We start from the raw sequence: 144,179 nt of genomic DNA, 5'->3' as shown, positions 1-144,179 counted from the left end.
GTTTGCCATCAGCATTGTATTCAAACGAATCACGTGATGTGCCGTTCTCGTTCAAACCCGGGATTCGATCAATAGGGGAGTCCCATTAAAAAAACACATTGCAAATCATGCAAGTTCAACATTTTCAAACCAATATACTAAAACAGAAATGCTCAGAGATGTAAATGAAGGATAGATATTACTTTTCACTATACACATCTCTGTTGATACTACTAGTATTCCTCACATATTCTACTCCCAATTACTCCTGCGTAAAATGGACTAGCCTCTTCATGTTGACATTCAGACTAAAATCACGTGAGAGGCTGTTAAAATTGGCTGTTGCATACTCTTTCGCCGGTCTGGAAAATGTGTTTAATTAACTCACATTCAAGCAACAATGCAGATTTCCCAGTGGGAGTGAGACTATTCAAACTCTGCCACTAAAAAATAGGGGTGTTTTCAGCAAAAAACGAATAACCCTGGAATACACACAATATACTGAATTTCGGAACAAATCGTGCATTACTTACAGCAGTAGAATACCACAGAAATATCAGACGAAACATGAAAACACTATATATTGTATTTCAGCCTGAACCCTCTATATTGCAATTCAAGGAATTAACCCCATATGTGCATCCATTTCCCACCTTGGTATCACCCACCCCTGAAAACAAACTCTTAATACCACGCTGAAGCGTTTGGTAAAAACTTTCGACCCCATGTAGCCACGTACGGCCGTCAGCTATATGAACTGTACTCCGTCTACAAATGTTCAGCTGCCGACACGTTATTGGACTTTCCCACCCACGATGACAACCAATAAATCATGTTTGTGACGTCTGGTCTGATTACACCCAGCAGCACAAGCTCTAAATCAGGGTCATATATTGCAGATTTGTATTTGAACAAATAATCGTGCATGGGCATCCTGTCTTCTAAGCTTTGTGAAAGCATAAGGTTTTGAAAGCATTGTGCATATTTACAACTTTCTCGCATTTCACACGTAATGCGCCATATACTGTAAAAGGATCAATTGTTCACCGGGTTTTAATTTGGCCTATTTCGCTGAATGAAAAATGCGCTAAATTAAAACCCAGTGAATATGTAAAATTTAGCATAGAATACATTATCTAAATGACAAAACCGTGAATTTAAAACCCACTTAATATACCTGAAATGGTAAATCAGCGAAATTTAAACCAAGTGAAAATTAGTCATTTTACAGTATGTGTATCGATGTCGCCATGCCAACGTTTCGTTTCGTCCTAGTTGTGATATTTATCTGTAAATGTCAGACCATTGGTCTGAGGTTCATCGCAGACTCTATTTGAAAGGCTGCGGTTGAGGTTTCATGTTGATCCGTCGAAAATGGCAGTTACTTATCACACAACAAAAACTTATTAGTTACGACAATATTTTCTTAACATTTTATGGAAACAATTCGTAGTGTGCATAAACCTTAAAGAAACATAATAGACAAAACAGTAAATTTTAATATTACTTGTTCGTGCTGTTTTGCAGCACTGCGAAGGAAAATGAAAGATTACAACAATTAGCACATATGGCTGGAAGTTACATTTGCTCCGTTGTGTAGACAGGTTTCAACATTTCATCAGATAATACAATTTATATCCAATCATCTAGAACAAACTTTTCTAGAGAACACACGCGCACAAAGATTTTGTGGTCTCGTATTGGGGGGGTCACAGTAATATAAACAAGGATACATTTTGCCGAGATATCCAAATCAGTCGCTATTATGATTTACAGAGGCGGCGGCACGAAATATCCCATGGAGGGGCAAGATCAGCTCATCACCCCTCGCTTACTAGGAGAACCCAGGGGCATACACTTCCTTGAATTTTGAAATCTAGACCCTCTACAACCTAAGCTATTTCCTTCATTTTGAGGGGCAAATTGTGCTGACACAAAAGGTTTCAGCTTGATTTTCGAGTGGCGGCATATTTTACGTGCCCCTGCAGTGGTTCTCGTTTTTAGAATATTAGAAATAAGTATCGGTCTTATTTCTGATCAAGATAGGTATGAATATCGGTAGTATTTTCCCAATTTGGTGTATTTATGGTTCCGTATATGATCGAATATCTCCACCTCAGATTCCGGCCTCATATCCCTAGGTAACTGTTTTATTCGAAATAAACAGTGAGGACAGAAATGGTACTTTGGTATAAATATGGGTATAGATTTTGCCACTATCCAGTTATAAAATTGGCCACACTTTTGAGCACTCAGGGGCACTTCCCTACCCAGCTATGTATCAACTGCCCCCCCCCCCCCGCGTGCATGCCCGTGAATGTGGTTATGCAATAGAAAGTAATGTCTACACGTAGGTAGGGTTATTAAAATCGAGAAAACAAAATACGGGTATATTTTTTCCGACATATAAGATAAACGGAAAAGAGGTTACTAATCAATCTTCAAGTTTTACATTTTTGTAATTTCTTCTGTGAATCTCTCCGGCGAACCTACCAGCGAATCTCCGGTAAGGTATACTTAGTAGTACGTGACGTTCAGAATTCCCCCGCCCCTGAATAATCGCGAAGAACAGACTGGCGTGTTAACTGCATAAATATGTATAATTTCCTTCCTGAATACAGAACTTAGTTGATCTAATCGTTAAGGCGTATGATACATTTTGATGTGAGTTAATTTGTAATGAATAGTTCAGCCAAACACTGAATTATATCATGATGGTGGTATGATGAATTATATTTTTTTCAAAATGATATTTCTGGATTTCATAGAAGTATATTTTCATTTTTTGGCCGGCTAATGTTGGATGTGCAAACCTCATTCGGGAACATGTATATTCGGTGTTTAGAATAAAGATGGGCAAAATGCTAACAGGGCAATCGTTTCTATTGATGTGTTGAAATTACGCCAATAGGGTATGCTTTTGATGTTTTTGTTAATTGAATGTTTTTGTTGTTGTTGTTGTTGTTGTTGTTGTTGTTTTTAAAAAAATTGTGTACGTATTTGAAATTTATTTAAAAAGCTGAAGAACCCTTGTATCATCAGAGGGACTGTGCATCATCATAAGAATAGCGGATTTTGCAAGGAATAATGTTTACTTGCTCTCTTGACTGAACACTTAAAACCCAGAGTAAAGAATAAACTTTATAAAATAGTCGGATGGTTGAGGTGATCTACTAGTATCACATGGATATGTGTAGTTGTAGTTGGATGGTTGAGGTTATATACTAGTATCACATGTATATGTGTAGTTGTAGTCGGATGGTTGAGGTTATATACTAGTATCACATGTATATGTGTAGTTGTAGTCGGATGGTTGAGGTGATCTACTAGTATCACATGTATATGTGTAGTTGTAGTCCGATGGTTGAGGTGATCTACTAGTATCACATGGATATGTGTAGTGTAGTCAGATGGTTGAGGTTGTATACTAGTATCACATGGATATGTGTAGTTGTAGTCGGATGGTTGAGGTGATCTACTAGTATCACATGGATATGTGTAGTTGTAGTTGGATGGTTGAGGTGATATACTAGTATCACATGTATATGTGTAGTTGTAGTTGGATGGTTGAGGTGATATACTAGTATCACATGTATATGTGTAGTTGTAGTTGGATGGTTGAGGTGATATACTAGTATCACATGGATATGTGTAGTTGTAGTTGGATGGTTGAGATCATATACTAGTATCACATGGATATGTGTAGTTGTAGTTGGATGGTTGAGATCATATACTAGTATCACATGGATATGTGTAGTTGTAGTCGGATGGTTGAGATCATATACTAGTATCACATGGATATGTGTAGTTGTAGTTGGATGGTTGAGATCATATACTAGTATCACATGGATATGTGTAGTATAGTCAGATGGTTGAGGTGATATACTAGTATCACATGTGTATGTGTAGTTGTAGTTGGATGGTTGAGGTGATATACTAGTATCACATGGATATGTGTAGTTGTAGTCAGATGGTTGAGATCATATACTAGTATCACATGTATATGTGTAGTTGTAGTCGGATGGTTGAGGTGATCTACTAGTATCACATGTATATGTGTAGTTGTAGTTGGATGGTTGAGGTGATATACTAGTATCACATGGATATGTGTAGTTGTAGTCAGATGGTTGAGATCATATACTAGTATCACATGTATATGTGTAGTTGTAGTCGGATGGTTGAGGTGATCTACTAGTATCACATGGATATGTGTAGTATAGTCAGATGGTTGAGGTTATATACTAGTATCACATGTATATATGTAGTTGTAGTCGGAAGGTTGAGAAGATATACTAGTATCACATGGATATGTGTAGTCGTAGTCGGATGGTTGAGGTGATATACTAGTATCACGTGGATATGTGTAGTTGTAGTCGGATGGTTGAGTGATATACTGGTATCACATGAATATGTGTAGTTGTAGTCGGATGGTTGAGGTGAAATACTAGTATCACGTGGATATGTGTAGTTGTAGTCGGATGGTTGAGGTGAAATACTAGTATCACGTGGATATGTGTAGTTGTAGTCGGATGGTTGAGGTGATATACTGGTATCACATGAATATGTGTAGTTGTAGTCGGATGGTTGAGGTGATATACTGGTATCACATGAATATGTGTAGTTGTAGTCGGATGGTTGAGGTGATATACTGGTATCACATGAATATGTGTAGTTGTAGTCGGATGGTTGAGGTGATATACTGGTATCACATGAATATGTGTAGTTGTAGTTGGATGATTGAGGTGATATACTAGTATCACATGTATATGTGTAGTTGTAGTTGGATGATTGAGGTGATATACTGGTATCACATGGATATGTGTAGTTGTAGTCAGATGGTTGGGTGATATACTAGTATCACATGGATATGTGTAGTTGTAGTCGGATGGTTGGGTGATATACTAGTATCACATGAATATGTGTAGTTGTAGTCGGATGGTTGAGGTGATATACTAGTATCACATGTATATGTGTAGTTGTAGTTGGATGATTGAGGTGATATACTGGTATCACATGGATATGTGTAGTTGTAGTCAGATGGTTGGGTGATATACTAGTATCACATGGATATGTGTAGTTGTAGTCGGATGGTTGGGTGATATACTAGTATCACATGAATATGTGTAGTTGTAGTCGGATGATTGAGGTGATATACTGGTATCACATGGATATGTGTAGTTGTAGTCAGATGGTTGGGTGATATACTAGTATCACATGGATATGTGTAGTTGTAGTCGGATGGTTGGGTGATATACTGGTATCACATGAATATGTGTAGTCGTAGTCGGATGGTTGAGATGATCTACTAGTATCACATGAATATGTGTAGTTGTAGTCGGAAGGTTGAGAAGATATACTAGTATCACATGTATATGTGTAGTTGTAGTTGGATGATTGAGGTGATATACTGGTATCACATGGATATGTGTAGTTGTAGTCAGATGGTTGGGTGATATACTAGTATCACATGTATATATGTAGTTGTAGTCGGAAGGTTGAGAAGATATACTAGTATCACATGGATATGTGTAGTCGTAGTCGGATGGTTGAGGTGATATACTAGTATCACGTGGATATGTGTAGTTGTAGTCGGATGGTTGAGTGATATACTGGTATCACATGAATATGTGTAGTTGTAGTCGGATGGTTGAGGTGAAATACTAGTATCACGTGGATATGTGTAGTTGTAGTCGGATGGTTGAGGTGATATACTGGTATCACATGAATATGTGTAGTTGTAGTCGGATGGTTGAGGTGATATACTGGTATCACATGAATATGTGTAGTTGTAGTCGGATGGTTGAGGTGATATACTGGTATCACATGAATATGTGTAGTTGTAGTCGAATGGTTGAGGTGATATACTGGTATCACATGAATATGTGTAGTTGTAGTTGGATGATTGAGGTGATATACTAGTATCACATGTATATGTGTAGTTGTAGTTGGATGATTGAGGTGATATACTGGTATCACATGGATATGTGTAGTTGTAGTCAGATGGTTGGGTGATATACTAGTATCACATGGATATGTGTAGTTGTAGTCGGATGGTTGGGTGATATACTAGTATCACATGAATATGTGTAGTTGTAGTCGGATGGTTGAGGTGATATACTAGTATCACATGTATATGTGTAGTTGTAGTTGGATGATTGAGGTGATATACTGGTATCACATGGATATGTGTAGTTGTAGTCAGATGGTTGGGTGATATACTAGTATCACATGGATATGTGTAGTTGTAGTCGGATGGTTGGGTGATATACTAGTATCACATGAATATGTGTAGTTGTAGTCGGATGATTGAGGTGATATACTGGTATCACATGGATATGTGTAGTTGTAGTCAGATGGTTGGGTGATATACTAGTATCACATGGATATGTGTAGTTGTAGTCGGATGGTTGGGTGATATACTGGTATCACATGAATATGTGTAGTCGTAGTCGGATGGTTGAGATGATCTACTAGTATCACATGAATATGTGTAGTTGTAGTCGGAAGGTTGAGAAGATATACTAGTATCACATGTATATGTGTAGTTGTAGTTGGATGATTGAGGTGATATACTGGTATCACATGGATATGTGTAGTTGTAGTCAGATGGTTGGGTGATATACTAGTATCACATGGATATGTGTAGTTGTAGTCGAATGGTTGAGGTGATATACTGGTATCACATGGATATGTGTAGTCGTAGTCGGATGGTTGAGGTGATATACTAGTATCACATGGATATGTGTAGTCGTAGTCGGATGGTTGAGATGATCTACTAGTATCACATGTATATGTGTAGTTGTAGTTGGATGATTGAGGTGATATACTGGTATCACATGGATATGTGTTGTTGTAGTCAGATGGTTGGGTGATATACTAGTATCACATGGATATGTGTAGTTGTAGTCGAATGGTTGAGGTGATATACTGGTATCACATGGATATGTGTAGTCGTAGTCGGATGGTTGAGGTGATATACTAGTATCACATGGATATGTGTAGTTGTAGTCGAATGGTTGAGGTGATATACTAGTATCACATGAATATGTGTAGTTGTAGTCAGATGGTTGGGTGATATACTGGTATCACATGAATATGTGTAGTTGTAGTCGGATGGTTGAGGTGATATACTGGTATCACATGAATATGTGTAGTTGTAGTCAGATGGTTGGGTGATATACTGGTATCACATGAATATGTGTAGTTGTAGTCGGATGGTTGAGATGATATACTAGTATCACATGGATATGTGTAGTTGTAGTCGGATGGTTGAGGTGATATACTAGTATCACATGGATATGTGTAGTTGTAGTCAGATGGTTGGGTGATATACTGGTATCACATGAATATGTGTAGTTGTAGTCGGATGGTTGAGATGATATACTAGTATCACATGGATATGTGTAGTTGTAGTCGGATGGTTGAGGTGATATACTAGTATCACATGGATATGTGTAGTTGTAGTCGGATGGTTGGGTCATATACTAGTATCACATGGATATGTATAGTGTAGTCGGATGGTTGGGTCATATACTAGTATCACATGGATATGTATAGTGTAGTCGGATGGTTGGGTCATATACTAGTATCACATGGATATGTATAGTGTAGTCGGATGGTTGGGTCATATACTAGTATCACATGGATATGTATAGTGTAGTCGGATGGTTGGGTCAAATACTAGTATCACATGGATATGTGTATTATATGTACATATCGGATATTTTGTCTTTTACGCCTTGATGAGTCTGTCACAGGGTTCACAAAGAATCACGTGTAACTGCCCCTTAAAAGAAAAATAACATTGCAAACTCCGAGGTTAGTATTAAAGCCAATCGGCGAATTTTGCTGGGGCTTATTGCCAGTAGCCCATATTCTCGAAACCGTGGCGAAATGAAACATTAAGCTCAGTGGTTAGTTTACGCATCTTTTAAATGTGTTTTGATTCACAGTGCATTCGGCAATCGACTGCAAGTCAGTTATGTGAATATGAATTGCATTCACTGGCAGCCGTACTAATGAACAAGTTGAAATCGCATTTAACGGTAGAAATATGATAATTCTTAAAACATCTACATTTCTATGAAAGGCCTCAGTACTCTATATTGTTTTAATTTGTATGTAGCTGTTGTTGTATTTTCTGATTTAGTAGTAAGTGCAATATATATTTCATTAAATGAGTGAAACAAAGACGTGGAATTCATCACCTAAACTGAGTATAATAATTTGTCAAAATAGCAATAGAAAATAATATTTCTTTGGCATTACCCAATCTCATTTAATATACTTATTAGACAACAGAAAGACAGACAATATGCAGGGTTACATCCTTAAATGACGATTCACCGTGAATGGAAGGGGTTCACTGCCAAGTTGAAGCTCCTTGTGTTGGAGAGGTATAGGTACATTCTGCGCTACGGAGTTCTCATTTCAAACTGTTTAAGCCCTCTTTTCAGTGTAATGTAGAACTATGTCTTATTATGACAACACATCTTCATCAAAATGTCGAAATTTGAATATCCATTTTAGTACAATTTACCCAAAATGGAGCCTGAGTTTTAAGACCTTTTCTAATATAAATAAGAAGTGGAGTTTAGAACACCTATTAAAACATACCATCTTACATATTTCGACATTGATTTTGCAAATAAAACATTCGCTTGAATGGTATCATCACACTGCTGTCATTTGAAATAAAATTTGCACTCTGAGAGAATTTATAAAACGTTATTAGTGTACTGGAAAATGCCATTCTCTGTAATAGCACGGACTGTGACAAAACGTGAAACCGTGAGTTCTATATAAGTTTGTTGAACGTAAATAATTCCATTACAGCATTAAAACATGAAACTTAGTGCTGATGGTCAATTCAAATAATGGGTCAAATATTTTTTTAGTCTATGAAGACGAATCATGTATATTTTATGTAATAGATTGAGAGTTTCCTGTCACCCAGATTATTTGGAAATCTGTTTTTCAAAGCTAAATTTAGATAGCACCGCAGTTCTATTCAACCCACACATTTATAATTATAAGCAAACGCTGTTTTATTTTAGAATTATCTTGCGAGCATCATTGTTTGTTGTCATCAGAGTACTTCGCTAGGACCTACAGGACTCTATAGTAAACGTGTCGCTCTCCATGACCAACTTCTACAAAGTACCGAAAAATCTAATTGTTGAAAACATCACTACCGGTAAGTTGAAGATTATGAACTGGAACTCGAAGGCCTCAAAACACATTCTGTGCCCAGGAATATAACGGCACACGGCGTTTGAATCAGTCACAGTACCGACCGTTACATCGCGAGTCATCGAATAGTAGCACCGCAAACCAAGGGTCATTCAATAACCAAACACTCCCTTGCTCCCTTGCTCTGTCCGACTGTGTGCGACCCGAGTCCACGTCGCGAGCTCAGTTTCTATTTACGAAATACCAAATATATTGATACTAATGGGCCCGGCAACGTTAAATTATAATGTGCCACAACGCCATTGAACAATCAATACGTCACTTCCTGAGTCCTATTCGTGAGGTCGTATCTGTGAGGTTCTATTCGTGAGGTATATAGCGTGCGCATACATCAATTGGAGAGAAAGGAACCAGAGTGGATATCAAGCCCTAGTGGCGCCGCCATATGGGCTCGGTCACGTGGTTCGTTACGTAAGGGGAAGAGAATCTTGGGGTCATGGGGCTTCCCCTGACCTAGATTCTATCTCTCCGTCACCGGCAGAATCGCTGATTAATGCCTACAGTTCAAAATAGTCATTTTGACTGACCGGTGTCTATAGTGGGTATGAACTATGTGAATAGGCGGGTTCGGAGAAGCCTCTGCCTAAGTTGCCGTTATACCAATGTTCTCCCATGGTAATTGCTATTCCACCAATGACTAGGTATGATGCTGGCACATCTTTTATCAAAGCCAAACTCCTGCCCTTCCCATTAATAAACAGAAGATTATTGTTAGTGTGTTTATACAGTTATGACTAAACAAAAGCCAAAATTAGGGTCATGCTAGGGCTTGGTCCCATCAGAGCCACTAAGCTGGATAACATGCTATTTTATAAATAAGGTAATGGATTATAAATTAGATTTCTTTGAAACATAAACATTATAATGACTGCACGTATATTTTTGTAGATGTTGGTGCAAATAAGACTTCACAATTTGCCTTGGCCTAAAATGTACTGTACTCTATATACAAGTAAATAGATTGCAATATCTTAATTTTTGCTACATCTCAAAAAGCACATATCACACACATTTCACTGGTCTCATCACACAGAAACCACAAACTAAACTAAACTGTACGACTAGCATGTATGGAGTGTGGGTATAAAAATGGACACAACCAGCTGATATCCCCTCTCCCATACAGGCTGGACATGCAGTTTATTATAGTTCCAATTATTATTATAGTTCCAATTTCTTAATTTTTGCTATATCTCAAAAAGCACATATCACACACTGTTCACTGGTCTCATCACACAGAAACCACAAACTAAACTAAACTGTACGACTAGCATGTATGGAGTGTGGGTATAAAAATGGACACAACCAGCTGATATCCCCTCTCCCATACAGGCTGGACATGCAGTTTATTATAGTTCCAATTATTATTATAGTTGCAATTTCTTAATTTTTGCTACATCTCAAAAAGCACATATCACACACTGTTCACTGGTCTTATCACACAGAAACCACAAACTAAACTAAACTGTACGACTAGCATGTATGGAGTGTGGGTATAAAAATGGACACAACCAGCTGATATCCCCTCTCCCATACAGGCTGGACATGCAGTTTATTATAGTTCCAATTATTATTATAGCTGCAATTTCTTAATTTTTGCTACATCTCAAAAAGCACATATCACACACTGTTCACTGGTCTCATCACACAGAAACCACAAACTAAACTAAACTGTACGACTAGCATGTATGGAGTGTGGGTATAAAAATGGACACAACCAGCTGATATCCCCTCTCCCATACAGGCTGGACATGCAGTTTATTATAGTTCCAATTATTATTATAGTTGCAATTTCTTAATTTTTGCTACATCTCAAAAAGCACATATCACACACTGTTCACTGGTCTCATCACACAGAAACCACAAACTAAACTAAACTGTACGACTAGCATGTATGGAGTGTGGGTATAAAAATGGACACAACCAGCTGATATCCCCTCTCCCATACAGGCTGGACATGCAGTTTATTATAGTTCCAATTATTATTATAGTTGCAATTTCTTAATTTTTGCTACATCTCAAAAAGCACATATCACACACTGTTCACTGGTCTCATCACACAGAAACCACAAACTAAACTAAACTGTACGATTAGCATGTATGTAGTGTGGGTATAAAAATGGACACAACCAGCTGATATCCCCTCTCCCATACAGGCTGGACATGCAGTTTATTATAGTTCCTGGGCTCTGTGTGATGTTTGGTTGATTGCATAATGTTAGGCCTCATTTGCACATTTTAGTTCCAAGGAATAATTGTAGTAGCTGCCTAAATCTTGATTGCATTTCATGTTTACATACCTAACACAATCACTTTACACGGCAAGTTGGGTGGGTGGGGTGATATGCCGTCTCTGATAGCTTCCCTGTATGTTTTTGTGGGTGTTGATAAAAGATTGCAAAGAGACGATCCAATGACGTTGTCTCAAAATAATTTATTACGAACAAAACAATTTGTTCATGGATTGATAAATTGATTACATGCACATATAAAACACTCTGTATATATAAAAAAAATACTCTAAACTTTGTAGAATTGTCTATTACAGGTATATGGTGGTACATTGAGGTGATAGTGGGATGTGGTCACGTGGTGGTAGACTCGCCAACAAAGTCTTATTGTTGTGTTTCCGAAAATAAAAAACTACAGTGCTCGCGAAAAACGTTCACCTCATTTTCGTTTCATCTCGTTTTTTCCGAAACTAATTGAATTAATAACTGAGAAAATATTTTTATTTAAAATATGTATGTAAATTTGTTGTGGTGATTGCTAAGTACTGATGATGTGCCTGTATAATGGCTGGGCACAATATATTAATAATCGCCACCCCCACCACATCCCGCCTGTGGAAATGTTTGAACCTGGTCATATTCATCAACGACGGTACATGGTTGACATTGTTTTTTGTGAAACACCTACCACGTTGGGTGTCGAAATGTAATCGTTTTCCATTCTGACCAACGGATGAAAACGTCTCTTTCCAGTAAATATTTATGTGTATTTCTATTCATTTTCTCGTGATATCTATATTGACGACATTCTTTCTGTCCCCTTGGATTATAGTAATGATAAGGCGTCATGTCTCTTGGGTGGGTTCTGTAAGATAGATGATTGTTATGTTCTCGCTGTGTGGGCAAGGTAAACAAATATGTCAAAAAAACATTGGGCAACACTCCGTATAGACGGGACTGTGTAGTGCAAGGTCAAACAAAAATGCATCATAAATGGATTCCGAACTATTTTCTCATATGGTATCACAAAGTAGCTGTTGTCTGATCCTCTGTCGAGTTCCAATGCGTGATGTCTTGGCATTGAAACTTGGATAGAGCACTTGACTGGCATGATACGATCCGGGGGGGGGCACTCTATATGATGTTAGTACCCCATGTGCATTCCAAATTTAGCGGGAAAGCGGGGTGTTTTTTATCTTCTAAAGCGGGTCCGCGCGGGAGGCATATATGCCCCCTTTAAAATACTGTCTGCAATAGGCCCCAGAAATAAACTCACAGGGTTGCTGTGCCCGCTGCAAGCCCCCCCTGCAACAACCACTCCCATACACCGCCCGCTAGGATCCGAATTAGCGGACCCATAGCCCCGACCAGGTCGCAAACGTCCGCCTGAACTTTCCCACCGGGACTTTTCCGCCACTTCCAACACGAGCATACGGAGGCTTATTGTTAGACTGGCGCAGTCGGGGCGATTAATTTGTTTTTGTAGTTTAAATAAAATTTAAAAAATCGCGAAATGGAGGTGTTAGCTCGAAATGGAGGTGTTAATGCGTTGGAACGCGTTGGTGATTTCGCAGTTACAGAGGATTTTGTGCTAACACCTCGAAATTTCGCGAAATTTGTTATTTTATTTAAACTACAAAAACAAATTAATCGCCCCGACTGCGCCAGTCTAGCTTACTGTAATCGAAGAAACAAAAAGGAACGAAGCTAAACACACATAATAAAAATTAAACTGTAATCAGTGGAAATGGGTTTTATACGCACAATATTTACAAAATATTTGCCGAAAATAATATTTAATACGTATATGGCTCGTTTCGCTAATTACAGATAATCAAAAAGGTGTTTTAGCGAAACAAGGGTCTTACACGTAAAATATTTACAACTGTCGTTTGAAACCTGACCAGTATATTCACCTTTCAGTAGTGTATATAACGACATAAAACATTTGCCAAAAATAACGGGATTTTAATTAGTAAATGGTTCGTTTCACTAATTACAGATAATCAAAAATCTGTAATCAGCAAAACAAGGGTCTGACACATACAATATTCACAACTGTCGGACGAAACTTTTTATATATTTATTTATTTATTGCTACCTTGAGTCATCATGAATTATCTATATTTAGCGAAACGAACCATTCACTAATTAAAATCCCGTTGTTTTCGTATATACACTATTGAAAGGTGAATATACTGGTCAAGTTTCGTCCGACAGTTGTGAATATTGTACGTGTAAGTACCTTGTTTTGCTGATTACAGATTTTTGATTATCTGTAATTAGTGAAACGAGCCATATACGTATTAAATATTATTATTGTGCGTATAAAACCCATTTTCACTGATTACAGTTTAATTTTCATTGTGTGTGTTATCCCGTTTCATTTCGGCGATTACAATAATCCGCATATAGAAAGTCACACTTTCGAAACTCCTCATTCGCATTCAACTCCAGTTTTTTTCTAGGTTTTCTGCCCTGTATTCATGCCAAAGTCACTCGGAGTTGAACATAAAATTGCGTAACGGTATCTGATGGAATAAGACTCCTGGTAAAGTCGTGTGCATTGTGTATTAAACTATCAAATAAATGATCATATTCACAATCATGTCAATAATTCTCATCTTTTTTCATCAAACAACGAATGACACCAACATGAGTTGCATACATAGTAACTTGTTTGAGTTGATCACGCTCCACCGGCACTGACTTGAATGCAAAAAACGGCAGTGAATGCTCGCAATAGGGGTAGGATGTTCTCAATATATGTCTGGAATAGGGGGTGTTTTTTTCTTCGAAATGTCTGCTCTAGGGGGTACTAAATGCACATTGCGTCCGCAATAGGGGGTATGGTTTGCCAATGTGCTGCCAGCCCTTATTTTTTAGCAAGAACGCACATGGTGTAAGGTTTTAATATAGAGTGACCCCCCCCCGGGGGGGGGCGATGTACATACCATAAGAATGTAGCTCCGTAATGTAAGGCAACAAAGCTGTACAGTAGATCTGAACAGTGGCGTTCTAATTTTTGTAGAAGCACGGTTTTAACCGGAAATCGCAATCAAATTTTATATACTCATATTTCTCTTAGTGATAAAAAATACATTACGTTTACCTGCAGAATTCGGGCTGGCTCATACCATATACGGAGATGCTGTCACATACTTCCATTGCAAATACCATAGTAAACCAGCCAGTCGTTGCCCAAATAGGCCCACTGAACACAGACAAAATAAACATTGACAACATTAGACAAGATATAAGCGATGTGATTTCCTGTACTTCTGGTTTGCTTGCCCTTATAGCCCGTGATTATTCTTACCACTTATTTACCATTGGAATTAAACATATTAGACGTACTCCCATGATTAGTAATTAGTAAGTTTTTTTTCCTAATCGAACGCATATTTTTAACATTTTTGTTTTAAGTCGATAAATCATGATCTAATTTGGTCTTCAGCATGCCGTATCCAACATCAGTATCTGCAGTTACTTGTCAATGTTTAGACTGGCAAAGTCGGGACTTCTTATTTTCTAAAAAAAAATATAATTAATTGTCTATTTATCTTTTTTAGCGTGATCGCAAAAACTAGCGGGGCCGCGAAAGAAATTTTTCGCGGTCACGTTAATTAATTATTTTTTTTGTAAGTCCCGACTTTGCCAGTCTAGTCAATGTTCTTCATTTTAATTACGTTTAGGGATGGAGAGCAAAGCGTGGACGTCAGTGTATGCTATCACCTCTACTTTCACCCTGAAGTGTCACATGTTCAATTTTGCTGACCAGAGACGCTCTGGTACGTACACGCAAAACTGCATCTTGTCGGTGTTCAACATTTTATTTTGCGTGTCGTTATCGGGGGGGGGGGGGGGGGGGGCAATACATAGAGCTTGGCTAATGGGAACGTGCCGCTGAAATGGGTCTCGTTTTTTGGATTTTAGGTATAAGTATCGGTCTTATTTCTGGTCAAGATAGGTATAAATATCGGTAATATTTTTCCGATTTGGTATACTTATGGGTCCGTATATGAGCGAATATCTCCACCTCAGATCCATAGATAGCTGTTTTATTTGGAATAAGCAGCGATGACAGAAATGGTACTTTGGTAAAAATATGGGTATATATTTTGCCACTATCCAGGTATAAAATAGTCGCACTTTTGAGCACTCGGGGCACCCAGCTATGTATTAACTGCACCCCCGGGTCGTTATGTAAAATTAGAATGATCACACTTGTCATCTGGGTTGTGAAGTGAAAGGACGGGGGTCGTCGCGAGTTCGAGGGAATTTTTAAAAATCGTGTAAAGAATGCATTTCTTAGTGTTGTTAGACTGGCTGAGCCGTGGCAATTGTATACATTTTTTTTCTTAAATCGTGGACCAACGAAAAATTACGTTGTAATTTCGCGTCGGCCAACGATTTAAGAAAATAAAACGCGGAAGATTCTATACATACTCGTTCTATAGAAATTATATTAAAACAATAGCCACGACTGGGCCAGTCTGATGCTCAACTGAATTTGAGTTATCCATCATTATTGGAATGAACGAACATTTTCACCGCGAAATAAGACGCAATGTTTACTTGGAGAACTAACCGACCACGGAACATCTCATGGTGTGACAAAACCACAAATAAGTCGTAACAGAAGTATGCACTCATCCGACAGCGTCCATACCAACCAACAATTTAAATCTTTCACTTTTAGGTCACTGAGTAGACTTGCTTGCAATTTGTTGCGATTCCGATGAACAATTCTTGAAAAATAAATATAAATTGCATAAACGAGGGGTGAACGCAAAAGTCATGTGAGCGCGAAATCCCAACAGTCTTGCCATCAGTGTAAGCGCCCTCACATTACCGGCCAGATTCGGGATTTCGCGGTCACATGACTTTCGCGTTCAAACGATGTATTTTACACGCACTGTGGACGTCGCTAGGAGTCTCGTATCGATTCGGACGTGGCGAGACGACCACCACCCTTTAAGTGAAACAAAAAAAAATGTAATTTCCCAAACTTACATATGTCTTCTGGTTTCTTTGAGGTAAAGTTCGTGATCAGCTTCTAGCTTTTCTGGCTTGTTTATATAAAATTGCACATTTGAAAAGTTTTTTTTGTAAGTTGACAGAGTATTAAAAACCCATCCCGATCCATTGGTGAGCATAAATTGTTTCGGTGACCAGAACACCACAGTGTCGGCAGAATTGGGCGAGTTAAATAGCTTTTTCGGATTAAATGAGTTTATTGTTGCAAAAGATATTATACGTAGGGTAGTCCTGGTGCCAACATCGGCTTCAAAACCTAGTGTCGGGGCATCATTCATCCGAATAACACAGTCAGACCTGTCAATTTCCGGACCAGCATTTCGTCCAATGAGTTGTCCAGAGTTAGATACGACGGCACATTCCGAGCAGTGTAATTGTAAATTCTGAAAATGAAATAAATTATTTGTACATTAGCAACCAGCATGCAAACGTTTACCGCCTTTAAGTTATTGCAGACATGGGCAACATGATACAGCGTTATTTAAAATCAATCTTGTATTCAAGATGTAAAGTTAAAAAGTGCGGCTTTTACTATCAGCAGAACAAAAGCATTCCCTATGTCTTTATAAGTATTTATAAATTTCACAATTGAAACTGGAACGAGAGGTTGGTCAATTAAATAACATTGGAACTTTTTCAAATGACATCGTTGCATAATGTGCTCGTCGATTGGCTCCGCTGATTGGATTTAACTGTCATTGAAATTTTATTAATATTTATAAAGATGAAGAGAATGCATTTGTTGTGCCGAGAGTATTTGTGTGGAACACAATTATTCACATGAAAGGGGACAATGTGAGTATTGTTGAGCATTTTTAATACTTTTGTTTGAAAATGGATCTTGATAAAAACAATATTGTAAGATTTATTGGAAAATAAAAAGGTTACTTTGTAATAAACAACCTCAGTCGTTCAATGCAAAGATAAAAAACGACAGTGCGCATGCGCTTCGAATTTTCTGTACGCATAAATCGGGTGCATGAGCATTTGCGTTTTATACAATTATTTTACCATATTTTACACTTTGTTGTTTGGACCAGATAAAATAACAAAGCGAAGTTATCCGCAATGCCATTTTTATATAAATACATCTTTAATTGTTTCTAGCATTTATATCTGGAAAATACTAAAACGTGAACAATAACGCTACGTTGCGTTACGTTATGTTACGTTACGAACTGGTTGTACAATAAACTGCCCTTACCTTAGAAGCATTATGTAAATCGACGTAACCATTGCGGAGTAGTACACCGTTCATTTTATTCGTATCATGCCGAACCTCTGATACATTACTGGATTTCCAATTACTCGTCTCCTGTAGTTTAAGTAAAGAATAAATAAAAAGTATGTGCAATTAAACAATAAATACGACATGCAATCAATATTGCATACCAATTGGTGAACATCCACGAAACAAATGGGCTATGATGTAGTATGTAAGCGTAGAAGACACAACAATAACCTCACTTGGTATAATAAGACACACCACTCGTTGACCGAACACATATTGTAGCTACACTCACTTGGCCGAGCATAATACGTAGCATCAATCATCGATCGAACGCATTGCCTAGCAACACTCATTGATTGAACACATTGCATAGCAACACTCATTGATTGAACACATTGCGTAGCAACACTCATTGATTGAACACATTGCGTAGAGACACTCATTGATTGAACATATTGCGTAGCAACACTCATTACTCACCAACAGAATACACTGCGTATCACTACTCACCAGCCGAACACGCTGCGTCGCATTACTCGTCAATTTTCGTTGCTATCAGCTCTTACATACAATCACTATCAAACGAGCAATGTTTTAATTGTCACATTGTCCAGCTACACTAAACACTGTGTAACTGCATATTACCAAATTTCATACGAGCATTGACTAACCACACATTGTCTATAGTTTACAGCAGAAGTTTTGTTCTAGAATGGGTTACTGTAAAATTTGTTTCTCTTCCTCTTAGTTTTAAACTAGTTTTCACTGTATGATTTCGCTTTTAATTTCAAGTTGTTATCTATATCCAGACCCCCTCCAATCGACCATCATGTGTTTCTATACTGGTCATCCCCTTACACGAATTAACGTTACATACCTGAAGTGCGTTTCCAGCTGTGACATTTTGAATCACGTTTAGTGATGGTATTCGACTCAGACCTAATTGTTGATCTTCCTCTTTACGCACTTCCAATATCGACTTGTTTACAATCAGTCGTGCTAGCACAGTAGAAACCAGCAAGCTAACACCAAGGACCACCCACCACAATCGCTTAATCTACAAAAAAAATCAAAATTATAATATTGTAAATAATATTGGTAGCGTTTTATTTTGATCTCAAATGTGAAACTTGGTGAAAGCGATTTTTCCCCAGATATTTAAGTGTCTGTACTGTACTATTTCGCATGCCACAATGAACATACAATAACTAGCAGTCACAACTGAGAGGAGATGCCAACCTGCGCTAGATTTTTCCAATATTCATATCAACACTCAACGTCACAGTTTAGGCCGTATACATATATATACTGTCATGTACACCTTTAAGCTTTAAATGTATTGGAACCACAAAAGGAACACGTGTGCCTTGACGCCACACACACAAAACAACCCAGTAAACACCACACTTTACACAAAGGAAACGCAACACTTTATACAAAGTAATTTTCTGCAAACGCAACACCTCGCACAAATGAATCATGTGAATACACAAAGAGCTCATGCAAAAGAAAAAACTGTATACAGAAATTACATTAACGCCACGCTTTACACAAATTAGCCCTGTACACCACATATCACGCAAAGGAATCCTGTGAATGTTACACATTGCACAAATTAATCATGTGAATGTTACACATACAAAAGAATTACGTGAACGCCATAATTGACACAGGGGCGGATACAGTCTTATGTTATGGGGGGGGGGGGGGTTCAAACTTTAGATTCGCCAGACACTATATACCATAGGAGTATTATAAACGACTCCTGTAAACAAAATATCGCATATCAACGAATCCTGTGACCGCCCACAAAGGAACTTGTAAACGCCACACTTTATTTACAATATGCCTTGTAAACGCCACACTTTATTTACAATATGCCTTGTAAACGCCACACTTTATTTCCAATATGCCTTGTAAACGCCACACTTTATTTACAATGTGCCATGTAAACGCCACACTTTATTTCCAATATGCCTTGTAAACGCCACACTTTATTTACAATGTGCCATGTAAACGCCACACTTTATTTCCAATATGCCTTGTAAACGCCACACTTTATTTCCAATATGCCTTGTAAACGCCACACTTTATTTACAATGTGCCATGTAAACGCCACACTTTATTTACAATATGCCTTGTAAACGCCACACTTTATTTACAATATGCCATGTAAATTTGCCACATTTGCGACTTGCATATTTTAAATTCAAAGAGAACACACGGATTCTCCGCAAAGCAATAGTGCTCTCAATGCAGATTCATAGTGATCAAGGACAGGGTGAAGAGAACACACGAATTCTCCGCAAAGCAATAGTGCTCTCAATGCAGATTCATAGTGATCAAGAACAGGGTGAAGAGAACACACGAATTCTCCGCAAAGCAATAGTGCTCTCAATGCAGATTCATAGTGATCAAGAACAGGGTGAAGAGAACACACGAATTCTCCGCAAAGCAATAGTGCTCTCAATGCAGATTCATAGTGATCAAGGACAGGGTGTACAGGTTCCTTAGGTATTGGTTGAATCTTGAAATATCATATGGAAATCCTATTGTATCCTTTTGTGTTCAGTTACATTTTTAAATGATTATATGAGGCAACAAGCAAGAACACTGGCAGTATATTTACGTGTAAATTTCATAATACTGTTATTGCTATATATACACACTGTTCTTGACCAACAAAGTTCCTGGAGATTGCTGAATAATATTTATCTATGCCATACCAATCTCATTACATTAATGAATGTGCATTTGTTCATTCAATTTTTAAATTGATCCATCAATCATGTGCAAGTATATGTCAGCCTTGTCTGTTTACAGGATGCTCACCACAACTGTGAAGTTTATATTATACATATATACACTATAACTTCGAGTATATACTAAACATTAAAATTTATGACGGCACGGGCGTTGCTAGATTTTCTGGCCATTTGTTAAATGTAGCTTATGGAGTTATTCAATGTCCCCTCTATACGGATATATAATTACTTCTCCAAATGTTCGGTCACTAATGATTTGATATAGCTCATAACGCGCCATCATAATAATAATAATGCGTAATAATAAATTATAGAGCACGTATTCTATGACTGTCAATAATGTTCTATTGGGGAGACTCACTTGAGATATAATCACCACCAAGCAAAATGTGTAGGATTATTTCACACCCAGAAAACCAGAAACCATTGATTATCAACTCCATTTTGCAAGACAAGAGGAATTAAACAAAAAATTAAAGGATGCACAGTCCTATATTAAACGTGTGTATCAATGTAGCAACTTTATTGTCAAACAAAACAATAAAGGATTTTGTACGTTAAATAGGAATGCAACTTTACAGAGTAATGTAATGAAATTTTATGAAAGATACCCAATAAAAATATCTTTAATAAAAATAGTGGCAATGTATAGAAAGATTATAGATTCTTTATATTTATTATTATAATATATCGATTCTAGTATTTACTAATACGTTCTGTAGAGTGTAGTATATTGCATATTTACTAAACATGCGACGTGCAAAAACACGCAAATAGGTACATTTTAAAATGAAAATAAACATGATTTCTTAATCCGAAAGATGAACAGTGAGAAGGTTGATGAGCCATAAACATACAGTCTTGCTTGTTCGAGCACTGACCTCAAGAACTGCCCAGTTATCGTCCTGATAACAGGGCAACACGTGGTACGGATCGACTTAATGAGAACGCACCGTTCCAATAATGGGCAGTTTGAAATTAATGTGTTTCCTGATTTGACAATCCCAATGTAAAAATCGTTATATATATTCTGTCAAATTCGGTATTTTGGAATATTAATTGTGGTACATTCACCAATTTCTGCCCAGTAATTATTGCTGGTCCAATTATACTTGCTGTGTATTGTGTATGTACACAATAACCTCATCATATCGTATCGCACACACCCACTATACAGTCAATGTATTATCGAACCGAACAAGGAAGTCCATTGATGTCAATTGAACTTCTCACAAATTGGACGTTGAGGGCTCCATATTGAACACAATAGCTTTAAGACGGTTACCTGGTTGATATAATTCACGTAAAATAATGTCGTTTCCAGGTTAAACTATACTACATTAGGGCCTCTTACAACCAAAATCTAATATATATTTCGATCTCGGGTTCAGTTCATGTTACGAGGTGGATATACGTACATGTGCTAATATACTATATTATATGTGCCGTGTGTCGTGAAATATTTGTATATGGAGGTCATGGCATTGTATCAGAGTTAGCACGACATCCTGGTACAATGTAGCCAGTATATGACAGTATCCTATTCACTTACTTTAAACAAAGGTCTCCAAAATCCCAGCATTATCTCGACTTTATGGTTAACTCGATCTACATTGTATACCCACTGAGAAAGGTGGCATTGAACGAGGATATCCACGACCGACTTATCCAATGATAGCAATCTCGGCCTATTCTTTCCCTATTTACGTCAGAGCTGACGTTGCGCCTCATTTAAATATAACTATGCGCGATGTGTTGGTCGATAAAGACGGGGTATAGCTAAGGGGAATGGAGTTAAACGTACGACATCAACTATTTAAACGGTATTTTAAAATGCTTAATGACAGGAAAAAATCCATCAAAAAGTATATTTATAAAAGAAGACCCATACACATTGCGGTTTAGATCACTGCACCAGTGTTGCACACACTACATACAAGAATAATAATAATTAACCTGAGTGTGGTATCGTGGTTACATTCAACAATGTACTTCATTATAAGTTTAGGCTGATATTCAGTATATCTACCTCTTTACTCTTAGGCTAATTCTAGTGAATATAATTGAATTGAATTTATTTTGTAATTAAATTGAATTATAAATTATAACATTATTAATCATCTTGCCGTCTCAATTTAAAAAAACAAAACAAATTAACTGGAAACATTGTTTGCGAGTCGAATTAAATTATTATAATCAAATTGTTTTTTTTTTTTTTTTTGTTTTTGTTTTTAAATATTGTTGTGCCAGGCGACAGTTCTGGACATTGAATGTCACTGTTGTCTCTCCTAACTTTTTTTGTGTGTGCAAATTGCAAGTGCTAGACAGTGCTTACACATAGTGCATTTGCCACAGTAGTAATACAGGTAATACCTGGTAGTAATATTCATGTTTGGGACTACATGACAGGGCTGTGTGGCCATCTCTCTGTCAAATGGCAATTTTAATGCGCTATCCTGGCGTCAACCAGGCTCGGTCGAACACAAACACCTGCGGACATTAACAAAGGTTCTCCCAAAGTCGCATTCGTTAGTGAATGAATCTCGGCCAGTGGAATTGGCCTTCCCATTGAGTCTGTGGCAGACTTACCCAGGGTAGGGGTTGACCCTTTTATGTTCAGCATAAGGTAGGATTTGAACTTGGGTCTACCGATCATGAGTCTGGAGCGACAACCAACCACTATGCTACCAGAAATTGGTTTCTGTATATTTATTATATCAAACTGTATTCCTACAAATTGTGTCATATTTTCAAATGCATTCAACAGCCAACCATTCTTTCTACTAGTGAAAGGTCATACGCCCCAATTTCTAAATAAAATATACCGTAAAGACCTGAAACTGCTATTACTTTATTAAAGCGCGGTAGTCGTCGCGCTGCGCATGTGCGAGATATATGGGTCCCATATAAACAAAGATGGCGACTTTGACTGTTGCACAGATCAACGAGTGCGGACTGAGACGTTTCCATACTTTAATTAGGTAATTTCCATATGCTGGAAAGGAATCGAACGAGTTATAGAGTGGTAATCAGTGCAAATCGCGCCCAGGTCAAACCTCATACTTGTGATTTCCATTTGAAGAGCGCATTGGATTGTGGGAAAATCAATGTTTATCAACACAATGTCGCACATGCGCAGCGCGACGACTACCGCGCTTTAAGCAATGTCGGAATACAGTACACATGTGTACAAGTAGTTAACATTTTGAAATTTGGTGGTATTTGCATATTGAAATTGTGCCAGGTGGTCGCTACACTGTGCATGATTTAACAGAACATTAATTAGGCTAAAAGTCGATCATTATGGGGTCGACGAATCCCATGTGCGCATTCAAACCTATGTGAAGTAAAAACAATAATTTTCCTCTATGTCTACAACCTTAATTAAAGAGACGGTGTCGTCACCTATGCATGCGTCAGGTGACCATACCCATGAGCCTTTGCGTTTTAGCACGTGTTGTTATCGTCGCTTGCAGGTGGTGTAGGTCAAGCCGCACGGCATTATGGGTACAATTTTATCAAGACTCAAGTCTCGCGCGTGCGCATGTGACGACCCTTCCGCTTCACAAATTCGCAAATCAAGTTTCGGTTTCGGTGAAGCCGACCATACATGATCGTTCCTATGAGGCGACGGCCGAATAAACTTTGGCTAGCCACGGTTACTTTTTTAGTAACCGTGGGCTAGCAAAGGATTCATCAAGTGATAGTAATTTTAACTATGTCAAGGGTGTGAATATAACGGAATTTCCACCCAAGGGGCCTCATTACAACGACCAGAGGGGCCATATTATAATGGTCTGTATAGATAGGTCACGTGTGTAGACAGGTGGTCTACGATATGGAGGTTGGATTACTTTTTCAAAGATCACATGGACAATAATGAAATGGTAATGTTGCAACAAAAACACATACATTTGAGCTGACACAAATCAAATAATTTTGACTTAAAGCGCGGTGGTCGTCGCGCAGCGCGTGTTCGAATTTCATGTAAATATACAATGTATTTTACACGCGTTGTATACGTCGCTATGAGTCCCATATCAAACAGGACGCGGCGCGACGACCACCGCCCTTTAAACATTGTAAATGCTAAATACTATTTTGGTCTCTAAACAAAGGTAAATCTGCAAAAAAGGGTGGCCACATTAGTAGACAGGTGATCTTTATACACAGGTTGCTCATATGTTATGCCTAAGCTTGGGACTGTTTAGAAGTGGACACTATAGATAGGTGTTTTTTTTATAGCTAAGGTTAATAGGCTTTGCTATACTACTATCAATTTAGCCTAAATTATAATCGCAACTCAGTTATTACTAATGTGATGTTAGTGGGAATGAGTGAAAACTGTCGTTAACTTTTCTTTAAAAAAAAAAATTTCGATCTTTGGTCTTGTTTTTTTAATATAAAATGATAAAATGTTTTAAACTTTGATTTTTGCTTACAAACATGTTAGATTCATTCATGGATAAACCTATCAGTACGCCCAGATGAGGGCGCTCGTCAGACGTGAAGCTTAATGTTGCCGCGGCTCTGACAATAACTTCCATGTAAATGTAATTGAAATTGACTATTTTCATTGATTTTTTGACGAGAAATATGGTTATATTGTATTTTTACGCAAATAATAAATAAATATACTGAGGTGAGATTTTAGACGACATTTCTCGGATCGTCAATCTTTGTCGAGTGGTGTCTTGTCAGCAAGTTGTCTTGTTTTCATGTGAAGATGTCGATAGAAAAAATTACATACGTGTTTGATCGACAACAAATGTCACCTGGGAAACAAGCAACTTTATGTTCATTTACTCCCGCTGCGCGTCTCGAACCAGATTTCGGTTCCAAAACAGACCGTTAATTAACGATAACTGCCTTTTAGTCCGTACCTTACTGGAGGGTCTATGCTTAGTAAAACTACCAGGTTCTAAGTTATAGCTTCAGTTTTGTATTTCATTTGATGTCGAAGTGATCTTTCATATCCTCCCCTTGTATTTCATCATTCCAATACAGAAAACATGTGCCAACATTTTCCCATTTTTTTTTCAAAATTCACTATCATAATGCATTTCTCATTTTTTTGTATTTTTCTCGACTTCCGCTATTTTTTTTTTTAAAAAATAAGCAAGTATATACAAAAGGTAATGTATATCAAATGTTTCTTATTATATAATATATTTAATCTTCTATTTCTTTGTATGGTCGTAAACAATCTGTTTTCGGTTCATTTATATGTCTATACTATATGTCTGCTGAGGTGTATTTTTAGACTGTATAAGTGTTACCCAATTCCTGAAATTAGGCCAATCTATTCTCTATTCTCTATTATTTGTTAATTTGGTGTACTCAGTTTATTCAGGTGCTGTGATTTTGTTCTGTAATAATTTGTTAATTCGTAATTTTCAATCAGATCCCATTGTATACAATTTGCTACAAAAGATTACAAACTGTTCATTTGGCAAATACAAGTTATGTTGTTTACATCGTAGACCTTTCTAAGGTCTATGTTTACATCCTATGTACTTGCCGTTATGTTTAGATTGGTTATTCATGAATCTCGATAGTTATGATGTCATTCAATTTTTACCACGATCACGGGTGGTAGTCTTCGTTGTTTCCATGACGATCAGTTCGACCGGTGCATTATTTGACCCATAGAGTATTACCTTATTGTTTTCTAGCACAATAAAATAAACAAAAAATGTTAATTTTGTTCGAATTGTTGCGCGTACTTATTTAGACTGTGGCATATGTAGAAAAGCAATATCAATAAATGACATGTTTCTGCTTAAAAGGTTCCATTAAAAAATACAAGTTACCAAGAAAAAACTGTGGGTAACCGACATGTCAGAAAATTTGGATGTCAAAGTGCAATGTTACAGCACAAAATGTATCAATAAATTACTCGGTGACACAAAAATGGCAGATATTGGGAACATCAATCTTCTGTTGAAGGTATACTTTCAATGGCCCTGCTTTAATCTAACGTGGTTTCGTAGCCACTACAGCCTGGGGTTACGTACAACTTACCAGCTGTGACACCAGGGCAATGACATCAACGATTCCGTCGATGTGGGAGGGGGGGGGGAGCAATTCCAGATGAATATAATTCCACTAATATAAGAATTAATTACTTTGTAAGTTGTCTACAATAATCAAATTTGTGTTACTATAGTAATTGGCGTGGCATTGCCTAATTTTTTCTCGTTGAATCGTTATTTTTCTGCGGTCCGAAAATGTACATTTTGCTGGGAAACAGAATTCTGTATGACTATACATGCATTCTGATTACGTAAATCTTTAATCATTTAATCTTTTTTTCGCTGAATCTGTGACAGTGTAGAAAATATGATTAATCTAAAACCGCTTAACAAAAACTGGATGGCACAAATTTGTGTTGTAGAACTCTCCATTGGTTTATTAGAATGTATGGCAAATAAGAGGTTAGAAATATATGGGTACACGGCGATTTCCGGCAAAATTAAAATTAAACCTATATAACGGTTGTCAAGGAGACATCATTTTAAACTTCAGACACGTATGTAAATAACGAATCATCGCACGGACTGCATTATCCATCATGATTAGTTTTGTAGTTTGATTTTCAATCATTCTTGATAACTTCTATACGTCGTCGTTGTGATTGGTCAAGTTGTTTAAAGCCATCTTTCGACATTTATAAAACATTTATGCCTAAAATACACTAAAACTGTAAAAATGTGTGCCCGTTTTCTGAAAAAATAAAAGTCGGGTGGTCATCTTTCCCGACTAACATCAGACATGTTTATTCTTAAACATCCAGGTGGTTTTATTTGAAATTAGTTTCATTCAAATCCAAACGAAACGATTGGATTGGTTAGGAAGGCAACTCCCTCCATTCCGCGAAGCCCCTGCGCATCAATCAGACACACGTGACAGATATTAGAATAGCCTAAAGTTGCTGAAGCAAACGTTTGAGAGTATTAAATAATTTATAACGTACATGCCTTTGCTTACTTCAGTGTATTGGAAAATTGTTCTCTCAAATTTACCGAACTGCCACCAAGTTCAAATAAATGATGCTCAACACTGCACGTGTATTCAACAAAAATGATTGGAATTATGATTGGAAGACATTTTTTTTATATAATATAATATAATATATATAATTTTCATCCAGGGGCATTCGAATCGAAAATGAATTCTGTCACAAGCAAATTCCAGAATATTCCATTTTGTATTATAATATTCGTGAGGGCGCTCGCCTACGCGGTGACTTCGTACTGTCTCATATTAAATAGCTGATTTTGTAAACTGGTGAAGCACTTGAAGTAATTAAAACCTGGGACGTTGTTAGCAATACTGTTAAATATATCCACTACATTGTATGTGATTTGAATTACGTATTTTCTTTAAGCGGCAGAGCTTGTCTAATGAAATTCGGGCATTTTATAAAAAAAAACAACAATTCTTTGACGGTCTGTGAGTGGAGCATTAATATCTATAATTATTCTCTAATTAATTGGATAATACGAAATGAACACACAATACAGTATAAATGGAAAGCAATGGCAATAAATTTAAATAAATAGGCGACGCGACTAAGTTGCGTTATAGCGCCCCTAATGTAGTGACAACGTTATCTTCGTGGCAATCAGTCGGCAACAGAACTGCGTTCGGTTCGGTGCAGTGATCACGGACTAGTGCGTGTAGAGATTCTCTTTCGGCCAACATGTCACAGTCTTCTTCTCGCGAAGGGACCTCTGTCACCGCTCCACCGAAAGGATTTGCTCGTCGGGGAGCCCTGAGGCAGAAGAATATTCATGAAGTGAAAGACCACAAATTCGTGGCCCGTTTTTTCAAACAGCCCACATTCTGCAGTCATTGTAAGGATTTCATATGGTAAGCCTGTACATGATTCGTATTCATCGTTGGAGGCATTCGATTTTATTTTCTCGAGAATATATTTTGCGAATAGCAATTTTAAAAACCTGTGTTGCTTTCTCATTTTAGGGGGTTTGGCAAGCAAGGATTCCAATGCCAAGGTATGACCAGTCGCTTGTATATTGACCGATTATCATCGAATCATTGTTGACCTCCCATCTCCCTGTATATTATTGGCCCAATTCAGTGACAATATGGCGGATGTTTTGAATTGGAACCTTTTAAAGACCGTCAATTCATTTCGTGTGTGTACAGTAGACGCAGATCATAACGGTTCATTCCTTATTGTAACGTTCTGGTCTTATCATATTTTTCAGTGTGTGCGTTTGTAACTCATAAGAGATGCCATGAGTTCGTTTCGTTCCAGTGTCCAGGAAAGGATATTGGTGTTATGGGCGCTGATTCTGATGTAAGTAATTAGCGTTAACGAGTACAAATATTTCTTTCGAATTTGGGGGTATGATATTATAACCTCTTTGTTAGCCCCTCCCACGGGACTCTCCATATGTCGTTTTCAACTGTCCCATGGCAAAGGGTGTACAACGTAATTTACAATAACAGGTGTGATGGTGGGTGTATGGTTATAAGTAAGTGGGTGGTGGGGGGAGTTACAAAGCATCACATATTTTTAAGCCTTATAATTATTTTTGGAGGCTGTTTTTGAAAGTACAAACATCAGTTTTATGTCATTTTTGTTCAAGTGAGCATCATCACGGCCACGGCAATATGTTCTGGAAAAATTATTTGATGTGTTAAAATTCAAATCACCCAGCAGAAGATACAATTTGTTAATTGTTTCTCACATATTTGATATTTTTAATAAAGTAAAGAAACATTCCCCCCGAGGAAAAAAAGCTTGTTCAAAATTAAGTGAAATGAAACAAATATTTTCACCATTTTCCCACTCAAGAGTTTGTAATGATCAACTAATTATTAAACAATATACTCTCAGTGCAACAAAGGCATTCCCTTCAGTTTTATAAATATTTATAAATTTCACAATTCAAACTGAAACAAAAGACTTTATTGGCCCATTGAGTGATATAAGAACATTTTCAAAAGGAATTGTTTTGCTCTGTGGTGATTGGCTGGTTGGATTCAAATGCCCTTGAGATTTATAAATTATATAAAAATGAAAGCAGTGCCTTTGTTGAGCTGAGAGTACATTTTCAGAAGGTAATTGACATGAAGTTTAAATGTCCACATTCTCAGATTAATTTATAATTTAAAATTTGTCTCAGCCATTGGTGGCGAAAGTGCCATAAATTTCTAAATCTAAAAGTAATTTTTCATTGGCTACAGGCATTATTTGGGTGATTCAAATTAAGTTTCATTGATATAACAGTAGAATCATGTGGAAAATTATGTACTTATGTACGTAACATTGAAAACCCTCAACAAGTGCAGCCAGTGAGCATCCAAAGATGTCATTAAGTCTGTGTGCTGCCCTGGAGCATGTAGATTCATACAGAAGATAATCCTCTCATTCGCTTTGAAGAGTATTACACTCCTCACATCCTGCTCTGTATTCAGTCAACAAACCCATGTTTATACTTACAAACATTTATAAACCTAACTGTTTTGGTTTGAGATAAGTCTCATTTAAATCCAAAAATAAGGATTAGATTGGCTCGCCAGTCCAACATCCATTTTTTTGCAAATATAGAGCAGCCATTCAACCTTTTTGATGGCCAAAGTCGACATTTGTAACCTTTCACAAAATAAAACCAAAATTTGTATGCAATATACAATTATCAAAATTAAAAAAAAAAAATTATTGAAAAATACATAAAAATTGGCAACATGTTGCACCATAATTTTTACAGGAATAATTATAGTGCCCTCAGGGATAATTAATCCACTAAATCAGTGACGTCACTATACAAGCTCATACAAAAAATGTACATACAATGTGTCATTTGATTTTATAAATATTTAGATTTAGAAATAATTTATAATGTACATGGGTTTGTGTACATCAGTGTATGATTGTTTTATTTGTTTGATGACTAACTATAATTTGTTTTATATAGTGTCTCCTATTACTGTAAAATGACTAATTTTCATTGTGTTTAAATTTCGCTGATTTACCATTTGAGGCGTATTCATCGTTTTATCATTTAGATAATGTGTTCTATGCTAAATTTTACATAATCACTGGGTTTTAATTTAGCGCATTTTCCAGTCGGCGAAATAAGCAAAAATAAAAAACCCAGTGAATAATTAACCCCTTTACAGTATTTGTAACTATATAAAACTATTGTATACTTACATTTCATCGTGATTTTTGTTTCTATTTTTATATTATTTGTATGTCAATTCTTATCTACACTGGGAAATATTGTGTGTTAATAAATTAAATAAATGGATTATTAGAAACTTTGGGATGGTGGTTGGTAGGAAAACTGTGCCTAGATTTTTTTTAGTCCTTTTAATCATGACCTTGCAAAACTCTGGAAGAAAGATAAAACAAAAATTATTAAAAAAAAACACATTTTGTTATTCAGATGTTGCTTTTTTCTGTTGAATGTACATCATGCATGTTAGATTTATATTTTCTCTATGCAATTTTTTTCTCTCCAACTCCTTAATGACAAATTGAGATACCAATATTGTAATAGAATTGATTTCTTAAATAAAAACTGCAGTAGTTTGTCCCACATGTCATTAAACCCTGATACAAGGCTGTGTGTCACTGAGCTGTGATGAAATCATTGTTGCTAATAGCAACCCATAAGTATATCATTGTTTTTTTATATAAACTGCCTATGTTTGATTTTATTCATTCGTGTTTCTTAGTATTAAATTTGTTCTCTGAGAATATTCCTACAGTTTTATATATACATAATACATGTATTTGATAGTTTGAATTTGTGAAAATTGTCGTAAATATACAATAAACTTTTGAGTTTCAACACTTTTCTACAAGTCCCAGCACTGTTTCGGCTTTCAATTTGTTTTTGTTTTAACATTTTCTTTCCTAATATTTGCCTTTTCTTATTGATTCACTAAGATTGCAGGCAGGAGTAATTTGAATTCTGGCGAATCCATGTAATTTCTCAACAATGCGCGTAAATTCAGAATATGTCACAAAACAGTCCCAGGATCCCAATAAAACAGTGTTCAACGATAAACAAACCAAACACGCATAAAAGTACCCTCAGAAATACTATGCGCTATTTATTTCTTTAACACTAAACACTAAAGTCAACTGTCTGTTACATTTCACAAAATAAACCTGTGTATTTTTTGCAAAATTGTGTGCAGGATCTGTAGGTTACTGAAAATTATGTCCATTTAGTTAAAAAATAACAACAATTTTATTGAAAAATACATTGAAATGTTGAACCACTATTCTGTCACTAAGGTCGTCCTAGGTTAAAGGTTATGTACAAGAGTGCTGGTACACTTTGCCTCTGTGAAAATTAATATCAAAAAACTAATTTGCAATTTTGAAACTCAATGTACCAGGCATTTTAACTTTTTAATTTTTTGATTGGATAAACAAAATTGTTTTGAACACAAATCTCCACTTGATAAGAATAGAAAAATAAAAGTCAAAAACTTAACAATTAAACATGTAATGGTTTATAGACACCAACGTGTCTCTGGATTATACATCAATAAAATTAAAATATATGAAAATGTACTAATTGTTCACATTTTGTAAAATCAATAATTATGGGGAAAATGACAACATCAGTTGTTTAGTTTGGAAACAATATAAATTGTAAGTAAGATGGATTGTGTTATTATTGGTACCTGGTATAATAAAAAGGTGAACCGGTAATCTTGCTGGTAGGTTAATCTGTTTCAACACTTGCCTGATAATAATTGATTTATGAACTGTACCCAAGACAATGTCCAAGCTAAAATGCATCCTGTACTCATTTACTCCTGTAAACTCAGAAGAAAAAAACAACATTATTTGAGCTTATATCTCATCGATAATTTCTCTGTATAGTCTATCTTGGTTATCGGTCACTGTATTGTGTTCCACTGCATTGATGTGTTGATTGGCCTGTCATGTGACCATGGCACGGAATGGTTTTAGTGTAATTCACCAAATTAATGAGTTGATCTTGACTTGTACTTTGACTTGACTGTATCACTTTGTTTTGAGTATCATGGCAACCCTTCACAGTTTCACAGCTATGTTGAGAGCCACTCATAACAGTGCTAATTTTAAAACTAATAAACGTCATGTGTGGTTTGAATGATTCTGACCTGTCCTTTATTTTATACCTTTGCCTATATCATTTTGTTTTGAGTATCAAGGCAACCTTTCACAGTAATGCTGAGAGCCTCTCGTATGGTGTTGATTTTAAAACTGAATATTAGGAGTTGTTCTGATAAGTCAGTTGTATAAAAATATAAGCTACTTAAAAGGTTCACCTGAATTGAAGATTATGTCATCTCCATGGTTTCATTATTATGGATTAGTTGCCATCAAGGTACGGACAATTTTTGAAAAACAATATTCTGAAATATCATGGAATATGGCACAAATTTGCATGTTTGGTTCGGACAGGTGAAATTATTTGTACATGTGGAGCAGGATGTGTTCTTTCAAAACACCTCACATCCCTTCATGTGTACCATTGGGTCCATATATCTTACTGGTTTGACTATGTGGTGTAATGTACTTGTCAGTTAATTGTTTTGTTCTTGTAGATTTTTCCCTCCAATTGTCAGTCATTTGTTTTATGTTCTTGTAAATTTTCCTTTACGACTTATGTTGAACAATCCATGGTTGGGTACATTGATGTTAAATTATTTCTACATTTTCTTTCTTATAATTTTAGTTGATAATGTACGATGAAAAAAATACTTTGAAATGTTTTAATTGGTTTCCAGTGTGATAATGTTTTGTTATTACCGGTATATATATTGGGAAGTTATCTCCCATAATGCATTGCATGCATGTGCTTAGTAGTGTGAAATTTGAATATGAACTACCTTAACAAAGTGACAGATCATTCTGTTACTGAAATGCTGTCAGATCATTCATTCTACTTTCGTCTTCGCATTCAATATCGCATAATGTTAAAATTCAATACATTATTGTCTGCAGAAAAAAAATTTCAAGACATTATTAATGAAAGAGTTGGGCCAATGTGGATTCATTTTCCATTTGGGATTTCAATTATTCTGACAGACTGACTGCAAATTGTAAATGGAACATTAAAAGTATAATAACATTATAGCTGTAAATATTAATAATCAAGTAAGGTTTCTATTGGTTATAACGTTAGTCTCCAAGCATTTAATAAGTAAAAACTATAAAGTCAATGATATACTGGAATTTGTACTTTTTAGCTCTTAGCCTGAAACAGGACTTATTTCCTCTAAATGTCTGTCTTTTGAAATTGCTGAAATAGAAAAGATATATGAAAGGGCAAATATCAGTTTTTGCATTGTTAGTCCAATTTTGCATTTAGAATTTAATGTGGTTGGAGCTTGCATATTCAATCAGGTGTGGCCAAAATAAGTAACTTGTTAGAAAAACACATTCTATAGTTGTTGATATTTTCATGAAAGTTTGGTTTAATTCAACATGCTCTTATGCTTTTGAATCATCACAAATATAGTTACGGTAAACTACTTTAATTTGTGGAATTTTGTAACCGTTAAAATTTGTCTGGCCCCCTACGGCACGGAGTGTCAGTAAGTTTTGCAAAATTTAGTCTTCACTGAAAACTAAATTCCTGAAATCACAAAAATTTGTCGCAGTGAAAATTAAGCAATTTACATTATTTGTATGTAATCCATTTAAAGAAATTAAAAGGTTTTCTCCTCTTTTTCAAGATTTATGTAATTCATTTTCAGTGAGATAATTGACTTTGGCTTTCACATAATCTCTTAAATTTCATGTTGCCCACCCCACCACAGCTCATATTACCTACGTAATTAATTATTTACCAAATGATCGACTGTCTCATTACACCAAATGGACATGGAAGGTAGTGTATTGTCAGAAATAGTCTGGATTTGTTCAATCATTGTGATTGGTTTCAATCATTTACCTAATCAATCAAATGCAAAAGTGCTGAAATTTAATCTATCTAGAAACTCTTTTTCCATGTAGTAATGTTGTGAGTATATTGATCAGTGATCGGCAGACTTAAATCTACCGCAAACTACAAAACGAGAGCTACATGGTGATGATGCTGTCTGTAATGTATTCAAAATAACTGATTTTATTAATCTGTATCACTGTAGTTTAATGTTAAATAGCTAAAAATTGGTACTTGTGTGTATAAGATCCGATTGACATTTACAATGCGCAATTTAATTTTAAAAGCTCATTCTTGATGTATTGCAAGTGAAAGCATCAAATAATGACAAACAGCAAATAAAAAAGTGGTAATTTTATATTTTAACTTATTTCTATAGAAAGTGATTTCTCCAGTTGTGACATAAATACGATCCTTTTTTGCCGAATAATGAAAAACTTTTTAGCATGTTCATACTGTTTTTTTTCTTGTTTTTTTTCTCAGTAAATTTTATTTTTTGCGATGTCTGATATATGATAATGTACTGTAATACTCGTTGATATGCTATTTTAGAGAATTAGACCCAATGCACAAGAGAATCTTAATTTAGCTAAAGTGTCAACAATCTCATTGTGAGAATAATCAAAGTAAACGTTCCGGCCGCCCCCGACACTCAACCAAGAGCACCGGGAGAGGACCAGAGCACCATCTTTAGCTAAAATAACATGTTGGTATCAAAAGACGCGTTTTATAGTACTTTATTTGCTTTATTAAAAGCACATACTCAATAACAAATGTGAGCAATAATATGTAATATTAATGAGATTTTTAAGTACAACAAATTTGCACAGATGCATTCATTGAAAAATACGTCATTTTAGCTAGTATAATATTAGATAATATAGCTAATCTGTAATTTCACTAATTGAAGATGTTGATCTGAAAATGTAGTTGTTGTCACTTTAGTTAAATTAAGGTTTTGTTAATTCATGCGTTATACAGTAGGCTATCATTTATAACAGCATATATCATCAGCGTATACGCTACTCTGTACTTTTGTGTATCATGTCTTGTGAAAATGTGCTTCGTATATTTTTAGTAAAAATATTATCTGTATACCAATGGAACTACAACTGTTTAACATACAGGGGTTTGCTGAAATTGCCCTAACATGAAAAATCCAGTGACTGCAGTTCACAATTTGTAAAGGGTTAAGTCTGAACGTGTGAATTGTATGCAGTATGTGATGTCATAAGGTCACACTTGCATATCTGTTTAGTTTAGGAGGTAATTCCAATGATTTGAGTGGAAAGCTAACACAAAATGAAAATTGTAAAAATGGACATAACTTGAGGATTCTATTTTCTCAGATTATTTACTGTAAAACCATTTATTTTCACTGTATTTTAATACAGGTACTGTAAACTATTAATTTACATTATGTTTTAATACTGGTACATAAAATTCATAAAATTTTAATTTCACTATTTTGATGTTTTGAGCAATTTCACTGGTAGCATAGTGGTTGTTGCATCAGACTCGTGATCGGTAGACCCAAGTTCAAATCCTACCTTAGGTTGAACACCTAAAGGGTTGACCCCTACCCTGGGTGAGTTTGCCACCCACTCAATGGGAAGGCAAACTCCTCTGGCCGAGATTCATTCACAAACGAATTTTTACCAATAAAAAAAAAATAGTGTAATTAAAAAAAGTAAATAATTAATGCATTTACAGTACAGAAGTGTTAAATTTAGTGAACAAAAAGAAAACCGATTTACTAAGTATAATCAGACATTGTCCTCTGATGACTCCTTGTGTTCAGGACAACCATATTGGTAAACCTTTGACAAATTATATCGAAATCAGACAATGTACAAACCATATACCATCAAGCCTTTGAAATTTTATCCTCTCTATGACTAAATGCGCAAGTACTTTCATTGCATCATTTTAGGGTTACTGTGTTGTTGTTTTTGTATCTTGGCAGTATCCGTATTATCTATTCTAATAATAACTGATATAATTTATTTCTTGAGACACCACTTTCATGCAGTTAGTTCTTACATTAGACTATCACCAAATAATTCTTCCCAAAATTGCTAAATTGTTAGAAGGAAAATTAATTTTTTTTTTAATAGAGTTGTTAATGTGAAACGTAAAATGAAACTCATCAAACATGAAATTTTAGTTTTAATACTTATCAATAACAAAAAATTACCATACAGTGGATCAATATCATCCAAATGTGGCTAGTTCCATCAGGTGGTTGAAAAAACTATTCTTTTAGCTACAATTTGGTTCGCCTATTAAGAAAAGGATTAGTCTGCTGATGTCACCAACATTGTCTATTAAAATAGATTACTAGTCTGGTTGCAGTCACATTTGATTTTGATATCATAGCCAGCTCAGCTGCCAGTGTTTCCCCAACATGTTTCTGCCAATTCTAGCCATATGGCTTTTGGTTGGGGTGTTTATAGTATGTAGGGGTGGGTAGGAGTGGGTAGGGGTGGGGTTGTTTATAGGATGTAGGGGTGGGGGTAGGGGTCGGGGTGTTGATAAGATGTAGGGGTGGGGTTGTTTATAGGATGTAGGGGTGGGGGTAGAGGTCGGGGTGTTGATAAGATGTAGGGGTGGGGTTGTTTATAGGATGTAGGGGTGGGGTTGTTTATAGGATGTAGAGATGGGTAGGGGTGGGGTTGTTTATAGGATGTAGAGGTGGGTAGGGGTGGGGTTGTTTATATGATGTAGGGGTGGGTAGGGGTGGGGTTGTTTATAGGATGTAGGGGTGGGGTTGTTTATAGGATGTAGAGGTGGGTAGGGGTGGGGTTGTTTATATGATGTAGGGGTGGGTAGGGGTGGGGTTGTTTATAGGATGTAGGGGTGGGGTTGTTTATAGGATGTATGGGTGGGTAGGGGTGGGGTTGTTTATATGATGTAGGGGTGGGGGTAGGGGTGGGGGTGTTGATAAGATGTAGGGGTGGGGTTGTTTATAGGATGTAGGGGTGGGGGTAGGGGTCGGGGTGTTGATAAGATGTAGGGGTGGGGTTGTTTATAGGATGTAGGGGTGGGGTTGTTTATAGGATGTAGAGATGGGTAGGGGTGGGGTTGTTTATAGGATGTAGAGGTGGGTAGGGGTGGGGTTGTTTATAGGATGTAGGGGTGGGGTTGTTTATAGGATGTAGAGGTGGGTAGGGGTGGGGTTGTTTATATGATGTAGGGGTGGGTAGGGGTGGGGTTGTTTATAGGATGTAGGGGTGGGTAGGGGTGGGGTTGTTTATAGGATGTAGGGGTGGTTAGGGGTTTGAGTTGTTTATAGGATGTAGGGGTGGGTAGGGGTGGGGTTGTTTATATGATGTAGAGGTGGGTAGGGGTGGGGTTGTTTATAGGATGTAGAGGTGGGTAGGGGTGGGGTTGTTTATATGATGTAGGGGTGGGGTTGTTTATAGGATGTAGGGGTGGTTAGGAGTTTGGGTTGTTTATAGGATGTAGGGGTGGGGTAGGGGTGGGGTTGTTTATAGGATGTAGGGGCGGGGGTAGGGGTCGGGGTGTTGATACGTTTTCGGGATGGGGTTGAATCGTAGTGTTAGTAATTGTAAAGGCTAAGAATTATCAATTTTAATATTATTTGGGGAGAATATTTTCTCTTTCTATATTAAAACTTGTGTGCTTGTTTTGAGTATATCGGTAATTAATATTTAATGCCTATTCAAAATTGACTATTTGAAAACTTCATGCAGGAAGCATGCAATTCTAATAGAGCAAGACAAATTATTAAGGTTCACGCTTTTAAAAAAAATAGCCACTCATTTTTTCGGCTAACAAGTAAAGAATCTTCAAAGGCTTCAAATTAGCCGTATTTTTTACTGCTGTAAAAAACTTCATTTTAGTTGGAATTGGAACAGTTTTGGCTGTTTTGTATGAGTTTTTTTTCACTATAAGTTTGATGAGTTGATTTTTATGAATTTTATTTTCACTGATTCATCTTTTTAACGAAAATAAATTCAAAGCGAAAATTAATTATTTTACAATAACCAAATTCATTCTTAATATCTAAAGAGTGGGAGTGGAGATGGGGTAGGGGTTTTGTTGATGGGATTACAGATTATACAGAAAATATAAGCTTATATGTTCGCTTGTTTTATTTTGTCTTGTATGCTTGTCTAGAAATACCATGTCTACTGTATTACATTATTAAACAGTCTGATATTTTGCCTACAATTAAATATTTACTGAAAGTTCATGCAGCTTAGAAAAAAAAAAGGCTGGTAGAGAAGGTCATTTTATAAAATCCCCATTTAGCTTTGTCGGTAATAGCAAATACCGTATGCACAAATGCTCGCACCATATGTCACTTTTTCTTTACTTAAATGGCTTTTCTCCTTTCACCAAATATTTGATGTAATATTACATGCACTTTGTAATAATGAACTTGGTTAGTAATAATGCAGAAAATTTAAAATCACTAAAAATTCTTGATATTTTTTGCTGTATGATAAATTTCATCAAATAAACGAAAAAGAACTTATTAAAAAAAACTGGTTAGCTGCAGATGTTTTTTTTTCCCAAAACAATGATTTTTTTAGACTCCTCTTAGCATTAAGCCTTACTTTGGATGCAATTTTGAATTGAAAATTGATCAAAATACCTGCAACAAACGTTTATAATTCAAAAACTGTTTTGATTCTTCAAAATTTTCAAATGGTCAATCTCCTGAAATTCTTGTTTCAAATTTGAGTTACCTGTAGCCAAGTATTTTTGAGAGTTGCACTGAAGATATCATCCATAGCTTAATCATTGAATTTATGAATATCTTTTTTTTTTTTTAAATTTGTTTGTGTCTCGCCTGACTTTTTATTTTGTATGTGCAAATTGCAATTGCAAGTGCTGACACATAGTGCATTTTTGTCACAGAAGTCATATTCACGTTTGGGACTAAATGACAGGGCTGTGTGGCCATCTCTTTGAAGTGAATAAGTTCAGTCATTAGTCTAGTATTTCAACACCTGATGCACCTTATCTGTGACTTTAGGGTTTTATACTCTCTTAGTTCTTCCCACATCATGACTGTTTGTGTTATACAAGTTTTGGGCCATATAATTCTTCATCCTTCCCCTCTTTCTGAATGCTTGATTTCAATGCAGCTGTTTCCTAGTTTAACTGTACATGTAACAGGTGTATCACCTCTGCCTTTAGAAAAATGAAAAGAGACATCCCATGTTGTTTCGAACCACAAATTCTAACCCAGACTATTTCAGCGTCAGTAACTAGTACTATTAGGAATAATGGTCCATGTCATACTCGTAATGAAATCAAGACTAAAGACCCATGCCTTACCCACAGTAAAATCAAGAATTAACGGCTCGTGCCTCATTCACAATTGTGAATCCAGTATGAAGTCCTTGTCTTCCCACAATAATGGTTCATGCCTTACCCACAATAAAATCAAGGAATAATGATTCATTATCCACAGTGAAATCCAAAAATAATGGTTCATTCCATACCCACTGTGAAATCCTGGAATAACAAATCATTCCTTATTCACAGTGAAATCCAAAAATAATGGTTCATTCCATACCCACTGTGAAATCCTGGAATAACGGATCATTCCTTATTCACAGTGAAATCCAAAAATAATGGTTCATTCCATACCCACTGTGAAATCCTGGAATAACGGATCATTCCTTATTCACAGTGAAATCCAAAAATAATGGTTCATTCCATACCCACTGTGAAATCCTGGAATAACGGATCATTCTTTATTCACAGTGAAATCCAAGAATAATGATCTGTGCCTTACCTACTGTGAAATGCACAATAAAATCAAGGAATCCTTGTTAATTCTTCATTCCCACAATACATTTTAAATAATTTTGTTCCTAGTTTAATATCCTGAAGTCATTGAACACACATTTCCAGTCAGGATTTACCTATATATTCATTGCATCAATACACACGAGTCTTGATTATGAGAAAACGACATCCAATTGAGCAATCATCAATTCAATAATTTACAGAGTCTACTCAGGGTGATTGGAAGAGAGGAGAGGATGTTGGTGTTGTATGGCTGCATAGCATCAAAGTGTTATTAATCCAATGAATCAACCCGTTGTCATTAGATTCCACTTCATATTAATACAATTGAGATAAATAACTATAGCAGTGATCAAGCTAGTTATGAAAACTGCACATATCGTGTATTCTAGTGACATTTGCTAACTGGAAATCCAAGAGGTCTACTTCAATGGTGCTGTAACTCTTGTATTCATCGCCTGACTCTATTCTTTTCAATCTCTAGTTCTCCTTCTCCATGGTGATTATCTGGTGGTATATCTATAGTACCTGAAACTTAAAGCCAATTATAATGTAGTATATAAATTTGAGATGTTTTCTCAAGATTGAATAACGTGGCTGGTTGATTTATTTTCATTTTGGGATTTGGACAAAATAGCTGCAAAAAAAAAACTATGTAAAGTATTCATTGGCAGAGTTCAAGCTTTATATTTATGTGATTTTTAAGTATATACATGATTTTACATGTGAAATATTACTTTTTTGGTTAAAAAGAATACAATTATGCCTTTAAATAGAATTTACTATTTTCATATTACAACTATACATGTATATAGTTAAGTAGGTTTGGGATCTTCTTGCATTGTCACAGATGCTCTGAAAAGATTTTTTTGGAGGGGAGGGGCTTTTAACCAATTTTATTTCTCACTTATTATGAAAATATATGGAAGAAAATACACAGCAGCAAATACACACTGCACTGTATTGACATTTGGAAATTGCAATATAGCTGTCAGATCATGTGTTAAGTAAACAACCCCATCACTGTCTGACAGTGTGGAAGCTGCTGATTTGTTTGCACTATTAAAATTTTGTTTCAAAGAGGGGGTCCAAACTTCAACGAAAAAATTCCATTTTCTGAGGTTACAGCAACAATAGCGTCAAGAACCTGTACCTTAGTGAACTTTGTATCCCAACAGTTATATACGTGAATTGGTGTTAACACTAGTGCCAAAGTTCAAAATACCATATAACTAGTATTGTCTTCATTCAAACCACTGCAAATCAGAATAAATTCTAATATAATTTCCCTGGAGATATTCACATCTACATGCATTGCCATCTAGAAGCTATGAAAATTTGGTGTTAATTGGTTGATGCTCGTATCTTATTTATTATGTAGTATTTTCAAAACACCAACGTTGATTTTCAACAAAGCGACATTTCATCTAGAAATCTATCTTAACATTGGCTGAGGCCTCTGTAATATTTAGCAATTTAGCTGTTACAGTAATATTTATGTTTTCAACCCACAAATTACACAACAATGTTGATGTAGTATGTAGTATTGAAAATGTCATAGAATAAACCTGCCTTTTTAGCTCCGCTGTCGACTTTGTCGAGTGGAGCTTATCATATGAGTGATTGTCCGACGTCGTCCGTCGTCGTCCGTCGGCGTCCGTCGGCGTCCCTCGGCGTCCGTCGTCGTCCCTCGTCCGTGTCAATGTTTTACTTTTTCGACTTCTTCTTGAAAACTACAAGCCTGAATGCTTTGATACTTGGTGTATATGTACCTTGGGGAGACCTCTCTTAGATTTGTTCATTTCATGTTGATATCTTCAATTCTCTAATTTAATATTTTTGTCATTTTTGGTAAGAAGGGATATTTTCAACTTCTTGTTAAAAACTGCAAGTCCAATTGTTTTGATATTACATATATAGGTACTACATGTGAATCTCTCTCAGATTTGGCCATTTTGTAATGATATCTTCAATAATCTAATTTTGGTGAATATTTTTGTCATTTTTCGTAAAAAGTGATATTTCCGACTTCTTGTTAAAAACCATGTCCAATTGCTTTGATATTACATAGGTACTACATGTGGACCACTCTCAGATTTGTTCATTTCATGATGATATCTTCAATTCTCTAATTTTGATGAATATTTTTGGTAAAAAGTGATATTTTTGACTTCTTGTTAAAAACCAAAAATTCAATTGCTTTGATATTACATATATAGATATTACATGTAGACCTTTCTCAGATTTGTTCATTTTGTGATGATATCTTCAATTCTCTAATTTTGGTGAATATTTTTGTAATTTTTGGTAAAAAGTGATATTTTCGACTTCTTGTTAAAAACTGTAAGTCCGATCGATTGCTTTGATACTATACATATTGTTCATTTTCTAATGATGTCTTCAGTTCTTTAATTGAAATGTGCATTGCTAACAGCGGAGCTATCTCAGCCGATAGGCTGCTTGTTTGCTAGTTCTATTATAACTAACTTAGGGAGGTTGATTTCCCTTAAAGTTATTTTAATAGGAAACAAATAATTTAGTAGTAAAATCTGCATAAAAAAAAAAAGTGACCGGATTATTCAATGCACTTAATCCTTGGTGCACATCATTTTGTTTTTCAGATTTGATTCATGATGGCCAACAGGCAGCCATTTTGTTTTGACACATAACCTGCTGAAAGCGTCTGATGATAGTCGAAATGAATGAGAAAAAAACAAACTGTGTTAGCATCAGTGTTAATGAATGCTGTTCCAGAGCCATATCTCTGACATACCTTAACTGATTGCGTTCAAACTTCACACCTATATATAATGTCACACATTTCATTTGCAATCGTTTCAAGTTCTGATTTTGACTCATTTAAGTTTTGTTTACTGTTGCACATCAGTGGCATTATCACATCATGACAATGTCTTGTTATAGATAAAATACCATAAATATTTTATTACAGGCATCAGACGAGAATAAAAAGCATTAATTTTATTGTACACAAGGTGACGCAAACAATTGAATACTGTTATTTAAACAACAAAAATTTCCATTTCCAGTGATTTTAGTTTTAATGATATAAAATGATAATTTAGCATTGATTTCAGTGAAAAAAATTTCATTTAAAAACAAAAACAAAACACCAAATAATAAACTGAGCTTGTAATAAGTATTTAAACTTTACAGTGATATTGACCGACTTGAATAGGTGTCAACGACTACCTACGAAAACTCAAATTGTACTTCTTAATTTACGTGTCAGGAAAGATTGAAATGTTCCATCTAAATTAGAACATTGCGGTTATGAAGGAAAACATACAATAAATCAAAAGTCAAGAAAACTGTTCAAAACAAGCACACCTCTGTTTAGATGGTTTTATTGAGTTAAAAAAAATACAGTGAATGCTGAAATAATCCTGTACGGTGATGAGGACAGGTTATACTTGTACGTAGGTATGTATGTGTAGTGTCCTCGATAGCATGTCAATTATAGTATCCACTCAGTCATGGAGTGATCTACTTATAGGAAGGAATTTGTTGTGGAATTATTGCCATTCTGTCTGCATGTACATGTACATGACATTGGTTAACATGATTATTAACACGTGTACATTGTTTTTAACAAATGAATTTATTGAATATGAGGTAGCTGATGATAGTAGTCATTTGTCGGCCATTTTTAAACATGTGTTGAGTACCCCGGTAGCCTAAAGGCTATTTTAAACCAATGTCTTATTATATAGTTCTAACAGGGACATTGAGATTAACACAGTTCATTTAATATGAATTGAGGGTCTTGAAGATTAATTAAGTTTATAAATAATAACTGCAATGGATCAGTTTGAAGTGAACATACATGTATACCAATGAGTGCATTTATTGTATATTTTCAAAATATTTGACTTATTTTTAGCACATACCACACCCTATTTATATATTAAGCATATGCACTACTAATTGCGCAAACATGATGAGGGAATTTATTTTGGGATATTTCTGACAAACTACTAATTTTTTGCCATTTATGTTTCAAGATTTAAGTGTTAACACTGCCACTTTATGAACACTTCACCCATTTTGAAAAAAAAAATTGTATTTTAATACACACTATCAAATTTTCATAAAGTTGGAGAATATCGCCAATTTTTTTTTTTTGCTTTTGAACATTTAACTGGAGGTCCTGAAAACCTGTGAGTAAAATGTTCTCCTCAAATTACAAAAACATTCCTATCAATGAAAATTATACTGTTTACAATTTTCAATATTGTTTTGTTTTTCTAGGATCCTCGAAGCAAGCATAAATGGAAAATTCATTCCTATAGTAGCCCTACATTCTGTGATCACTGTGGATCCTTGCTTTATGGGTTATACCATCAAGGGAATAAGTGTGAATGTAAGTAATTCTGTTTATATCTTCTAATTATATGTACACCATTACTTTCAAATAAATGTGGTAACTACGTGAAAACGATAACATTTTAAAAACACTACAAATTGTTGATATTTTGCTGAGCAGAATTTTTCATCAAATAAATAAAAAAAAAGCGAATAAAAATATGGCGTACTTTAATTTGTTTCCAAGGAAACAATAACTTTGTAATTTCTCCAGTGTTAAAAGTCAGATTTTTGTATCCATGTGTGAGTTTGGATAAGCGGTGAGCACAATTTTGCTGACTAATGTGTGTATGTTGTCTGTGGTGAAAATTGCTCAAATGGAAAATCTAGTCTGATACTAGAACATGTACCTGAAAAGAAGATGTCATAGATAGCTCAACATGAAACAAGAAATATGTTTATCATGATTCTCATGACAAATTCAAACAGACTGAATACCATACGCTCAAAGAAGTGCATTGTTTGCTGTTGCTAGGCATGATGTATAATAATATGTGCATGTGCATCACATGTGCATCACATGTGCAGAACTTGTGTTTTGTCTGCCATGCCTAGGACAGTTAATATATTTATGAATGAGAGAGTGAATTCAGTAAATGCTGAGTGTATCCAAAGTGGATCCCGATTAATGTAAAAGCAACTACCATAATCTCTAAAATACATGACAGATTAACAAACTTAAGCATGTGTCATGAACTTGTAGCTTGTACACAAGTTCTTACCCATGGTTGGATTTTATCTCCAGTCAGATTTTCACCAATATTGAAATTGTGCCAAATGACAAGATTTTACCAACATTGAAATTGTGCCAAATGACAAGATTTTACCAATATTGAAATTGTTCCAAATGAAAGGATTTTACCAATATTGAAATTGTTCCAAATGACAAGATTTTACCAATATTGAAATTGTGTCAAATGACAAGATTTTACCAATATTGTAATTGTGCCAAATAACAAGATTTTACCAATATTGAAATTGTTCCAAATGACAAAATTTTACTAATATTGAAATTGTTCCAAATGACAAGATTTTACTAATATTGAAATTGTGCCAAATGACAAGATTTTACCAATATTGAAATTGTGCCAAATGACAAGATTTCACCAATATTGAAATTGTTCCAAATGACAAGATTTTACCAATATTGAAATTGTTCCAAATGACAAGATTTTACCAATATTGAAATTGTGCCAAATGACAATATTTTACCAATATTGAAATTGTGCCAAATGACAAGATTTTACCAATATTGAAATTGTTCCAAATGACAAGATTTTACCAATATTGAAATTGTGCCAAATGACAAGATTTCACCAATATTGAAATTGTGCCAAATGACAAGATTTCACCAATATTGAAATTGTTCCAAATGACAAGATTATACCAATATTGAAATTGTTCCAAATGACAAGATTTTACCAATATTGAAATTGTTCCAAATGACAAGATTTTACCAATATTGAAATTGTTCCAAATGACAAGATTTTACCAATATTGATATTGTGCCAAATGACATTTTACCAATATTGAAATTGTGCCAAATGACAAGATTTCACCAATATTGAAATTGTGCCAAATGACAAGATTTTACCAATATTGAAATTGTGCCAAATGACAAGATTTTACCAATATTGAAATTGTTCCAAATGACAAGATTTTACCAATATTGAAATTGTGCCAAATGACAAGATTTTACCAATATTGAAATTGTTCCAAATGACAAGATTTTACCAATATTGAAATTGTTCCAAATGACAAGATTTTACCAATATTGAAATTGTGCCAAATGACAATATTTTACCAATATTGAAATTGTGCCAAATGACAAGATTTTACCAATATTGAAATTGTTCCAAATGACAAGATTTTACCAATATTGAAATTGTGCCAAATGACAAGATTTCACCAATATTGAAATTGTGCCAAATGACAAGATTTCACCAATATTGAAATTGTGCCAAATGACAAGATTTTACCAATATTGAAATTGTTCCAAATGACAAGATTTCACCAATATTGAAATTGTGCCAAATGACAAGATTTTACCAATATTGAAATTGTGCCAAATGACAAGATTTTACCAATATTGAAATTGTTCCAAATGACAAGATTTCACCAATATTGAAATTGTTCCAAATGACAAGATTATACCAATATTGAAATTGTTCCAAATGACAAGATTTTACCAATATTGAAATTGTTCCAAATGACAAGATTTTACCAATATTGAAATTGTGCCAAATGACAAGATTTTACCAATATTGAAATTGTTCCAAATGACAAGATTTTACCAATATTGAAATTGTTCCAAATGACAAGATTTTACCAATATTGAAATTGTTCCAAATGACAAGATTTTACCAATATTGAAATTGTTCCAAATGACAAGATTTTACCAATATTGAAATTGTGCCAAATGACATTTTACCAATATTGAAATTGTGCCAAATGACAAGATTTCACCAATATTGAAATTGTGCCAAATGACAAGATTTTACCAATATTGAAATTGTGCCAAATGACAAGATTTTACTAATATTGAAATTGTTCCAAATGACAAGATTTCACCAATATTGAAATTGTGCCAAATGACAAGATTTTACCAATGTTGAAATGTGTCAATGGATCAACAAATTTGAAATTTGTCCAAATAGTGGTATTTCAATCATATGTGAAATTGTTACCAATATTGATATTGTGCCATACAGCGAGTAGACAAAATTCAATAATATTTAAATTAAGTGGGATGTGACTCGCATGTTGGATCTTGTCTTCTGTATTAAGATTAATTTTCCTTCTTCAGTAGTGGGATTTCACTGCCCAGGGAGGTTTCACCAAATGTTGATATTATACGGCATTCACAAAAATAATTAAATCAAACATTATATTGTCAATTGTCATGGATTTATGATGGTTGTACAAATGTATGTACAATTACAAAACATATTTCATTTGACTTTACAATATGCTGAACAGAGTGTATATTTATATTAATGTGCAATAGATCTGTGCTATTATCACAACCAGATTAATTACAGATTACTAAAGTTAATCCCCAGTTCCAATTTATAATTTTGCTGCTGATTTGACTTTGCTGTGTTTGCTCAGGAATATTCTAACTAATCATATAAAAAAATTACGGTAAACTTTCTGTGAAGGAATTGATTCGCTCAAAAAATTAATTTTGTCAGCTGTATCTAGTTAAATCATGTATTATTGCTAGACTGAATTAAGTCCTACTCCACCCTTGTTGTTTGTATTTAAATTGGCAGTTTTCTGATGCTATATATATTAAGTGTAGACGTAGTTTATTTTATTTCAATCGTAACTCTAAACCACAAGATATTATTGCCTGGGGTATTAAAATAAAATAACATGCGTCTGTGGCAATTCTGTTTGCAAAAGTTTTTCTTAAATTTGATGACTCATCTAGTACTTGTGGGCTGTTACTTTTTAGTTTTGTTTAAAATTAAATATTATTATTATACATCTGTCACGGTAACGCCATAAGTTACAGCGTGCCGTAATTTTGCGGTATTTTACGGGGTAATTTCATCCTACCATATTAGGAAATGCGAATTCCAAATATGGAATGATTACACGTGTAAGCGTCCTCTAATAATAAAAACAAACATAGCTGCCACCAGAGTTTGACCAGACTCCACACAAAGAAGTTTGGTGCAGCTGATACCGTTCTGAACATTTTGGATGCCGGCATTTCCATGGTGTATCCTTGGAAGGAAAAGATGTATAATAATAAGGTTATTACGAGAATACCTCAAAGTATGCACTCAGACAGTACGCCGTGCATCAACCTCAGCTGTGTGTCAGTCGATACTCCAGCTGTACTGTCTTCGTGCATACTTTGAGGGATTCTCGTAATAACCTCATAACATAAAATATATTCAATAAAAAAAAAATGTCCATGTTTTCAGCGATTCATCACATAATGGCTAAACATGGAGCTTATTGCATTGTTCTTGAAAGTTGTTAATATGTGTCTTGTTTAATTAGAGGTTATGAAAAACAAGTGAGGGCATTTGGTAGTGGATATATAATGTCTCCAGAGAAAATTAGCATATTTGACGAGAGATAATTTCAGAGCATACTATCTGACACAAAGTGCTAATTTTTCCCCAGAGATCATATATTTGCTACCAGATACCAGAGTGTACCTTTATAGCATCATTATAAAATTTGTGTGTGGAATATGCAACAAAATCGCTTTTCATCTTGTGCTGCTGAGTGCAAATTTTCAATTCCCCCAACATCTTCAGCTCTGCTGTCGACTTTGTCGAGCGAAGCTTATCATATGAGTGATTGTCCGTCGTCGTCCGTGTCAATGTTTTACTTTTTCGACTTCTTCTTGAAAACTACAAGCCTGAATGCTTTGATACTTGGTGTATATGTACCTTGGGTGGACCTCTCTTAGGTTTGTTCATTTCATGATGGTATCTTCGATTCTCTAATTTAATATTTTTGTCATTTTTGGTAAGAAGGGATATTTTCAACTTCTTGTTAAAAACCGCAAGTCCAATTGTTTTGATATTACATATATAGGTACTACATGTGAATCTCTCTCAGATTTGGCCATTTTGTAATGATATCTTCAATAATCTAATTTTGGTGAATATTTTTGTCATTTTTCGTAAAAAGTGATATTTCCGACTTCTTGTTAAAAACCATGTCCAATTGCTTTGATATTACATAGGTACTACATGTGGACCACTCTCAGATTTGTTCATTTCATGATGATATCTTCAATTCTCTAATTTTGATGAATATTTTTGTTATTTTTGGTGAAAAGTGATATTTTTGAATTCTTGTTGAAAACAGCAAGTCCCATTGCTTTGATACTATACATATTGTTCATTTTCTAATGATATCTTCTGTTCTTTAATTGAAATGTGCATTGCTAACAGCGGGGCTATCTCAGCCAACAGGTTGCTTGTTTTATGGATTGTACCACTATTACAAAGGGGGTGCTGAAAGCCATGGGTTATGAAAATTACCTAATATATGATTATTTCCAAATGGATTTGTGGTTATGTTTGTGTGCACTGGTATTCTTGTACATTTTCAAACATCAAAACCTTCCTGCCATGTAGTGTGTATTCTAGATTTTATATTCAAATTCCAACACTTGAAATGTACTTCATAGAATTGCGATGAGCGACAAAATTCAACGATTCTAGTTTATTTCAACTACCTTGCAGTATAACTGTTGATAAATAAATAAAGCAAATAAAGTAAGCAATACACTGTTTGTACTTGAAAATCTTTGCATTTATGGCAGAAGACAATAGACATGTGAGTGGCAATGGCGGATGTATTTATAACATGCATTTGATTTGTATGCTATGAAGCACGGAACACACACTATGAAGCACGGAACACACAGTTCTACATGGAAAAATTTACAATCAGTTAATCATTTTAGCCAATATCAATTGGCCTTTATCAGACGTACAGTATTCCATGTAATTCCAGCCATGTTGGAATCATACATGTACTTATGTATATTATAATAATACATGCCTATTTGTCATTCTATCCACCGTATATGCTGTCAAAGAGATATATTATTCTAGACCGATAGAAGATAACATCTAATTGATGAGACTACTCAAACAGGGTTCTACACTGTACATACATTTCTGTTTCTGTGTACATGTATGTATTTAAATGTATTCTGACAACACAGATCACGCACTCTGTAATCAGTTACCTGCACTCAGATGTGCCGAGTAAGCAGAATACATCACATATAAATAAACTATTCTGACACATTTTCTATGATGGTGATTATAACAGCAAACCCGATCAAATGTATAAATAAAATCACATATCTATTAAACTTGATGTGTTTAGCCTTTTTTCAGCCTGACATGAACTGACATTCCAAGCTCAAGAAAATAAGATATGCCAAGACGATTCCAACCTAACATACTAATCTGACATGCTGAGACTTTTCCAAGCTAACATTCTAACTAGACATGCCAAGACTTTTTCAACCTAACATGTTAACCAGACATGCCAAGACATTTCCAACCTAACATTCTAACCAGACATGCTAAGACATTTCCAACCTAACATTCTAACCAGACATGCCAAGACATTTCCAACCTAACATTCTAACCAGACATGCCAAGACATTTCCAACCTAACATTCTAACCAGACATGCCAAGAAATTTCCAACCTAACATTCTAACCAGACATGCCAAGACATTTCCAACCTAACATTCTAACCAGACATGCCAAGAAATTTCCAACCTAACATTCTAACCAGACATGCCAAGACATTTCCAACCTAACATTCTAACCAGACATGCTAAGACATTTCCAATCTAATATTCTAACCAGACATGCCAAGACATTTCCAACCTAACATTCTAACCAGACATGCCAAGACATTTCCAACCTAACATTCTAACCAGACATGCCAAGACATTTCCAACCTAACATTCTAACCAGACATGCCAAGACATTTCCAACCTAACATTCTAACCAGACATGCTAAGACTTTGCCATCCTAACATTCTAACCAGACATGCCAAGACATTTCCAACCTAACATTCTAACCAGACATGCCAAGACATTTCCAACCTAACATTCTAACCAGACATGCTAAGACATTTCCAACCTAACATTCTAACCAGACGTACATGCCAAGACATTTCCAACCTAATGTTCTAACCAGACATGCCAAGACATTTCCAACCTAACATTCTAACCGAACATGCCAAGACATTTCCATCCTAACATTCTAACCAGACATGCCAAGACATTTCCATCCTAACATTCTAACCAGACATACCAAGACATTTCCATCCTAACATTCTAACCAGACATGCTAAGACATTTCCAACCTAACATTCTAACCAGACGTACATGCCAAGACATTTCCAACCTAATATTCTAACCAGACATGCCAAGACATTTCCAACCTAACATTCTAACCAGACATGCCAAGACATTTCCAACCTAACATTCTAACCAGACATGCTAAGACATATCCAACCTAACATTCTAACCAGACGTACATGCCAAGACATTTCCTACCTAATATTCTAACCAGACATGCCAAGACATTTCCAACCTAACATTCTAACCAGACATGCCAAGACATTTCCAACCTAACATTCTAACCGGACATGCCAAGACATTTCCAACCTAACATTCTAACCGGACATGCCAAGACATTTCCATCCTAACATTCTAACCAGACATGCCAAGACATTTCCAACCTAACATTCTAACCGGACATGCCAAGACATTTCCATCCTAACATTCTAACCAGACATGCTAAGACATTTCCATCCTAACATTCTTACCGGACAGGCAACCTTACATGCCAGGCATAATACAAGCTTTAAACCAACTGGGCTTGGCATGTGTATATTTGTGTTTACTTAATTGCAGATCTTTCATTAGTTTTAGCGAACATCTGTTGTCTATTTACTGGGTGTAAAACATTATACAAACCCATTAAGCATTGAGTCATCCTATTTAATCGATCACCTGCTGGACTTAATGTTGTATTAATTGTTTCATTTGCATCACTAGTAACTGTAAATGTCCAAACATGTAAGTTTGATGGATATCCTAGAAATGTTATCACAATTTACATATTAAATCCTTTATTCCAATTCTCAGCATTTTAAAACTTGCATTGCATCAGAAATATACATTAAGTTGGATTGTAATAAAATTGACCACAAACAAGTACACTGTAGATGTATTAAATACACCTATATTTAATGATGTGCATGTGATCAACTGCATTCAGCTATTGGATATGCGTATGGCTATTAATATGAACCAGAACATTAAAGAATATATACCATGGCATCATGTGGTATGCACCAAGGCATCATTTGATATGCACCATGGCATCATTTGATATGCACCATGGCATCATTTGATGTGCACCATGGCATCATTTGATGTGTACCATGGCATCATTTGATATGCACCATGGCATCATTTGATATGCACCATGGCATCATTTGATGTGCACCATGGCATCATTTGATGTGTACCAGGGCATCATTTGATGTGTACCATGGCATCATTTGATATGCACCATGGCATCATTTGATATGCACCATGGCATCATTTGATGTGCACCATGGCATCATTTGATGTGCACCATGGCATCATTTGATGTGCACCATGGCATCATTTGATGTGCACCGCGGCATCATTTGATGTGCACCACGGCATCATGTGATGTGCACCGTGGCATCATTTGATGTGCACCATGGCATCATTTGATGTGCACCGTGGCATCATTTGATGTGCACCATGGCATCATTTGATGTGCACCGTGGCATCATGTGATGTGCACCACGGCATCATTTGATGTGCACCATGGCATCATTTGATGTGCACCATGGCATCATTTGATGTGCACCGTGGCATCATTTGATGTGCACCATGGCATCATTTGATGTGCACCGTGGCATCATGTGATGTGCACCACGGCATCATGTGATGTGCACCATGGCATCATTTGATGTGCACCGTGGCATCATTTGATGTGCACCACGGCATCATGTGATGTGCACCACGGCATCATGTGATGTGCACCACGGCATCAAGTGATGTGCACCACGGCATCATGTGATGTGCACCATGGCAAGATAGGCTATTGCATTATACATGTCATCTACATAAAGTTTGTAACATACATACCAGACCATCATGTAATCTTAATTACCAGCAATATGTACCACAGCATACTGTCACCTGGTCTTTACCAGCTAGGCTATCATATGACTGGTGACAGGACATCACATGATATGATATGAATCTGCATGTCAAAGCTTGAGGTGCAGCCAGTTGCATGATGGGATATACGTTACTTAACAATGTGATCTATCTATACCCTAGATCACATTTAATGATGCTAGCTGGACACAATGAGTTGTTTCCTGTCCTACTTGATTTTATTTTCAGTACAAGTGTTTTCCAATTATAGTTCTCTGCATGAATGTGTCTTCTTTACACAGATAAGGAGGCTGCCTGTGACGTGTATCTAATGTGACAACCAGTCAGCTTTGCTTTTTGTCATAATTAAAAATTCCAAGTAGCAATATAATTTGTTTCCGTTCACTATTAATATCTCTTTTATTTGGGCATAAATATTTAACGCTGTATGTAGCTTAAAATAGTGCTCAATTTGTATTTGTTTGTAATTTGGTTGTTTGGAAAAATTTAACCAGGTATGGGCTATTTGATGGTGTGTGCTTACTACATGTATGTGCTGTAATTTGATTTGAGTGACTGCTTTGTAAGTGAGATGTGTTTGCACATATTGTATGCTTGAATGCCGAAACTATAAGGTGGCCATCTTGATATACCTCTAAATATTTCATGTTCAATCCACACTGTAATGCTTGCTTAAACTCCTAGTGGTCAGTTACCATGACAACCTGACGACAGTTTGAGAGGTTTAGATAAGATAAGATGCAAGTGCATAGGGATTCAATGAATAAGACATCACCAACTTTGTTGATCCAATACCGTTCTTCTCTGACTGTTATCTAGGGATGATGTGTCCTAACTACTGGAAGTTATCAAAATTCTTGTGTAGCTGATTGTGTATGCTACAAAATTAGAACTTCTATGACATGGTTTCCGCAGCGTCACATCAGGTCAAGTGGTTATAACTTGATGTTTGGGAGCATTGACAGGCATAGTGTTACACAAGTAGGAAACATAGGCAGAGCTACTTTTGTGGGTTAAATGGTGATTCTGTCTCAATTTTTAGACATTTTCAGAGCTGACTATTTTATATACAGTACTGCATGCTTGCAGTCAATGTGATAAATGTAAAATAAACTATACGCTGAAATTTATAAAGGTCAGTGCAATCAGTGCGTTATTGAAATGGGTTGATAGACACTTACTGTAATGAATCCACCTTTCCAATATGTTTTGTGTTTACATGCAGCGAGAATGATTTGAATCAGAGCTGACATTTTGTGGGTTTTCTAATTTACAAACTGACAGGTTGAATCTGTTAACATATCAAATGTATGGTTCAAGTATGACAAAGTATATTGCAAATTTACCATAAACTAAATAGTTTTTGTTTTTCTAAAATATAATGAATGATCTTTGCCATTAAGGGTAATGGAAAATATTGTTTTCCAAACATGAACACACTGGTTTTGCATATTTAATGAGCTCTACCATCCAGGTTATTACAATATAATATTTTCCTAAAATATACACACATGTTTTACATAATTAATGAGCTCTACCATCAAAGGTTTTACAGAATATTGTTTTCCTAAAATATATGCATATATTTTGCATAATTAATGAGTACTGCCATCCAGGGTATTATAATTGTGTTCGGTTTCATACTTGGATCTAATCTATTTGCTACTTAATAATTCATACTAGTAAGAAAATACTTTGAGGCACCAGTTTGTCTACAGGAAACTTGTTCAATAAATATTCAGTCTTTAATCCTATGAATGCCAAAACTAACTTTTGTCTTGTCAGTCACGTTCGAATCTAGCTTTTCATACTGCTTAAAAACTATTAAAGCCTGTTTTATTTTATTAGAAATGAAGTACCATGTGAAGTTCACTTTGAAATTTGTTTTAGCTGTTTTTCACAGAAGGAATAAATCAATGAAAATAAAAACCGGCAAGGATACCTTTTACTCTATATTTTACATTAAAAAAACAATGAAAATAAACTTCATACCAAACAGTCAAAATGTCTTCTTAGCAAAATTCCATATGAAAAAAAAATTGTTATAATTGTAACAGAATTGTATACAGTATTTCTAAAATATAGAATACATACATTATGAAAGAATTAAAAATGTTATGTAAATACTAAAAATAATAATTTTGCTAATGATGCTTATTTCGTATTTAGAAAAACTTTTTTCTAAAATATTTCCTCAGTTTATTAGCAATAGAATATACGTAATAAAAATAAGATCTTATTCTCGTTGATTTGGTTGCTAGTATTTTTTTTTATTCAACCATACAATATGCTAATGATCAGAGTTTTTTTGTACTATTTTGCTATTAAATAACACTTTTTATATTGATTAATGTAGTCATTTGTTTTTATAGGCATTTTGACTTTACATGACATCAATCATGACATCAATTGCCAATTTATGCAAAACATCCTACATTTGAATTTGAATTTGGCCTAAATTATTTGAAAGCTTGTGGTTATACTTTCATGAGATCAAAGATTAAACACGTGTAAAATTGAGTTATTTTTTTTTATTTTGCAGGAAATTTTGTTAAAAATCGCGAAATATTGTTATTTCCCTGGCATTCTTAAGACATGAAGCCACCATAATTTTTTGGGAAATGTTGTTTGAGCATAATTGCTTTCAAATTGTGAAATAAAGGATATATTTAGTGGTGAAATTGAATGGTTTTCTGTATATTTAGCATAAGTAATTGTTTTTTTAAATAGGAGGAATATTTGCCATAACCCTTGGAGTGGCAAAGACAACTTTTGAAATTTTTCACAAAATAAACCCCAATTTTTCATATTTTGCCCAAACTTTGATCAAGATCTTTGGCTAATGAGAAATTATGTCTAATTGGGTCCAGAATTAACAAAGAAATCATAAAAATATACATAAAAATTAGCACAATATTTTTGGTGCTGAAAATAATGGCACTCAAAATGTTGATATCACTGAAAAGTTTGTCAGAATCACATTAATTTACATGGAAATCTTTTTTTTTGTGCCTAAAATGAGATAAAGTAATCTGATTTTCAATAGTTATTTGCATGTTTAATGTATTTGGACGAAAATCTTAATAGATAAAAGAAATAATCCTTGTCTGCCTTCTTAATGGTAATATAATATAAACATAACATGATGTATCATCCCATTTATATCGTTTGTGATTTATTGCCTTGGTATGCTGGTAATCTTTTTTCAAAATCTGCTTTATACTTGGTGAATATGAAAGAATGTTGAACATGGTAATGGGTATCTATCATAGTATATCATGCATATATTCAATTGTTATAGTGTGAAACATCACTAATAATATGTTAAATTAGTCCATCAGCTGGGTGGAGGGTAGTACTCATCTCAGGGGACCAGCTGAAACCATTTCTAAAATTATCCTTGGACACTTTCTAGCATAAAAAAGTATGATAGCCATTGTCAAATAGTAGCTTTCCATAAAATTTAAGCTATTTTTTAATTAACAGGTGAGAGAGCTGCGTCCAGGATAATTCTTGTCAAAGGTTGGCAAGAGGTCCTAATGATCTAGTAGTCATTGCTGCATATGGAAGAAATATCTTGAGCTAAAAATGTTTTTATTTGACCGCCAATAAAATTAGCTTAATTTTAAGGTTAATTTGCATATTAAAATGTGCAGGGAATTATGGGTAAATTCAAAATGGCGGCCTTTCCAGGAAGTGAAAAATTTATTTGTAGACGTTTTTTGTTCAATAATGATCATTTTTCTGAAAATTTCAACTACTATTGTAAAAAGCTGTGCTGCTTGCATAGTTATATTATATTAATACAAGTTTTGCGTCGTTACAATGATTCTTCCTTTCAGTCAAATTCTTCAAAATGTTACCAGATTCTTACAAGAAAAAATTGAACATGTGTTATGCGCATGTACTTTTATTATAATAAACAGACTACTCAGAACATCTAGCCACACTTAGAAAACAAATCTAAAGAGGTAAGTGTAGAGAAGCTAAAATGCAGAATGATACACTCTGAAATATCTGTTTAAAAACTGATGAACCCTGCAAAATAAAGTGTATGTACAAACAAGCAACCTTGCTTAATTCAATAGAGAAACAAAACTGCCAAAAGGCTCATAATCAACAGAAATACCAATGCAAAATTCTGCAGTGGCAGATGCTAACATTATCAGTTGCTTGCTTCTTGTAATATCAATCATTTATATTGTCTTCATCTTCGTATTCACCGTCTTTGGCATCAAAGTATTCTTCTGAAGCCATATGTTCACATTATATCCTACACATATCCGTGCATTTCAATCCGGCTCTGAGACAGCAACATGATTCCAATGTGCACTTTCTTTTACAGTCACAAGAAAGAAATTCTAAAATTTCATCTGGAGCTGGACTACTATTGAGCCACTTTACAGCTATCTCGGTGCCATTGACTTCCCATCCTTGTTTATTAGGTATGGGAATTTCAGGACATGCCACCAAGGACCTCCTCCATATAGCAGCCTGATAGTTGGCTCGTTGAACATGTAGTTTTAATGATGATTGGCATGGAGGTAACGCTTCAGGTTCCACCTTGCCACCTGTTGCACAATGCAGTTGGTATCTCAGTGAATTTACATTTACCATCTTCTTCCCATACATTTCACATAACATTTCTTCTATGCTTGCATATGTGTCATCTGCAACATTCCACCTATTTCCAATCTCCTTCAAAGCTTCAACATACTTTGGTGTTCTCAAGACCAGTTTCAAAGGTTTCAGTTTCCCTTTTCCACAGAAAGCTGAAACTGTGTCACATCCAGTGATTGCATGGAGACCAATGAGGGATTTCAGCAAATCTTTGACATTCACTTCCTTGCAGGTGCTCTTTATCTTATGAATGATTGCATCGATTTGGATTATTCGTTGTCTTGTTCCTTTGCCAACTTTCATGAACATCTTTCCTTTTATGCTACTACTGTGGGCGAGTAACAGAATAAACACATCAGTGTCATCTGCATGGATAACAATTGGTCTCCTTGTTTGTGATGCATGCTTGGTGTCTGCCTCTTCATGTGTATATGTTAGCTCTGGAACAGGCTCTGCTCCAGTCGCACACAGTTTCAAACATGCAGTATCAGACGTTGTGAACAACACTCTATCTCCAAATTTCTCCAAGAATTCCTCTGTTTGCCATTGTGAGAACAGAAATTTAATCACTTCAGTCTTATTAGAGGAGTGTTGTAGGAAGTTATGCCACGATTTAATTGGATATCCTGGAAGTATATTCTTATAAATTGTACCTGATGTTAAGCTTGTGCTGTTAGATCTCTTCCCTCTCTCTGCATTCTTGACAGACAATTCTTTATAGACATCAAATACCAAGTCAACTCTGTTACACGGATTGCTCATCACAATTTCAAAAATCTTTAGAGCCAAAACATGGAATGTGGTACCTGCTGGAGGCCTAAACTTCTGTAAAACAGCCATACCATCATATATACACACAGCATTCTCAGGATATCTCTCTAGTATAGGAACACCCTTCTCAAGATGATTTAAAAGCTGGGCCTTGTTAGTTTTCCTCGGCAGACTGTAGGCATCAGCCAAAGACCAAGGCAGCGGTCCAAGTGGAAAGGTGAAGACTGTTTTAAGATCAATTTTTCGGTATTGACTCAACAATGCCATTCTAGCAAACAGAGTTCGATCCAACTTCAGTGGAATTATTTTACCTTTGGTTGCCACTTTAACTCTGTGTGTTACATCTTTAAACGTTTTTAGTTTTAGCTTTCGGAGTGGAGCAAAGAATTCAACTGTAGGATCAAATGAACAACGGTTACTGATAAAATTCTTGCATGCCTCCAGTCCATACCTTTTGGCATTGAGTAAGTGGTCAAGAACACTTCCTGATGCTTCAATTCCAGTGGATAAACTTGTTAACTCTCCACCTATCCATGGATTGCGTAATACTTCTTCAAGAACATCCACTACACGTTCTACAGCTTCTAATATCATTCTGGATATGTGATGGGGCTAGTTCCTTGTGAACATATGTCTGTGGTTTAATGGCTAGGTGTTCTTTCAGTATCCTCTTGTGTTCACCCCGACGAGTTGCATTGAGTACCCACCTTTGTGTTGCTGAAAAGTTTACACTAAAACCAATGTATCCACCACTTGTCTTACAATCTCGATTAATAGTGTTCTCAATAGTCTTGTCTGCTTCATTCCCACCAAATGGATTTGTTTCACTCATTTGAACAGCAAACTCCCCATTCTGAAATGCATTGTGGACTGCAGTCATTGATGTTGGCAAGTCTAGCATGTCATTTAAGAATGGAATCATGTACCTTGCATAATTTTGCCTGTCATAAGCAAATGCCCATGGTATTACTTCAGCAATGCAGGCTAAATAAAGATCCCAGTCACCAGTCCGGGTAGCAAATATTAAGTTGAGAGTAAGCTCACATAATTCAAGATATGACATCCAAAACTTGATAAGATCCCCACCATTCTTCTCAATGTCATTAAGGTATACTCCAAGTAGGCCCTGCCACTTTTCTAATTCAGTGCTTCCAAGAACAGATGTATATGTATGTCTCTTGACACATGTCCAACTTCAATTCCTCTATCACGTTGTTATACTGTTGCATGATATCATTATCTTCATCAGAAATTGAATTTTCAAATGCATCTAACAGTAACCTCATGAGAGCTTCATATGTTATTTTATGTAAACGAATAGCTCTATTGTAGTTCTTTCCAGCCAGTGTTCTGTCTAATGATCCCTCTGCAACAACACCACTCTGAATAGCAATCTCCTTAAGACCAGCATCCCCAAACCGTACACCGATGATACCAAGTAGCATCATTAACAGGTGAAACCCACCCAACATCAAGACAAGGCCATTGAATTTCTCCTTATTTTTCCAAAAGATTTCAATTGCCTTCGCATAAAATGCCAGGTCAAACACACACACAACAGCTGAGAGATTGAGTTTATCTCTAATAGCACATCCCCTGCAAAGAACTTCATATGCTGTCTTTGGATCAGTAGCTGGACTGTCAATAGTATCCAAATAGCCAATGAGGCTCTTCACCACAACAATATTATTTCTAACTGTGATATTAAATCCTGTCCAACCAGGGACAAGTAAATTAGGATGGCTTACTAATCTACGTGATGACAACCATATCAGGTACACTAATTTTTGTCTTCTGTGCTTCTCATCATCAGACTTACTATCCAAGTCCAGCACATTTTGTAATTCCCCTGGCCCAGTTCTCTTCCCTCCATGATACTCGGGGACGTCTTGCATGACCACATCTGCTGGTAACATTCTTTGTCGCTTTGGACGTGGCTCTATGTTATCATTATTATCTTGGTCTGACTCAGCTACTGATACACCTGGCTTTTTCTTCCAGATAAAAATAGAATTTACCCTATGTGATGTCCCGCTGCCACTCAATGTAGCCTCCAGATTATCAATGTTGTCAGATACTACAAGAGCAACTTCTTGTTCTGATTCTTTGGCACAGGGAATGTTCTCAGGTATAATTACTTTACTATCTTTATTTATCACTTGTAGAGCATGCGCAGTGTCAAGTTCTTCAATGACATCATAGCTGACACCATGACCATGCTGGTTGATAAGTCTGACAACCTCAGTATTGTTACACAATGCTTTTATCACGGATGGCAGGAGAACACTTTTGGGTGTCCTTATGGCACCTCTGGATACACTATACACAGCATCCTGTGCATACGAGTTCTTTAATGTTAATACTCTGGAACTGTCTGATGCATTTATTTTGCCTGACAAGATTGTGGTATAGAATGTGTCTAACTTTAATGGGATATACAGAGAAACTTTGTCTGGTTTTAAATCTAAAGCTGATGGTGGCCATGGCAGACGTTGTGAATTTGTCAGAATGTCTTTACGAAGGATCTTGGCTGCTTTGATTATAGTTTCTTCTTCTCCACCCACAGAAGATAGTAGTTCAAGCTCTTTTTTCAACTGGAAATTTTCTTGAATTAGTGATTCAGTTTTCAGGGTACATGGGTAGACTAACACTTTCTTGATGCCCATGCTGACAAATCGCAATTCAACAAAAGTAGTAGAAACCTTACGCATTAAGTTCTTTCTTGAAGAATCACTGAAAGTCCCACCCAGCCTATTTACTTCCTCTATCATAATGCGAGTAATTTCTGTGAACTCTGCAACCTTTGGCACAGATATAAGTTCTTCACAGAAATCAATAACCTTCTCAAAAGCTGCATCATCTATTCTGTCTTTCTTGTCACTTGTGTTAGAAGGAGAATGCGATGTGCCTTGTTCTTTATATACTATTCGGACAAAATCTCTGTAGCAAGACCCATGGTACTTTGCTTCACTTGAGATGAGATCTTTTGAACATATGCCAAGAATTCGACTTGCAACCTCTACTTTCTCTGAACATTCTTTTGTGTGTATTCTTGCAGCATTTTTCACTTTTTTGTCTGCCCTAAACTCTGAACAGTCTTTCAAGTGTTCTCTTGTTCGACTTCCTTTAACATACTTCGTCTTCTGACAGAATATGCATTCGTTTGGAAGCACTGGAGAAGCAAATCGTCCATCACGACAGCTACGTCTTGTTGATGTTTCAACATGCGCCGATGACGTTTGCTATAACTTGTCCAGATCTTTCTTCATTGTAAACCTTTGTCGACAGTTACGATGATATACAATCTTTGTTTCCGAAGGGTGGAAAACTATGTCCAGGAGAGGCTTGAAGCTACGAATCTGTGCTGCATTGTAAAGTGTTTTCCATGATTGTTCATCTTTAAGTTCACTAAGATTATGCATTTCATCCTGTTCTTCGCATATAATGCACATTCCTTGGTCTTGATTATTGTTAGCCATTTTCGTCATCAGAAGTAAACCTGTAATGCAAATAATGTTATTACACATGTGTAAAATTCGTAATCATTTCTGATAGAAAAGGGCTAAGTTGTGAGCTTGCCATAACACCCCTCTTTCAACATTACCTTAAAGGAGGGGTTCTGTGGTATGTTCACAAGTTACCCCTTACATTAAGTTACATCAGATATTACCAGGCCATATCAACTTTTGTCACATTTCACAAAATGTTAGGTCAAGACCTGTATACAACAAACATTTCTAATCTGTTGTAGTTCAAAATAAACTGTGAAATCAAGAAAAGTTACAGAAAATACAAGAATTGTAAACAAAAATGTTGATGAAAAAAATGGTGGCAGTGAGAGGGCTAAAAGCAAATTATTGCATATGGCCTTCATTTCTGAAAAACAAAAATCATAAAATATATACATATATACATACCAATTTAAAAAGTCAAAGTAAGTACACAAAGCATATTATGAACCTGCAGCCATTCATGAATCCAAGTTGGCCGCAGTGATGCATACACATACCCACCCACCAACTCACATATATCTCAAGTATAGAAACCTACTATTTATTTATTCATGTTGGTGATAATATAATATTCCCAGGGGTATAGATGTTTTAGTTTAACTCATTTGAACAGTAACATGAAGCTAGATACATACATCATTACTAAGAACAACAAAATATGCTGCAAGGAAAGCGTGTGATGTTTTGTTAAAATGTCAATAATTTCATGAAATATAACTTGATTGCAAATCTGATTGCAGATTTGTATTTGCTATAGTGCATCCTTACTTTTGATACGTGAAGTAATGAGAATACTTGAGATTATTTTTTTTTCTAGACGTCATAACATAACAAATGTTTCGAAAAAAAATACATAAAACTCGTATATTTATGATTAAATTTGACATAATTAAAGAAGAACATGACTAATATAAATTTTGACTGCAGATCTGCATTCTACATTCACATAGCTTTTATTTGATATATTACACGATGATTTTGGGTGGCAATTTTATTTTAGAAGCTTAGGAATGAGGAATGGAGTATTATATACTAATTGCCAGAATTGGTTTCCATGGCAACAACTCAAAGCTACCACTTGGACAAGGCTATCGCACAAAATTTTCATGCTTAGGGCCTATAAAAGCCATTTACAGCAATTCCAGCCGGTCCCCCGAAATGAGTACAAAATCTCATTTTTTTAGACCCAGCTGATGGACTAAATGTTGTGATATGCATATTAAAATAAACGTTATTATTTTACATGCATGTATTTTCAGTCTTTTTTCATTACAGGTTGTTCAGTGCATGGATAAAATGTTCTGTAACGTCACTCGTATTAACCGACTATGCGTAATAATGTGGGATAACTTTGAGCTACATTTGTAGTAAATGTTGTATATTGTTATTCCCAGCTGCTGACAACTTTTTATTTAGTTTTTTAAACCATAGATGTACATGTATGTCAGAAGTGGTTAATGTATTTATTAGTCCTCGTTCAAACGAAGTCCGAAAACAGGGACTCATAATTTGGTCTCCGTGCGTGCGTGCGTGCGTCCGTTCGTTCGTTCGTCCGTCCGTCCGTCCGTGCGTGCGTGCGTCTGTTCGTCCGTCCGTTCATTTTTTGCATGTGCCTAGTACGTTACGTGGAACATATGCACATGCAGTGGTTTAGCGATTCAATTCAATATACGATACTATATCTCTGTCACCCATGTATCATTTTCATTGATGTTTAGCATGTCATAAATGGATATATGTACATGTCAATTCAATTTGCAATTTGATCAAATATGGCTGACTGGCGGCCATCTTGTTTGTTTAAAATGTGATAACTTAGACATGCTTTCACTTGTGATCTATGTATTTCTTTGCTATGTCTTAAGCTGGATGGGTTGTCACGCAACACCCCTGACATGTTCGAATTTGATGTAAATAGACAATTTGTTGTTTACGCCACTTGGGACTCAAGTTTCAAGGACATGCTCGTGACAACCCCTCCACTTTAATATGATGAGCACAAAAAGAACTTTCAAAAATTTAACGGGGACTGTGTCATTTTCAATGACTTGTTTTTAAATACTTTTCTTCTATTTACCATATTTGCTTCATTAAATTACATACGCTTATGTAAATTACAAAGGTTAGTTTATGGTCAAAATAACTCGTATTTTAATAAACTAGCATAGAATAAGCATTTTTTGGTCATTATGCACTTTTATGTGAGATGCGCTTCTAATATAATCTAAATTGGTAAGAGTGTTCATAGAGGACAAATTGTCGCAAAAGTTGCATCTCTAGGACCCCTGTAGTGTACACTACTACTAAATGTTATTTTCACCAGAAATTTTTGTTTCACAAAGCACATATTAACTGTTGTTTAGATAAGTTATGATTATCTTAATCTCGTACTTTATAGAAAATATGGTCTTTAACATTTAGTGGAAGCTTTTTCACAAGTATGTAGACTTATGATAAAAAAAAAAGGTCTTTAACATTTAGTACGCAGTGTTGTGATGTTATAAAAAAAAAGAAAGTAGGTTAAAAAAAATTTTTTAAGCGAGAATGTTTCTATAACTGTAAAACTGCCTTAATTTCGCAAGATAAAACATTTTCAAGAATTTCATAAGTCTGTGAAAATTATGCAATTTTGTGACAGTGTCAACTTCACTGAGGTTCTAAAGATAGTGACTTTCACAACGTTTTGTCTGCTCATATGCCATTAAATTATCTATTCATGAAAATTTAAAATAATTAGCAATTAAGTTTTTTACAAAAAAACTCAAAATTTATATAAATTCCAAATTCTGGAGTCAACTGATTGCAAATATTAAATGACCTATTCAGACAAGAACTATTTTTGTACATTTGTGTCATATGTAATTTATTAAGCCGACAAAAATATTATTGTAAATTTTTCAACTGTCTTGTATTTTGAAATTGTATGGACAGATAGGTTCTGAAACATAGCTGCTGTTTGCGACATGGGTATTGGACTTTAAATGGCAGAGTTTTCTTTGAATCGATTGCATCATGGGAATAAAATTTCCGTTGAATATGTTAATGAAATATTATCTCATTATTAGAAACTCAGTATTAAGATTCATATCAATAAAAATATTGGACCTTTTCACCTGTGTCACCAAGCAAAATGTCTATATCACCATGGAAACCAATAGAAATCAAAAGTTAAAATTTCCCTTGGGAATTCAGACATTTCTCTAAGAAATCATCCTTTGACCACACAATTATTTCTCTGTATCTCAATGGCATAGACCTATATTAATAAACCAAAAATAATATTAGATAAATATTAACCTTTCCACCACCAGTTCCTGCTTTTCATCACAAATTCACATATCACTCCTGTTTATAATCTGCACTTTCCTTCAGAAGATTTGGAAATAGCCAAACTTTTCGAGTAAAAACCGTAAATTCACTCAAATTTTGCCTGTTGGTTCCAAAATTAGGGTCCATTTTCAGAAATATTGAAAAATATAATAAATAAAAAAATTAAGAAAATTTTGGGCGAGAAAGTCCGGTGGTGAAAAGTTTGAAAGGTACAAATCTGATTAACCCTTTGAGCACCTAAATCAACTGTCACCTTTCTCCAGTTAAAAGCTCATTTTTTCCCCATTTTCCAAAAAAAAAACATTCATCAAGATCTGTTTCCAATGAGAAATTATGTCTTTTTGGTGAAAAATTAACAAAAAAGTTATAAAAAAATACATAAATACTAGTATCGCAAAATGTTGCTTCACATTTAAAAAGATAGTGGCATTCAAAGAGTTCAGAAGCAAAGAATGGAATTTCCAGATGTGTACATGGAATCCGCAGAAACACCAAAATCTCAAACTAACCCAAACCTGATATTTGTCCCCCTGTTCATGGATCATGGAGATCGATGTTTCCATGGCTACCATGACCACTTTCCATTTCCGTCATTTCCACTCTTGCCCATAATAAGGAGATTGTTACCGGTAACATATTCTTGAAATATAAATTAAATAATCAATTTGTTGAAATTGATGATTTAGGAATTACTACTAATTTATTAAAGAATACTGTATATGTATGTTTAAACCCAACTATGTTTTGAATAGTTGCAAGTTTAATATTATAGAATGGCATCAAATTATGAGATGATGCAAGTTTTTGGACACAGGTTTTTATTGTTTGTTGTTCTCTGTGATTTACTGATACAATGTAACAGTTGACTCTCCAAATGTACATGATATTAGAATTTCAACTTGTTATAAAGTGGTGTGTTATAAGGATAAGGTTTTTCTTGTAAATTAAACACAATATATTTAAATTTAGAACTGAAAATTATAAAGAAAAAATGATTTTGTTCATTTAAAATTAAATTGAAATTTTATTTTATTTTATTTTGATCTTAAAATTTCTACGTATTGCTGTCCATTTGTCAGACATGTCTTAGTTGTCTTGAGTGAGGTGCCCACTGCTGGTAATCCTTTCCATATGCATTGCATGGCTTGAACATACTGAGTTGACATGATGTGGTGTGAAATGATGTCATGTTGCTAGGAAACCAGCCACTGATTTGAAAGTGTTCTAGTAATTGATGGGATGTTAAAAGTAACTACAATTGTAACCATGGTAACTTCTCTGAATTATACATAACTCATAATGAGAAAGTAATTTCGATAAATTCTCTTATAATTAAGACTGCTTATGAATATGTCACTAAAAAACCAATGATTTATAAATTTCTAGAGTATAAGTCATAATTAAATTCTAATCAAATAGTTTGCACATATTTTATAAAACTGCATTACTCAAAACGTGTATGTATACTTAAATAATTTGTCTTGGATTATTCTGACTTAATGGATGCATTCACTGCATTCAGAATGGACAATAAACACAGGATGTTGGCTATGTATAAAATTTATTGTTGTAATATTAATTAATTAGTGCAGCAGGACGCACAGATTTGAAATTATCTCCATTTCCCAGATGGAAAATTGATAAATGATTGGTTTTGGTTTGATATATCTTTATGTTTTATCAATTAGAAAATATTTATTTTGTTTGGGTGATTTTGGATTAATACTGTACCACACTAAATGGTGCTGAAACAGGAAATTTGCTTGCAAAGAAATTAATGTGTGAGAAAGCAACTAAGATGCATATGTAAAATGAGCAAAGTGGATTCATATAAATCTTGTTTATATTAATTATCCCATAATTCATTGCAATGATGACGATGGCTATAAATTATTTTATTTTCTGAACATTGAAGTGGTATTTGTATGTTTTATCTCTGACTCAAGTGTCTGCAATAGTAATACCAGCTAATCCATTGAAAACTGTGCTTCAACTATGTAGTTTTTCCTCTCATAAAAGATGTAATGTGACCTCGTCAATCAATGTTTTCATCTTGTAGGACTATATAGCATTGATTGTCAGATCATAATTAGATTACCATCACTATTACAACCGTTCTTTTGACTTGTAATTTGAATTCCCCATGGAATTTAATGTCAACAATTAAAGACACTTTAGAGTAAGAGTGATGGTTGTAGTTTTAAATGTTTTGGAAATAGGCTATTTTTAACTCGGATTGATAGTATGTGTTATGTAAAGTTGGTGATCTTAGATATGGCTGCTGTTTTTTTTAAATAGATTTCCGATTTAAAAATTACAGTCGTGACCAGTACAATGCAGTAGCTGAAACTAGTACAAACGAATTATTTTAAAATGTTCATGTGATGTAAATCCATTGTGATACATTATTTTAATCGCTAAATATATTTTACACAATAAAGATTGCTGCTATTCGAGTGTGTCAGATATCAACCTGTTACGATCATTATTATAAATCACCAAATCATATTTTATACCCAGATTGCTACAATATGAGTGTCAGAAATCAACCTGTTATGATCCATTATTATAATCACCAAATCATATTTTCCACCAAGATTGCTGCCATTTGAGTGTCAGATAACAACATTATTATAATCACCAAATCATATTTTCCACCATGATTGATGCCATTTAAGTGTCAGATAACAACCTGTTATTATCCATTATTATAATCACCAAATCATATTTTATACCCAGATTGCTACCATTTGAGTGTCAGATATCAACCTGTTATGATCCATTATTATAATCACCAAATCATATTTTCCACCATGATTGCTGCCATTTGAGTGTCAGATAACAACCTGTTATGATCCATTATTATAATCACCAAATCATATTTTCCACCATGATTGCTGCCATTTGAGTGTCAGATAACAACCTGTTATGATTCATTATTATAATCACCAAATCATATTTTCCACCATGATTGCTGCCATTTGAGTGTCAGATAACAACCTGTTATGATCCATTATTATAATCACCAAATCATATTTTCCACCATGATTGGTGCCATTTGAGTGTCAGATAACAACCTGTTATGATCCATTATTATTATAATCACCAAATCATATTTACCACCAAGATTGCTGCCATTTGAGTGTCAGATATCAACCTGTTATGATCCATTATTATAATCACCAAATCATATTTTCCACCAAGATTGCTGCCATTTGAGTGTCAGATAACAACCTGTTATGATCCATTATTATAATCACCAAATCATATTTTCCATCATGATTGCTGCCATTTGAGTGTCAGATAACAACCTGTTATGATCCATTATTATAATCACCAAATCATATTTTATACCCAGATTGCTGCCATTTGAGTATCAGATAACATGTTATGATCCATTATTATAATCACCAAATCATATTTTTCACCAAGATTGCTGCCATTTGAGTGTCAGATAACAACATTATTATAATCACCAAATCATATTTTCCACCATGATTGCTGCCATTTGAGTGTCAGATAACAACCTGTTGTGATCCATTATTATAATCACCAAATCATATTTTATACCCAGATTGCTACCATTTGAGTGTCAGATATCATCCTGTTATGATCCATTATTATAATCACCAAATCATATTTTCCACCAAGATTGCTGCCATTTGAGTGTCAGATAACAACCTGTTATGATCCATTATTATAATCACCAAATCATATTTTCCACCAAGATTGCTGCCATTTGAGTGTCAGATAACAACCTGTTATGATCCATTATTATAATCACCAAATCATATTTACCACCGAGATTGCTGCCATTTGAGTGTCAGATAACAACCTGTTGTGATCCATTATTATAATCGCCAAATCATATTTTATACCCAGATTGCTACCATTTGAGTGTCAGATATCAACCTGTTATGATCCATTATTATAATCACCAAATCATATTTTCCACCATAATTGCTGCCATTTGAGTGTCAGATAACAACCTGTTATGATCCATTATTATAATCACCAAATCATATTTTATACCCAGATTGCTGCCATTTGAGTGTCAGATATCAACCTGTTATGATCCATTATTATAATCACCAAATCATATTTTCCACCAAGATTGCTGCCATTTGAGTGTCAGATACAACCTGTTGTTATCCATTATCATAATCACTAAATCATATAGCACACTGAGTGTAACTTTGGTAAAAGTCTTATTAGATCTTTGAAAGTTCTTGATTTACCATGTATCATCATACCCTCAGAAACGTATATCAATTTAAAGCCAGGGGTGTGGAATTGTTGCCATGAAAATAGTCGTTTATTTGTAAGGGGGTTAGTTCACATTCAGAGAGACAAGCAGTTGCATATGTGTGCTGGCATGATTATAGTCAACTGGCTTGCATGTTAATATTGAAAGTGCACTTCAAATGGAATTAATATAGTATGATTTAATGTCTTGTTAGCAGTCATTTGGCTACTCTGCTAATGGTTCATGTCATTATAAGGGATCAGCGAGCCAAACAAAAAGCTCTAGAGATAGCTGGGATAGACATCTCAAAAGTGTCAGATACAGGCCTGATATTTAGCATCAAAGTATGCATTCATTCGGTTTGTAATTTAATTCTACACGCTTTTACAACTGTTCATTTCTTACCACCTCTGTGTCAATTTTCCTTTGTTGTAAGATAACAAAAATCAAGTTGAAAACTACATTGAATTGCATTTCATTGCCCGATATTCACAAATAATTGTAAAGTGCCAAGAACTCCTGGTGTATATAATAACATGTTACACTATAATGAAATATGAATAAGTTCCTGCAATAATAAATATATATAAATCTATCCCATAATTCAACTTTTTTACTCAGTATATCATCGTGACTATGTGCTTCAATTTTTAAGCCTATTAATTCAATTGAAATTAAATTTCCTTAATTTAAAAATAACAAAAAAAAAATCCACTGGTGCTTGTTAAAATTCTATAGAATAGATTAGTGAAACATATTTGTTAAATTGCCACATGCTGACAGCTATTATCATCCAGCACCAAAAAAAATCATGTTATATTGTATGAAAAATGAGCATATTTCAGTTTAAATAATTTAACATTTTTTGTTTCAATTCTAGAATGTTATTTTCTTGCCAGATAATGCGATTATAGACATTCTATTTCGTTGCATGTATGGTATATTCACCGTAGAGTAATTGCTATGTCATTGCTCTATATTATTAATAGTATTCATTAAGATGTTGTTTTTTTTCTCTCACAAGTTTTCCCCGTTTCGTATTAGCATATGTAATGACATGGAATTGATTGCATGCCTTTTGAACCATGTGCTAATGAATGACATTCTCTCTCTCTATCAAATTTGCCATGGACTTGTATGATCCTATTTTGTCCAACTTCCGGCGCAAGCTTAATTTGCAGTTTAAAACTTAATTAATTTTTATTTTAAATATTCCGTGATAAAATTTAAAAAAACTTAGATGAGGAATAATTAGAATTTTACAATGTTGTGTTATTATACTAAGTTAAAGTCTGATGAATGATAGCCAAGGATGTAATACTACTATAATTTAGATGAATCTCTGAGGAGAAGAATTGCATGACTGTGGTATTCCCCTGGCACTTGCAAATGAAATACAAGTTGACAATTGGATGCATAATTTACTTAGCTCTGTGCACGCACCATCATTATTAAAGGGTTCATCTGTTTTGGAGGTCAAATTGACTTCTTGAGTACAACATACACACATCTATAAATAGATAAAATCATTATTGTAGTATAAATATTGTATTAGAAATCTGTCCTCAGTGAAGCGTCTCTGGGTGTTGGGTAATAGTTACTTCATGTTGCATTAAAATGTGGTATTCATAATTTATTGAGATCTGAAGTAAGAGTAGATCATTATGGCATCTTGCCCCTGTGAGTACATGTGTCTTAATATTTGGTTACTTGTCCCATACAATCAAAATATTTTCACTTTGACAAAGTATTTCACTTTTCATTTCTTTGCAGCATGTATGCATCTATAATTTCCATCTTCCTTCCCGATGATCCTATTCTTTATCATTCAGATTTTGATTTAATTATGATATTGAAATTTCAGATTTAATTTTTTTTTCAAATACATATTCAGAAGTACCGGTATTATTATTTTGTAAAAGTAAAGAATTCATGGAATAAAATAAGCAATGTTGGAGAATTGAATAAGAGAATTTTAAATGATGGTTCCAAAGCTGATATGTCAGCAGATCAGATCAAATGTATACCATACATATCCTTCTCCATGTTGTGCAATATATCTTATCATATCAAGGTAGCGTCTAATTAAAAACTTCACCCAAATTGTTCCAGGTGTCCTTACTACAATATATAAAGCCAGTTATTTTGGTAAGGTTAGAATTACATTCACTAACAAACAATTGTAAAGTTTTTCCTATTAAATTAATAACAGCATTTGAGTTTTGATTGTATGTCAAATAAAGGTCAGAAAGAAAGACGTGCAAAGCGTAAGGTAGAAAACTGATTTATTTGTGATAATTGGGTAAGCAGCAGCTGGCTGTAGCTAAATAAAGGCATGATTGCACGTAGCTGGTCAGATGGAATTAATTAAAACGTCCACAACTGTAAGCTCAAAAATGCATTCAGTCTTAGCCTAGAAACACATTCATATATTATTATGGTATGCAATCTGAGATACTAGGACTGTACCAAACTCCCCTTGATTCACACTACCAACAAATATGTGTCATTTTACATGTCTATATTGTTTTTAGTCCCCATGTTCAAAAAATAGATTATCTGTCTGTCGTTCAGTTAGTCACTATTAAGTCAGTCTGTTTGCAGACAGATTAAATATAATTTTTTTTCCAGGATATGGCAGACTGCCAGCCATTTTGAATTTTGTCGTTTTTTATAATTATAATAATTCAATTTTATTATTATATCTGTTTTATTGCTTTATTTTTAAATTTACATTCCAAAGACAGCAACTGTGACATTCACATGTTCTTGACTTAATTGTCAGTACATATTATCCTATATTTCAATGTGAATTGATCACTTTTGAAATTTTTAAATTGTACATCACATAATAATATAGAACATGTACTACTACTACTACTAATAATAATAATAATGTGTATGTTGAACATAATTCCATCATCTCAGAACTTAAATGACTTAAGCACAGGTTTCAATAACATAGAATTCCCAATTTATAAAAGTCGTATTTTCTATTCAGCTGTGTGCATAATGGCTGTTATCTGTCTGTGTGTGGTTATACAAATTGAGATATATGAAACTTCCAACATGTGCTCAGTGGATGCTCATAAAATGTGCTCTACTTTCCTTGTCTTCTTTGTAATTTAATGCTTTTATTTCTATTACTATTTCTGTTAGCAATTCTCTGGAGTGGAGCTGACTACCTCGTTCTACTTTCTATTCTGTTTTAATTAACATATTGCCAGTGAAGCAATGCAAACTTGGGTATGCATTGAAATCGATAATTGTCTGTGTAATTACCTTATTCATGTGATCACCCACATTGCCAATAAATGATCTGAAGGCATTCATTCACAACTCCCTAGATACTCATCGTTTTTATAATATAGAGCATTCCTCTGAACTTAATACTTAAAATTGTTGTTCATAAAATTATTACTGCATTACAGTGGTTGCACAGCATGCATTAATATTTTGTTTGAACAAACAATATTTTTTACATAGTTGAATACATGTATGTCACATGGGACCTAAATTGTTCGCAGTGCAATCCAATACGATCGATAACTGGCACTTTAAAATATATTCAAATATTTCAATGCAATGTCAACTTAGCCCTGAACAGTGTACAAGCATTTCTGCTGATGTTTTGTTATTGAATTCATTGTATGTCTGTCAGTGTGTCATCGTTGATGGTGTTGTGTGATGCTTTTATATTCAGTTTTGTGATGTTACTTCAGATTCAAACATTTTTTTCCAATCATGTTGGTATATTATTATCAACCATAAAATTCGACGTGGACGGTCATGACAACTGCAAAGTAATAACAGCATTTAGTTGTTCAGCAAATTTGAGTATGCACTGACTATATATGCTATTTTTAGTTTCAAATGATCTGTATTTACAAATTTTTATAAATACAATGTATATAGGTAATATAAGCAAAGGCCATCTGACTTTCTCGCCCAAAATTTTTCGCACGTTTTTCTTATATTCTTCAATTTTTTGGGAAATGAACCCTAATTTTGGAATCAACAGACAGAATTTGAGTCAATTTTCAGTTTCTACTCAAAAAATTTAGCTATATTTGTTCCAAACTTCTGAAGGAAAATGCGGACTATAAACGGGACTATTTTGTGAATTTGTGAAGACAAGAGGGAACTGATGGTGAAAAGATTAAAACAAATATAAAGTTGATTTTGTGAAGCAATTATATTAGTTTTCTTTGATAAATTTTACAGTATGAAGAATGGTTGACAATATCTACAGTGGAAAATGTCACATATGCCAAGAAATACAAAATTTTCCATTATTTATACTGGCATAGAACGAGACAACTACCAGCAATATGGTGTATACTTGATGTCATAAACAGTCAATTGTTATGTTGTAACATTTACCTACACGTAAATGTATTTGCATTTCCCCTCATAAAATGGCACAAAATTTATTATTAGTTTATTCAAGTTAAACACTAAATGTGAATTATGCTCTAGATTTGCAGCATATCTGATCATGTTCGAGAGCTATCGTATATTTTTTTTCCCTCCAGAATCTGGTTCAACATTTGGTACATTTTTTTATATTTATTCATAATTACAATGCTAATTTTGAATAAGATGTACATATTTTGTTTGTTTGCTACTGTACTTGATCAAAAAATATGGTAAATTTCATGCAGCTTTATTTTGTAAAAAGGTATTTATTTGACATTGGCATTCAACTGGTTGAACACACAATAATTAGCTCTTAAGGGATGAAGATGTCTTGTTAAATATGTTAAGAAATAGCTGTGTTATATGTGATAGGTTTTTTCATTCAAAAAAAATACCGTTTTTGCCTAAACAAATTTTGAAAGTGAGGGAAAAAAATTAAAAAAAAAATTGTTTAAACTCAAAAAATTCTGTGACTTCCACATAACTGCATCTGTGCATGTGCAGTCAAGCAGTGGCAATAAATGAATGATTTTACCTCATTTTCCTTTCTTGTAGCTTAAAATATTATATTCGTGTGAGGTACAGTGAAGCTGCATAATTCCAATGTAGCCAGTATAAGTCAGATATTGGTATTATATTGCATTACATTGTCTTATGGGATTACTAGGAAGCTGTACATTTTTAATAAAGTGTGCATATTGACCTCAGTGACATTTTTGTATTCTATCATCATAATTTTATCTCATCATTCTCAAGGTTTAGTATTTGTGTAGTACTGTAAAATACTTTATTTTAGCTTGAATTTATTTTTGCTGAAATAACTTTTTTGGTTTTTCGTATGGAGTTTATTTTCACTCATTTTTGATGAGTAGAATGTAAAATATAGAAAAAACGTATATTCGCTGGATTTTATTTTCACTGAATCATTCCTTCAGCAAAAATAGCGAAAATTAGTTCCAAGCGAAATTGTACAGTATGCAGAGTGTTTGTGAGTCTGTCTGTGCATGCACTAAGACATCTCAAAAGAAATGTGTATTATTGAAGTTAATAAAATTTTATAAAAATTTATAAATTTCACAATTCAAACTGAAGCGAGAGGTTGGCAGATTGAATAACATTGAAATGTTCTTCAAATGATTTTATTGCACACTGTGCTTATTGATTGGCTGCTTTAATTCAATTGCCATATATATATATTTATATGGTATATACTGTGGAATACTTTATTTTCGCTTGGAATTTATTTTTGCTGAAGGGATGTTTCTGTGAAAATAAAATCCTGCGAATATACTTTTTTTCCTATATTTCACATTAAACTCATCAAAAATCAGTGAAAATAAATTCCACACAAAACGCCCAAAAAGCCTTTTCAGCGAAAATAAAGTATTCCACAGTATATATTTATAAAAATGAAGGAAATGCTTTAGATGTGCTAATTATACCATTTTGCTGACATTATTTCTTGATTAAAAGCATATGTGCACATTCGTAATTGTTATTTAATTTAAAAATGAAAATTTATTATCTCTATTTTCTTTTTTAAACAAATAATCAAATTTTCTTTATTATAAGCGCACATGTCAAATAACATCGTTTCCCTGGCAAGTTTGTGAACTTAAAACCCAGTAAAATTGCTCAAAATAGTGAAATTAGATGGCAGGGAAAATAAATGGTTTTCTTGTTACAGTAGTTTATTTTGCTGTGTAGCTTTGGGTAGCAGCTGCAGTTGAGTTTGGTGTAATTGTAGTTGTGCATAGTACCATCTTAAGGTGTGTATGCGACCTGCATGTGATTGGCATCCCATAATATTGCTGCTGAATTTAACTTAGTTATTATGGTTATTACACGCATTTCCTCTGAGTGGATTTATCGCACAACGCTGTTACAATGAGGACATTAAACTGACGCTGGGTGGCACGGATGGTTGAAACAGCATGCATAGTACCGTAAAATCTGTATTAGAAGCCGCATCTCTAATAGAAGTCGCACCTATTCTTTTTCAACAATTGAGAAACAAAAATACATGATTTCTAATATGTGTAGATGTTCTAATAGAAGCTGCATCCCCTATGTTGCTTTGTACCATTTTAACAGCTTTTAATACAGAGTTCACAGTACTGAGTGATGATATATGGTTATATAAATATTACAGTTCACTTGTTTTTCGGGAAATCTATTGGAATTCGGTAACTAGCAGCTCAATAATTCACAAATATGACTCCATTAATATTTCACTGGATTTAAATTTTTGCTGTTTTAGTCATGAAATTTTTCAATTTTCAATTCTGAAGATCATGTAAAATTACAATAATCTAACTCATTGTTTCTTTATACTAATTTTGAATTTAAAACACAATGTAATAATACTGTAAACCGCTTAATTAGTCCTCGTTCGGACACAGTCCGAAAACGGGGACTTATGTTTTGACCTTCGTGTGTCCGTGCATGCGTGTGTGTGTGCGTACGTGTGTGTGTCTGTGCGTGCGTCCGGACCTGTATCTTAGAAATGCCTGGACCAATCACAATCAAACTTCACACATACATCATACATGATAGTATACATATGCACGATCTGATTCAAGATGGCCGAATGGCGGCCATTTTTGTGCTAAAAATCATGAAAAACAAGCATTTCTCAGCTGTTAACAGATGGATTTTGTTCAAACTTGGTATATACATTAGACATTATAGGACCTTGCTGCACATTATTTTGTTTTACGATCTGATTCAAGATGGCCGAATGGCGGCCATTTTTGTGCTAAAAAGTCATCAAAATCAAGCATTTCTCGGCTGTTTACAGATAGATTTTGTTCAAACTTGGTATATACATTAGACATTATGGGACCTTGATGCAAATAATTTTGTTTTTAGATAAGATTCAAAATGGCCAACTGGCAGCTATTTTGTTTTAATGAATGTGGTTCTCGTGCCATATCTCTGACTTGCTTTCACTGATTATGTTCAAATTTTAAATATTCATTATACATCATGTCATAGATAGACAGATATATTGGTTTGACGATTCTATTCAAAATGGCCAAATGGTGGCCATTTTTGTGCTATAAAATCATCAAATATCAAGCATTTCTGGCATTTATGGATGGATTTCGTTCAAACTTGGTACATATGTTAGACATTACAGGTTCCTGATGCACATCATATATTTTTCAGATCGGATTCAAAATGGCTGTCTGGTGGCCATTTTGTTTTAATGATTGGGCTTCTAGAGCCATATCTCTTAAATGCTTTCACTGATTATATTCAAATTTTATATATTTGTTATACATCATGTTATACATGTATTCAAAATGGCTGATTCTGAATGCTGTTCCAAAGCAATATCTCTCAATATGGACAAGTACTTTTTTGACGATCAGATACAAACGTCAATCATTTTAATGTTAAAAAAATCATATTCCTGACATGGTTATATTTCAGATATATTACTATAAACAAAACTATATATCTTAAATTTGATAACTAACAGGGACTGTGCCATGCATGGCTTGTTTCTCCTGCTAGGAATTTCTACGGTATGATAGTTTTATGAAATTAAACACTTTTTTTACAGCACTCAATATATGTATGTACATGTATGACCAAAATCGTTAAATTGAAAACCATAATAATAATGCTTTTACAATAATTTTAACTAATCACAGTATTATGCATGGTATATAATACTTTTTAATAGGATAAAAAGTTGAAAGAGGACATTTTTGTAAATTATTGTAAATTACTGTAAAGGGGTTAATTATTCACTGGGTTTCAATTACCGGTATGCTTATTTCACGAACTGTAAAATCTTTCATAGAATACATTATTTAAATGATAAAACCCACTGAATATGCCTGAAATGGTAAATCAGCGAAATTAAAACCCAGTAAAAATTAGTCATTTTACAGTATTGCCAATTTCTAGAGAATTCATTATTTTTTTTTTCATTTTGCCAAAATTCAATTTTTTTCTTCATCTAAAAGAATTAAAGTATTACATGTATATAATGCGCATAATACTGTGATTACATGTAGTTACTGTGCCAAAACGAAACCAGAAATGTTTATTTATGACTGTTATTATATTTCCTCTGCCCTGACTTGCTTTTCTCTCAGTGACATCTGATAACAAAGATCACAAAATTATTCATGATAATTTGACCATCTTTCTATTGAGTTTTCTTTAAATAATTCATTCTATTCCGTTAATCATTTCCTGTGATTGTATTGACAGTCATGTAAATCCAAATTCTTCATTCGTAATGAAGAAAACAAATTAAATCGATGTATGAAATCATTTGAAATCCAAAACTGACTCATGAATAAATATTCAACAGAGATGTCAGGTGAGTTGTAGTATTTGGTGTAATATACTGGGTCGCTCCACTTGGTTTCTCAGGGCCACCTAAGTTACTCAGTCACTTCACCAGGGTATTCAGGGGCCAGCTGAATATATAATAAGGGTCACTCCACCTGGGTATTTGGGATCCAGCTGAATAATGAGGGTCATTTCTCTTGGTTACTCAGGGTCACTCTGTCAGTATACTCTAGGTAATTCCAATTGTAGTATAGTACAATATGAAATACTTAAAAATGAAAGAAATTGACTTTTAAGTTGCCTTGTTAGTCTTAGATACTGAACTCCCTAGACTGTTTCAAATGATCTTGTGGTACTACCCTTGTATACTCCCTATGCAAGTTGAAATTATCCCAGTGAGTTGACTTTCTATGTTGGTTGAAATGATCTTGTTTTTGCTTGACCTCCCCGGACTAATTTAAATTCTATTGCGACAATTGACTCTTATGCTGGGTGAAATGTTTTCAGTAGCAGTGGACTTTTTAGGCTGAGTGAAATTTTCTTGGTGGTACTTGACTCCCTCGAATGGTTAAAATGAACTTGGATGCTCTTGTCTCCATAGGCTGGTTGAAATTAACCCAGTGTTATATGACTATCTCAGCTGAATGAAATGGGATCTGTGGCATCTGACATCCTTGAATAATTGAATCCATCCTGGCAGCACAGACTCCCTTAACTTGGTCAACATGATTTTAGTGGACTCCCTAGGCTGAAATCAGGAATAGCCTGGAGAAGCACTATGTATTAAACTGTTGTGAGCACAGTATTCAGTATCACCAAGTTGTCTCCATTACCATGGAAACACGCGAAGTTTAGCCCATGCACCCATAACACATTCAGACAATTTAAGCCTCTTATTTTCAAGGTCTAATGATCATAGACAATATCTAGTATATTGACTTCCTGGATCTGGTCATCATAATATATAATAACTTTAAAGACTTGTTGTCCTGTTCCGCTTAAATGAAGTATGCTGCATCAAATACACGTCCTTTAACGTTAATCAGCTGAAATCGGTGTGATCCCCATATGCTTACGAGTACGCGTAACACCTTATTTCCCATCCAAGTGGAATAAATATCAAACATAAATATTGCATTAGGTATTCCAATGTGCTATGCATTAGAATTAAATGTTTGGTTTCTATTTTATCAGTAAATCATGGCTGCATATACATTTGGATAATGGAACTCTGACACTGCTGTTACATGTTGTTGATGAGTAAATTGATATCAATGATGTGATCTGTAATGCTGTCAATGGGACTTTTTTTTTCTCCCTCCAATAATAGAACTCTTCAATGCATATGCATATGATATCTTCATAAACTTCTAATCTCTTGTCCTACTGTTATAGTTATCCTTTAATTTCCTCCTAAGTGCATATACTTGTGTTGCATAACTCTGAGTGTTACTGCTTTGCATATCATAGTTACCAACAAAGTATTCTCAGAGGTGTTTAATATTCTGTGCAGTAAGTATATTACTAAGATCAATTTCAGTCGGTATTGTTAGATGTGTTGCATTTACATGTAATTAACATCTGAGCCAATACACAACTAAGCAGAAATTTTCCCTCAAATCAGAGAACACATACCTGTCAACTAACAGCCTTTCTGATTGGCTGTTGGCCTAGTTACATTATACAGGAAATGACATGTATATACAGGTTCCTACTTCAGACACTGAACAGATTAATCTGGTGTATCAGTATGCTTACATGAATGCTTCTTTCTTCACCACAGTTAATAAGATGCTAGATACATATTAAATAAGCCAAAGGTTTTTTCATTTTATTTATTTTATTTTTTTCCATTATACATATGTAATTATATCCATAAAGAATCAAGTCTAAAATTTATGAATTAGTGATGGAAAAATAATTTTTGTTTTCCCTCACCACTGTCAATAAGATGTTGGATACATAAATAATTCGAAAGTAGTTTTAATTTTATTTATTTTAGATTATTCCTTTCAATTTAAATCTTTCTATAGGTTGAAAACTGAAATTTAGGCATTGCTGATGGCAAAATTAAATTATTTTGTTTATTGAATGTGCATGTATTCTATTTTACAACCATCCAAGATTGCTGCACTTATCTTTAAATAATTTAAACACTGTTCTGTAATTATAACGGCGGTGGTCGTCACGTCGCTTCCTGTTCAATATGGGACTCTTAGTGCATATACAATGTATGTAAAATACATTGTTTATTTACATGAAATTCGAACACGCGCTGCGCAACGACCACCGCCCTTAATTATTCATTAATGAGTTCTAATGCTGTATCAAGAATTCACGAACTCGCACAAATTGCAAGATGAACACACAAATGCCAGACAAGCATTCTAGTTCTTAATACTAAATGCAAATATGAGTCTGTGAAAGAAAATGGTTATGTGTTTGTCTCTGGCTTGCTTATTCACAGATCGTGACATTTTACGTGAAATGAATTACACATGTTTTGCCGTTTTGAATAGGGCAATACCCTAACTCAGTTTTGTTCACACAATAGAACCTTTCCAAGCGTCTACTTTGTTGTATATACATTGGAAATGCATTTGATTGATGCATACATGAGAATGGGATCTCTGTTGTATCACCGTGCAGGGATATCTAAGTTTTATAATATATATCCTTATCTTATACAATGTATTCTATCCAATATTGAGGAGCAGTATTTGCTGTCCCATCCATTATCGGTGATCTCCACAGGGATCTTGTCTTTCTTGAGGCAACATACAACTTTGAAAGAAACCATCATTGTTTTCATGGAATTTATATTCCATACATGTAGTCTGGAAAATCATTTGAATCCCGTTTTCTGAAAACCTGCATGTATAAAAATAGAGGTGACACGCATTTAATTTTGTGATTCCATGCACATTAACTGTTATTGTTGATTAAATACTCAAAATGATAAGTTGGCAGAGTAAGTCGGATAAAACAAAATGTCATCAGATTTCATAGTCTTTTACCTTATGGTTATTTTAAGCTGTGTGCAAAACATGATTAAAAAAATTGTGGTTATTGAACTTTTTTTTTCTTACTGTAAAATCGGTCAAACATCCACGCAAAAGACAGTTTTGAGCCCTATTTACATGTACCATGGATTCTTATGACAAAGAGTCTCATAATATTATATCTCAAAGTTTTGTTCAGTGAAAAAATACACAGGTGTCAAAATTATTAGGAAATTCTGCTTAATAAATGTTTTATTGAATCTTTAGAAATAACATTTCCATCAGTGTATAGCAATAAAGTGTAATATAAAATAAAATAAAATATTTTAAAATGAAAAACAGTCAGGATACGGCACACGCTCTCTCCTAGTGGGAAAAATGTTATTGTCTTCTGTTGTCTGTTTGCATTAATTACCGGTAGACAAACTTTTCTAAAAATGTTGAAATCAATATTTTAGATAGAAAAGAATGAATAGTGTGTGCATACAATAGGAAAACCCTTCCTACCTGACTATAATGTATGAATTTGTGTCAGTTAACAGTTTTAACACCAGCAATTGAGGTAAAAATCATGTTGATGTCCTGAGGCTCAAAACTAGAATTAATCAGCTTTATCCTAGAAATGATATGTTGCTTGTTCAGTATATATGGATAGTGGTGTCACATTACAAAATATTATTTCAAAGTATTATGTCAGCAGTATTGAGGGTCCAATATTCAATGAAAATATTCATTGGGTTTAATTTTAGTGGATTTGTTCTTGCTTGATATTGCAGGGATGTTTACTATGTTTTAAGTTTACTGGTTTGTGAAGAAAACAGTACATGTATGGTTCTCTGTGGCTTTTTCACCAGTTCTTAATTTAGCATAATTTAGAGGAATTCAATTTCCAAAATTTGAAGGCAGGCAAATACCAAATTTAGCCTCAGTCATAGTTTGGTATCCATTTAGACCCCAATTGGACTAGCGCCAATTTTGCATTTTGTTTTGACATGCATATATGTTGTGTTAGTATTGGTTGACGTTAGGGCAGCTTTTTAGCTCCGCTGTCTACTTTGTCGAGCGGAGCTTATCATATGAGTGATTGTCCGTCGGCGTCCATCGTCGGCGTCCGTCGTTGGCGTCCGTCGTTGTCCATGTCAATGTTTAACTTTTTCGACTTCTTCTTGAAAACTACTGAATGCTTTGATACTTGGTGTATATGTACCTTGGGTAGACCTCTCTTAGGTTTGTTCATTTCATGTTGATATCTTCAATTCTCTAATTTTGGTGAATATTTTTGTAATTTTTAGTAAAAAGTGATATTTTCGACTTCTTGTTAAAAACCGCAAGTCCAATTGCTTTGATATTACAAATATAGATACTACATGTATACCTCTCTCAGATTTGTTCATTTCGTGATGATATCTTAAATTTCTTAATTTTGGTGAATATTTTTGTCATTTTTGGTAAAAAGTGATATTTTCAACTTCTTGTCAAAAACCAAAAATCCAATTGCTTTGATATTACATATATAGGTACTACATGTGGACCTTTCTCAGATTTGTTCATTTTGTGATGATATCCTCAATTCTCTAATTTTGGTGAATATTTTTGTTATTTTTGTTAAAAAGTGATATTTTTGACTTGTTAAAAACCGCAAGTGCAATTGCTTTGATATTACATATATAGGTACATGTACTACATGTGGACCTCTCTCAGATTTGTTCATTTTGTGATGATATCTTCAATTATCTAATTTTGATGAATATTTATGTGATTTTTGGTAAAAAGTGATATTTTTGAATTATTGTTGAAAACAACAAGTCCAATTGCTATACATACTTATACATATTGTTCATTTTTAGCTCCGCTGTCGACTTCGTCGAGCGGAACTTATCATATGAGTGATTGTCCGGCGTCGTCGTCGTCCGTGTCAATGTTTTACTTTTTCGATTTCTTCTTGAAAACTACAAGCCTGAATGCTTTGATACTTGGTGTACATGTACCTTGGGTAGACCTCTCTCAGATTTGTTCATTTCATGATCATATCTTCAATTCTCTAATTTTGGTGAATATTTTTGTCATTTTTGGTTAAAAGTGATATTTTCAACTTCTTGTTAAAAACCGCAAGTCCAATTGCTTTAATATTACATATATAGGTACTACATGTGGACCACTCTCAAATTTGTTCATTTTGTAATGATATCGTCAATTCTCTAATTTTGGTGAATATTTTTGTCATTTTTGGTAAAAAGTGATATTTTTTTCTTGTTAAAAACCACAATCATTTATCGTGAAAAATGATATTTAGCTCCGCTGTCGACTTTGTCGAGCGGAGCTTATCATATGAGTGATTGTCCGTCGTCGTCCGGTGTCGTCCGTCGTCGTCGTCCGTCGTCCGTGTCAATGTTTTACTTTTTAGACTTCTTCTTGAAAACTACAAGCCTGAATGCTTTGATACTTGGTGTATATGTACCTTGGGTAGACCTCTCTTAGGTTTGTTCATTTCATGTTGATATCTTCAATTCTCTAATTTTGGTGAATATTTTTGTCATTTTTGGTAAAAAGTGATATTTTCGACTTCTTGTTAAAAACCGCAAGTGCAATTGCTTTGATATTACATATATAGGTACTACATGTGGACCTCTCTCAGATTTGTTCATTTTGTAATGATATCTTTAATTCTCTAATTTTGGTGAATATTTTTGTCATTTTTGGTAAAAAGTGATATTTTCGACTTCTTGTTAAAAACCGCAAGTGCAATTGCTTTGATATTACATATATAGATACTACATGTGGACCTCTCTCAGATTTGTTGATTTTGTAATGATATCTTTAATTCTCTAATTTTGGTGAATATTTTTGTCATTTTTGGTAAAAAGTGATATTTTCGACTTCTTGTTAAAAACCGCAAGTGCAATTGCTTTGATATTACATATATAAGTACTACATGTGGACCTATCTCAGATTTGTTGATTTTGTAATGATATCTTGGATTCTCTAATTTTGGTGAATATTTTTGTCATTTTTGGTAAAAAGTGATATTTTCGACTTCTTGTTAAAAACCGCAAGTGCAATTGCTTTGATATTACATATATAGGTACTACATGTGGACCTCTCTCAGATTTGTTCATTTTGTAATGATATCTTTAATTCTCTAATTTTGGTGAATATTTTTGTCATTTTTGGTAAAAAGTGATATTTTCGACTTCTTGTTAAAAACCGCAAGTGCAATTGCTTTGATATTACATATATAGATACTACATGTGGACCTCTCTCAGATTTGTTGATTTTGTAATAATATCTTTAATTCTCTAATTTTGGTGAATATTTTTGTCATTTTTGGTAAAAAGTGATATTTTCGATTTCTTGTTAAAAACCGCAAGTGCAATTGCTTTGATATTACATATATAGATACTACATGTGGACCTCTCTCAGATTTGTTGATTTTGTAATGATATCTTTAATTCTCTAATTTTGGTGAATATTTTTGTCATTTTTGGTAAAAAGTGATATTTTCGACTTCTTGTTAAAAACCGCAAGTCCAATCGCTTTGATACTACATATATAGGTACTACATGTGGACCTCTCTCAGATTTGTTCATTTCGTGATGATATCTTCAATTCTCTAATTTTGGTGAATATTTTTGTCATTTTTGGTAAAAAGTGATATTTTCGACTTCTTGTTAAAAACCGCAAGTCCAATTGCTTTGATATTACATATATAGGTACTACATGTGGACCTCTCTCAGATTTGTTCATTTTGTAATGATATCTTTAATTCTCTAATTTTGGTGAATATTTTTATCATTTTTGGTAAAAAGTGATATTTTCGACTTCTTGTTAAAAACCGCAAGTGCAATTGCTTTGATATTACATATATAAGTACTACATGTGGACCTCTCTCAGATTTGTTGATTTTGTAATGATATCTTGGATTCTCTAATTTTGGTGAATATTTTTGTCATTTTTGGTAAAAAGTGATATTTTCGACTTCTTGTTAAAAACCGCAAGTCAAATCGCTTTGATACTACATATATAGGTACTACATGTGGACCTCTCTCAGATTTGTTCATTTCGTGATGATATCTTCAATTCTCTAATTTTGGTGAATATTTTTGTCATTTTTGGTAAAAAGTGATATTTTCGACTTCTTGTTAAAAACCGCAAGTGCAATTGCTTTGATATTACATATATAGGTACTACATGTGGACCTCTCTCAGATTTGTTCATTTCGTGATGATATCTTCAATTCTCTAATTTTGGTGAATATTTTTGTCATTTTTGGTAAAAAGTGATATTTTCGACTTCTTGTTAAAAACCGCAAGTGCAATTGCTTTGATATTACATATATAGGTACTACATGTGGACCTCTCTCAGATTTGTTCATTTTTTAATGATATCTTTAATTCTCTAATTTTGGTGAATATTTTTGTCATTTTTGGTAAAAAGTGATATTTTCGACTTCTTGTTGAAAACTGTAAGTCCGATTGCTTTGATATTACATATATAGGTACTACATGTGGACCTCTCAGATTTGTTCATTTTGTGATGATATCTTCAATTCTCTAATTAATTTATTTTGGTGAATATTTTTGTAATTTTCGGTAAAAAGTGATATTTTCGACTTCTTGTTAAAAACCGTAAGTCCGATTGCTTTGATACTATTCATATTATTCATTTTCTAATGATGTATTCAGTTCTTTAATTGAAATGTGCATTGCTAACAGCGAAGCTATCTCAGCCGATAGGCTGCTTGTTTTGAATTCTTGTTGAAAACAGCAAGTCCCATTGCATTGATACTATACATATTGTTCATTTTCTAATGATATCTTCAGTTCTTTAATTGAAATTTGCCTTGCTAACAGCGGAGCTATCTCAGCCGAGAGGTTGCTTGTTTAGCCCTGGGAATATATATAGCTTGACAAATTATTCATTTAACTGAAGTACTTTTCACCGTGAAAAGTATTTATTTATTTATTTCATTTGTATTTATTTATTTATTTATTTATTTATTTATTTATTTATCTATTTATCAATCTATTTATCTATCTATTTATCTATTTATCTATCTATCTATTTATCTATCTATCTTTCTGATTGCCCTTAGTATTGCGGCACAATTAGACTGATAAAATACAAAGAATGGACAGGTCAAGGTGTAAAGAATTATCACCATGATTGATGACATACAGGCAATACAATTGTTTTTACTTTATGACTTTCTCTTACTATGTAAATATTTGAATCGCCTCGCAAGTAGCTGAATAAAATTCAAACACTGATTTTTACATGTATCTATACTGTAAATGATTAAGTATTCGCAGGATTTTAATTTCTCTATTTCGTTGAGAAGTAAAATTCGCTAAATCCACATAAGCATGTAAAACATCAATATAACCATTGTTATCAATATAACATCATTGTTTTCCCTGCCAAATTTTTGAACTTAAAACCGAGTGAAAAGGCTTGAAATATCAAAATAGTGAAATTAAATGTCAGTGAAAATAAATGGTTGTACAGTATATGTGTGATCCATGTTAAACACAACACAATTTGAAGACTGGAGCTGTCAACTCTATCTGCTTACTTGAAGGCATTTGATTGTGGTGGTTCTAAATATAGACTCAGTTTTTGTATCTTGCTGGGTATAACTCTCTAAGGGCAATTTGTGATTGAATGAAAGTGGAATCTACTTTTATTCCTTTTATAACCGTATACAATTATTTTATTTAATTGGAATTAGTATACATAATTTAACTGATTCAGTTGTGTAGCACATACTGCTAATTAGGGTTATATGAAATACATGTATGCCCACTACCAGAAAATACAAGAAATTTTTTGAAATGAGAATGTAAGCAAAATTGTTATCAAACATTGTAATATTGTAGTTATCTTGTTCAAATACAGAGGCAAATCTGACACTGAATTTTACACCAAGACACTGTAATGAAAAACTTCTTCTTTAGGCAAAAAAGTGATACAAACAAATCTTGTGTTGTATGTAAATAATGGTAATAATAAACCTTGGGGATGTATACTGATAACTGTTATCATTTAGGCTCTTGGCTTCACTTATTCAGTGAACAAGAGGGATTATAGCTTATCTCATTTAGTTTCATTATTATATGTGATCTGAAAATTGAAAGTAAAGAATCTAATCACATGGTAAAGCCTGATATTGTGATAGATCTTATCCATCAATGTAGTGTAATAGAAATGTATCTGTAGAACTATACAAGCAGAGGTCTTTAGATTGCCAGAGTGCAATATCTGTAGCGCTATACAAGCACAGGTCTTTAGATTGCCAGAGTGCAATATCTGTAGAACTATACAAGCAGAGGTTTTTAGATTGCCAGAGTGCAATATCTGTAGAACTATACAAGCAGAGGTTTTTAGATTGCCAGAGTGCAATATCTGTAGAACTATACAAGCAGAGGTTTTTAGATTGCCAGAGTGCAATATCTGTAGAACTATACAAGCAGAGGTTTTTAGATTGCCAGAGTGCAATATTTATAGAGCTACATGTATACAAGCAGAGGTCTTTAGATTGCCAGAGTGCAATATCTGTAGAACTATACAAGCAGAGGTCTTTAGATTGCCAGAGTGCAATATCTGTTGCGCTATACAAGCAGAGGTCCTTAGATTGCCAGAGTGCAATATCTGTAGAACTATACAAGCAGAGGGTTTTAGATTGCCAGAGTGCGATATCTGTAGAACTATACAAGCAGAGGTCTTTAGATTGCCAGAGTGCAATATCTGTAGAACTATACGGGCAGAGGTTTTTAGATTGCCAGAGTTCAATATCTGTAGAACTATACAAGCAGAGGTTTTTAGATTGCCAGAGTGCAATATCTGTAGAACTATACAAGCAGAGGTTTTTAGATTGCCAGAGTGCGATATCTGTAGAACTATACAATCAGAGGTTTTTAGATTGCCAGAGTGCAATATCTGTAGAACTATACGAGGAGAGGTTTTTAGATTGCCAGAGTGCAATATCTGTAGAACTATACAAGCAGAGGTTTTTAGATTGCCAGAGTGCAATATCTGTAGAACTATACAAGCAGAGGTCTTTAGATTGCCAGAGTGCAATATCTGTAGAACTATACAAGCAGAGGTCTTTAGATTGCCAGAGTGCAATATCTGTAGAACTATACAAGCAGAGGTTTTTAGATTGCCAGAGTGCAATATCTGTAGAACTATACAAGCAGAGGTTTTTAGATTGCCAGAGTGCAATATCTGTAGAACTATACGAGGAGAGGTTTTTAGATTGCCAGAGTGCAATATCTGTAGAACTATACAAGCAGAGGGTTTTAGATTGCCAGAGTGCAATATTTGTAGAACTATACAAACAGAGGTTTTTAGATTGCCAGATTGCCAGATTGCCAGAGTGCAATATCTGTAGAACTATACAAGCAGAGGTTTTTAGATTGCCAGAGTGCAATATCTGTAGAGCTATACAAGCAGAGGTCTTTAGATTGCCAGAGTGCAATATCTGTAGAACTATACAAGCAGAGGGTTTTAGATTGCCAGAGTGCAATATCTGTAGAACTATACGAGGAGAGGTTTTTAGATTGCCAGAGTGCGATATCTGTAGAACTATACAAGCAGAGGGTTTTAGATTGCCAGAGTGCAATATCTGTAGAACTATACAAGCAGAGGTCTTTAGATTGCCTGAGTTCAATATCTGTAGAACTATATAAGCAGAGGTTTTTAGATTGCCAGAGTGCAATATCTGTAGAGCTATACAAGCAGAGGTCTTTAGATTGCCTGAGTTCAATATCTGTAGAACTATATAAGCAGAGGTTTTTAGATTGCCAGAGTGCAATATCTGTAGAACTATACAAGCAGAGGGTTTTAGATTGCCAGATTGCCAGATTGCCAGAGTGCAATATCTGTAGAACTATACAAGCAGAGGTTTTTAGATTGCCAGAGTGCAATATCTGTAGAACTATACAAGCAGAGGGTTTTAGATTGCCAGATTGCCAGAGTGCAATATCTGTAGAACTATACATGCAGAGGGTTTTAGATTGCCAGAGTGCAATATCTGTAGAACTATACAAGCAGAGGTTTTTAGATTGCCAGAGTGCAATATTTGTAGAACTATATAAGCAGAGGTTTTTAGATTGCCAGAGTGCAATATCTGTAGAACTATACAAGCAGAGGGTTTTAGATTGCCAGATTGCCAGATTGCCAGATTGCCAGAGTGCAATATCTGTAGAACTATACAAGCAGAGGTTTTTAGATTGCCAGAGTGCAATATCTGTAGAACTATACAAGCAGAGGGTTTTAGATTGCCAGATTACCAGATTGCCAGATTGCCAGAGTGCAATATCTGTAGAACTATACAAGCAGAGGTTTTTAGATTGCCAGAGTGCAATATCTGTAGAACTATACAAGCAGAGGTCTTTAGATTGCCAGAGTGCAATATCTGTAGAACTATATGAGGAGAGGTTTTTAGATTGCCAGATTGCCAGATTGCCAGATTGCAATATCTGTAGAACTATATAAGCAGAGGTCTTTAGATTGCCAGAGTGCAATATCTGTAGAACTATACGAGGAGAGGTTTTCAGATTGCCAGATTGCCAGATTGCAATATCTGTAGAACTATATAAGCAGAGGTCTTTAGATTGCCAGAGTGCAATATCTGTAGAACTATACGAGGAGAGGTTTTTAGATTGCCAGAGTGCAATATCTGTAGAACTATACAAACAGAGGTTTTTAGATTGCCAGAGTGCAATATCTGTAGAACTATACAAACAGAGGTTTTTAGATTGCCAGATTGCCAGAGTGCAATATCTGTAGAACTATACAAGCAGAGGGTTTTAGATTGCCAGAGTGCAATATCTGTAGAACTATACAAGCAGAGGTTTTTAGATTGCCAGAGTGCAATATTTGTAGAGCTACATGTATACAAGCAGAGGTCTTTAGATTGCCAGAGTGCAATATCTGTAGAACTATACAAGCAGAGGTCTTTAGATTGCCAGAGTGCAATATCTGTTGCGCTATACAAGCAGAGGTTTTTAGATTGCCAGAGTGCAATATCTGTAGAACTATACAAGCAGAGGTTTTTAGATTGCCAGAGTGCAATATCTGTAGAACTATACGAGGAGAGGTTTTTAGATTGCCAGAGTGCGATATCTGTAGAACTATACAAGCAGAGGGTTTTAGATTGCCAGAGTGCAATATCTGTAGAACTATACAAGCAGAGGTTTTTAGATTGCCTGAGTTCAATATCTGTAGAATTATACAAGCAGAGGTTTTTAGATTGCCAGAGTGCAATATCTGTAGAACTATACGAGGAGAGGTTTTTAGATTGCCAGAGTGCAATATCTGTAGAACTACATGTATACAAGCAGAGGTCCTTAGATTGCCAGAGTGCAATATCTGTAGAGCTATACAAGCAGAGGTCTTTAGATTGCCAGAGTGCAATATCTGTAGAATTATACAAGCAGAGGTTTTTCCCAGGACCCTGGGTAAATTGTAATATTCGTTGCCAGCTTGAGAGGCTAAGTCTCTCACTGGTGATTTTATGTGCCTAGAATTATAATTTTTTATGGGTCCCATCACTTGACCTATCTTAATGCTAATGGAGACTACTTTGACTTTCAGTATTCACATTGCTTTTCATGTGACATGAGCATTTTGTTGGATGACTTTGTCCAATTGTGTCTGAAACAATATTTTTATAAGATTTGGTCATCTTTATGGGGTTACATTCAAAACGAAAGTGTTAAAGATCACAGCTATTGCCGCTTTAAACTACAATTTTGTATCAGTGTTCAACAATGTTCACACACATGTATGTGAAGTAATAATTAGCTCCACTCAACAGAACAGAGCAGTTCTTATTACTATTGTCCACTGCTGTTCATCGCCGTACATTTTTGGCTACTTCTTGAAAACTGCTAGCCAGATTGTTACTGTATTTTATATGTTGGCACCTTGAATGGACTTTTGTCAGATTTGTTGTTTCTGTGACGATATCTTCAATACTTCTGTTGTTTTTGATAAAAAATGCTATTTTTGACCTCTTTAAAATGGCTAAACCAATTACGTTGATATTTTATGCTATGCTGTGGAGCTATATCAGCTGTCAGGCTGCTTGTTATAATTTATACTTATCCACTTAGAGGGTTTGCAGAAATTCACAAACAGTCTTTGAGCAAGGCACGTAGGTTGAATCCTATTTTCATTATATGTATATTAATATTTCCGTTTAATTTATATTATTATGAGTTGACATATTTGATTCCATTTCTATTAGGTATGTTTTACATTCATGCTAATTTAGTTTGAGATACATAATGCCTTGGGCATGAACAAAGTACTTGTATTTGTTTACAAAGGACAAGGCATAAAAATAAATTACATTTTAATAATATTATCTTAACTAAATATATGAATAAATTACCTTGTATAGAGTTTCAGTGGTTTCAGTCTGCATTATAATAATTTGATTAGAGGAATAGGAAGAACATTTAATTATAAACTACAAACTTTGTATGCTGAGGTAATATTAATATTATTTCTTATTGCATTTCTTTGATGACTATTTAAAGCGAGGGAGTCGTCACCTGCGCATGCGTCAGATAGCCATAGCTTGTCATTGTTTACAAACGAGTGTCTACCCCATGAGCTTTTGCATTTTTAGTGTGTGTTGTTATCATCGCTTGGGACTCGATTCTCGCGCATGGCGCAGGTAACGAGCCTCCCGCTTTAAGTAAACTTTCATGGTCACCAAGACTACATGGTGTATTGATCTCGTGTACCGTATTTTCTCTGTTAGTAAAATATGTGATTACGTAAATAATAATTCGCTTTGCAGTGGCCATTGCTGACTAATTTGCTTTCGAAGCCTCTCTTTCAAGTCTCTTGTCTGATATGTATGATTGGCTGCCGATGCACTCCATCTATATGAAAACGAGGCTTGGATCGCAAATACTCAGGAATGACTCACATGATGAAAGCGAATATGTCAAACAATTCAATGAATACAATTGTTGTATGCTTTTATTTGTGATGTGATAATTATTAGTTGAGCACTAATGTGTGTATGTGTACAGCATAAACAATGGATGTTATTAAAATATGATATAGAAATGAAATATGGATTATTTGTGATGTGTATATAATGAGAAGGAGGATTCTGTAAATGCATTAACCTTTTCAGCACTAGACTTTCCCACCCAAAATTTGTCTGCACTTTTTTTCTTATATTCTTCAATATTTCTAGAAATGAACCCTAATTTTGGAACCAACAGACAAAATTTGGATTAATTTTCAGTTTTTACTCAAAAATTTTGGCTATTTTTGTCCCAATCTTCTGAAGGAAAGTGCAGACTATAAACAGAACTATTTTGTGAAATTGTGATGTAAAAAGGGAGCTGGCGATGAAAAGGTTAATTCTTCACTGGGTTTTAATTTCACTCTTTTTGCTGAAAAGAAAAATCTGCTGAATTTGAATCCACATGAAGATTTGAAATAACAATAAAACTCATAGTTTCCCTGGGAAATTCTTAAAACTATGCTCAAAATATAAAAATAGTGATATTAATGTCAGTGAATTAGAACATGTGGCCTGGATAATAATAAGAAGGATATAAATGTTTGTTGTAGATCAAGTCAGATATATTGATGAATGATGAGATTTATAATAAAACAATGTAAACATTGATAAATGGAAAACCATTAAATGATAAAACAGAACAAATAGTACAAAACAAATAACACAAATGTCATTTATAAATCTGTGAAGAAGCGTATTTGAGGGAGCAATGTACTTTATGTACTTCATTCAGTGTGTTTATTCAGGTCTCTGATTTTGGTACATGTGTGTGGTCCATGCCTTGTCAAACCAATACAATTTTAAGTTATGGGTATAGAAACCAAGGTGTGCCTGCCTGCCTGTCAAACCCATACCATTTTCGGTTATGGGTATGAAACCCAGGTGTGCCTGCCTGCCTGTCAAACCCATACAATTTTAGGTTATGGGTATAGAAACCCAGGTGTGCCTGCCTATCAAACCCATACACTTTTAGGTTATGGGTATAGAAACCCAGGTGTGCCTGCCTATCAAACCCATAAAATTTTAGGTTATGGGTATAAAAACCCAGGTGTGCCTGCCTGTCAAACCCATACAATTTTAGTTTGTGGGTATAGAAACCCAGGTGTGGCTGTCTGCCAAACACATACAATTTTAGTTTGTGGGTATAGAAACCCAGGTGTGGCTGTCTGCCAAACCCATACAATTTTAGGTTATGGGTATAAAAACCCAGTTGTGGCTGCCTGTCAAACACATACCAGTTTTGGTTATAGGTACAGGAACTGAGAAATGTGCATATAATCTATAATCCTACTTAATAAGTGTATTATCTTCATCAAAGCAAAATCTATCTTCCCTATAATTACTCTCAAAGCATTGATTAATTAGTTACCATTTCAAAGTCATAAATCAGGGACTATTAATTTAGGTTCGGTCTCAGAGCCATTTCTCAGAGATACTTTTACAAATCACTCTTAAACAGAACATATATTATGACTTACATTATGCACATCAAATTTCATTATCATTTGGTTGAATATGCCTGAATGACAGACATTTTAGTTCCCAAATAGTTTTCCATGTATAATACTGTAATTTATACCTAAACAGGTACATTTTTTGTATTATTAAATTTCAGATGCATCACATAGTGAAATTTTCAATATTACAATAAAAGTATTTGGATACTGTAAAAGGATTAATTATTCACTGGGTTTTAATTTTGCTTATTTCGCTGACTGAAATGTGCTAAATTTAAACCCAGTGAATATGTAAAATTTAGCATAGAACACATTATCTAAATGATAAAACCGTGAATTTAAAACCCACTGAATATGCCTGAAATGGTAAATCGGCGAAATTTAAACCCAGTGAAAATTAGTCATTTTACAGGTAGCTTGTTAACTGCACTGTGAATATAAAAAAGATTCCCAAAAATCTGTCTACCGGTAATTGGACTCTCCCCTAATTAATTGATGATTTAATACATCACCAATCGTAACTGTACTTCAGTGTAATTGTTTTGAGTTGAACTAGTACATGTACGTTAGTAAAATGTTTTCAATAGTAAACTATATTTCTGTATAAAAATAGCGCTACCAATTAATATATCATAGAGGGAAAACTGATGATCCTGTTAATAACGAATGAATTCCCCAATGGACTAGTATCTTGTTCTAATTAATAACCAATTAAGTTTTATCTTAATAGATTTTGACCATAATTAATCAAACAAAGGTTGATAATATTTTGACCAATCACATCACAGAACACAACAGACATTCGTCAGTGTGTCAGAATGGTTCCACTGTGGAAATAGATTATAGTAATGTTATCGTCTTAGCAATAAGATCTAGCTATATTATGAAAAAAAACGACTGACCATTTTCTTAATATTTGCGTAATTTAGTATTTTGTTTAATCACATCATAGAACACCATGGACATTTGTCAGTATCGTCAGAATGGTTCGACTGTGGAAACAGATTATAGTAATGTTATCGCCTTTATTGGTCAAAGTAAAAATATTATGAAAAAATAAACGACTGACCATTTTCTGCACATTGCATAATTTAGTATTATTTTTTTTTACAAATGTACATTTTGTTTGTGATTACAATGTACTAGTATATGTGAATAGTAGTGAGATTTCATCGTTTGTCACCACTGTTGCATATCCTCATTTCTACTTGGGTTTCCTCATTAGTTACTTGCATCTCTTACTTATTTTGTATCCTTATTTCAACAGAAGATTTTCAGCATCATTAAATCACAAAATAACGAGAAATATTATATTTTGTGTAGTTTTTGGAATTTGCAGCCATTTCATTCCCTAGAATGTTATTTTAGCTACCCTGTACATTCAAGTTGTCACAAGGAATTCCATTCTCACTATTAAATTTATAACTTTTTAGTTAAATTAAAGCACTGCTGTTCTCATGCACGATGTGTACATCTTTTTGTAAATAATTTGTTTTACATGCGTTGTCGCATTGCACCCACATCAAACTCGGCGTGGTGCAACGACTGTTAGTATTTAAACTAAAATATTGACAGGGAAAAAATTGCTGTGAAAAAAGGTTAATTAAACCCAAATTCTGTTACTATTTTGTTATGCCTGACTTCATTTTGTAAGCTTTGTGCTTTGATTGCTAAGTCAAGCATAAGGCTCAAGTAGACTTAATGAGCCTTCATCTAATGTCTAAATTGGCTTCCGTATAAAGCTATCAATTTCTCTTTTCTCTTGCTGCATAAATATACCAATGTATTACATCCCAAAGATCCAGTGTTTCATTCATATTCATGTTATTGGTGTTCAAGCATAAAGTTATAATGACAGCTAACAATATAGCACACCATTCTTATACCGACTCTGGGTCTCCTGTTTATGCTAATGGGGGGGGGGGGGGGTATTTTACCATTCCATATGAATCAATTTTCTATTTCAGGTTGCCATAGCAACAATGTATCATGTCCAAATTGTAATTTTTGAAATGATTGATCAAAGGAATAGAAAATTTCATTATAAGCCCTTGACTGATTGCATGTGTAGGTTTTATGACCCAATTCCATGCATTTTACTGTATGTAAAGGATGCAACTTTCACCACTCCATAGAGAGCATTGCACTGCAATGCTAATAGTTGCAATTCGGCATATTGACATGGATTTGATTTTCTAAAATTTTAAATATATGTTACTATGGTAACTAACTAATGTTGATTGTCTTGACAACAATGCTCTCTTGAAACAGTTTTGTTGCTATGAAAACTTGCTTATTATTGCAATTAATATGGAAAATCAATAACATCTGCCTACATAATTCAAAAATATATCATCTTGTGGTAATTTTGTTAAACTTATGCAAGACAATATGATGCACCTACAAAAAATTATGTAAGAAATCATGAACTTTACACATTCTTCTTAACATATTCGCAATCATGATAAAAATTGAAGTAAATGATCCTCACACAGCCCTGTACAATAGTAGTGTTTACAACAAGCATATTATGAAAAATATTGTACTTACAAGTTTGTGTGACTCTTTGGATTGGTAGACATCTTCTCAAACTTTGTCACAGATTCACTAAAATTTAAGATTGTTTTTTTTAACATATTTTTAACACCTGAGAAACTGTTTATGTGACACATTGAGAAAATGGTCATGTGACACATTGAGAAACTGTTTATGTGACACATTGAGAAAATGGTCATGTGAGACTTGCATTAATTATTCACTTGGCTATTTCTGCTACTAGAGAAATGTTCAAAATTAAATCTATTTGAACATGTAAAAGTACTATAGAATTTATTGTTGAATTGCTGAATTGAAAATATACAATGTATGCATGTATGTCATACTTTTATTGTTATAGATCCATTAGCTTAACGAAAATGAAAACAAAAATAGGGGTCACTGGAGTCCAAAATGTCATGAAAATTGTGAGATTAGTTCTTCAATATCTCAACATTCTAACTTAGTTTCCATAGTTACATTTGTAGCGATCTGATACAATTAATTTATCAATCATATACAGTCTATTATTGCATTATTCCTTGTTGCTATGCACTTTTATGTATATTTGTAAAGATGCAATTAAATTTATTATTATTATATTTTTACTTGCTGTAGCCAGTAAAAAAATTAACAACACTGTACTTAAATAATAACTATAAGTGCACCATGAACAGATATCCTAAGATCAATATTTTCTAAATGTTAAAAGCAAATTACACATTTGAGGACAATAAAGTTTGCCTTAATAGTGAGAGGATGTGCCGTGAATCTTCCACAGGTCAATTTGAATATTCAAAAATTATTCTACATGCATTCTTAATGCATGTGTAAGCTGAGCACTTAAATGATGAACTGACAAACAGATTATTATCACTTAAATTAAGCAGAAACTTCCATTTTGTTTTGTTTTCTGCGATTTATTTGAATCGCTTTGAATGAAATATGCATCTCTCATGCTGACGTTTCACAGAAAGTATTGCTGCTGCTCTTTCATGCCATTGTGCTCAAAAGTGGACCTACTTTTTTTGTGTTTGGCAGCGTTTCCATGGCAATTTACCAAATTTTGGCTTGAGGAAATGTTTTTTAATATATAAAATATATAAATAAATAAAAAACAAAACTATAAGTAATATAGTATATTTGAAAACAAACAGCCTCTCGGCTGAGATAGCTCCGCTGTTAGCAATTCAATTAAAGAATTGGAGAAATCGTCACAAAATGAACAAATCTGAGAGAGGTTCACCTGAGGTGCCAATATGTACGATATCTAAGCAATCAGACTTACGGTTTTCAACAAGAAGTTGAAAATATCACATGAATTGAAGAAATCTGAGTTAGCTCTACCCAAGGTATATATTTACCAAGTATCAAAGCATTCAGATTTGTAGTTTTCGAGAAGAAGTTGAAAAAGTAAAACATTGACACGGACGACGGGCGACGACTGACAATCACTCATATGATAGCTCCGCTCGACAGCAGAGCTAAAAAAAAAGCATAATCCCTCGGATTAACCTGTAAAAGTTTGATTGAATGTGGCAAGAGTAATTTTGGACCCTCCACCATGCCACCAGTGGCATTAAAATCATTCAAGACCTGCAAATAGGGACATGCCATTGGAATAAAAACATGAAAGATTTAGTTTCAAAGTATAAAACACTGTGCACTGATTCATGTTTGATGTCACATGTCACATATACAGTGGCTGTAAAAACATTCTTTGTTTACATGAAATATGTGCATGCTGTGTGATGATAACTTTATTTAGCGATTTATTTAATGATCCTCGATCAAAGATATCATGAAAGAATTCCTAGTGTTGGATAATATTGTTGATTGATGTTTGGGTTTTGATACATGTATATAAACAGAGTCCCTCTATCGATGAGGACTGTGATAGGAATGAAAATTACCCCCAATTGGAATACATGAATTACAGCTTGTCATAATAATGCGAATATTAAACTTGTTGTTTTCAGTAATTTGTTGATGCTAAATGGCAATTGCTTCAGTGCTATTACAATTGTAATACTGACAAAGTGCTTCTTTGGTTTTAGTGAGTGATTTGTGATTTCATTAGAACATCAGTGTTCTGATATTACTCATTCATCCTGTATTGTACATTCCAACTGTCTAGTGGTAGTGATTATCTACGTACTCATGTAGGTCACAAAGGTCATTCAATATACAGGACTTGATCACCCTACTATTATGTTCTCCATACTTGACAAAGTTTCTACTGAATATTTAACCCAGAAAAAAAATATTACTGTTTCTGGGTATTGTGCATTTCAGTTAAAAATACGAAAATCAGTTTTTAAGGATTTTTCATAATACTAAAAGAAAAACTCAATTTTTATGAAAAATCCGAATTAAAAAGCGCATGTTTTTAGATAATTTTAAAATAAGAAAAATAAAAAAATTCTATGTCTATCACATTGATTTTAGAAAACAATTTAACCAGAAAACAACTACCGGTACATTGTAAACATTGAAGTTGAATTATAGGCTCTGAATGTGGTAATATTGGAAATGTGGGCAGACTAAGCTGAGCACTATGGTATATTTGTTTATTAAAGTTCCCCATTTATAAAACACTTTGTTCTACTAAAGAAAGTTTGCTTATACAGATATCATATTTGAAAAAATTTAATAAAATAAACATATGTTGTATCTACGTATCATACATTTCAATGCCTTTATTCGTTTTCCCCATTCACAATAAGACTGCTTTTTTTAATATTATTTTGCATGGTCCTAACCTCAACTACTGTTGAGTTTACTGGCTAAAAGAATGGTTGCTATGGATGCAGCGATGGTTGCCAAGGTATTATTCAGATGTATTTTTGAGTTTTTTAAAGAAATGTAAAGTCACAAACAGTGTTTTGATGTATTTATAGAAGGTGAGACATCACAATTCAAGTAGCACACACAAACTAATCAAATTTCTTATATGTCTCTGTGTGGTAAGAAATATCATATCGTGTATGTAGTTGGCTGGCATACCCACAATCTACCTATATAAGGCTAAGTAATTAGAATGTTATAAATACACTGTATGTGCACCCTAAAAAAAAAAATCTTGAAAAATCCAAATAAAAGCGCAATTTTTATGACTATTTTTAAATAACAAAAATACATACTGATTTGATTCTGAAAAATAAATGACCAGAAACTTCTCCAAATTTAAATTTTTTTTTTTTTTTCCAATATATATACTGTGAGTTACTGTAAACCATTATCTATGTTCAACATTAGCGAGGAAACTGTGACGAAAGTCGCTGTGATTCCATGACTTATGGACCCCGATAAAATCTTACTGCTACATACAAAATTTTATAATTTTTTCTGACTCATAAAATTCCTGAAAATGTGTCTCTCAAGAATTTAAAACGGTTTGCAGTACATTGTCATGCATGTCGTATAAAAAGAGATTAGAGGTCCCGCACTGCTGATTTGAAGCAAGGAAACACGATGTGACTGAGTAAAGTAGTGATGTCTGTGTTATGACAGCTGGTCTTTACATTCAAATATGATATCCATATAGCTGTATATAGTTTTCAATAAGTGATTTTATTCGTGATTTAATAAAAATATTTGGGCCTGGATTATTTTTATGAAATATTACACTATTGTTATTTAAATCGCTATACATTTAGCAATGTGTACATATGAATTAATATTTTGAAACTGCAATTTATTAAATGTTAAATAATAGTGATCATATAATAGAATAATATTGTATTGATACCTTTTTTTAGGGGGGGTAGCTTAAATTCCTCAATATAAATTATGAAAAAAATATGAAATGGCTGGATTTAATTTCATTCTGTAGCTGAAGTTGTAATTGCTTCATACTAATAGTATATATAATACACAAAATTGTTGTTGCCATGACGTACAAACATTAACATGTCTTGACTCAATTACTGTGTGATGTCTTGAATAATGTAACAAACATGGTTCATCTAATGGTACTGATTCTAAGTGTGACAGACTGAATCAATCGTTCCTTTCTGGTGATTGACTTTAGTTTGATTAGTTAGATTCTTAAATTGGTATCGCATATGTTTTTATCTACGCCTGGAGTAAAAATATTAAAAAATGAAAGTTGATGAAGTATAATAAATTATTTTGTCAACAATTCCTACTGAGGGTAATTTGTAGTTGTATTCTTATTATGATAGCTACCGTTTTGTGTCACTATTACTAAAAGTTAGAATGTTGGAATGAATGTTAGAGGTGGAGGTGCTAGTGCTTGCACTTTGTTTAATCTATGATTATTTAAATTAAAAAAACACCAAAAAAAAACATCATTTTGAACCTAAATTGTCAGCCATTCACTGAAAAGAATTTTTGCGTGTTTTGTATGGATTTTATTTTCATTGATTTTTGGCAAGTTGAATGTAAAATATAGGAAAAAAGGTATATTCTTGGAATTTATTTTCACTGAATCATCCATTCACCGAAAATATTGAAAATTAATTTCAAACGAAAAAAAATAAAGTACTTTTAAATCCCAGTATTTAGTTTTGTATAAATAAATTTTCAAATTGATAATACTTGGAGGTTGATGTGATCCTGTACTGTCCTTTGCTTTGTGGTATTCTTGTGATGACCCCTTGCATGCTTGTACATGTAGTCACATTATATGCCCTAGCTCAGCCTGAAATAGCATGCAGCGAAAAGTAATATTTTACGTGGTTTATGTCTGTGCGTTTGTTTATGTTCCGGGACCAATTTTATTCCCATGATGTTCTACATTGTACATCCATACATTTTTTTTTCACATATCGGTATCTGGTTTTTCTGCCAGATGTGTAATTAAACCTCAGTTGAATGCCTTACTTTGGTGTGTCCTGCAGCTGTTTTTCCTCCAAGAAAAGTGAGTGAAAATATAGCATGTATACATCACATCCTCATAAAAAAAACTTTCATACCATATAAACTACGAGTGAGGTCATATGGGTCAGTCATTTTATTATATAACACCCAAGTAATTTAAATTTCTAGTAAATAAATAAGTATGTATGCAATTAATCTCTCCATAGGCACAAGACTTACTGGCGCACCCACAAATACTCCACAAATCTAACTTTAAAAGAAAAAAGTAAAAGTATTATTAAGTACATTGTATCACATGTATGATATTAATCACACTTTTCATATATCAACACATTTTATATCTGCTTTAAATTGTCACAAAACGTAGCAGGTTTTCATAATATTTGGGGGATGCATGTTTTATAAATCAAACCTGAATGTGTATCGTGACCACCCAAGGTACAGTAAAACCTGTGTATAATGACCACACAAGGTACAGTAAAACATGTGTATAATGACCACCCAAGGTACAGTAAAACCTGTGTATAATGACCACCCAGGGTACAGTAAAACCTGTGTATAATGACCACACAAGGTACAGTCAAACCTGTGTATAGAGACCACCCAAGGGACATAACCAAAACAGTCTTTTAGACAGGTGGTTCTTACCTGTATATGAAAGTTAGATTATTTTTAGTCTCCGTTCGGACGAAGTCCGAAAACGGGAACTTATAATTCGGTCTCCGTCTGTCCGTCCAGAGTAATATCTCAAAATCATTTGGACCGATTCCATTCATTCTTTGCATGTGCCTAGTACTTTATGTGGGACATATGCACATGCAGTGGTTTAACGATTCAATTCAAAATAGCCGACTGGCAGCCATCTTGTTTTTTGAAAATTTCATATTTTGGACATGCTTTGTCAGTTTTCATTTAAATTTGGCACATACCTTTTACATGTTATACATGTCCAGGACAATTCGTTTCAAAATCGGATCAAGGATGGCCGATTGACAGCCATCTGACTTTTTGGCCTTACTACTATATTTCCAAGATTTATGTACCACATGTTCGAATTTGATGTGAATAAACAATCTGTTGTATACGCCACTTGGGACTCGAGTTTCAAGGACACGCTCACAACAACCCCTCCGCTTTAATATGACGAGCACAAAGAAAACTTTCAAAAATTTAACGGGGACTGTGTCATTTTCAATGACTTGTTTTCATTGATTGCCATTTCATACATTCAACATACTATGTCCAGAAAATAATGAGATGGTACAGTTGCACATTTATTGAAAATCAAATTAATTTGACTCAAGTCAAGTGAGTGCAAACAAGATTCATATTGGGAGATGGCTAACTACTAACTAGGAAAGTCCCTATGAACATTGCTATGATCTAATGTTATGAAAACAGTTTGCTACATTTTATGTCAAGCTCACTTTCCCTGGCGCATATTTTGTACTAATTAATGTTTGTCTAATTATGTAATATGGCTAAGTTGTTGTCTGTTTCCATATTACAAAGAAAGTAAAAAAACTGTTGTAAATTATCTGTATGAATCAATCATACAATCAATCATACAATCAATTGTATCAATCAATCACTTCAATCGTCTGGGGGGAGTTGATTGGGTTATTGATAAGATTGATAAGGACATTCTGAGGAAAGTGCAAGTTACCTGTACGAATCTTGCTTGCTAAAAATTGTTTATGAATAAAAATATTACCGGGTATAAAATATTATTTTGGTCTTGAAACAAAAGTGAATATGCAAAAGTATTGCTGAAAGGGTGGTCACCCAAGACAGGTGGTCTTTATACACAGGTTGCTCATATATTATCTCTTGGGACTACCTAAAAGTGGTCACTATGATCTCCTCTGCATATTTGTCTGCCTAGGGTGATAGTTTGTAGTCTGGGATTGTTATTTACATGTGCGATGTTACGACCACTAACATAATATGTAGATGACTGTAATACCAGTTACATATATGCCATTAAGGGCAAGGCTTAAAGTATTGTGTGTTCTAACCATGTTGTGTTAGGTTGCATGAGATGTATACAATGTGTTTAAGATTCATTGTCCGTTTAGACCAAATTAAGTGTGTTGTGCCAGACTTTGTCGATTCCCTGTGACTGCAAGAATAAATTGAACAATATTGCTGTATGAAAATCTTCACTGCAGCTACAAAATTTCACAATTTTCACTAACTCCCAAAAATTATTTCTCACAAAATTAACCTTTTTACCACCAATTCCCTGTTTTCATCACAAATTCACAAAATAGTCTTGTTTATAGTCTGCACTTTCCTTCAGAAGATTCGAACAAAAATTGCCAAATTTTTTGAATAAAAGCTGAAAATTCACTCAAATTTTGTCTTTTGGCTCCAAAATTAGGATTCATTTCCAGAAATATTGAGAAAATATAAGAAAAAAGTGCAGAAAAATTTGGGCGAGAAAGTCAGGTGGTGAAAAAGGTTAAAGCAGTTTACAGTAGATGTGGTTAAACAATATCCCATAAATAAAATAAATTTTAAGTCATAGACGACAAATTAAAATAAATTATGAATTGTTCCAAACACGGCATAATCTAAAGCGCTCATGTTATGCAGTACACGTTTAAATGTTGTTATATTGTACACGACTTACATGGCAAGCCAACTTTCAAAATGTAGAATCGAAGATGTATGGTTTTTATGTTGAGAAAAAAACATTAATCATTAATAATGTCACAGATATATTCTTGTCCTGTAAAATATTTTAGCTGGAATTAATTTTCACTGAAAAGACATTTTTGATTATTTTGTATGAAGTTCATTTTCATTAATTTTTGATGAGTGACAATACCTTTTTTTAGCTCCGCTGTCGACTTTGTCGAGCGGAGCTTATCATATGAGTGATTGTCCGTCGTCGTCGTCCGTGTCAATGTTTTACTTTTTCGACTTCTTCTTGAAAACTACAAGCCTGAATGCTTTGATACTTGGTGTATATGTACCTTGGGTAGACCTCTCTTAGGTTTGTTCATTTCATGTTGATATCTTCAATTCTTTAATTTTGGTGAATATTTTTGTCATTTTTGGTAAAAAGTGATATTTTCGACTTCTTGTTAAAAACCACAAGTGCAATTGCTTTGATATTACATATATAGGTACTACATGTGAACCTCTCTCAGATTTGTTCATTTCGTGATGATATCTTCAATTCTTTAATTTTGGTGAATATTTTTGTCATTTTTGGTAAAAAGTGATATTTTCGACTTCTTGTTAAAAACCACAAGTGCAATTGCTTTGATATTACATATATAGGTACTACATGTGGACCTCTCTCAGATTTGTTCATTTTGTAATGATATCTTTAATTCTCTAATTTTGGTGAATATTTTTGTAATTTTTGGTAAAAAGTGATATTTTCGACTTCTTGTTAGAAACCAATAGTCTGATTGCTTTGATATTACATATATAGGTACTACATGTGAACCTCTCTCAGATTTGTTCATTTCGTGATGATATCTTCAATTCTCTAATTTTGGTGAATATTTTTGTAATTTTTGGTAAAAAGTGATATTTTCGACTTCTTGTTAAAAACCAATAGTTCAATTGCTTTGATATTACATATTTAGATACTACATGTAGACCTTTCTCAGATTTGTTCATTTCGTGATGGTATCTTCGATTCTATAATTTTGGTGAATATTTTTGTCATTTTTGGTAAAAAGTGATATTTTCGACTTCTTGTAAAAAAACCAATAGTCTGATTGCTTTGATATTACATATATAGGTACTACATGTGGACCTCTCTCAGATTTGTTCATTTTGTGATGGTATCTTCAATTCTCTAATTTTGGTGAATATTTTTGTAATTTTTGGTAAAAAGTGATATTTTCGACTTGTTAAAAACCAAAAGTTCAATTGCTTTGATATTACTATATAGATACTACATGTAGACCTTTCTTAGATTTGTTCAATTCGTGATGATATCTTCAATTCTCTAATTTTGGTGAATATTTTGGTCATTTTTGGTAGAAAGTGATATTTTCGACTTCTTGTTAAAACCTGTAAGTCCGATTGCTTTGATACTATACATATTGTTCATTTTCTAATGATGTCTTCAGTTCTTTAATTGAAATGTGCATTGCTAACAGCGGAGCTATCTCAGCCGATAGGCTGCTTGTTTTCCTAGATTTTATTTTCACTGAATAATCCCTTCAACGTAAATCAATTGCAAGTGAAAATAAAGTAGTATTTGGTAGTTTGCATTATTTATCTTTCGCTCACTAAAAGTCAACTGAAATAATCATTGTACATGATTGCTGTCAAATTACAAAGTGCTGCCAATAAACTTGTATACAAGATAATAGCTTAGATATCTTGACTCAATTATATCTTTAATGTACTGCTAACATTTACGTTGATTGAGAAAGTCAACATATATATTTCATAAAATGTACCAAATGTCTGTTTGGTGACTTTATCAAAGCAGTATCTCAGCATGAAGTGACTTTCATGTAGAATATGGTTTGGAATTCATTAAGATTTAAATTACTTTTTTTCAGAAATCATTTACTTTGTAACATTCAGAATTAATTGACAGTGTCTGGATGCCCTGTGGCGTCTCAAGTTTTTTTGAAAAGAGATGTTCTTTGAGGTTACTTTAACAATTGAGAAAACAGACCAGAAATTCATATGATTTCGATAGTTCAGTAGTTCTGAATAGTCAGTTTAATCATGCAGGATATAATCACTATTGGAGTTGCATTCCCACTTTGCAAATCCTTGATGTGTCATTCTATGATCAATATATACACATTACCCAAATTTTTCTGCACTTTTTTCTTATAAATGTTCAATTTTTTTCTGGAAATGAACCCTAATTTTGGGGTCAACGGACAAAATTGTAGTCAAATTTGAATTTTTACTCAAAATATTTTAGGCTATTTTTGTCCCAATCTTTTGAAGGAAAGTGCAGACTATAAACAGGATTATTTTGTGAATTTGTGATGAAAAGAGGGAAGTACATTAGTGGTGAAAAGGTTATTATTGAGACTATGGATGAGTGATGAAGAATTAAACTTAAGTGGAAATCAACCTTCATTTTTTATCATGTAATTAACAAAGAAGGCTGGTTTGTTGTGTCTGAGGAAAGTGTATAAATTTCCAAGTAGTATGCTAATGAGGATGCAGACTGAGCCCAATCATGGTAAGGGTTTTAGAGTTGGTGAATCATTAGCCAATCAGGAAAGCATTACAACTTGAGCTACCGGTACTCATTCTTGGCTGCCAGAGCTAGCCACTTTCACCACATATCATGTGGGTTTTTTTGGAAGTCCCCATGATTTGAGAATCTGCTACCTCCCCTTGTGAAGTTGTATTTCCAAGTGCAGGTGGCATCATTTTTCTTCTTTTAATCTTTAATTTTTTGTGATGTAAGATGCTTTAATAGGTATTTTACATTTGAGTAATTGACTATGATTTATATATGTGTATGCATTTAAAATGATGGTTATAAATTTATGCTAATAATTAAATGACATTTTACTATTACATCAGTGTTATTGTGTACTTGCTTGCTATCATAAATTACCTGCAGAATATAAATTTGAGCAGGCTTTTTATATTAAGTTAGATTATTTTGTAAACAATAGATGAATTAGGTGACTATAGCCTTGTTCACAAATTATGAGACAGGGAGATTTCTTATCTGTGGCTAGACTTGCATTCTGTTTATACTTTACAGTGGTTTTCATTTAATTCACACACACTTACTTCTCCTACTATTGAATCACCTTTAGGGCATTGTTTTAACCCCAAGACCTTGTTCACACATGTCTCATCTAAAGGTTGAACAAAAAACTCTGGGTCAAAACCCAGCCTTCTGACTCTGAACTAAAATAACCCGGATCAAGACCTGGTGAATCTATGTTCACAAATGTTTTCCAAAAGTGGGTTAAAGTTAAGGTAGAGATGCACTTTATTTGTGAATTTCAATCAAAAATAGTTTTTTTCGTTTTTTATATAGATTTTTATCTAAAGAACATTCTGTGAAAATTTGACCAATGAATTCTTATTGGAACACCGTTAAAATTGCTGTTTATTTTCTGGTTAAAAATAAAAAACACTCACACGTGGCAATGTTTATGTCCAATTGCCTAATTTGCATGAGTAACCAAATAACAAGACCTTTGATTGACAATATGCAAATCGAGATTGTACGGGTCATAGTTCATTCAATTCACGTGCATGTGCAATTATTCTCAAATCAGTTCTCGCTCGCTAGCAAACCAAACATTATATTTCCTCAGCGTTTTTTCTTAATTTTTATCATTACATTATGCGTGGTAAAATAACAAGTCCGCAATTAGCATGGATATATAAATTATGCAAAAATAGAAAAGAGTGAACTTTGAGGTCATGCTGTGCGACTTTGAAAGTCGTTAGAGAGATGAGTGGACGCATTTGAATTAGTAGTATACCAAGGTATCCAGTGATGTAATTTTACCCACAAATGGACTTGAAGTTTTTAAGCTATTTTTTTTTAAACCACTTTTGTACAAAAAAGCATATTTTTGACCCAAAATCAAAAACGCATTCTGGATATTTAAAATAAAGACAAGTTTTACAAAGTTTGTATAATAAGTTTTCAGAAAATATATAACATGTTGGATATATAATACCATCTTCATTGTCTAATTACTCAATTAAAAAGCAAGCCAAATAAACTGCATCTCTACCTTAACTCAAGGTTGAATTCTGCATTTAGCTACATGTTTGCACACCAAATATATTGATTGTCATTAAAGATCAGGTGCATTGTAGGTGTATTTATCTTGAGAATAAGAATTCCAGTACATTCAATATGAAATGTGTGGAATGGTCAGGGCAGGACTTTGAATAAATGTTAAATCAGCCAAAATGAATCTTGAAAGAGTTTAATGCTTAGATGTAAATTATCTCTTTTTACTATTCCGCCTTAATTAAAAAAAATACCAACCATTAATTTCCACTGAAGCTTGAAATTGCGTAGTTGCATTAGTTGCCACGGAGACTTGGGAGTGAACCTGACCATGTAATAATCCTGTGATGGTTAATTGGTTCCTCATTTAATAGACTTATTGATGCATAAATGTCATCTACTGTATTAATTATTCAGTAGATTTTAATTTCTGTTTATATCTATATGCTCACAGGAACAGACATGTATGAGCAATAGAACGTTATTGTGAATGTGAATGGAGCTTGCAAATATATGCTCAACCAAAGAACCCCCCTCATCACTTTATGCACACTATGGGCTAACTTGGATGGCTAGAAGTGCTAGCATATGAACTTAATGTACTATGGGCTAACTTGGATCGCTAGAAGTGCTAGCATATGAACTTAATGTACTATGGGCTAACTTGGATGGCTAGAAGTGCTAGCATATGAACTTAATGTACTATGGGCTAACTTGGATGGCTAGAAGTGCTAGCATACAAAATTAATGGACTATGGGTTTACTTGGATGGCTAGAAGAGTGAGCTCACTTAATGCACTATGGGCTAACTTGGATGGCTAGAGGAACTAGTCCACTTAATGCACCATGGGCTAACTTGTATGGCTAGAAGTGCTAGCATATGAACTTAATGTACTATGGGCTAACTTGGATGGCTAGAAGTGCTAGCATATGAACTTAATGTACTATGGGTTTACTTGGATGGCTAGAAGTGCTAGCATATGAACTTAATGTACTATGGGTTTACTTGGATGGCTAGAGGAGCTAGCATATGAACTTAATGTACTATGGGCTAACTTGGATGGCTAGAAGTGCTAGGATATGAACTTAATGTACTATGGGCTAACTTGGATGGCTAGAAGTGCTAGCATATGAACTTAATGTACTATGGGCTAACTTGGATGGCTAGAAGTGCTAGCATATGAACTTAATGTACTATGGGTTTACTTGGATGGCTAGAAGTGCTAGCATATGAACTTAATGTACTATGGGCTAACTTGGATGGCTAGAAGTGCTAGCATATGAACTTAATGTACTATGGGTTTATTTGAATGGCTAGAAGTGCTAGCATATGAACTTAATGTACTATGGGTTTACTTGGATGGCTAGAAGTGCTAGCATATGAACTTAATGTACTATGGGCTAACTTGGATGGCTAGAAGTGCTAGCATATGAACTTAATGTACTATGGGCTAACTTGGATGGCTAGAAATGCTAGCATATGAACTTAATGTACTATGGGTTTACTTGGATGGCTAGAAGTGCTAGCATACATGTATGAACTTAATGTACTATGGGCTTACTTGGATGGCTAGAAGTGCTAGCATATGAACTTAATGTACTATGGGTTTACTTGGATGGCTAGAAGTGCTAGCATATGAACTTAATGTACTATGGGTTTACTTGGATGGCTAGAAGTGCTAGCATATGAACTTAATGTACTATGGGCTAACTTGGATGGCTAGAAGTGCTAGCATATGAACTTAATGTACTATGGGCTAACTTGGATGGCTAGAAATGCTAGCATATGAACTTAATGTACTATGGGTTTACTTGGATGGCTAGAAGTGCTAGCATATGAACTTAATGTACTATGGGTTTACTTGGATGGCTAGAAGTGCTAGCATATGAACTTAATGTACTATGGGCTAACTTGGATGGCTAGAAGTGCTAGCATATGAACTTAATGTACTATGGGTTTACTTGGATGGCTAGAAGTGCTAGCATATGAACTTAATGTACTATGGGCTAACTTGGATGGCTAGAAGTGCTAGCATATGAACTTAATGTACTATGGGCTAACTTGGATGGCTAGAAATGCTAGCATATGAACTTAATGTACTATGGGTTTACTTGGATGGCTAGAAGTGCTAGCATATGAACTTAATGTACTATGGGCTAACTTGGATGGCTAGAAATGCTAGCATATGAACTTAATGTACTATGGGCTAACTTGGATGGCTAGAAGTGCTAGCATATGAACTTAATGTACTATGGGCTAACTTGGATGGCTAGAAATGCTAGCATATGAACTTAATGTACTATGGGCTAACTTGGATGGCTAGAAGTGCTAGCATATGAACTTAATGTACTATGGGTTTACTTGGATGGCTAGAAGTGCTAGCATATGAACTTAATGTACTATGGGTTTACTTGGATGGCTAGAGGAGCTAGCATATGAACTTAATGTACTATGGGCTAACTTGGATGGCTAGAAATGCTAGCATATGAACTTAATGTACTATGGGTTTACTTGGATGGCTAGAAGTGCTAGCATATGAACTTAATGTACTATGGGCTAGTTTGGATGGCTAGAAGTGCTAGCATATGAACTTAATGTACTATGGGTTTACTTGGATGGCTAGAGGAGCTAGCATATGAACTTAATGTACTATGGGCTAACTTGGATGGCTAGAAGTGCTAGCATATGAACTTAATGTACTATGGGTTTACTTGGATGGCTAAAGGAGCTAGCATACAAAATTAATGGACTATGGGTTTACTTGGATGGCTAGAAGAGTGAGCTCACTTAATGCACTATGGGCTAACTTGGATGGCTAGAGGAACTAGTCCACTTAATGCACCATGGGCTAACTTGTATGGCTAGAAGAGTGAGCCCACTTAATGCACTATGGGCTAACTTGGATGGCTAGAAGAGTGAGCCCACTTAATGCACTATGGGCTAACTTGGATGGCTAGAAGAGCGAGCTCACTTAATGCACTATGGGCTAACTTAGATGGCTAGAAGAGCGAGCCCACTTAATGCACTATGGGCTAACTTGGATGGCTAGAAGAGTGAGCCCACTTAATGCACTATGGGCTAACTTGGATGGCTAGAAGAGTGAGCTCACTTAATGCACTATGGGCTAACTTGGATGCGAGCCCACTTAATGCACTATGGGTAACTTGGAAGGCTATAAGAGTGAGCCCACTTAATGCACTGTGGGCTAACTTGGATGGCTAGAAGTGCTAGCTCACTTTGATGGCTAGAAGAATGTGCCCACTAAATGCACTATGGGCTCACTTGGATGCGAGCCCACTTAATGCATTATGGGCTAACTTGAATGGCTAGAAGAGTGAGCCCACTTAATGCACTATGGACTAACTTGGATGGCTAGAAGAGCTAGTCCACTTAATGCACCATGGGCTAACTTGTATGGCTAGAAGAGTGAGCCCACTTGATGCACTATGGGCCAACTTGGAAGGTTAGAAGAGTGAGCTAACTTAATGCACTATGGGCTAACTTGGATGGCTAGAAGAGTGAGCCCACTTAATGCACTATGGGCTAACTTGGATGGCTAGAAGAGTGAGCCCACTTAATGCACTATGGGCTAACTTGGATGGCTAGAAGAGTGAGCCCACTTAATGCACTATGGGCTAACTTGGATGGCTAGATGAGTGAGCCACTTAATGCACTATGGGCTAACTTGGATGGCTACAGGAGTGAGCCCACTTAATGCACTATCAGCTAACTTGGATGGCTAGAAGTACTAGCCCACTTAATGCACTATGAGCTAACTTGGATGGCTAGAAGTGTGAGTCCACTTAATGCACTATGGGCTAACTTAGATGGCTAGAAGAGCGAGCTCACTTAATGCACTATGGGCTAACTTGGATGGCTAGAAGAGTGAGCCCACTTAATGCACTATGGGTAACTTGGATGGCTACAGGAGTGAGCCCACTTAATGCACTATCAGCTAACTTGGATGGCTAGAAGTACTAGCCCACTTAATGCACTATGAGCTAACTTGGATGGCTAGAAGTGTGAGTCCACTTAATGCACTATGGGCTAACTTGGATGGCTAGATGAGTGAGCCACTTAATGCACTATCAGCTAACTTGGATGGCTAGAAGTACTAGCCCACTTAATGCACTATGAGCTAACTTGGATGGCTAGAAGTGTGAGTCCACTTAATGCACTATGGGCTAACTTAGATGGCTAGAAGAGCGAGCTCACTTAATGCACTATGGGCTAACTTGGATGGCTAGAAGAGTGAGCCCACTTAATGCACTATGGGTAACTTGAGTGGCTAGTGGAGTGAGCCCCACTTAATGCACTATGGGCTAACTTGGAAGGCTATAAGAGTGAGCTCACTTAATGCACTGTGGGCTAACTTGGATGGCTAGAAGTGCTAGCTCACTTTGATGGCTAGAAGAATGTGCCCACTTAATGCACTATGGGCTCACTTGGATGGCTAAAGGAGCTAGCTCACTTAATGCACTATGGGCTAACTTTGTAACTTTATTGGTAACAAACTTAACAACTGGGCTAAAAAACCAATGAAAGACTTGCGCCACAAAGTTACACAAATGCTAAATTCCTCTTTGATTGCCATGGTGACAGATTGGCTATTACAAAACTTGCAATCATCAGTTGTGGTTTTTGGATATACATGTAGTTTGATGTTGATATATGAAATTCTTTTTTATATAGTAGATCAAGTAGATCTGGATTGGTTAGGTGCATTAGACTAGATCAATGTACTTATATTGGTACAACAAGCGGCTATGTGAATGACACTCAGTGGATTATATTGATCGTACTATTAATAAAGTGTTCTTCAATAATGAGGTACGCTGACCCACCTTTAAGGTGGGTCGCAGCTAGCATGTTTTTGAGACAGAAATTTTCGTTGTGATTGGCCGTTCTACGCTATGAAAAATAAAAAAAAACTTGGGGCTTAGAATTGCAATGAATTATTAACTACATTTGTATATATTTTGCCCATTTTCCAATCCAAAATGATCACAAAGTGGAATTTAATGCTTTGGGGAATCGCAAAGTCATTGTTTCCACGGAAATGTATTAGTGGGTATCCACAATTTTTATTTATTTTTAATATTTATTATATGAAATGTTTTCACTCAGCAAAATATCAAGAATTTGTAAATGCTTTTACAATTTTCACGCTTTCTATAAACAATATGTGAAAATAAGAGGGAAAACAGAGACGCATGATTTAACGCTATGAGAGATCACAAAGTCATTGTTTCCATGGAAATGTGTTTGGGTATGCACAATTTTTATTTATTTAAACTATTCATTTGCATTTCTAATATAAACTAGTTTTTAATATTCATTTATTTGTTATTTCAAGAATATTTTTCATTTGTTCATTTATGTTATTTTGTTGTTAACAGGTTGTGATATGAACGTGCATAAAAGATGCCGAAAGCAGACCCCGAATATGTGTGGTTGTGATCACACAGAGCGCAGAGGTAGAATATCTTTGAAAGCCTATTTTACAAATAATAAACTGATAGTGGAAGGTAAGTTGAATAATTGATGTTCTACTTTGCATAGAAATACATTCTAAATTCACATAGGAGGCCTTACAAATTTGACTCCATATACTTTGTGTGTGACATAAGCTCCATGGTGCTGAATGTGTTAAATTTCACGCTGTGTTTGTGTCACTTTAACGTTGTTTAATGTCATTATAGTATACTGTAAAGGGTTAATTATTCACTGGGTTTTAATTTTGCTTATTTCGCTGACTGGAAAATGTGCTAAATTAAAACCCAGTGAATATGTAAAATTTAGCATAGAACACATTATCTAAATGATAAACCTGTGAATTTAAAACCCACTGAATATGCCTGAAACAATAAATCAGCGCAATTTAAACCCAGTGAAAATTAGTCATTTTACAGTTACTGTAGTATACATGTACATGTTTATCATTATTTGTCTCTGAAATCTGAAAAACATTAACTGTTCATTTAACCTAGTTATGCACAATATTATTGCAGAAATAATGGCCGACTATGATAAATTAATCTTTGAGTGTAACCAGGATGACTCATTGATGAGAAAAAATGCGTAAAGGATTATTAATTGTCATTTTTATTCATGCTAATTAATAACTTTTTAAAAATAACTGTTACCAATTAAAATATGGTGTATGCATCAGCAGTTTATGTATTGGTATCAATTATTCCACGAATTCTGTGAGGTTATTGTGAGTTCACTATTAGAAACTCAAGGGGGTAGCGAAATAAAAAAAAAAGCAGGAATCAGGAAGTTAATAATGCACACCTAAATTTTGAAGATAATATATTTCATATAGTGGAAAAAAATTACAGGAAATTCATCATGGAAACAAAAAAGATATCACAAAACAAAACAAAAACATATTTTACATATTTTTTTCTGCCATTGCCCCACCTTGAGTTTCTAATGGTCCACCCCTAAGTTGAATACAGCGCCCTCAATGCATTTGACTTGCTCATGGTGGTGACACTTTTCTCAATGAGTTTTAAGATACAGATAATTCGTAGTTTCACACATTTTCTGTTTATTGTGGTTGATAAAAATAAAAAAACAACTACAACAATTTTCAAATTGCCATGGACGTCACAAAATGATCAACAAAATTTTGTGTGATTAAATACTGTAATTCCAACACACTGTTGGATGTACATGTACATGGGTCCCACGTGACATAGCAGGATGAATGGACTGCTTTAATTAGGTGATGGAAAATTATATTTCATTGATTCTATAAAAAAAAAAGTTTTTTGGTGTAATCGATAGATTTAGTGGCTTTAATATAAACTGATCTGCCACCGCACAATAAAAACATTTTCATATTGCATTAAGTTTTGAACAACAATCTTTGGTTATCTCATTGCATTGTCATCACAATCTTGTATGACATAGATAATTTGACGATGATAGAGCTGTCAAATTACATCTCATTACATCCACAACAAATTGATTTTATGTATTAAAGAGAGATTAAAGCAGAATTACAAACATGATGTGAACACTTTATTAAAGGGCAAAACATCGATTACTGTAAAGAATATTATTTTCACTTGAAATTTATTTTCAAGGAGTGTTTCAGTGAAAATAAAATCCAGCGAATATACATTTTTTTCTAATACTTTACATTCAACTCATCAAAAATCAGGTGAGAAAAAACTTCATACACAACATTCAAAATGTCCTTTCAGTGAAAGTTAAATATAGCAAGAATAAAGTAGTTTACAGAAGCAAACCATACTAACGCGCACACACGCATGATTACGGGCATGTATCTGTGGGTGGGGGGGGGTGCAAGGTTGGGGTCAGCAGGTACTTAAGGATGGCTGGTGCATTTGAGCTCAAAGTGAGTGATTGAAACTGGAAATTTACAGCTGTGTTTATGTCTCTTTGCACTCAGATTATTCTGTTACTGCATTCAGATCTTGAGACTATTATATGAAACATTTGATGGTCTGACATTTCAATGATTTTCATCTTCATCAATTTGAGGTATTATTTCTAGAAAATTACAATAATCTCTAAGCCACATAATGTCTTAGTTATTGATTGGAAAAAAAAGTTTACGTATGAGGCTGATTATAAAAAAACATATTAAATATTCAACTTATTCCATTAGTTCATATGGAATAGTGTTTTTTTTTATATGTTGTCATCTACAGCCTCCCACATTTAACTCTTTCAGTGACATAACATTTCTCGCCAAGATTTTAGTGGCATATTTTGCATATTTCTAATAATTTTCTAATATTTTTTTTACAAATTTTGGACCAGATCTTGATAAAAATTTTGAAAATTGAATAAATTAGTCAGGTTTAATTTCTGAAAAATTACTTAAATTGATTTAATGCTCAGTGGGTTAGTATATGATTGAAAACTGCTCAAAGTTTTTAGAGACAAATTTTTGTGAATCTTAAAATTCTGTAGCAGTGACAACAACAACAAAATGTTACGCTGAATGACTGCAATAAACAGTCAAATCGCAAATATTCCTCACTGCAGAAATTAAACAATTTCCAGTGTATCTGTTTTTGGTGCAATTGTCAATGCAAAGCGTATAATATATATGCATGATTAACCATACAGGTCTAATTTGATAGTGGTAATGAGATCGCAGGTGTGAATGTCAGATTTCATGACTCTCTCAATTTGGAGTAATTAACACATTGATATAGGTGACCTTTGTACTTCCATAGATTGTATATCTTGTCTCCAAAATAGTCAAAAATGGTTTCTTCTGCTTTTTTAATTAAAAGAGAAATTAATTACGCTTCTCGGATACAATAATGTGTGATGAATTACATGATTCGCATAACAATTAAGTTGTGTCATAAATATAGGTCATTTCAAATGTTATTCTCAAAAACCGACTTTATGGATTGACCTCTGTGCGACTGTCCGTTATTCCATCCATCTCCATCTGTATCTCGAACATGCCTCAGCCGATCACATTCAAAATTTACATACACATCATATATCATGGGCTACATAAGCACGTCCATTTGTTTCATGACCTGATTCAAGATGGACAAATGGTAACCATTTTAATGTTGAAAATTCATCAAAATCATGCATTTCTGCCATTCTGTCAATGTATGGATGGGTTCTATTCAAATTTGGTACATACATGTACGTTGGACAGTATAGGACTTTAATGTACGTTGTTTTCAGATTCAAAATGACCATCTGGTGGCCATTTTTTTTAATGAAATATGGTTCAACGCAGTATCTCTGACATGCCTTGACTTATCACATTCAAACTTTATAAATGCATCATACATCTTTTCTCACATAATCATGTGTATTATTTGACCATTTGATTCAAGACTACCATATGGTGGTGCATCAAAATTTCTGCCATTACAAATCTTTGTTATACCTGACAGCCATTGTCCATCTTGCTGAATACATAGAACATAAATTTGATGGGATCATAATTTTTTTTCAGATCAGTTTTAAAATAGCTGAATACAAATGCTAACATGCGTTGATTGATCTCAATCAAACTTTACAAATACATTGTACGTCATATTTGTTGTATGTTCTGATTCAAAATGGCCGACTCATTTCAGTTAAATTTGTTTATTATTTAAATAAAAACCAATGAGGACTTGTTTTCTATTTTTTTTTAAAAAAATACTGTAAAAATGATTGAAACTATTTTCAGGACAATAAACAAATCATAGATAAGTCCTTTGTAGACATACAAGGCCTAGAAAAAAAAATAGTTCTGGTCAATATGCCATTTTCTGTTTACTGCAAGATCCTGTGTTACGCATAACATGAAACAAAAAAACAGGATAAACAAAGGTCATAGCGTTGTAGTGGCATCTGAACATCACATAAGGTTTGTGAAATGCTAAGTCTTTTAGGGTATTACCATGTTTGATAATGTAATGCAATATTATCCTCTTCAAATCTAAATTCAATCAATCATTCTATTTTTGTGGCTGTCTTTAAGTCTGCATCTTTCACAAGATCTCAAAGTGAATGGAAAATCACAAAATTAACAGAAAAATGTTTCCACAATCGATGCATGTACTTTTGTTTTTACTTCTCAATTCTGTGATTACCTTATATGTGTGTATGTACCCCATTTTCTCTATTAGTAACTTATACACTTACGTAAAGTGACAGAGATGCATATCTGGTTGGAAGAGAGTAAAATGTAATTTTTGGCTTATGTGTGTTTCTGTTATACTTCTCAAAGCAGTACATATACATGTATGTCTGATTTTAGTGGCACTTGTTACGTGTACGTGTGCTCTCGGATTATCCATGGACTCATAGTTGCTGTTGACATAGGAAGTAAAGTAAGCAAATAACACCTAATAAACGGCAAGGTAAATACTACGTCTAATTATAGTAAACACGTACTGCGTGCGTGACTCGAACCGGCGCTCTCATACGGCACCTAATCGCCTAGCTTCATGCCACTACACGTCTTCCCCTCGGCCACCGGGCATCCCCAAATAAGGATGCTTAATAACCGAGCTTATTACGTGCAGAGAACATGAAACCCGTCCACGCGATCCGCGCCACACAGCATACTAGCCAGATCTGAAGGCCTTTGCCGCATTCTGACCACGCTGCGTGGCGCGGATCGCGTGGACGGGTTTCATGTTCTCTGCACGTAATTAAGCATCCTTTTTTGGGGATGCCCGGTGGCCGAGGGGAAGACGTGTAGTGGCATGAAGCTAGGCGATTAGGTGTCGTATGCGAGCGCCAGTTCGAGTCACGCACGCAGTACGTGTTTACTATAATTAGACGTAGTATTTACTTTGCCGTTTATTCAGTGTTATTTGCTTACTTTGATTATCCATGGATATGGATATATCAACAAATCATATACTCGTTTGACGATCAGATACAAGATGACTGAATGACAATCAAGCATCAGCTTCTGGATTCATATCTCTGACATGTTTGTGCTCAAACTATATTACTATAAACAAAAGTATATATCTTAAATTTGATAACCAACAGGGACTGTGCCATGCATGGATTTTTCTCGATATCCCGATAATATGGACTCAAAATAATGAAAGCATGAAGACGAAATATATTTTTAATTCGGCTCGTAACTCGTTAAAGCTAAATCTTGCATAACTTAACAGCAACTAATTTGTTTTGTTTCATTTATGATACAATGTATGTTACGAAGTTTATGTCTTGGCTAGATTTATTATCATCTTAGTTTTAATCAGTAGAGTTAATTTTAACATTTACAAAAATATGCAGGGTCACAAGTAAAAAAGTTATCATCGATAATTCAATCTTATGTAGAAGTAAATGGAAAAGGAAAAGGGCATGTGAGTATTAATCAGACCTAGCAGCAAACTTAAGATTTAGTATTAGATTGCGTATTACATATTCAAGATATCACAGCTTACAGCATATTGTGTGTTTTATCACGGGCAACATTTTGTATAAGGGCTATTTATAGCTCCTTGCCATGTCTGCAGAAAGCTGTTGCCTCATTTTATTATGATGTCTATGCATCAACACATGTCGTCTCTAAGACTAATTCAGATTCAGTATTATTCTATTACTGTCATATTATATGCATACTAATGAAGTAATTTGCATATTACAAAATGTAATTAGTGGATTTCAATAATTTCTGTGTTATTGTCTTCAAACCTTCATTTGAAAAAAAACCTAATTCAGATTCAGTATTATTCTATCATTGTCATATTCTATGCATACTAATGAGGTAATTTGCATATTGCAAAATGTAATTAGTGGATTTCAATAATTTCTGTGTTATTGTCTTCAAACCTCTATCTGATAAAAACCTAATTCAGATTCAATATTACAGGTATTCTATCACTGTCATATTCTATGCATAACTAATGAGGTAATTTGCATATTAATCAGTAGATTTCAATAATTTCTGTGTTGTCTTCAAACCTCCATCTGAAAAAAAACCTAATTCAGATTCAATATTACCGGTATTCTATCACTCATATTCCATGCAAACTAATGAGGTAATTTGCATATTAATCAGTAGATTTCAATAATTTCTGTGTTATTGTCTTCAAACCTCCATCTGATAAAAACCTAATTCAGATTCAATATTACCGGTATTCTATCACTGTCATATTCTATGCATAACTAATGAGGTAATTTGCATATTAATCAGTAGATTTCAATAATTTCTGTGTTGTCTTCAAACCTCCATCTGAAAAAAAACCTAATTCAGATTCAATATTACCGGTATTCTATCACTCATATTCCATGCAAACTAATGAGGTAATTTGCATATTAATCAGTAGATTTCAATAATTTCTGTGTTATTGTCTTCAAACCTCCTTCTGATAAAAACCTAATTCAGATTCAATATTACCGGTATTCTATCACTGTCATATTCTATGCATAACTAATGAGGTAATTTGCATATTAATCAGCAGATTTCAATAATTTCTGTGTTGTTTTCAAACCTCCATCTGAAAAAAACCTAATTCAAATTTAATATTACCGGTATTCTATCACTGTCATATTCTATGCATACTAATGAGGTAATTTGCATATTAATCAGTGGATTTCAATAATTTCTGTGTTATTGTCTTCAAACCTCCATCTGATAAAACCTAATTCAGATTCAATATTACCGGTATTCTATCACTGTCATATTCTATGCATACTAATGAGGTAATTTGCATATTAATCAGTGGATTTCAATAATTTCTGTGTTATTGTCTTCAAACCTCCATCTGATAAAAACCTAGTTCAGATTCAATATTACCAGTATTCTATCACTGTCATATTCTATGCATAACTAATGAGGTAATTTGCATATTAATCAGTGGATTTCAATAATTTCTGTATTATTGTCTCTAAACCTTCCATCTGAAAAAACAAAACAAATTCAGGCTGGGTATTATTCCATTACTGCCATATTCTATGCATCCTAATATATTGAATTTTACATGTAATATGTAATCTAATGTTTTTTCTGTCAGTAAAAGTGAAAACAAAAGCCTTTTGAGTGACCAATGCATTTTCCCCTACAAAGAAGTCTATCTTGATTTACTCACCTACACATACAAGTGGTTGAGAAGTTGTATTCCTGGTAACATTTTAGAATTTTAGAAAATTTGTATTTGAACACACCACCTACTGAAAGCCAAATAAGCACGAAAAATGGCGTCAGCCAGAAATATATTATGATGGATACCTTGAGTATGTTTGAATAATTTTGTTTGAAAATGCATTCTGATTATATTCATATGATCTGATTTATTATTGATTATCGTTGTAAAAGTTCAGTGAGTTCTTGATTCATGACTGAAATACCTCTATCACTAATGTACATGACAATGTAAGTCATTTCTCTACAACTGATAGTACTATAGATTAGTTTAACAGGCGTAAGGCATCGTGTTTGACATGGGTCCCATGTGACGTCTACAACGTGTATAAAATGCTTTTGTTTGTTTACATCAAATTTGAACTGTGCAGCTGTATATTTGCTTCTGATTAATTATTGTTACAACTCCTCTTTCATCTTCATTTCAGTTCGCGATGCAAGAAACTTAATCCCAATGGATCCGAATGGGTTGTCAGATCCGTACGTCAAACTTAAGTTAATTCCTGATCCTGATAATAAAAGCAAAAAGAAGACTAAGACATTGAAGGGAACACTCAATCCAGCCTGGAATGAAACCTTTACATTGTAAGTTGTTATTTCTCACTTTGTTGGATCAACACAACAAATCCACTCCCATCATTTTAGAAATATTTAATTTTGCCATTCAAAATGAAATGAAAGGTTTCTATTGGTCACTGCGCTTGTTGGCAGGTTCAATTCAACTGCCATTAAAATGTATATATGACAAATAAATTGTGTGCAAAAATTTCTCAAAGATGAATCAATCAACTTGATAACAATACATATTCTCGAAGGCAGAGCATTCTAAGTTGTTATGTACCATTATTGCATGTATTTGTATGGGCTCTGTGTGAACTGCTGTGGAAGGCCAGTCAAAGAACTCAACTATGACACAATCCTTACAACCAAATTTATATATGTTGCACACATAGCTTGTTATACTGTTTAGAAAAGTCTTGACAACTAGCTCAAAGTACTGTTTTGAAAATTTTCAATCATTGTTTTCACCAATGGTTGCCAGGCGAAGAAAATGCCTTGATGTTTTCTCCCGGTGTAGGTGCTTGTTTATTTTTTTCTCTGATCAAACTCAGTAAGGCTGAATAGTAACCATTTTGTTAATCCCCACTCGGATTCGGTCTTAAAAATTGATTGATGTCAGTGTTGGTCCATGCTTTCACGCACACACACACACATGCATGTGTCGTCACCTAACTTGATACATAGATTGAACTTAATGAGACTTTGAATACAGCCATTTGTTTTAAGAATGTCGTGCCTAGTATGTTTGCATTAAATCTTTCCTACATCAGTCTTCATGTCACTAGACTGACTGGATCTGCTCCAACTGATGTATTACTCGTTTATTTAGGCTGATTGCTGTCACCTCTACAAATACACGCACCAAATGTGCTCTATGATGAGAGAATGTGTCAATTTCAGAGGTCTAAATAAGACATATTCTTCCATGATTCAGTATAGAAATGCATTTTTTTTTAGTTATCAGTTATGCTTCTAATACAGTGTGTATTATGTTGTATGTTTGTACAGCCATTATAGAGGTCTAATATTAACAATCCATACAGTGTTTTCTTTCAGTTTTCTTTACTATCTTAAAACCAGGACTGTTTCATTTGATTTCTTTGGCAGTTAATGACAACTTTCCACTTTTATTAGTCCCTGTAGGATACATATGCATGTCCATTTCATGATCTGCTTCAAGATGACTGAATGGCTTAAAATAGCAATGCAAAAATTCATCAAAATTAGGTCATGCATTAATGGATTTTGTTCAAATTTAGTACATATATTTTGTAAGTGATTCAATATGGGGGGGGGGGGGGTGGGGTGCCGAGCATCTATTTTAAACAAATACTATTGCCATATCTCTAACATGCCTTGACCACTCACATTCACACATATACATTTAGATATGTAATTCAGATTCAAGATGGCCAATTGCGGTTATTTTAATGTTAAAATTCAACAAAATCAAACAGTTTTGCCACTCTGAACCCAGATCTTGGTTATACATTGACAGCTATTGTCCATCTTTTACATATGATGAGGTCAGTAAACTAAACCAAAAAAACACCAGTGGAAGACAGATTATGCTCCCTTATAATGAACATTGGAACATCATTTCAAACCTCATAAGTTATACACAAAAGAAAGAAACGCAATGTGCATTTGGATATTAAAGAAAAACTGTTATATTTATTACAATCAAGCATGAAAACACTATTATAGCCCTCTATGTTTACTTGAGTAACAGTAAATGAACAACAAAAAGAATACTGTAAAATACTTTATTTTTGCTTGAATTAATTTTCACTATTTTCGCTGAAGGAATGATTCAGTGAAAATAAAATCCAGCAAATATACTTTTTTTCCTATATTTTACATTCAACTCATCAAAAATCAGTGAAAATAAATTCCAAAAAAGAAACACCCAAAAAGTCTTTTCAGCAAAAATTAATTTCAGCTAAAATATAGTATTCTACAGTAGTCAGTACACTTATTTTACTTTTTGTGTCATGACATGACTTGTTTTTAGACCCCCTTTGAACGAATTCTGAGAACAGGGACTTATAATTTGGTCTACGTCCGTCTGTTCGTGTATCCGTTATATTTCAGAATCCGTCGGACCTATTCCATTCATCTTTGCATGTGCCTAGTACTTTATGTGGGACATATGCACATGCAGTGGTTTCGTGATTCGATTCAAAATGGCCGACTGGCAGCCATCTTGTTTTTTGAAAATGTTGTATTTTGGACATGCTTTGTCAGTTTTCATTCAAATTTGCTATATAGATTATACATGTTAGGATACTTGTCCATGACATTTCTTTTGCAATTGGATAAAAGATGGCCGACTGGCAGCCATCTTGTTTTTTGAAAATGTTGTATTTTGGACATGCTTTGTCAGTTTTCATTCAAATTTGGCACATACATGTACTTTATACATGTTAGGATACATGTCCATGACAATTTGTTTCAAAATCTAGTCAAGGATGGCCGATTGACAGCCATCTGACTTTTTGGCCTTACTACTATATTTCCACGATTTATGACAAATAAAGTATTCTACAGTATTACTAAAGTGAAATACATAAGTAAATAAAATAAAACAAATAAATAAATTCAAATCTTCAATTAATAAATGTTTATTTACTTTTGTGTAAACCGCTTCAAATTCTTGAAAGACTAAAATAAGTTCAGGAAATTTGTGAAATATTGTTGGAATAATTATTTCACTATGGTGGTTCCTAAAGACAGGAACCCTTAGTAATACTTTAAAATTATGAAATAGGAAACATTTCTAATGGTGCCAATTTATCGGTTTACAATCATGCTACTTAACATAACTGAATGTTTTTTGATCAAGAAAATCGGTTGATCTAGTGTAGAATACATATTCCAAACAATTTGTTAAAGCGGAGGAGACGTCACCTGCGCAAGCGTCAGATGGCCATATCTTGTCATTGTTTACAAACAAGTGTCTACCCATGAGCCTTTGTGTTTTTAGCGTGTGTTGTTATCACCATTTGGGACTCGATTTTCGCGCATGTGCAGGTGACGACCCTCTCGCTTTAAATTTGGCAATAAAAAAGACATTTTTGTTTGTAATACTGGCATTAATTGTGTCAGAAGTTGCAGTGAGTACAAATCAGACTACCCTGTACTGCATTACATTATTAAATAGCCTGAATTTTGCCAACAATTAAATATTTACTGGATGTTCGTGCAGCTTAGGAAAAATAAAGCTTGTAAAGAAGATCATATTGTCATACCTATAACATCTATGTTTTAGTGAATATATACTATTTGGTTTATTTATCACTTTACTATAACAACTCTGGAAAGGGTTGTTTGGGGAAAAAAATCTGCAAAACATGTTGAAATTAAAACCTACAAGAAAAACAACAATACTAATAAAGTATAAAAACATTTGATAGAGGATAATAAAACAATTATTTTTACGGATTTAAATCATTCTGAGAAAAAAAAATCTAGCTAAAAAGTGAGAGTGAAAATAATCACCAAAACATCAAATCCAATTATATTGAAAAACTACATCCCATTTGCAGTTAGCTTTCTGTGAACTATAACAATATTAGTCACTATATACTGTTTGTTCCTTTTGGTAAAAATTTAGAACTATGGGATAACTTAACATTACAAAAAAAGAGAATGGTGTGTTTCTTTTGGTTAACGTTCTTCTTAAATATATAAATGGAAAGTTTCCAGAAAGGTTATAAAAATTGATTATGTATTGGTTAATGAGAAAAAAATTATTTTTTCTATTTAAGACTGTTCTAGAAAGCTCATGTATCCCACATAACTCACCATAGACTGTCAGGAACAGAAGCAACATTACATTGCGCCCTCTAGTGGTATAAAATACATAACACCAGGTCAAATGGTTGAACATAATTTAAATATTGTGATTGATATTCCATGTATAATTATCAATATCTGGTATTAAAATTAATTGAGAGATGTTCCCACTGCTTGACATCTTGACAATATTAATGATATACAAATTATATCAGGTGAAGCGTTCTCCACATTGCAATGCATTGATGTATGGAATATTGATTTGTACTGTACTGTGAGTAGTAGGACATGCATAAAACATGTGATGAATATCAGACTACATCACATGTTAAATTGCCGCAATAAATCTGCCTTAAGCTTTGAGAGTGAATTAAAAATAAATATCTATGGAGTGTCTATTACATGCATTTTAGATACTAATAACCGATACAATATGGCAAAGTTCATCCTATTTAAGCAAAAGCATTTTATTTCCCACTACAGTTGGATTTATTGCTATTAAATACCATGATAATTACATTTTTTTTCTTACCTGATTATTTGCTTACTAAAATACCCCCCCCCCCCCTTCCCTGGCAGATATTATGCCACATTGATTCAAGTTTTCATAATTTTGTGATTTTACAATGCATCATGGGAGAGGAGGATAGTTCTGGTGATCATAGGGAATTTCGGCAGTGAATACTCTTGCCTTTGGTTGGAATTTTATTCTAGTGACAGGTAGTCCACAAGAGTAGACAGTGTTTGGCCAAGAGGGTGGGGATTGGTGAGTTTATTGAACATGACAGAATATGTTGTCACCTGGCAACCATAACCATGCCGATAGCAACAAAATCAATACCTAAAGCTAAATCACTTGGGTAATAGAGCTGGTACAATGGGAACATCTCCCCATTTCATTAATGTATATGGGTGTGCTTCCGAACGTCATATCATGTAATCTTAGCAAACCACTCAGAAACTGACATGTTTTAGAACATTCACATGTACCTAGCAACTGTGATCAGCCACATTTCATTTTTCTTGCTCGTACTTGGTATATTCATCCGTTTTCTTGAATATTTGTCTAGCAACAATCTGTTGGATACAAAATAGCATTTCCACAGAGCTCAACACAGTTGATGGTAAATCTTGTGTAAAAAGGGTTGTTTTTGTCTCCTGATAAATCTGATCATAGCAACTGATTATCTAGATGAAAGCGAGACAGCCACAAAACTTTTTCTCTTCAAATATTGTCTCATTTTTTACCGTCTACTGTCCCAATATGTGAGTGGAGCAGATAATGGTAGGAACTGGAAACATTTTTTGAGGTGTGAGAACAAGTTACTTAAGGTCTATTTGCTGTGCTGGCTGCTTGGTTATGTCTGTTTGGGGGACAATTTGATACTGAATAAGTATCTGGGACTCGTTGTTAAACTTGGTCCCCACGCTAGGTTCAAAATATTTAACTTGAGTTTTTCCTGGAGTATATTTGCTGCAATGGACAGTTCGCGGGTTGACAGAAGCATGATCACAGCAATAACATTAAACTCGAACACTTTAGTATCACAGAATTCCTGAATGAACCAAACACTAACACAATGTAACACAATGTCCAGTAGCACGTACAAAACTATGTAGGTTTACAATGCAAAGTTCCACGAAAAACGTACAGCAGACGGCTCACTGGTAAACAATAACACAACTAGCGAATTCTACTTTTTTGAATAGGGGGGCCTATTGAGAGTAAAAGCCCACGAAGAGTCCTGATTGGTCAAACGGCGATCACTTTTCACATTATGAATAAATGGAACAGTAAAACGAAATAATCGATGTACAATGTAAAGATACAATAAATGATAACGATAGAAATTATATATTATTGATTGCAAATATTCTCAATGTATTATTGATAGTCTCAACGACAATGTCTGAATAAATTTCTATCCCCATTTTTGTCTAACTTTAATGGTTTACTTAATTTGTATTATTTACAGCATTATTGATGAGGAAGATAAAAACAGGCGACTATCAATTGAATCATGGGATTGGGATCGGACTTCGCGAAATGATTTCATGGGAGCATTATCATTCGGTGTGTCTGAACTCATCAAAACCCCCGTAGATGGATGGTTTAAGCTACTCAACCAGGAAGAAGGAGAGTACTATAATGTTCCAATTGCAGATGAACAAAAAGTTAATGTATCCGAGCTGAGAAACAAATTTGAGGTTTGTATCATGGGCTTAACTGCTATCATTAAACACCTGACTTAGAAAATTGAAAAGTTTTTAAAAACCTTGAAAGTATGTGATTGTCCATCATCATCCATTGTTCATTCCTCGGTCCGTTTGTCATCTATCATCCTTGGGATGTTAGGTACCTTGGGTGGATCTCTGTTCATTTCATGATGATATCTTCAATTTTCTATTTTTAGTAAATATTTCAGTCATTTTTGGTAAAAAATGATATTTTCTACTTCTTGAAAACTGTTACTCTAATGGTTTTGATACTTGATATATGTGTACCTTAGATGGACCTCTATTAGATTAGTTCTTCCTGTTATGTTAGGGGAACACTCAAGAACTAAAAGTGAGAAATTTATGTTATTGAATATAAATAGAAGATCATGATGTACTTGTCTTTCAATTTATTTCATTTTGGTGAACATTATGGAATTGACAGTAAGTGCAATATTGAACAGTTAAATATGTGTTGACTTAAATATTCTTTATGTATTGTATTTTGTAGAACCAAGCAAATATGAATACTAAATACGAAGACGGACAACAAAGAACATCGCTGAGTAAAACTGATATAATGAGAGCCAGTGATTTTAATTTCCTCATGGTACTGGGAAAAGGAAGCTTCGGGAAGGTAATAACTCAATCCTACATATAGGCGGTAGTTGCAGACCAGGTGGTATTTCATTAATGTTGGTTATTTATCAGCATTATGTATTACTTTTGCACCTGTTAATGGACTGCTACTATAACATGCGTTTTGTGAGACTGACTTAATTGAAAATAATTGACATGGTGATGATAACTCACTGTTTAATCGATAAATGAGTAATTTATTGCAGAACAGCTAGAAAACTTAGGTTAAATGCTCAAATACTGATGAAAACATGATTTTGAAAAACTTACTTAAACAACAAAATAGTTTAAACCTTCAGTTTAAAAAAGTTGAATCACTAGATTTTAAGTTCTAATACCCCCTCAGAGTACATTGTATCATCACATTATGAATGTTGACCAACTGATACATTGTAGTCAACAAATCCACTTTTTGTACACTGTAATTTATGTAAAACCTAAATATTTATAACTCAAAAAGCAGTTACAAACTATAATAGGCAGATTAATTTATACTTTGAATCATGGCAATGTTAAAAAATGTCAAACAACCACAAATGGTATTGGTTTTCTAATTGCTGCATGTATGAATTGGTGGTAGGTGCCACCAATCAAATCGTCTCGTTTGTTTTTAATTCTGAGTAATATAAAATGACAACAGTTGCCGTAATAAACAAGGTAGCTCTTACACCATCACCTGAGGTTTTCTTAACCCGGAGAAAAAGAACAAACTAAAGTTGGTAGTAGGTCTCCCAGTTTGGCCACTAGAGGGCGCCACTCTGGTTAAAATTTATACCATAAAGCTAGTCTGATTAATTTAGCGAAATAACCTACAACAAATTGGTGGTACTATTTAACAATGAAACTAGCAGTTTTCCATTATTTTTCATTGCCCACTGTAACAGTTGTAGGGCTCTAGATTTTGATTATTCACTTGTGTATAATCTTCTTACAAAAGTTACACCTTGCCAAAGCGCTTCTGTGACGTACTTTGACGGGATGCTATCCTCATTATCGATATTGTTTTGATATTTTGTTGAGCAACAATAAAATATACTATATTTTAGAAAATTTGCTGTATTCTGATTCTGAATAGCAATTTTAAAACCGAATGAACAATATTGCTTATCAAGTGATTTTTGTGCGATAGAAGTATTACGTCACCAGAGAGATTATTGGAAATATTTATTGTACATCCTGTTTCAGGTTATGCTAGCCGAGAGAAAGGGAACTGATGAGCTATATGCTATCAAAGTGCTTAAAAAGGATGTGATAATCCAGGATGATGATGTAGAATGTACAATGGTTGAAAAACGCGTTCTAGCATTGTCCAGTAAACCACCATTTTTAGTGCAGTTGCATTCCTGTTTCCAAACAATGGTAAGTTCATTTTATAACGAGATAGTCTTTTCTCTGGCTTATGATTTATAAATTAAATAGGCCCCATGGATGACCTCTATAGGTTGTACATCCTGGGACGTATATGTCACATATCCTGGGACTAAAGGTCACACATCCTGGTACTTTTGGGGAAAACAAATTCCCATTTTTAATTAGTTTTTAGCTCCGCTGTCGACTTCAAGCAGAGCTTATAGTATGTGTGATTGTTGGTCGTCCACGATATCTTTAATTTAGATGAATATTTTTGTCATTTTTGGTAAAAAGTGATATTTTTGACTTCTTGTTAAAAAGCACAAGTCTGATTGCTTTTATATTATATATATAGGCACTACAGGTGGACTCTCTCAGATTTGTTCATTTCGTGATGATATCTTCAATTCTCTAATTTTGATGAATATTTTTGTCATTTTTAGTAAACAGGGATATTTTTGATTCTTGTTAAAAACTGAAAGTTTGATGGCTTTGATATTAAACATATAGGTACCTCAGGGGGACCAATCTCAGATTTGTTCATTTTCTAATTGAAATGTGCATTGCTTACAGCAGGGCTATCTCAGCCGAAGGGCTGCTTGTTTCAAAATACATACAATTGTCATTAAATTTCAGAAGAAGTTTAATATTTAGAAGTTATATATGGCAAGCATCTCTCATATTTGTCGTAAGATTAGAAACGTTAAATAAGCAAACATAAGTGTTAAATCGTGAAAACGATTATTAAATTTCAACTGCAACAATTAATAACATTATACATAAATTCGAAAAAACCAAAAACATAAATCTAGTCACCAGTGGATTTAGAGTATACATCATTTCATTCATATACCACGAGTATCTTTGAGATCAGTGTAACATGCACACAGACAACTTAAAAACTCCCTTGTGTGCTTTTACACATGCGACTCAGACATACATGGATATAGAGAGTATTAGTGTGCATGAATGTACAGTAGAATTACTTTCCATATTTCCACTATCAGAAGCCAAAATCTTGTACTTGCATAAAAAATTGTCATACTTAAATTATTTATGTTTTTATGGATTTATTATCTGTGTTTTGTTTTTTCCCTGCTTTCTTTTTTGTACAATTTTATCAAAATCCAAACAAATATACAATTCAATAGATTATTATTATTACTATACTGTTAGAAATGTTAGAAGTGCAGATTCACCTACTGCGTTGTTGCTGATAGGGGGAAACAATGAAACCAATCATTTTCCAATTTTTACCTAATTATCATAATCTTTGGTCATAATTTATTCAAGAAGCTTTGAACTAAGACTGGAAATGCAGAATTTATTTTAATCTGCATAATAACGAAGTTAACACATGCTTTCAATAATCATTATTAACTAGAATTGATGACTTATATTGTAGTCTGTCGACAGTTGTAAAAAGAGCCATAAAAATGTCGTGCAAAGCATAGTAATAACACTATTTTCTTTATATTATTATGTAAAAACTATAAATACCCACATCATATGTAAATGTATGACTGTCGTGTTACTTTAAGTAAAATTCATACCAAGAGGTAATATTCCAGTACTATAAGGTTATTACAAGGATACCTCAAAGTATGCATGAAGACAACGACAGTACAGCGACAGTATCAACCGACACGCAGCGGAGGTCGATGCGACAGCGTACTGTCTGAGTACATATTTTGAGATATCTTCGTAATAACCTTGTTATTATACATCTTTTCCTACCAAGGATACATCATGGGGAATGCGGAAATCTAAAAAGTTTAGAACAGAATCAGCGAACTTCTTTGTAGGGAGTCCGGTCAAACCCTGATGGCAGCCATGTTTGTTTTTATTATTAGAGGACGCTTGTGCGTGTAATCATTCCATATTTGGAATTCGTAGTTTCTTATATGGTAGGATGAAAATACCCCGTAAAATACCGCAAAATTACAGCACGCTGTAACTTATGGCGTTACGGTGACAGGTGTATAATAATAGTCATTATTAATCTGACACTTATGAACAATTCTGGCAAAAGTAGTGTCATTTTAATAGCTTGCACATTCATATAAAATCAAAGTTGTTCATTATCTTTTACGATCAATATCACATAGAACTTGCATGGTTGAAAACCAAACACTTACAGAGTAGTGCTTTAGATCATCCATTCTGTCATGATCAATTTAAACAAGAAACCTAACCATAATTCTTTCACTTAAAAAATCATTCAAAAAGAAACATTTTTTTTTTATTCAAATTTGCTTGTCAATTACAAATGTTAATTTCATTCAATTCAAACATACTGATGTATTTTCAAGTTTTTGGCATTTTAGGGGGCAGTGTGTCATCCTGTATCCCCTTTATATCATATTAATGATACATTATTCTTCAATTTAACGTGATTGATGTATGTGTTACCTGAATGTCAAACCATCATACTGGTGTGTGAAAACAATGTCACATGTAATTATAGATACATTTTTGGCAATTTTTCACAAAAAGAAAACATTTTTTAGAAGAAAAGGATTAAATTGATGGAGATAATTAGGTCCCGAAATAAATAGCTATAATTTGAGTTCATTTACCTGTGAATATAAAGACAGCTAGTGAATAATAGTTCACATACTGTACATCGTTTTTATATTACCTTTCCCTTTTTGAATATGAATCCAAAGATATACTGGACATTACTGTTGTTGTGATCATAAACAAAGGTGTTGAGCATTTTTGGTGCATAATAATATCTGCCAAATTTTACAGTCACATATTAGGTAATGTTAGTAGAAGTGGTCATGTCAATCAACAGAATTAAAAGATAGACTGACTAAAAAATTAAAAAATGGCAGAATTTTATTCATTATGATTATTTCCATATAAATTTGTGGGTATAGGTGTGTGTGTGTGTCCTGACCTGTATCTTGGGATTCAACAAATGCGAATGTATTTTTGGGATACTTTCACGCTTAATAATGTGCTATCCACAATTGACGATGATCACTTTTTATAACGCATGGATATCACAATGCCATGTTCCTCTTTGAAAAAAATTGTATTTCGAAATCAAAAAATTAAATTATAAATCATTTGATGTTTGATTTTGCACATTTTGCGTATTATGCAAGATCTCACACAAATCATGGTTCTTCTAGTAACAGTGCACAAATCACAATTAATTAGACTTCTACAGTAAAACTTCAATTACCGATATTGTCATATTTTGTGATGGAGTTCGTAAAAAGTTAAAAAAATCAAACCATTTGTTTTTAGTAGCTGCAAAATCTCACACAAATCAACATTTAGACTTCAAGATTAAAACTTCAATTATTGTCTTACAGGATCGCTTATATTTTGTGATGGAGTTTGTAAATGGAGGTGATTTGATGTACCAGATTCAACAAGTTGGAAAATTCAAAGAACCACACGCTGTGTGAGTAAAACTGAAAACTTATAGTGAAACTGTTGTAAGAACTGCACATGTTTTTTATGCTATCTGTACATCACATTCACTATACATAGTTCACAAACATTGCTCGAATCCATTTATTCAATTTGTATATGCACAACTGATTTTTTTAACACTGATCAACATGCAAACATTGATGTGTACATGTGCAGTTCTGATGACAGTATACGTTTAAAGCGTGGTGGTCGTCGTGCAGCGTGTGTTCGAATTTCATGTAAATAAACAATGTATTTTACATGCGTTGTATACGTCGCTATGAGTCCCATATCGAACAGGATGCGGCACGACGACTGCTGCCCTTTAAATTATACACCTCCACCTCACCTCACCACTTCCAGGATATTTACCGTCCTTCTGACTCCATAGAATCCATTCTCCTAACAAGGCATACTGAGAGTCAAGTGAGTGTGCCCGATGTACTGTTCAACCACTGGAATAAAAAACACAATCTCACGGATGAATGTCTGACAAACTAACCATGACATGATAAAACTTTATTTTTTTTCTTTCAGATTTTATGCTGCTGAGATCGCTGTTGGTCTTTTTTATCTGCACGGTAAAGGTATTGTGTATCGCGATTTAAAGTTAGACAATGTGATGTTAGACACTGACGGACACATTAAAATTGCCGACTTTGGAATGTGCAAGGAAAACCTCTTTGATGGATCTACCACAAGGACTTTTTGTGGAACTCCAGATTATATTGCACCGGAGGTGAATATTTGTCATTTATTCACCTTGTCTATAAATCCTCCATTTTTTACCTTGCCTGTATGATTATAGAAAGGTATTTGAGGGGAAAATGTCTTGTTGTTGCCCCCAATCATACAATGTTGAAACATTTTTCTTCCACTATCTTTCAAACTTATTTTATTGACCAGTTTGGAGTCTCGGCCAAATTTGATACTGATGTGTTCTATGTATATTTTTCAAGAATTTATGTGAATTTATGATGCTGAGGGTGATTCATTATTGTTATAAATCACCACCATCAGAATTAATCAAATTAGTATTCGTTGAAATGAATTTACTACTAAGGAAATGGAGGTTTACATTATTATTATTATTATCATGTAAAGGTATGAAATCATAAAAACCTCTAATTTTGAATATGATTTATATTTATATTATGTGCTAGTTACTCCAGTTCCAAAGATTTATATGTGTAACATTAACCAAAACTAGTAAATGCATGCATTTTCCGATTGATATCTTTGCATTAACCCTAAGTGCACCATATTTTTTCCCGCCAAAATTTTAATGCTATATTTTGCACATTTATATGTAATTTTATATAATTTTTTTGATTAATTTTGAACTAAATGGACATAATTTCTCATTGGATACAGATCTTGATCAAAGTGTTCATAAAAAATATGGAAAAATTATGCAAATTTATTTTATGAATGGTAACAAAAGTGAACTTTGGTGCTGAAGGAGTTGATGTGTCAGTCACTGAACAGTATTTCACTGAAGTATGTGATTAAATGTAAATATAAATTTATATATTAAGTTCTGTTATTATGAATATTTCTAATTTGTTTCAATATTTCTTTTGATTTTTGTAGATTGTTGCCTATCAACCATATAGTAAGTCTGTGGATTGGTGGGCCTATGGTGTTTTAATCTATGAAATGTTGGCTGGCCAGGTGAGTCATTGCCTTGTAGCTTTTAATATAATAAAGGAAAAAAAAATGTTTATGTAGAATTAGACCCCTTAGGTCTCCTGAAAGATTATTAATGAAACATAAAGTAGACCTCTTAGGAATCCTGAAAGATTACTATATATATCTTACAGAGATCTTATATAATGCCAGTAGATTCTACTGTACCATATTCTTGTATATTTTTGTAAATTAAATATTTTTTCAACTAATAATTGTTGTCTCTGGTAAGATGTTTTTTCATGGATACACAGCGTTAAAAAGAACTTCTCAAAATGTGGAAATTTGCTCAAACCATCCAGGATATACAACTTTCATAGTATTGTGATACGTGCAAGTTTCATAGTCAGCGTCACAGCATGATATAGGCAACTGTCAGTAACCATGGTACGGGTCGATTATGGAAATGAGCAAGGTCATCAACCTTCTACTCTAAAGGTGAAAATTAACACAAGACAGATGAGCCAATAGAGTGTTGCTCAACAGCTTTTTGACAACAAATATTTCAAATTATTTGGCAATATAAAAAAAAAGGTATTAGATATATATAAATAATAGAGGTCCATATAAGCAATCGGGCTACTCATTTTCATGAAGAAATATTTTTTTTACTAAATATGGCAAAAATTTTGAAAATTTGAAAAAAATGAAGTTATAGTTGTGGTTGTGTCCCACTAAACAGTTGAAGGTTTCCCAGAATAGATTAGGGAGCAAAATTATTAATGAATATTCAGTGGTGAAACAGCAATACTGTCCATATACCTTGTACTACACTGCTCACAAAATCGAGACTAAAAGTACCATGCACAACCAATAGATAACAGAAACAAAGTAACAAAGTTGTGGTGCCAACACAGATGCATAAATTATCAACGTATTCATAACAAAGAATCACGTTACATGCAATAAATATAAACAATTGAATGGAAATAAATGATCATTCTTCAAACCCATCTTCAACAATAGTTGAGAAATGAACAAATCTGACAGATGTGCAACCAAGGTGATGTCATAAATGGTTATTACAAGAATACCGCAAAATAGACACAAACGCAGTAAGATGATCGTATTGACCAACGCATAGCAGATATTGATGCGTTAACGTACTGCCCAAGTGCATATTTTTGTTGTATTCTTATGATAACTTTATTATGGTACATCTAACCCCTGCTTGTAGTAACTATTTCATGTGAGATAACAGCTCAAATAGGCAACGATGAATATTTACATGTAGCTGTGTGTGAACGTTTGCTCTGGTAGCACTCCTACTTCTGAAGTAAACAGTGTTCAAATTATAACGTGACACACAATTTCCAATTAAGGAAAGATAACCATATACAACTATATTTTTCTGATTTGTGTCAGCTCTCACAAATTAACATATTTTCTGATTTGTTTGTTTGTTTGTTTGTTTATAATTTCAGCTCTCTCATTTCAACATATTTTCTGATTCGTTTATTTGTTGTTTCAGCTCTCACAAGTCAACATATTTTCTGATTTGTTTGTTTGTAGTTTCAGCTCTCACAAGTCAACATATTTTCTGATTTGTTCGTTTGTTGTTTCAGCTCTCACAAGTCAACATATTTTCTGATTTGTTTGTTTGTAATTTCAGCTCTCACAAGTCAACATATTTTCTGATTTGTTTGTTTGTAATTTCAGCTCTCACAAGTCAACATATTTTCTGATTTGTTTGTTTGTTTGTTGTTTCAGCCACCATTTGATGGTGAAGATGAGGATGAATTGTTCCAGTCAATAATGGAGCACAATGTCAGCTATCCCAAATCAATGAGTAAAGAATCTGTTTTATTATGCAAGGGTGTAAGTAAATATTTGAATATACATGTTGAGAGGAACCACACTTTAATCTTTTCTTCACAAATTCACTAAATAGTCATGTTTATAGTCTGCACTTTCCCTCAGATTTTGGGACAAAAATAACCAAATGTTTTTGAGTAAAACCAAAAATGTACTCAAATTGAAAATGAAAATTGTTGACTACAAACTTATCAAGAAATATTGAAGAATATAAGAAAAAAAAGTGGCCAAGAACGTAAGTTGAAAATGCATAAGCTGTCAATTTTTCATATTTTTTAAACTAAAAATGTACCCAAAATTACCTAGTGTGCTGTCAAATGAGTAAACATCTACAGTAAAACAATTTATTTTATCAGTATTCAATTTCATTATTTTGAGTACCGGTACATTCTGCATTGGGTTTAAAGTTTATACACTTGGCAGTGTAGCAATGTTTTTTTTTTTATTTCTGTTATATTTTATTTCACTGCTTACATGGATTAATTTCACTTATCAGTGAAAATATCAAAATTAAAATCCATATAATGAATTAAAAGTGATAATGATGTTAAATGATCTGTATTCATGATAATATCAAGCAAAGTACTAGAAAAATCATTTTTTGTTTAAAAACGTATTTTCCAGCTGTCTGATTATGCAGTTCACACATCAAAGCATAAAGATTTTACTTGAGGTATATTCAATAGAGGCGTATATGCTTTAGTTGTAAATAGTTTCACCATCTGTATTTGTAGTTTCTAACCAAGCATCCTGCTAAACGTCTTGGATGTACAGTGTCTGGTGAACGGGACATCAAGGACCATCCATTCTTCAGAAGAATTGACTGGGATAAACTTGCTGCTCGTGAAGTTCAGCCACCATTCAAACCCAAAATTGTAAGTTATTTTATCATGATTTTATCTTACCCAGTAAATTTAAAATTCAATATTATTCAAATTTTTATTGTATATTTTCCCTCATCATTTGTTTTCCTATATTTTGTTATTTTCCTTATTTCTTACTATTTTCTATATTTTTTTCTCTATTTTGATCTTTAATTTGTATAATCAAATATTTTTACTTCCTAACAGAGTTCACCGGGCGATACAAGAAATTTTGATACTTGTTTTACCCGAGCACCCCCTAACCTTACCCCAACAGACAAGCTTATGATCATGAATATGGATCAGGAAGTATTCCGCGGGTTCACTTTAACCAATCCTCATTTTACTAACTTTACCTACACTGAGAAACAATCCCCAATATAGTGGCAAGTTAATTTTTTCTAATTATTGAATCTCTCATTTCAGCCATGACACCATCGCTTAAAACAGGAAGCATTCGACAGATTCCAAACTAAATTTGGAAATTCTGTTGGTGTCTGTAATAAGTCATTTATTTTATATCATTAATATGGGTTGATGGTATTCATTTAATTGATACTTAAAAAAATATATACATTCAGTAGAAACAAATGCGTTATAAAAAAAAATTTATTAGTGTTTTGATCTACTTTTTGGTGAAAACAAGCTATGAGTACTGGTATATTTGTGTTCTCACTAAATGGGTCACATATTCCATGTACTTATAAGAATTGAGTTGATACTATCACAACCCATGTATATCAACAAAATTCCATAATTAATTTGTATACTGTTATTTGTAATATTAAGTATATTGTACATATGTCATCATTCATCGTATACTGCTGCAGACCATGTCCAACTATCACATTGATAACATTAATGTATGTATTTATAAATTTAAATATGCGTGAAAGTTTGAACAGTTACGCGATTTCCTCACCCTTGTCGTATCAGCATCCAATTCATTTTTTTGTTAAAATTTCATAAACTTTACATGCTATAAAATACCAATTATATTGTACATATTTATACATTCATGTCACATTCACGTTAAGCTCAACTCTCACAGTGCTAAATAAGATTTGTATTCTGAGAGTTCCTATCATTAACTACATCTATAGCACTATAGGGAACCCCCCATTAAGTACATATGTCTTATACCATTGGGAATCCATTATTATCGGAGACTATCTAACACGATGGTTGTCATCAATCATGTCTTGCGTCATTAACATTGAATATTTGTTGCTTTGCGTGTAATTCAGAATAATGTACTATTAATTTTCGTTCCACAATTACTAGACATACATGTACCCCACATTATAAAGTATTAAATGCTGGATCCATTGCAAGCAAACCATTTAAATAAATTTTTGAACAATTTCTCTTGAAAAATAATTCTTATTGTGGTGAATAAAAATGTACAAGAATCTGGCATAAAAAATAGTTCAAAATATGAGACTACCCTAGACTTTGGTATGCACATGCACATTTAATAAAACAAATTTGGTATGTGGTCTTGTTGAAAGTTATGTTTTGATGATATATGTTTGTTTTCATAATTAGATAAGTGTAATTAGCCAAATTATTTAATAATAATTATAAAAATATTCTACCAAGTGAATATATTGATTATCCAAGAAGATATAGGATTAATGATTATTTTTTTCGGTGGCTGTTATCTTGAAAGGTGTTGCATCCATCACACTCTTGGAATCGGAATTTTCCGACATGCCAGTAAATTATTTTTTGTGACTGGCTTGTTTTAAATATGGAAGAATAAATCTTGGATACCCAAACTATTTTTTGTATTATGAACCTTCCATTGTATGTGTTTTCTATTTTCCAATCAAAAAATTGCCAAATTAAACTTCAATGCATTTGGAAAATTGCAAAGACATTGTTTCTGGTACTCTTAATCTTTATTCACTGTTTATTATTTATTTGATGGAACTCTGGAAAATGTCAAGAATGTGTATACTAGTAATAGTTTTAATAATGTTTTTAAAATGTTAACAGTTGTTACTTCAAGCACCAAAATCAATTATTGTCACCATAAACCTTTAAACCCTCATAATTTTTCAATCATTTTCTTAACATTTTTCATAAGATTTGTAGCCAATCGGGAATTATGTCTATTTGAATCAAAATTATTATTATAAAATATAGAAAATAACATAAAAACAGACGAAATGTTGCAACCAAATTTGCTTGGAAAAATGATGGCATTCAAAGAGTTAATCTCTGAATATTTATTGTAGTGTTTTTAGACTTGGGTCATTAGGTAATTTTCTGTACCGTTATCTTGTTACATTTTTGTCACATTTCAATTAATTAATAAGTAAATGATTTCAACAAAGTATATTGAAATTTCCAAATCCATGATTCATACAAACACATTTGTCGTCATGCATTTTTTCCAATCTTAACATGATTTTCTGAGCTAATTGAATAATTTTTTCTGTTTTGTCCATCACAGAGAAATCCACAAGATGTGAGTAATTTTGACAAAGAGTTTACAAAAGAAGCACCATGTTTGACACCAACGGACAAGTTGTTCATCATGAATCTAGACCAATCCGAATTTTCTGGATTTTCTTACACCAATCCTGAATTTGTCATCAATGTGTAACCATGATAATATCCAATCAAGGTCAAAGGTCAATAATTTTAATCGTAGTATCATACCTGCCTACATCATGAAATAGTTTTCAGTTCATTCAATTGTTAATCATTAATTCAAATTAGATTTCTTTTTTTAAAATAAATTTTTTCATCTACTTTTAATTTTTGGACCAAAAACTTATTTAATTTAAATTCTAAAATGAAATGTATTAACTTTTAAAATAAGGTCCAAAAACCATATTATATAGTTAGTTGTTACTATAGAGTAATTTGTGGAGATTTTGATCTGACATCATCATGATCTCTATTGTGTGGAAATTAATATTGTTGAGGGGTGAGCAGTTTTAGTGATGTAAGACACATTATTGTTTAATGCAGCGTTCCTTAATACTCAAACCTGTGTATAACGACCACTTTTTCAGCAATATTTTTGTAGATTCGCCTCTGTTTAGAGACAAAATACGATAATATTTAAATTCCTCTCAAGTCAAATTATTTGATTTTGATCAACTCAAATAAATATGTGTTTTTTTGCAAACAGTACTGTCTCATTTCCTGGACAAATATTATGTAAAATGTGGAAATTGGTGATCTATAAAAAAAATTAATCAAACCTCCATATGAAGACCACTCTTTGGTGGTTGCTATACACAGGGTTTGACTGTATATGCCATGGTACATAACACATATCATCATGTGTTTACTTATTTGGTACCACAAAGGTAAGTTTGCCTCAGTATTAGATGAATTGGTGAAAACCCAAGCTTACCGGTATGTTTTTTATGCCCTGTACAGTTTATCCATTTATTAAGAAACAGTGAATTTAAAAAGTCCACATAATGTTGACTAAAAAACAAATAATTATAGGCAAACACCACAGCTTGCACAAAAATATGCTGATATGCCCAAAACAGACGTATCAAGTATCATTCTACTTTTAAAGCCCTGTGCAGTACATTCATTTTCTGAAAACAATTTTATTTAGTACTACGATAAGCGCCTACTGGATGTATATGACATTTTCGTTGGAGTTCAATTCAATGAAGCATAAAATTAAGAACAGTTCATCAATTGTATACAGACAGTAGCTTTATGTTTGTATCATGATATATAATAAAATACCTTTTTCAATCAATAGCAGGGTTGCATGACCACCTCACCAGTTCATGTAGCTGTATGAATACTATTTGCTCACCCCTTGTGTTGATTGATCATTAGAGCTTTAAGAGAACCAACCTATTGCAACATTATCAGTATTTCTCATATTTTCTGCAACTTTAAATCATGTGTATACTTATTAGCATACATTATTTCTATTGTAATGGGGTAATTAAAGCCATTGGATGGGTATTAATACCAACTGTTGCCATGGTATAGGCTATTAATACCAATTGTTGCTATGGTATGGGGTATTAATACCAATTGTTGCTATGGTATGGGGTATTAATACCAATTGTTGCTATGGTATGGGGTATTAATACCAATTGTTGCTATGGTATGGGGTATTAATACCAATTGTTGCCACAGTATGGGGTATTAATACCAATTGTTGCTATGGTATGAGGTATTAATACCAATTGTTGCTATGGTATGGGGTATTAATACCAATTGTTGCTATGGTATGGGGTATTAATACCAATTGTTGCCACAGTATGGGGTATTAATACCAATTGTTGCCACAGTATGGGGTATTAATACCAATTGTTGCCACAGTATGGGGTATTAATACCAATTGTTGCCACAGTATGGGGTATTAATACCAATTGTTGCCACAGTATGGGGTATTAATACCAATTGTTGCTATGGTATGGGGTATTAATACCAATTGTTGCCACAGTATGGGGTATTAATACCAATTGTTGCCACAGTATGGGGTATTAATACAAATTGTTGCCACAGTATGGGGTATTAATACAAATTGTTGCCACAGTATGGGGTATTAATACCAATTGTTGCTATGGTATGGGGTATTAATACCAATTGTTGCTATGGTATGAGGTATTAATACCAATTGTTGCTATGGTATGAGGTATTAATACCAATTGTTGCTATGGTATGGGGTATTAATACCAATTGTTGCTATGGTATGAGGTATTAATACCAATTGTTGCTATGGTATGGGGTATTAATACCAATTGTTGCTATGGTATGGGGTATTAATACCAATTGTCGCTATGGTATGGGGTATGAATACCAATTGTTGCTATGGTATGGGGTATTAATACCAGTTATCGCTATGGTATAGGGTATTAATAATAGTTGTCGCTATGGTATAGGGTATTAATACCAGTTGTCGCTATGGTATAGGGTATTAATACCAGTTGTCGCTATGGTATAGGGTATTAATACCAGTTGTCGCTATGGTATGGGGTATTAATACCAGTTGTTGCCACAGTATGAGGTATTAATATCAATTGTTGCTATGGTATGGGGTATTAATACCAATTGTTGCTATGGTATGGGGTATTAATACCAATTGTTGCCACAGTATGGGGTATTAATATCAGTTATCGCTATGGTATAGGGTATTAATACCAGTTGTCGCTATGGTATGGGGTATTAATACCAGTTGTCGCTATGGTATGGGGTATTAATACCAGTTGTCGCTATGGTATGGGGTATTAATACCAGTTGTCGCTATGGTATGGGGTATTAATACCAGTTGTCGCTATGGTATAGGGTATTAATACCAGTTGTCGCTATGGTATGGGGTATTAATACCAGTTGTTGCTATGGTATGGGGTATTGCTATGGTATGGGGTATTAATACCAGTTGTTGCTATGGTATGGGGTATTAATACCAGTTGTTGCTATGGTATGGGGTATTAATACCAGTTGTTGCTATGGATAGAGATATTTACGTTAATTGCTGCTACTAGTATATGATGAAGTATTTTATGCCTATTGCTATGATATGGGGTATTAATACCAGTTGTTGCTATGGTATGGGGTATTAATACCAGTTGTTGTTATGGTATGGGGTATTAATACCAGTTGTTGCTATAGATAGAGATATTTACGTTAATTGCTGCTACTAGTATATGATGAAGTATTTTATGCCTATTGCTATGGTATGGGGTATTAATACCAGTTGTTGCTATGGTATGGGGTATTAATACCAGTTGTTGCTATGGATAGAGATATTTACGTTAATTGCTGCTACTAGTATATGATGAAGTATTTTATGCCTATTGCTATGGTATGGGGTATTAATACCAGTTGTTGCTATGGTATGGGGTATTAATACCAGTTGTTGCTATGGATAGAGATATTTACGTTAATTGCTGCTACTAGTATATGATGAAGTATTTTATGCCTATTGCTATGGTATGGGGTATTAATACCAGTTGTTGCTATGGTATGGGGTATTAATACCAGTTGTTGCTATGGATAGAGATATTTACGTTAATTGCTGCTACTAGTATATGATGAAGTATTTTATGCCTATTGCTATGGTATGGGGTATTAATACCAGTTGTTGCTATGGTATGGGGTATTAATACCAGTTGTTGCTATGGATAGAGATATTTACGTTAATTGCTGCTACTAGTATATGATGAAGTATTTTATGCCTATTGCTATGGTATGGGGTATTAATACCAGTTGTTGCTATGGTATGGGGTATTAATACCAGTTGTTGCTATGGATAGAGATATTCACGTTAATTGCTGCTACTAGTATATGATGAAGTATTTTATGCCTATTGCTATGGTATCGGGTATTGATGCCAACTTTTTTATCTTATGTTTATTCATTTTTATGGTATGGGATATTCAGGGTATAACAATTGAGTTATATGAGGTATTTATGACAGTTGTTACCATATTCATACAGATTGTTGCTATTGTATTGGTATGTAGCCATATATGGGGTTTTAATTCCATTAGTTGCTATGGTATGGGGTATTTATGCCAGTAGTTGCTATGGTATGGGGTATTTATGCCAGTAGTTGCTATGGTATGGGGTATTTATGCCAGTAGTTGCTATGGTATGGAGTATTTATGCCAGTAGTTGCTATGGTATGGAGTATTTATGCCAGTAGTTGCTATGGTTAGGGGTATTTGTCAATTAAAGTTGTATAAATTATTCACCATAATGAAAATGTGTAAATTTCTTGCAAACATAATATGTAATTTATTATCAATAATGTTGTACAAGATGTGCACACCATTGTTTTATTTGCATTGTTAGTAATGTAGATTAGTAATTGCATTAAAATTAACCCAATAATGTATGTCACAATATTTACATATAGATGCATCAGGTAGTATCCTTGCCATTTCTTCATTGTGCAATTATTTTCCATAAACTAAATTATTATTTGAGCTTGTTGTACAAAGACGCTTTGTTAATTAAACAACTCACACATTTCATATCAACAATGCTTTTTTTTTCTAATATTGAAACTATATCATTATTCAGTGATG

The 144,179-nt window shown here is 34.0% G+C and overlaps 2 protein-coding genes across 2 annotated transcripts; one reads left to right on the top strand and one right to left on the bottom strand.

Moving 5' to 3' along the window:
• Window positions 1-11,645: 11,645 nt before the first annotated feature.
• On the bottom strand, window positions 11,646-22,183 carry LOC146739521 (alpha-N-acetylgalactosaminide alpha-2,6-sialyltransferase 3-like). Its single transcript, XM_085502992.1, has 6 exons — window positions 22,051-22,183; window positions 18,611-18,790; window positions 17,707-17,817; window positions 16,479-16,885; window positions 14,575-14,676; window positions 11,646-12,327 (listed from the first exon to the last, which is right to left on the bottom strand). The coding sequence occupies exons 1-6, from the start codon at window positions 22,078-22,080 to the stop codon at window positions 12,147-12,149; spliced, it is 1,011 nt and encodes a 336-aa protein (XP_085359118.1). The 5' UTR covers window positions 22,081-22,183; the 3' UTR covers window positions 11,646-12,146.
• Window positions 22,184-28,119: 5,936 nt separating this feature from the next.
• Window positions 28,120-140,887, top strand: LOC100370447 (calcium-dependent protein kinase C-like). Its single transcript, XM_002731338.4, has 15 exons — window positions 28,120-28,373; window positions 28,485-28,516; window positions 28,733-28,824; window positions 44,492-44,603; window positions 113,562-113,690; window positions 121,210-121,366; window positions 127,117-127,348; window positions 127,869-127,994; window positions 129,182-129,355; window positions 132,676-132,767; window positions 133,316-133,517; window positions 134,372-134,452; window positions 136,178-136,285; window positions 137,017-137,157; window positions 139,607-140,887. The coding sequence occupies exons 1-15, from the start codon at window positions 28,204-28,206 to the stop codon at window positions 139,757-139,759; spliced, it is 2,001 nt and encodes a 666-aa protein (XP_002731384.1). The 5' UTR covers window positions 28,120-28,203; the 3' UTR covers window positions 139,760-140,887.
• The last annotated feature ends 3,292 nt before the right edge of the window (window positions 140,888-144,179 follow it).

This window comes from Saccoglossus kowalevskii, chromosome 8 (genome assembly GCF_978046115.1).
Source record: "Saccoglossus kowalevskii chromosome 8, keSacKowa6.1, whole genome shotgun sequence".
Taxonomy (NCBI): Eukaryota; Metazoa; Hemichordata; class Enteropneusta; family Harrimaniidae; genus Saccoglossus; species Saccoglossus kowalevskii.
The sequence above is the reverse complement of the archived record's forward strand: the minus strand, read 5'-3'. Positions and strand labels throughout refer to the sequence as shown.

Coding starts and splice junctions, on each gene's coding strand:
- LOC100370447 (XM_002731338.4), top strand. CDS start 28,204: ATGTCACAGTCTTCTTCTCGCGAAGGGACCTCTGTCACCGCTCCACCG. Junction 28,825..44,491: donor TTATGGGCGCTGATTCTGAT/GTAAGTAATTAG, acceptor TTGTTTTTCTAG/GATCCTCGAAGCAAGCATAA. Junction 133,518..134,371: donor CAGATTATATTGCACCGGAG/GTGAATATTTGT, acceptor TGATTTTTGTAG/ATTGTTGCCTATCAACCATA.
- LOC146739521 (XM_085502992.1), bottom strand. CDS start 22,080: ATGCTGGGATTTTGGAGACCTTTGTTTAAA. Junction 14,677..16,478: donor AAAGAAACCAGAAGACATAT/GTAAGTTTGGGA, acceptor GTCTGTGTTCAG/TGGGCCTATTTGGGCAACGA. Junction 12,328..14,574: donor AGCCAGCCCGAATTCTGCAG/GTAAACGTAATG, acceptor TCTATCTTACAG/AACCCACCCAAGAGACATGA.